Source organism: Epinephelus fuscoguttatus, linkage group LG4 (assembly GCF_011397635.1).
Source record: "Epinephelus fuscoguttatus linkage group LG4, E.fuscoguttatus.final_Chr_v1".
NCBI classification, from domain to species: Eukaryota; Metazoa; Chordata; class Actinopteri; order Perciformes; family Serranidae; genus Epinephelus; species Epinephelus fuscoguttatus.
This window is the reverse complement of record NC_064755.1, coordinates 10,421,197-10,543,993: the sequence shown is the minus strand read 5'-3', so window position 1 is coordinate 10,543,993 and position 122,797 is coordinate 10,421,197. Positions and strand designations below refer to the sequence as shown.

Genomic DNA, 122,797 nt, shown 5'->3' with positions numbered 1-122,797 from the left:
ACGTTAACATGCACGCTAATATTCCACTATTATTCTGAATATGACAGTATTTTGAATGTGATGCAGCTCATATAAACAGCATATCCTGTTTAGATATTTCGAATTTGGCCTTTTTCCGAATTTAGCGATACGTGGTATATGCCAATATTATTCAGGTTTTAATGACATTATTTGGGCACATACACAGTCCATTTGGAATATGCATCTCAATTGGGGTTTTAACCACAGTTTGCGACACACAGCCTCTTGTCTGTTTATGGTCAACTTTTTGTGTTGTCATAGAGACACTGTACACAAACCAATTCACCAGCAGTTCGCAAGGCTGGTGTACAGAATGCATATCAAAAAGAAAAGCCCACATTTGCTCAGTAGAAAAAAAACTTTTTAACATTATTAAAGACTTAGATAGCAACTTATTTTTTTCATTCATTTTCTATAACTGCTTATCCTGTTAGGGGTCGCGGGGGGGCTGACACTGGGTGAGAGGTGGGGTACACCCTGGACAGGTCACCAGATCATCGCAGGGCTGACACATAGACACAGACAACCATTCATGTTAACATTCACAACTACGGCCAATTTGGAGTCACCAGTTAACCTGCATGTCTTTGGACTGTGGGAGGAAGCTGGAGTACCTGGAGATAACCCACGCTGACACGGGGAGAACATGCAAACTCTGCACAGAAGGGCTCGAACCCCCAACCCTGGGCTCAAACCAGGAACCCTCTTGCTGTGAGGCGACAAATGCTAATTACTGAACCACCGTGCCGCCCTACTTATTTTTTTATTTTATTTTTATTTTATTTATCAATTGATTTTTTTATGTATGCAAATATTACAGCGCCAACCTTTTCAAGAAAGTGGTTGAAGGAATGAAAGAGGGAGGCTGTGCTGACATGGTCCAACAAGTCCTCTATTGGTAGGAAACTGAAAAAAAAAAATCCACGTATGCACGGCTGCATGTAAACAGGACTATTAGTGGAATATTTACTTTCATTAACCATGTAAACAGCTTAGTAGGAATATCGTCTTTTTCAGAATAAGAGCACAAACCAGACTTTTCCTGTGCATGTTAACGTACTCAATGTGAAAAAAATATGTGAAGCAGGTGAAGCTTCAGCAATGGCTAGAGAACAACTTCTGTGTGCTCATGTCTCTAAGGTCTCCCTCCTGGGCTGAGTGGTGGCTGCTGGTAGCTTTCAGAAGGACCCCTCCAAGATGAAAGTAGACCTCGCCCGGCCAGTTCTATCATCCCTGAAGGAGTTGCAGTGGTTCCTGGGTTTTGCCAGCTTTTACCAGAGGGTCATCCAGAATTCTGGCTCAGTAGTCAAGCCTGCTCACAGCCCTCAACTCTCTGAACTCATCCTGCCTCTGGTCCCTGGGTACGGATATGGGATTTGGTGAGCTCAAAAGACTGTTCACCTTTGCACCCATCCTAACCTTTCCTGAATTTTCAGTGGATGCCCCAGACTCTGAAGTTGGGGCCGTCCATTTGCGGCATGGACCAGAGACTCCACCCCAGCACCCTCTTCTCTTGCAAGCTCACTCCAGTTAAATACAACTACAACACTGGGAAGTGTTACCTGTTGGCAGTCAAGATGCCACTGCAGTAGTGGAGGAACCAGCATTCCTTCCTGCGAGTGGAGTCCAGGAAACTGCACCAAGGTTCAGTGGACCATTCCCCATGTCGAGGTCATCAACCCTACAGCAGTCCACCTATAACTCCCTTGCACAATGCACATTTACCCTACCTTCCATTCTTAAACCCGTGGAGATGAGCCAGATATATACTGACCCACCTCCATTTGTAATTTGCCAGATTGTCTTCAGATATTATCTGAAGCTTTTCAGGATTTTTATCTACCTGATCCTGCCTACCTGACCAGTTATGAGGGGACTTTTTTGTATATGCAAATTTAGAGTTGCACACATTATAAACAGTACATTTTCAGAACATACAGGCTGTGGACAACATTATACAGCAAGAACACTGTATTCAGGGAGCCTGCCTGGCACACTGCTCCACTTTTACTCTAACACAATACGTTCACAATGCAACTTCAACAGCGTATGCTGCAGTAAAAAAAGCAGCAGATGGAGTGTGCCAGTGTAACACAAGGCTTCAGGTACACCAAGCCTCCTCCTTTTGTGTTTTAAAACGCTCCCTTTCATAGAACGGGGGAGCAGACCAGCCTCCTTTTGAATTTTTGACATTTGTTTGACGCATGGATAGAGAAAGCCATGCAGACATGAAAGATAGCAATTTCAGGTCTGAGGTTTAGGGTCTCAGTTTCCATGATCAGCATTGATCATGCTGCTCAGAGATGGGGAGAGAATGAATGAACTAGTCAAAAGAGGTCACAAGCGCCTTCACTCTTCTGCTGCCTCTCAGAATAGGGAGTGCTGATCTAATCAGTTTTACCTTTTGTGGTCATTATGTGCATGATAAGTGATCTACAGACTACAGACTCCACTGCCCTGCCTGAAAGGACTACAACTACAGGACATATGTTCCAGAAATGAACTACAGATCATACACTACATGTTATTCATGGCACATATTCTTTAGTTTTTCTAGATAGACTGTTAATATAATAATATAAGAGGTGTTGTTAGCTTACTGTCTTGAGTGTAGTGTAGTGTAGCAGTAGATTAAACATATTCAACGCAGTATTGAACCTTGTGTGATCTTTACTGACAAATGAACCAGTTCTAGGATCCTATCAATATGATGTCATTGACAAGATGTAATTCAGGAACAGACTCATGTCAGCCAATGTTTGAGTTGTTCCAGCGGACAAGAATTTAAATGAATAGTTCAACATTTTGGGAGATATACTTACTCACTTTTTTCCATTAGGTTATATAAAAGATTGAAGTGGATTTCAGTATACACAGCATCCAGGGATCAAACGGTGTTTACAAGCGCACTCGTATCCCAGTGATTATCGGTTGTTTGGTATCCCGTTCATACAGTATGTTTGCATATGTAAGATTGTATCATATCATAGTTTCTGAAACCATAGCCCATGTGCCATCATAGAAATACCTAATTACACTAGCTGGAGTGGATAGAAACCTGGGCACTGTGGTATGTAAACAGCCAATTAAGGTTTTCATTCATGCGAGCGACATTATTACAGGGATGCCAATGCTGGTCTCACTGTCAGCCCAATACTTTGGTCCAGACTGAAATACTACTTGGTGGAGTGTCATGTAAATTCTTACAGATATTCATGGTCCCTAGAGGATGAATCATAATGACTTGGTTATCCCTTGAATTTTTTCCTAGTGATACCAAGCCCTCTGAGGCAAATTGTGATTTGTGATATTGGGCTTTATTAATAAAATTGATTTGATTGACCATGAAGTTAACATATGTTGGTTTGCTTAAAAAATCTCAATTTATTGGATGAATTCATTTTCTTACAAACATTCACGTCCCCCTCAGGATAGACTGTACCTACTTTGGAGATCCCTTAACTTTCCATATAGTGCACTCATTAGATCTAAATTTTAATTTGTTCAATATGTTGTTTTATGGCCAAATTTCTGCAAAACTAATGACATTCCTGTCACTCTCAGCTGTACTTGGAGTTTGGTGCTAATTCACAAATGTTAGCATGCTAGCACACTAAACTAAAATGCTGGGCAAAGTAAACAATAACATTAAATACATGCTGAACATCAGCATGTCAGCATTGTCATTGAACATGTTAGCATCATAGACTGTAAAAATGGACATAGCTACCGTGATGTCACCCATTAGTTTTTGTGGACTGCCGTAAAGAAGCCTCAAGTTTGGCATTTTAGCCATTGCCACCTTGATGATTTGGAGCCAGAAGTAACCATATTTGGGCAAGAGGCTGGCACTGTGGAGTAGCAGGGGTGGATCTGACAGAGAAGCTGAAGACACTATCGGCAGGCAGCCTGTCACTCAAAGCAGCCCACCCTTAACTATACAAAACTTTAAGCGTTAACAAAATGTAAACAGGTAAGTTACATACAGTTTCACCCCCTGTACAGTTGTCATGAAGGGGGAAATTAGCCCTAGAGACCACAACCACTTTTTGTACCAGGCTGTAAACTTGTTTATTCCTGCTGTAAAATTGGACATTTTAACATGGGGGTCTATCAGGATTGACTTGCTCTTGGTGCCAGCCTCAAGTGGCCGTTCAAAGAACTGCAGTTTTTGGCACTTTCATGTTGGCTGCATTTTTCAGGCCCAGAGGTTGCCGCTTGGTTATCATGCTGACATTAGCATTCAGTTCAAAGCATTGCTGCGTACAGCCGCTAGCATGGCTATAGCTTCTTAGTTTGCTCATGCTCACAGGTGCATCGTCAACTCAAGTCATGTAGTAGTCAGTCAGACAAAAAATATGATTGGACAATGTGAAAAACAAAGATGAAGGTAACAGTCTAACACAATTTGGATACATTTCAGGCTACTCTCATTTTTCTCTATAGGTGATCAGATGAATAAGCAAAATTAAGAATAACGAGGTAATGTCAGACTAATTTACACACAGAGATGAATAACCAGGTTTCTTTAACTGTGTAAATATCATATCCTGAATACTATCAAATCCAAGACTCAAAACCTGGGTACTAATATAGATTATTAACACTTACATCAGATAATCGTCTATACATCGTCATGTAACTACAGTAAAAAGCTTTTGTATCTCCTGGCCTAATTACAGTGAGCTCTTACTGCCAGTTCCTCACACTGGTAGTAGATTATTACATCACATAATGGGAAATAGTGCACGAGTCTTTTATGATAATACCTCCTCTCTATGTTTCTGTTGCTCCCGCCCTCTCTTCTCAGAAGGGCAAATTGATATTGTCACATTCATCATGAAGACTGGAGGCGAGCTTCTGAGAAACAAACGGGAAAAGGAGACATGTCAGAGCATAAACATATAACATCGATACGCTTATGGCCAGTGAAGCAATCCCGCTCTACTTTGTAACATTACCTAAGTGGAGTGCCAGTCATTATTGTGCTGCATGGCCGAACCTTTTATCTAATGCCACATAATATAATAATGTGATACTTTATTGATCTTCACAAGGGAAACAGTCTTTTGTCTTGCCCTGGTTCATAAAGAGGTCAGAGGTCGATGCCAGCAGCAGAGGAGCATCTGAGGACCTCCTGGAGCTTCTGTGTTGTGATCAAGTAGCGTTGCTGCCTCATGGGAGGATCAACCATCAGAATGGAGGACTTTCTTCTTTCTTTCTTTAACATTTAGTTAAACCTGTGATCCTAGCCAAATATAGGCAAAACTACTAAAAGGGTTTATGTTTTACTTAATATCTAAGTGGAACACAAAGTGGCGATCTGTAAACACACTGCTGTTGAAAATTATAATCAAAGTAAGGAATAATGTAAAGTGAAACAGTCATTATTGCAAAACCTGGCTTTGAAATAGTACTAATGGATTGCCTTTGTCCACTTTGGGGCAGCGGAACAAACTGTAAACACTGACATTTGATGATCATAAATTTCAACATTTGCAGTCAGTTACCCACCCAGCAAACACAGAGCAATTAAAAATTGTGTTTCTGTCCACCTGTTGAATGTTATTCCAATATTCACTCTCCTTTTAGCTCTGTTTTTGGTCTCCACCAATTCCTAAGAGAAATATCTGACTCCTTAGCTGCAAAATGCTTCACTGTGTTATTCAGCTAATTGCTAACTTTGACTGCTGTTTGGTGCTGTAGAATATATATTTTTTTTTTCTGAAACAAACTGACTGCTACTGTTAGAAATATGGTTAATAAGCAGTGAAAGTAATGAAAAAAGTAAGTGGTAGCCTGTAAAATAAAAAATAATCAGCTAAGAGACTCTAAAATGTTTTGTAGAGCTGAGAGAAATTATGGGTGATTGGGTGACTGTGAATTTCTCATGAGTGACCTCTTTCACATTACACACAGACATTTGAACAATTGTTCATATAAAACAGTGCAGCTTAAAATAAATTTGAGGAATATCTTTTGGTGAGATTTAGATTGAATGAAATGACTAAAATAGAATTTTATTTATATTTTTTCCCTCCTGTGGTCTTATTTTTTATCTTTAGTGGGCCTTATTGTTTAGAATTGTTTTTGGGTTTTTTTGAAAAAAATATTTGGCTATCACCAATTTCAATGTTAATTCCCCAATGTGGTTTTTTTTTTAAATTCTACCCAGTAATTTCTCTTAAATTACTGTATTTATTTTTGTATTTATTTTTTTTATCATATCCAAATAAATAAATAAAAGGAATTTAATAGTTATGCATAAAACCCCTGTAAAATGGCAAATGGTTGGTTTTCACACTTTGATTTTTGCACTGATTCAACAAGAGTGATACAATATTGTTTAATTAGTGAGTGTCAGAGGTGTTGTGGACAGATTTTATGTTACCTTAGGACGAGCTACGTTAGCTGCTTCCAGTTCATACAGTGAGCCAAGCTAAATGACCGTTGTCTCCAGCTATTTTTACTGTAGACATTATGGTAACAATCTTCTAATCTAACTCTAGCAATAAAGTGCATGAATGCATTTACCAAAACTATTTGCTACAAAGTCTTAAGGATTACACGTTTAAGAGGGCAGAGTGATTAAATAAAAAATAAATAACATGTAAAAATGTCACAAAGCAAAGCTTTTCACTACAAGTTGCACAAAAAAATCATAAGGATTGATTACAGCCTTTGGTTGACACAATAACTTATTAGCAAACAAAATGACATAGCTTGTTAGCAAATAATGAATTTATTAAAAACTTTAATGAAACTTTTTAAACCAACTTTCCCATCTGTGAAGCAGCTCTTCATCCCCACATTACTGTGGTGCCTTCAATCAGAGGAATGCGGCTCTGTGCCCCCATGTGACCCATGCACGGAGCGACAATGTAACAATAATGCAATAACAATAATGTAACAAGGTAATAACTAGAGCAGCTGAATTGTTCCCTGGGCGAGGGAGCGCAGAGGAAATGATCATAACATGGTTTCAGATCCCTCAGGATCTGTTGCAACTGACATGAGAGCATCTGAGAGGGCAATCATTGCCGGATGCTGTTACTTGTACCAAATGTTACACTGCGCTCCAGGCGTTTTGTCGACACACACATACTGTGTATGTGCCTATAGCTCTTTTCTGTCCTCACGTACAAAATATGGAGGTTTTAAGAGCTCCTTGAAGGTGAAACTTAATGTTTCATAAAGGAACACTGCAGCTCAGGCTTTACATCGCACACACAGGAGCACTCTTTCACAAACTCTCAATTGAAGATTAAATTATGGCCTGAACAATGCTCTCACCTTGAAATATGTTACAGTCCAAAAGGATTACTCACTTTACAATTTAGGGACTCACACTTCATATGTTAGGGACTACACACACACACACACACACACACACACACACACACACACACGCAGGGTTTTCTGAGTTCATAAAATACAAAAACAGACTGACAAAACTGGAAAGTAATTAAAAAGCAACTTGGAATCAAAAACATCAGAATCTGAGTCTTGGCAACGTGTGTGAGTATCAGCAGAGATCACCGCATTACCACAGTATAATTAATAATACATCAACACACAAGTGAATACCTACAGTATACACACCCATTTCCCCCCTTTTTTCTTTTCAAAAGCTATTGTGGAATGTGCGAGGAAAAAAACCTTTTCATCCATTCGGTAACTGTGCTATCTATTTCGGTCTACGTTGGGGTCAGCTCCAATTCAGAAAGCTTTTACACAGCTTTTCTGACAGTCTATCTCAATTTAGCGAAAAAGAAAATTGTTGTGCAGGTCCACTTGGCTTTCTGTGCGGGCTAAATTGGAACCAATCTGCCCCCAATATTTGTTTTGTTGGAAAAGCATTTCCGCTTCCTCTGAGGGGCAAAAAAAATGCAGCTGCATTCAGAGACTGAACAATTTATTGAATATAATGCATTAAAACATAAATACATGATAGAGAATGTGTCGGTAGCTTGAACCACAGACGGTTGCTGCATTTGTTGTTTGAAAAAGTGAAAATGCCTTGAAAGTAGAACACAACAAAATATATTAAGTCAGTTTTCATTTGCCTTGCAGAAAGGAGAGGAATCTAATGTGTATTAAAATATGATGTATATAATGTATTTAACCACAAAAAGCAGAGTGATTATATAATGGTGATTTACCTAAATAAAATACTAGAAAGCGAGTGGTTGCTGAGTAAAGCCTTTACAGTGTGAATGCAGCAGAGCTTTGGTCAAATATTTCATATGTCGCTCCACACATGCAAAGGAAATGTGGGACGTTAAGACTATAACTGTGGAGCACATGCATCCCAATATTAAGTACTGGGAGCTGACAGTGTTCACATGTTTAAATAAAGGCACTTATGAATGACATAAACAAGAGCAGAGAGGAGAAAATGAAAGCTGGAAAGGTGAGAAAGGACAAGTGTATCAAAATTTATAATAAATACAGTTAAACAGTTTCTTTTCTGAATTAAAAGATAAATGTGTTCATCTAAAATCTTCCCTTTATATCAATACAGGGTGATGGAAATCATTACAGAATTAATCATGGCTATCTTATTGTTTTTATACATGTCTGTAGAATTGTCTAGCAATGCCCAATTTACCATAAAAAGTCAAACATTTTGTGGCACACAAGCTGAATGTCAAAGAAAAAGAAAGAAAATAATACAGATTTTTTGTGTGGTACATTATCCAACAGGGACAAAATGTGATGCATGCATGCAGATAAAAACAGACTTGTAAGACCAATAGAAGGAAAAGATATTTTTTAAGCTTTAACATGTGGTCCACGGTATAAAGTATTCCCTCCTCCGCCACACATGGTGCTCAGTCTACATTCCTGTACCTGGTGAAGAGGTTGTAGAGCACGCGGAGTGTCGATTTAAGGTCACAGTTCACTATATCTGGATAAAAAAGGAAAGAAAGAAAAAAGAGAGAAGGAATAAAAGAGTTGTATATAGACATATATCTAGCCAGAGTATATATCTTGTCTATACACCAGCTGCTGCAGCCTGTACTACAGGTGCCCATTCCTGCCCGTCTACAGCTTAGTGGCCTTTTTGCGCCAGACATATCTCTCCTCTAGCAAACAAAGTTCAGCAGACAGCTGCAAGATGCTTTGGTTGTACTATGGTACAATTAAAGGAAATTTGTTTCGGACTCAACACAATAACAATATTGTCGACCATTTTGCTTTATCTAACATGAACAATATTAGACCTACGTACATTTAGAGTTGTGTTAGACTCTGCTAGGAATATTTTTGCTGCAGTGTTTTTATAATAAGGTGTGTCAAATATAGAAGACTACAGCTGTTAATTCTATGTCAGATACATAATTAAAGGCGACACGGTGATGCAGTGATAAGCGTTGTCGCCTCACAGCAAGGGGGTTTCTGGTTCAAACCCAGGATGAGGGGTTTGAACCTTGGGGTGGGGGAGCCCTTCTGTATGGAGTTTGCATGTTCTCTCCATGTTAGTGTGGGTTTTCTCTGAATACTCTGGCTTCCTCCCACAGTCCAAAGACATGCAGGCTAGGTTAACTGGTAACTCTAAATTGTCCGTAGGTGTGAATGTGAGTGTGAATGGTTGTCTGTCTCTATGTGTCAGCCCTGTGATAGACTGGTGACCTGTCCAGGGTGTACCCTGCCTCTCGCCCGATGTAGCTGGGATAGGCTCCAGCCCCCCCGCGACCCTCAAGAGGATGAGTGGATATGGAAAATGAGTGAATGAATGAACAAATAATTAAATGTACGATATGTAATTTTCTGCCGCTAACACAAGACGGAGCAATGCCGTTATTGCAGTCAATTTCTCCTGGTTAGGATTCCTTCAGTGTTCAATGAAGGTTTTTACTGGGAGCCGATTCATGTTACAAATCAGTGTTTCTCTGATGCTGTTCTGCTTGTCACAGACTGTTTTTCCAGATGTTCAGGAGGTTTTTATCGTGAGTGGAATTATCTGCAGAAGTCACCTCCCGCTGGTTTAAACCTGTAGAAACATTGAATAATGCAGTTTCATGTTGAAAATCGGGGATTCTCCGGCGCTGTTCAGCATGGCAGGAACTGGAGCTGAGCTGCCGCTGACGTCTGCTCAGCTTGTTTCTCTGATAACTTAAAATCCAGACGTCGGATGACTAAAATCCTTCGTCCAGGTTAAAATCCATCACTAAAAATGACCAAGATCTAAAAAGTGTATTGTAAACCCATGGCAGACAACCACAACCCTAACGCATGTGCAAAGGGGATATGACGCCACTCACAGGCTACAGTGTTCAAATGACACAGACTGAGCCCTAGATTCAAATATCTGATTTCTGTGGGTTTAAACACTGATGGAAACATTCGGGATGATGTAAGTAACCAACTCAACAAAATATAAAACATTGGTTTTGTCATTTTTTGACATGTGAATTATATCTTTGATCAACAGGTAAATCTAAGTATCACATCAGTATCAGGGATACGCAAGACTTGGATCGGGACTGGGCATAAAAAACTTCACAGGGACATCCCTAGGTAAATGTGAGTCTTACCCTCTGGTCGGGGCTTTGGTCTCTCCAGACCTCCGTCCTGCATCAGTTCAAAGGAAAAGGACACATTGTGGACCTGCAGAGAATGTGATGAGACTGTTAGGACACAAGAAAGCGCTACAGGAAGCATGTTCACTACCGTGTGTACATGCAGACACCACACACAGACACACACAACCTTAACTTTTCACAAACACACATAAGTGGGCAAGTACAAATCATTCAACTCCACACAGCTTCTCGCTGATAAGGGAACATAGACACTAGTTGCTAAATCCCAGAACACACTCTGGGTCGATTCAATCGTGCTACCGCAGCTTCCTGTGTTGGCAAACACAACACTGCTCTGTTCTGTAAGACCATAAGCCTTCAGCAGCTGCACAAACACTCTGCTCCCTCATTTATCAATGGATACATATCAGCAGTGTCACTCAGAAAGCTCCAGAAATTGATGCTGTCATTGAAAGTCAGGCTTTTCATGCCATTACAAGTGTATGAGTAACACTTGTACAATTTGACTGCATGTGGAAATAAAATGAACAGAATGCAGCGTAGAGCATTTTTAACTTTATTAGATTTTCTGCAGCTGGGATAGGAGGAAACACACATGCTGGAGACATTACTTATACAGTTTTTCCTGGAAACTGCTCATTATGGAGGACATGAATGATAACAAAGAGTAGGGCTGATGGTTATCAGGTGGATCATTTACAGATGGAATTATGTAGATGTACAATACTACTGCATTTAGATGAGCAGAGATACAGTTCTCTGGAGGAAACCAGCAAAGTTGTCTAAGCCAATCTGACTTGTGAGCAATAAACAAAGTGCAAGAGAGGAGGAAACCCAATCAGAGGGAAGAGACAGAAAGAGTTGAAAGATGTTTTCTATTCTCTGCCCATTGTATCTGCGTGTGCTCGCCCTGCTGTGATGTACTAAAAGCTTTGCCCAACAAGGGCTTATTGTGTGAAAAGCGTGACCTTCGCCATCTAATACAGTCAAAGAGAAAGGAAGAGAATGAGCCTTAAGTAGAGATCTACTGAGCAGAAGCAGGAGTGCTTTCTTGATGCCTCGTGCTACTTTTCACAGCCCACCCCTGGTGTATCATCGATAGGCCCTCTAGGTCCTTACACATACACACATACGGACACACACACACAGAGTAATAGAGCTGAGCCCCTAAGCCACTCCAGTGTTTCCCTGTGCAAAAGGAGATTACAGATGCTGTGGGGCTGGTGCCTGTTCTTCCGGGCCAGGAGTATCTGTGTGTGTGTGTGTGTGTGTGTGTGTGTGTGTGTGTGTGTGTGTGTGTGTGTGTGTGGGTGTGGGTGTGTGTGTGCAGTTGTGTACATTGTAGCACTGATGCCCATTCTGCTTCGCAGCTTGGCAGGGGCCACTGGCCAAGACCCAAACAAAAGGCTACTGTGGTGTCTCCGCAGATTGCCTGTTCAGAATACCGTAGTACTACAGAGGCCAATGGAGAGGAGAGATGGCTCGGCACTGAATGGGCTCTGGGGAAAACGGATGGCATTTATCAGGCTATTGAGAGGAGAGTCCTGGCTCCGAGTGCACAGGCTCCTCAGAAATGAAGTATTGATTTAGGAGTGTTTCTTAAACTATAGGTCAAGACCAAAGATGAGTCTAGGTCTTCTTTTCACAGATCTCGAGGAGAAAAGATTGGATACATCAATATGGTGCAGCTCACAACAACTAGTCTGTATGCCTGCTTGTCCAAAATACAGCAGTAAAAAATGTTGCGTTATTTGTACATTCTGTGTAATCCTTGCTTTCCAGTTGTGAGTGAACCAGGACTCTCCACTGAAGTCATAGTTGCAACAACAGAGGTAACACATCATCAGCACAGGAGAGAGATATATATGCAGTGCAGACCATCTGCATTCACATACTTGTTTTGGCTCTGTTCTCAAGAACAGTGGAACAGAAATGAAGCATTGGCAATCAGTTTTAAGTGCTAACATTTAGCTTTAATTTGAAGGCACAAATATCAACCAGTTGTAGCCTTTATATACAGTATATACTTTCCAAGGATAAAAAGGCACTGTTCACCCAATGGACATGAACACCTCCAAAGACTATTGATCTGAAAATCACCACTTTAATTAGATTGTCATAGTTTCATTGTAAATCAGTGAGTTGAATTAGACACATATTTTCACCAAAATACCAGCAATACAATTTGATATCACATTAAAGCTGACCTTTGAACTTTTGGATATAAAATGTCATCACTTCATCATTTAATCCTATTAGACATTTGTATGAAAGTTGGTCATATCTTGTGTACAAATTCATGAGTTAAAACAAACGAACAAACAAAAAAAAAAAGTATTTTGTGAGGTCACAGTTACGTACGACTCCGAAAAATCTAATCGATTCATACTTGAGTCCAGGTGTACGTTTGCCAAATTTAAGGAAATTCCCATAAGGCCTTTTTGAGATATTGTGTTCACAAAAATGAGACAGATGGAAGGTCACAGTGACCTTGACGTTTGAGCACCAAAATCTAAACAATTCATCCTTGACTCCAAGTGGACATTTGTGCCAAATCTGAAGAAATTCCCTCAATTCCCTTGAGATACCGCGTTCACAAGAATGGGACAGAAACAAAATGCCTCTGGCCACAGCTGCTACCGATGACAAGGTATAAAAACACAGCTTCAGTTTGTCACTAGCATGAGGAACTGTTCACGTGTGTCATTCCTGACCAAAGTAATCAAAAGTTGTTGCACACAAAAACAGTTAACAGCTAGCCAACAAACTGAAACTGTGCTTTCAGTCATATTCTGAAATACTGTGGTGTAAGAGTATTTAGAAAATACTGACCATGTGACTGGACAGTGCAGAGGCAGATTATGTCCAAGTAGTGAAGTGAGAAGTTTCTGTGGAGATTTTTTTTAAGCCCCTTTTTTTTACTCAAACAAAGTCCCATTTAAAATCCATTATAATGGATGTAAATTGAAGACTACAGCTGCTGTTCTCCATCATGGAGCAAACTGCAAACTTGTCAGAAGTTTTAAGCCAACGGTCAGTTTTTGTTTGATACCTAAATTATAGGTTTTTGGTGGAGTATTCCTGAAATAGTCCAGCTCACTGATGGATGTGGACAAATAATCACACTTTACCTTTTGGTCAAAATTCTCTGGGGTGAGGAAAAAGTTGTAGAGCGGCACAAAATATCCCTCCAACAGCCCCATCAGCAACACCAGATAAACACCATCTGCAAACTGAGACACAAACACAGTCATGTAAAAAGACAGACTTACTGATTAAACAAGGCGATTTAGAAAAAAGTGACATCTCAGTTTTTTTTCCAGAAAACTAAAATCTTAATGACAGATCAAATATATGTTTAGATGAGCATGTTTTTCAAAAATATATTTCCACTTCAGCATCACTTAAGTATATACTGTGAATGACCTGTGAACATTTGAAAATGTTGACCTGTATGTGTATGTAGGTGTGTGATGTACCTGTGTGTCCAATTCAGACACCTCAAGGTTGAGCTTGTTGAGGTGTTTGTTCACAAACGTGATCAATGTCTGAGAAAACACAAAGGATAACATCTGTCACAAAAGCTGGAAACTTCTCAAATGAGACAGGGAATGTACACTCAAAGATCTGCTTACGCAAATCTACACCCTCGCTGTAGACATTAAAAACAAAGCTGTAAACAAAACACAAAGTAGCTGTGTGGCACAAAGCATCTCAGGTTGTGGTGCCCATAGTAGAGATTCTCACCACTATGGCAAAAATGGTCTAAGACAATACGTGCATTGAAACTCCACACTCACAGTGTCCAAACAAAAATGCAGACATGGTTTAATCTGATTTTAATGATTGTCACAAGTGAGGACAAAAAAATGTAACCACTGAAATGTTAATTCTACTGAATTTGGCTTGTTAGCAACTGAACCACAGCATCTTGTATTTTACATCATTTGTGCAATATCTTGTGCAAATATAATAATGGTGTAGCTTGACCAACAAAAAAATAAAAATCTTAACTCAAGGTCCACTTACTAGCTGTATTCCTGGGGATTTCAATTGCATATCAGCTTCTTTATCAACAAATGATCTCGCAAAGTTTGCTCATTTGTCCCAGCTAACTCCATGACAACTAAGCATACTCCATCCACTGCCTAAGGCCATTTGTTGGGATTGAAGGTCCCCCAATAGACGACAGTAATATAGCATTTCCACTGCACAGTACGGCAAATCTCTACCCAACTAGATGCACTCTTTTTTAGTTTTCCTTTAGCAAAAGCTGTGGATGGTACCCGCTAGTTTTATTGGTAACCTTGATCCAGGTTCCAAGAGAGCCGAGCTGATACTCAAAGGTGGTGTTAAAACAATTTAGAACATGGCACTCTTAAATACTTGATTCTGACTGGTCAATCAACAAAATTCTGCAGTGTTTATTTCTTGAGGTATCACCGCTGCTCTGCTGCTCCATTGCTAGGGATGCCATAGCAACGGCCTTAGACTGAGAAGCATCAAAGTCAGTTAACATTACTCCACACATGCCAAATAGGATCGGAGTGGCAAAATGCAGCATTTTCAGGACATCAATAAAATGTACTTTAATCATTACTTTGTGTCACATCACTGAATGTTTTAGTAGTAAGCCATGTTCTAAGCGGGATAATGTATAGTGAGCCAGTGACACTGGCTCACTATACATTATCCCTTACGTAGACCACTGACTGTCAGAGAGAACCATCACTAGAATCATTATTCGTATGTCACACGACATCCTGTAAATATCTGCCATTTTTAAACAGCCAAGCTACCGTCAGTAGCTAACCAAATTTTTTTTAAAAATGGCAGCCAACAAAACTACGCTGTACACTACGAACACAACACCATACAAGTGAGAAAGAGCAATCGTTCCTCTGTTTGGTTGTCGATGAAATGATTCAGTGAAACATGCGTTGAAGATCATGTCTCAGCAGTTTCACATGGTGTTGCTGTGATAAGCTGAGAAGCCCACCTTCACTGAGCGGGTGCGAAACAAAGAAAAGGACCAGGTACCGAAAGTGAGTTAAGTCAAAACTACTTCGAGGTGAACAATAACTTTAACACTCAAGAATTTAATGTTAGCATCTAATAACTGCATATTGCTTTCCTAGATTAGAAGGAAGTCTATCTGGCTGCTAACAAGGCCAATAACCACTCTTCTTTTGCTTACACGCAGAGAGTTGTTTTTCCTGATGATTATGTCAAGCCCTAGGCTGGTTTTGGAGTAGAGATTAAAGAGCAAATATATCTGAACGCAACCAGATTATTTGCATTTAAACAATGGTGAACCGATCCTTACTCACACCACAACAATCTTTATATTCTGTATATTATAAGGTCTGTAGATTCTTGTCAAGGATGTGCCTCATTAATCGGGATCAATAAGGTTAGCTAGATAATCGCGCAGAATAAAACCAGGACCACAGACTGGAGTACAAAGCACTGTTTGATGATTTAAATACCCACAGACCAGATATTTTTATACATCTCTTATTTGCCATTTCTTCCTCAGACCTCCAAGATGCTGCCGTACATGGCTGACACATTTGAGAGTGCAACAACAAAGCCTCAATACCTTTTTGACGACATTCAGTTTATCTGGAGCGTGGTCAAACAGGGTGTCGAAAGCGTCGCGCTCTGTGAGGAATAAACAAAATAAATTATTCATCAAAAGATGATATGAGAATATTCCTGAAAAGAAAAATATTGTTCAATACACTCTTCTTTATGAGGACGTACCATGTCTGCCAGAGAAAGCCCTGAGAGACAGATGAGAGAAAAGAAAACGAGAGCAAAAAGAGAAGGCAAACATGTTAACACATGAATAGGAGGCAGTATCTGCTTATTAACAATTTCACACTTGAATATTCACAGAAAATAAGGGGAAATGAAAGACAGACAAGTGCTTCCAGTACAATCACAGAGGAATGTAGAGAATGGAGGGATTATGTCACAGAAATAACAATACAATAATGTAGCTGCGGTATCATAATTTGATTAACAATAAACACAGGTACACCTTGGGTATTTAAATAACCTGGGCATCATCACGGGGACGTTCACAATGGCAAATACTATAACACAATGTAATAATCTCAGCAGCAGAACAATAGCGCTTGGTAGTGATACAATGGATGAAGACGTGCCTTTGTGTACATGCAGCTTTTCTATGGGAATGGAGGACCTCTCCTGTCTATTATTACAATGTTAGCACTTTGGAGGATGTTGTTGTTGGAAAGGGTCAGGTGGTTTTGGAGGGAAGGGAACGCTGCAGTGTGAGTGTCCCCGAGGAAGAGATATCGCAATGGGCAGGCCAGCAAGAAATGGCAGGCACACACACGCACGCACACACACACACACACACACACACACACACACACACACACACACACACACACACACACACACACACAAACAGGCAGGCGCTCTCACACATGTTCATGGTGTAATCTGTGATGGCAAAGGCAGGCAGGTCTGGGCAATGGTCCTGGTGGTGTGGTAATAACCGTATTTCCACTGTGACCATATGAGTGTGTGTGTGTGTGTGTGTGTGTGTGTTATTAATAGTGTATCCATCTACCATGACAAAATGTGTGTGCCTGTGTGTTGGCCTGCTGTTATCTCCCTCGTTGCTGCCGTCAGGCTGCAGGACAGCCTCACAGGGAGACAATAAGTGTGTGTGTGTGTGAGAGAGAGTGTGTGTGTGTGAGAGAGAGTGTGTGTGTGTGTGTGTGTTTTAAATTGTCTAATTCTTCAGCTAAAGGTGCCATCACATATCTTGTTGAAATACAATGGTTGTCTTGTCACCATTGCACAATATTTCTCCCAAAAGTCCATCTAAAGCAAAGTGTATTGCACAGTCCTGACTGCAGAAAGATATTCAAGGTCCTCCATAGCTGTGAATTCTGTTGACAGGTTCAGTATCAAATACATGCATGTATATATGAGCACTTTTGTTGTGCCGATTGTAACGTTTCCATTGCATCAAACATCAAAAACTGTCAAGATCCTTGTTCTCCTTAGTAGTCTTGTTAAAATATTCTTTGATCAGATAGTTTCTTAATTTCAGCTTTAATTTTGTTGTTTTTTAGACTGTATTTAAAAAATACATTTTTCAAAGTAATGTATCCAAAAAAAAGTACAATTTTGTTATTATGACAGTATTATGACTAGTATTACAAAAATGATACATCGCCTTTGATGTGTCACTAGTCATAACAGTTTGTCCCGATCCAAAGGCTTCCCTGAACGCAGCCAAGAAATACAGTTTTATTTTACAAAAGTAGTATCAGCAGCTTCATCAATGGGGACTTCGTTTGGAAACTGGAGGGCCGCCAGTTCAAGTCTGCATGTGAACCAAAAGAAATCCTATCTTTTGAAATGGTTTGCATCTCATTTCTACAGTCTCCTCCCAGGAAAACAGCCCAGCCAATCAACAGAGACTGATAGTGAGTCAAAGTCTGTACACATAAAGTTTATGTTGATCGATTATACTGATGCTAAATTGACAAGAATACCGTTGACATATGACGCTAACTATCTTGTGTTTCTGGAGTTTTGCGTTTCTGTGGACACATAAGGAATTGTTAATATGTTTTATTTATTTCAAAGAGAGTCTGATGTAATATTTTCACCAGGAGCAGGATAGGAAATAATCTCAAAAGGAATCTAGTTGTAGTCTTGCAAATAGTGACCCTGCAAGATCCCCAGTCTTCACAAAACCTCACAGTGTGTGACTAAAAACTCACATTGTTCTTTAGCTGTGAGAGGATGTCAGACTTTTTAAAAGTTTTTTTTTAAGTCTCGTAGAGTATGGTAGGCATAAGTGGCATTTTTTCACCTTGTTGGTTCCAACTGAAAGAAAAATAAAATACACTCTTGAAGAAACTATAATTAAAAATGTTAACTTTGATCCCCAGATGTTTGCATATTTATGATGAGTGTGTGAGTGCTTCAGTCACAATTGTCATTGTGTGTCCATAATTCATGAGCCATTTAGTCTGTTCAAGGCAGGAATGTCAAGCTGTTATTCTGCCTTGCTGTTCTTTACAAAAGCTACAGTCCCTGAATGGGGAGACAGAGTTGTCTTGCCTTTAAGCCAGTAGCGGAGGTAACAGTGCCGAATCGTCGTAAGTGTAAAAGGGACAGCCAGCAGGACGGGACCATAGATAGGACGGGTGTGATGTTTTGACAAAGTGTGATATGTGTGACCCACAACCGCGAGATTTAAAAAGCAGCTGTTACCAGTTAGCAGCTAACTCAAAGATGAAGAACAGTAGCCGAAAATGTTCCCATATTGGGAAAACAATGCGGTCTGGGAGCTCCTAACCCTCTGAGCGGAAGAGGTAAGCCACCATAAAACAGGGGCGGTAAATGACTGTTATTGCCATGTTATGCTGTTGTTATTGTTTATATGGCTCTGCTAATGCATCTGTTAAATGTCACACTAGAAGGCTGATGCCGTGGTGTTGAGGCTCAGACATACTTTCGGCATTGAACATCCACAGAGAAGTACAGTTGCTTCACCTGGGTGAAAGTCAAACAAAGGTGATGCTGCTGGGTCCAGAGTGAATGTCTGCTGGATATCCAAATTAAAACTAACTTCACAGTGGTGAGGCAGCCACAGCTGGCTTTACAGCAGTGTTTTGGACTGGACTGGAGTGTGGAGCAAGAGATTGGCGCATGCGCAGTCGGCATGCTTGCTATGCTTACGTCCACAAGATCACAAAAAAAATGAGCTACACGCGGACATCCACACAGTGGTCCATGTGGAACCTTGCCGACATGGGAGGACGACGGTATTTATGACGACAACTATGAATGGCCCTTCCATGTCACACCTCTTTTGTTTTTGGTATGCCGGCATGCTGTCTTAAATCACACACTAGAGTGGCATGATGCCTCCATTGTTTGGTTCTGTGTAAAAATGATAAGGCGGCATAAAGAAGGGACTTTGTAGCAGTCCTACTGCGCAAGCTCTGTGTAAAAGGGACTATTCATAGTTCGGCAAATGAAGTAGATCTCCACTATCACAACTGGGGGAGAAGAACAGTATGTTCTTGGAAAAATACTCAAAAGATCTTTAAAGTAGCAATCCAATGAGACCTTTTGAGACTATTTGTCAGTGTGATAGAGAGCTATTAGCAGCAGTGCTCTCTATCAGTGCACCAGCACTAATGTCTGTCAATACAGCCCCTAAATGCTACACATGCGTTTGTGAGGTGTAGAACTGAGTCAGGCAGCAGAGCGTACTTACTCTGTGTTGCCAGTGATTTCCTCTTGAACTTGTCTGGACTGGAGGATGCCCTCTCTTTTCTGAAAGACACAAATGGAGGACAGTTTGGAAATGTGAGATCTTTTTCATTCTCCTGAATATGAAAAATATACTAGCTTGTGAAAAAAAGTGGGAAAAGCCAAACATGAATTCACAGCAGTGGAGAGTGGTGTTACAAATCCGACATTCCCCACAGAGGCGATGTCTTGTTATGCAAGAGAGCAGACATAAACTGTACATTCATACTTTTATCTGTGTTGTTGTTGTTTTGTTTTATTGCTGTTCAGTGTCCTTGAGTGTTCTGAAAGGCGCTTATAAATAAAATGTATTATTAGTATTATTATTATTATTATTATTATTATTATTATTATACAGCCTTCAAAAACAAGGTCACACCTACCTGGACAACCACTACTTGAATGGAGACATGGTCTGGCAATCTGATCGGTGCTCTGAAGTGTTGCGACAGTGCCACCAGCAAGTGCAGGATGGCAACTATACTCTTAGCATGAACCGCTAACGTGAGGAAAAGAAGAAGAGAATCACACAAACGTATTAGCTATGGAACAAATAATATAAATGATACATGCTGTTGACGTACTGTACATGTAAATCAGCAATAATACAATTAATATCAACCATTTCACTTACATATGCTGTTGTGAAGAGAATTAAAGCCAGTAACCATCTATATACCAGGTTACTTATTTATTTATTACCTTTCTACATTTGCTCATTGCTGGTTGTTGCCTGTTTGCATATGAAGCATTGTATGGACATTTGCATTGATGCATTCACTATTACTGATTTACCCAAGAATTTATTCTTAAATATAATAAATGAGTGAATGAATCCCATCATGCCTGCAGTTCATAGGTACATGTTATCCACTTCATAATGTTTTAAAACATTTTTTAAATCTTTCCCTCTGATATATTTTTTAATGAAGAGTCTGTGTGAATGCTTCACTGTAGGCAAGTGGCCAACAAATAACAAGCTACATATTTTCTATTATTTTTCATTCCCCCAGGAATTTAGAATTAAAAGTTTTATATGACGAGGTCACATACCTTGAAGTGATATGAAAAAAACACCAAACAAATACAAGCTTTTATACAGGAAAAAGGCAGAACAACTCAACTTGTGGTTAATGACTGTAGCCTAAGGTCAGTCATAAAGAGCCTGTTCAGTCAGACATACTGAGTGACATGTCTTTAGTCAACCGAACAAATAGGATTTACCTTTGGATACACAACCAGGATCAATTAAGTGTCTAAAGCAAGCCTTTGATTGTACCCCATGGCAATGTCAAATCACAGACAGCAAGCTAAAAGCCTTCATAAAACCTCTGACATCCTCACTACATAAGAGGATCCAAACAAAATATGTCAGAAATCAAGTGGGGCATTGAGAACCAGTTACAAATAAGAACCCGTTTCTAAAGTTCAGATTCCAAATGAATCACTAAAAAATATCATTTTGATTCTGCTTATTGGTCCGGTAACAACTACACCCTTGGCACAACTTGGCACTCTTTCTGGACTCAATGTCCCTAGCAATGTTTTTTTTCCCCCTCTTTTGATGGTATTTTTTCCTAGACACTATGGGAAGATCAACAAGATTTGCGAGCACATGAGTCTTCGTGGTGCCCGGCTCAGAGTACAGGTATTTTAAAATCCTATTGTTTTTTTTTGGACACCTCCATTTTATTTGATCCTTTTTTTCAAGAAAGCAGAACATAAAGACCATTGCCAGGCATTATGACATTCATAATCATGATCATATCCAGATAATAGGCACACTATGTTATGGGTTATAGGCAGGGGGCCCCACCACAGCACACCACTTCTCAGTCTTGGTAAAAAGGTCAGTTTTTCCATCTCCTGAATCTCTTGGATAATTTCAAGTAATTTATCTACTGTAGGTGGATCAACTTGTAGCTATTTTCAAGTGATTGCTTTACCCCCCGCTGCTGTAAATATTTTCAATAGGTATCTGTCATTTTCAAGATATTTCCCTATATACTTTTATACTTTTTTTTGTTTAGAGTCCGGTGTCCACCCTCTTAAAACTTTAATTTGTGCATTCTTGACTTAATTCTCTCAACTTCTTCAGTTGCTGTGTGCACACAGCCCTCAGTCTCCTGTCTCTATATGGGATTTGCGAGGCATAGTAACATTTCTCGTGAATCAATTATCTATATCTAGAAAATGACATAAATGATTTATTTTTTAAAATCAACTTTTTCAGGCACTGGCCCAATCAGACTGACTGTCTTTACTTTCAGTGTTATAGTAAGAGTATAGTGAATAAAAATAGAATGAGCAGATCATTACTGAATCATAATTTTAAACAGCAACCGAATTAGACTGTATGCAGTTAATTTACAGGTTTTATGAACTGTATGACGTGAACTCTGATAATGAATATGAATAAATATGAATTGTGTTGAAGAGTTTTTCCTTTGAAATAAGCAAGTGACCTGTTTTGACCCCGCCTGTCAAAGAATCAGAATCAAGAATCGTCAAGAATCAGAACCAATGAGCCAAATCCGAACCATTAAAACCCAAACGATGGCCAACTCTGATTCAGGAAAAAAGTGTTTTTCTAAAGCCTCTGAATAGGGAATGAAAGAAGGGACAAACAAAAGTGAATTGATTAAAAGAGAGCTCCTCAAATAAAAGGACCGCAAAATCAATTACACTGCATGTTATTCACTGTGCTCTTTAACAATTTTGAAGACATCTCACACAAATAGCTTTCAAGGACAAACTTCTACCAGAGGTGCATTTAAGAATGTCAGATTATTTGGTTTGAAGTAAATTAATTTGATATGGCCTTTCTCTAGTGCACTACTCTCACAAAATCAATTCTGTTCCTTATCCTAAAGCTTTTCTTCGTGTTTCGTGTCATTCATTTTTCTACCCCACTTATACAGTATTCCGCTCCTTAGCCACTTGCCTCACATCCATTTTCACCTCCCTCTCTCTTATATCTCATATACATATTACAGCTAATGACATAAGTAAAAGGCAGTGTGCTGGGAGCCTGATAATAATTATTACTCCCTGTGTCAGATAAAAGACTGCCATCAAAGGAGAGGTGGAGAGCTCTATTGACATGCATGACTACATCCACTGTTGTTCTAAATCCAAAGCTTACAGCTCAATAAGAGGGATATTAATCCAACGGTAAGACAAGTCCATTCAGACATAAATCCTTTAAGTGGAGGTCTTAGAACAACCTGGCATGTAGGGACTACTCTCCATGCATGAGGGGAACAATGACTGTCATACTAAGAGTTTGATTCTTTATTCTTCAATGAGATGTTATGGATAGATGTCATTAAAACCTTTCGTTATGGATGTTATTCTGTTTGAAAATTATTATTATCTCAACTAATAACAAAGCCAACTCTGCTGCGGGGAAATCCAGGTGGAGATTCAAAATAATAATAAGGCAGGGTTTCACTATATCGTCTGGCTCATGATCCCATTTAATATCCCAAAATTCTCATGACCACAGCTATTGAGGAATCTCCCAGCTGACATTTCAACTTATAAATGATATAGCAGGTAATACAATAAGCAATGCAGCAATTGTTAATATTATAATTTCCACCTTTGTTGGAGAAGTCAAAATACAAGTGAAAAAGCTGATGAGAGTACGTAAAACTGTGAGCATGGCACTCTTTTGTATTCTGTTTTCAGGAATATGCAGGGAGCTTCGAACGACCAGGACTCCCTTGAAAGAGAGACGTGATAAATAAAAACACAGTAAGTGATTTGAGGTGGGATGCCATCCCCCTGACAAGCAAAATGACCAAAATGTGTTCCCCTTGTTAACCTGCCATCTCTCTCCATCCCCCAGGCCCAGACCCAGACACCATCCGATACAGGCCAAGACCTATACCCATAAATTAATAAGAGTTATTACATTTTGATAGAGTGTTTATAATCTAACCAGCACAGCATTTGTAGCACTGGTTTAGAGAGCAGGAAATTTACAGACCAAATGCATGCATTAGATCATCTCAAATGATGCTACTCGACTAATCTAATCTGTGCATTCCAACTTGAATGAGTTTGGGAAAGAAACGTGAGACAACAGTCAGTGAAATAAGTGAATCAGAGCAAAGTAATTTCACATGGTGTGTTCTAAAAAGAAAAATGTAGACAGTAGATGTCGTGATTTTTGTCAGGATGGAAGGAGGGCGCGCAATTCCTTGTCTCCCCAGTTGCACATCTTTACAGTGTCTGTCAGGTTTGCGTTTCCCTCTTGCTAATTCCTGCTATTAGCTGTTTCCTGTTTATCCACCGCCAGTGGCTCGCACGTGCAGCGTCATCAACAGCCCCTCCCGTTGCGGAAGGCCGCCTCGGTCTGTTTAAACTAAAAGGGTTCCGCCAATATGACTACCCTACGAGGCAGAAAATTGGGCACCTTGGATCAACTCCCCATTCCGCCTCTGTGTGTCTAAACACTCGCAGCTGGCCAGCAAAACGGCCCAACATTTGCGGAAAATCTGGCAGTGTGAAAGGGGCTAATATAACTATTCATCACATGACTGGGACGAGACAGCAAAAAAGTCAATGTGAATGGGCTGGACTGGAATCATAATACCTATATCAAACTAAGCAATGTGAGGTCAGCAGCTATTTGTTTGTCTCCACAGAGAAGAGGAAATACATGCTTGTAGGTATCAGCATATATGTTGTTTTATGTTGAGTATGCAAAGTAAATGGATTGTTTGTTCAGATAAACAACTGCAATACTAATTTCCATTAGCAGGCAATTAGTAATTCCTATTATGTGTTAGCAGCTTTTCAGCTAACATAGCCATTCAGACCAAAACTGAGGGCACAGAAAATATTTCATATCAATCTAAAAATGTATTTGTCACATGAAATCATACATCAGTTACAACTCCAGGGAAATGGCTCTGAGTCACTGAATCATAAGTCAAGTAAGACACTGAACAGGGGGTAGCTGGGCATCCCTAACCCTGTCAAACATTAACAGGTCACCTACTGTATGTACACGATATTTGACCACCCACTTAATAATTTCTTCATTACAATTACATTAGAACAAATATCAGCACATCGGTCCAAGGATCTTATCTTAATTGTGCAAGCAGTACAACAAGCACAAAGCTGTAGGTTGTGGGTGCACGGACTAGATGATGTGGAATACAGATGAGAGGGTATGGTGGTCGATAAATCACCATCAGCCAGTCACATAACTGGTCTCATCGCTCTAAAACAGTTGAGTCAATCAAATGGACCCACATTTGTACACCACCTTTCTAGTCTTCACGACCACTCAAAGCTCTTTAACACTACATGTCACATTCACCCACTGGTGGTGGCCAAGGCTACCATACATGGTGTACTCATCTTATACATACTCAGACACCAAATGTAGTATAATGCCCAAAGGATAATTCAACATGCGGACCAGAGGAGCTGGGGATTGAATGACCTGCTCTAGCTCCTGAGCCACAGCTGCCACAGATCAACAAATGGAAAGACTCTTCTTCAGGTAATCATACTGTTGTCTTTTTTTTTTCTTTTTTCTTTTTTTTTTTGGTTTATGTGACCACATCCATCCAATGCTATTTCAATCATAATTCTACTGTATCTAACATCATAGATGGTCATGACACAGCAGCGCCCTAGAATAAAACATGTATCACCAACTTTCCAAAAAAAAAACAACAGAAAGCTAAAAAGGAGGCAACAACACACAGGGCTGATGAGCCCCTGTAACCCAACGTTGTCTTGCATAAACAACAGAATACAGAGTTATGAGTTAGTCTGCTGTGTGTAGAGGTGTGTGTGGTTATTCAGTAGCAGCCTGGTGTCATTTGCACATGATTTAATGAAGGTAAACAGAGTGGACAGCCGTATGTAATGGCACTGTGCTCAGCCTCTCGAATCAGAGGCTGCAGATTTATCAACATACTGTTTGTGTCCTGCTGCCTTCAGATGGCTGCAGGAATTTAATGAACTGAAGCAGAAGCTTATGATTCAGCATGACACAGCAATAGACAACAGATTCTGCAAGAAATCACTCATTTGGCTATAGTTAAATGCAGTCTGATTTAGCATGGCTCCTGCTTTACCCACAATTTGATGCATCTACTAGTTGGAGAGTGTTTTATTAAAATGGTTCATTTGTATATAAGGTTAACACTGTCATTACTCTGTCACTGCTGCATATTGGCTCAGAGGATTTAGTTTGTTATACTTGATAATATCACCAGACTAGCAGCAAAGTGACTGTGCACCAGAAACAAACATCTACTCTAAGTGCAGTCTAAAACACAATTTCAACAAACTGCCAAACTGTTAAAGCGCTGCACAAAGTGGTAGCACCATGAAAATGGGGCTGTAAGGCTTTATGTGCTTGCCAGGGTCCGCCTACTCCTCTGAGTTGATTGATTCATCCGGCATTGTGACTTAAAACAGTGGTTTCTCGGTTTAATTAAAAAACAGCCAATGTGCGCTGCAGTGGGACTCAATTAGCCAGTCAGCACCACAGGTGGGACGACTTTGTCATCAAGCTGTTGTCAAGCGGTGTGCAACAGCCTATAAGGAGTACTAACAACAATAGTGAGCACTATAGACAAGACAGACGCTGCTATCAAGGCTGTTCTAAATCATCATGCCTTCTCAATATCGCCCAACATCTTAGTTTGTTTTTATTTCCCTCCGCTCCTCTCTTAAAAGGCCAGCAAAACAGGTATGCTGTCATGGCTACACGCCAGTGTGGACTTAAAACTTATGTTAGATTCAGGTGGCTTCGTTGGTCTCTAGTGATTAGTTAGGGGACATGGTGATGCGTAACCATGGTAACCCGTGCCAATCTAAGCTCTACTGGTGAGTTAAAACTCATTTTAAAACTATGTTACACCTAGCAGCGTGAAACCTTAAGCTTTTTACATATTTATGCTAAAATTGAAGCATTATTGACGTAACAGAGCTGTCTTGGTCGCTATCCGTTACAACTGTTGACCTCTACCGCACTGAACTGTGAGATACTGTATTTATCCTGGTGTAATGTCCAGTGTTTGCATTCTGTAATATTTCATCTGAAATAATATGCAATTCACATACTGTTCGTTTCATACTAAGGTTTTTAACCAACTAAATAACAGGTTAGTATGAAATTTCAGACACAGCCATACACTGCAAACCACATCAACAGGAAATACAAAGGGACCCATTTAAATGATTTAAGTTGTCAAGTTTGAAACTGTCCATACAAAGTAAAAAATGAAATATTAGAAACTGTCCTTACAGTCAACATTCCAGCGAATGTTCCTGGTGGAGAGTTTGAGCGAGTCATTGATGCGCTCTAGAACAGTCTGCAGCTTCTGTTTCTGGGCGATCTCCGACTGGGTCACCTCTGCCACGTTCAGTTTCTCACCCTCCAGCTTTTCTGAAGCACAAGACACAGGCAGAGACACAGACAAATGAATATTCAACTTAATATTTACAAACATGTACAATTTTCAATGATGAAACCTGTTGTTCAGCATGGATTTAATGTCTACCTCTTTGTAAGGCCAAGTTTAGTTTGGTGTTTTAGTGGCATAAACATGGTTCAGCTCCTTACCAAACAGTTTCTGCAGCACCTGTCCATCATACAAATCTTCAGCCAGATCCTTCACAATGATCCTCTCCCCCACCAGAACGTCATTTATCCAGTCGATCAACACCTACACGGACAGAATTTTTAAAAAAAAAAATCACTCATAATTACAACTTGACTGAAAGTTACCTTTGAATACACTGAAGTAACAAGCATGTATTATTAAAAGGGCCGGTCCATCTATGTTCTTTTGCCCCCATGCCCCAAGCACACCGTTCATTAACAATGTAAGCAGCATGGATAGTGAAGAAAGTGCTAGTTTAGAAGATGTGAACTTTGAAGTGGAACATTGTGCTATTAAACATTTAATTAATGTATATTGGCCTCCTAAAAAGAGGACCACCTAAAGAAATCACTTAGTATAGCATACACTTACTTAAATGGTCTGCCCTTTCCACCTGGTGGATTTAGGGCTATCTTTTGCTGTCTCTTGCAAATGTACCAATAATCCAGCTGCATGTCTATGAACTGCTATTTTCAAGTCATTTCAAAGATTTTCAATGGAATTTGTGTCTGAGCTGTTGCTGGATCACTCAAGAACACGGTGACCTTTTTCAAGCCTGACCAGTGTTGATTAGGCGATATTCTGAGGATGAATGTCCTGCTGAGACGTAAATCGTTTCCCCAATCTGAGGCCTTTGGGAGCCTAACAAAAGTTCTCCTTAAGAATTTGCCTGTTTGACTCCAGTGATTGCTCCAGTCCTCACTATGCGCTTGTTCCTGGAGCTGATGCCTGCTCCAGGGCACCATGCTGCTACCTCAAGTTTTAAAGTAGGCTAGGTGTTGCATGTGTGATGAGATGTGCTATGAGATTTGCTTGATGACTCAAAAACCTCAGCAGAAACGCTGACCCAACCAGTACACTTTTCACACTATATATCAGCTCTTTATTTTAAATTATTTGTGTCCTTTGTTGCAAACTATAAAGTGATGCAGGACTACAGAAATTTACATTAAAGTGTGTCAAAGATACCTGCTGGTTAAGTCATTTGAGCTTTACCTTCATGAGCTCCTGCAGTTTGCGGTCATTCTTGGAGTTGGGGTCCACCATGGTGCGCACTTCATTCTCCTCTAATGGATGGGCACAAACAGGATAAATGTTAGAGGTAAGACAGAACATTTAATTCGGAAGTGAGGGAGAATAGCAACAGAACCCACACAAAAATAGCATTTATTAGCTTAATTTAATAAAATATGCGTTGCAGAAAAGCTTTTATTTTAAAGTTACCAAGTTACGGAGCAACATTATGAGACTACTCCATACCGAAAAGAGTAAAAAAAACTCCGAACATAATCTGTGCATTATAGTCATTGCTCACTCGCGCTTCTGCACATAAACTTTGGCTTTACCAGCTGCCATTTTCAGTACTGCACACGTGCAACTCGCAATAGGGATGAAGTGGAAGCAAGATGGCTCACTCCTTAGCTACTTCTATTATCAGCTCCAGAAATAACGATGTGTTCAATTCTTTATGGACCACTTCACCGATTTTGCAAGTAAGCTGCTAGATTTACTAGCCCAATGTGGAATTTTACTTGCCCTGGGCATTCAGGCAACCCTTATTGTTGAGCACTGTATGGTCTTAGCATGTCTGCTGCTCCTGTCCACACACCATGTCCTCAGATCACTCAAGTGATGTGTCCACTGCTGAGTACAAAATGCTTCTATCATTGCACTCCAACACTATAGCTGGCGCTATGGCCAAATCTGACATACTGAATATGGACGTATATGTTTGCATGTAAAAAGATCCTTTAGCCAGCAATCAATGACCAGCATCTTTTGCTGAATAAGCACTGACTTTTAAATATTTTTTTAGTACAAGCCAAGAATGTTGCCTGGAAACCAGACAAATCTCAGAGCTCATGTTTTATTAGCTGTGGCAGATGCATCTGGTCCTCCTCCAATTTGGACAGATTTCCAGCACCTTGAGATCTGACAGGCCAGTCCCAACTGTCCAATATAACGTGTGTTTGAGACGATGACTGTAAAGACGACCATTGGGGCATTTTTAAGATCAACAAGTCGAAAAATGGATTTGGGCTTTCCTGTTGTTTCAAATATACAGTACAGGCCAAAAGTTTGGACACACCTTCTCATTCAATGCGTTTTGTTTATTTTCATGACTATTTACATTGTAGATTCTCATTGAAGGCATCAAAACTATGAATGAACACATGTGGAGTTATGTACTTAACAAAAAAAGGTGAAATAACTGAAAACATGTTTTATATTCTAGTTTCTTCAAAATAGCCACCCTTTGCTCTGATTACTGCTTTGCACACTCTTGGCATTCTCTCCATGAGCTTCAAGAGGTAGTCACCTGAAATGGTTTTCTAACAGTCTTGAAGGAGTTCCCAGAGGTGTTTAGCACTTGTTGGCCCCTTTGCCTTCACTCCTTCACTCTGCGGTCCAGCTCACCCCAAACCATCTCGATTGGGTTCAGGTCCGGTGACTGTGGAGGCCAGGTCATCTGCCACAGCACTCCATCACTCTCCTTCTTGGTCAAATAGCCCTTACACAGCCTGGAGGTGTGTTTGGGGTCATTGTCCTGTTGAAAAATAAATGATTGTCCAACTAAACGCAAACCGGATGGGATGGCATGTCGCTGCAGGATGCTGTGGTAGCCATGCTGGTTCAGTGTGCCTTCAATTTTGAATAAATCCCCAACAGTGTCACCAGCAAAACACCCCCACACCATCACACCTCCTCCTCCATGCTTCACAGTGGGAACCAGGCATGTGGAATCCATCCGTTCACCTTTTCTGCGTCTCACAAAGACACGGGTTGGAACCAAAGATCTCAAATTTGGACTCATCAGACCAAAGCACAGATTTCCACTGGTCTAATGTCCATTCCTTGTGTTTCTTGGCCCAAACAAATCTCTTCTGCTTGTTGCCTCTCCTTAGCAGTGGTTTCCTAGCAGCTATTTGACCATGAAGGCCTGATTCGCGCAGTCTCCTCTTAACAGTTGTTCTAGAGATGGGTCTGCTGCTAGAACTCTGTGTGGCATTCATCTGGTCTCTGATCTGAGCTGCTGTTAACTTGCGATTTCTGAGGCTGGTGACTCGGATGAACTTATCCTCAGAAGCAGAGGTGACTCTTGGTCTTCCTTTCCTGGGTCGGTTCTCATGTGTGCCAGTTTCGTTGTAGCGCTTGATGGTTTTTGCGACTCCACTTGGGGACACATTTAAAGTTTTTGCAATTTTCCTGACTGACTGACCTTCATTTCTTAAAGTAATGATGGCCACTCGTTTTTCTTTAGTTAGCTGATTGGTTCTTGCCATAATATGAATTTTAACAGTTGTCCAATAGGGCTGTCGGCTGTGTATTAACCTGACTTCTGCACAACACAACTGATGGTCCCAACCCCATTGATAAAGCAAGAAATTCCACTAATTAACCCTGATAAGGCACACCTGTGAAGTGGAAACCATTTCAGGTGACTACCTCTTGAAGCTCATGGAGAGAATGCCAAGAGTGTGCAAAGCAGTAATCAGAGCAAAGGGTGGCTATTTTGAAGAAACTAGAATATAAAACATGTTTTCAGTTATTTCACCTTTTTTTGTTAAGTACATAACTCCACGTGTTCATTCTTAGTTTTGATGCCTTCAGTGAGAATCTACAATGTATATAGTCATGAAAATAAACAAAACGCATTGAATGAGAAGGTGTGTCCAAACTTTTGGCCTGTACTGTATGTTAGCAGAATGAGTAAAATCACCTTTTATCTTCAAATCACGTTTTGTTGCTCTAATTGGTTGTGGGTCTATCAAGTTGCATTCAGAGGTATTTTGGTCAAAGGCCATTGACAACACCACTTGGAAATCAAAAATGAAGCAAGAGGTTCCAAACTAATTTGCATTGGGATTTGGTCTGACAAAGTCAGGCAATGCGTGGTAGTCACACACATCCAAATACCGTTTCAGGTAACATAAAGAAAGGTCCGCACACTGTAGCTCCTCTTCCACAAGTGACGTTTCAAGCTAATGCTCTTCTTTAGACTTAAAGAAGGCTACCAAGACATGTTTTTGGATATTGACTATTGAGCTACTAAGCTCTCTCGGCTTATGTCATTAAGATACTTATTTAATTATCTTCTGATTTGCTAAATGTTGTTGCTAAATAGTCTGCAGAAGAAAAAAGAGTACATAAATACTTCAAAATGTCAAGCGATAAAAACTAAAATTGAAAATGTTTCAAATAAATACTGTAAATACATTCAAAAATCCAGCCAATGGCCTTAAAGCAAACACCTTTAAGCAAATGTATCTGAATGTGTATATGAAGGACTGTGAGTGCAGCTGTTTACCTAGCATGGTGTCCTCAGGGTCCAGCTCATAGTGGGAAGGGCTGAGAGGCAGGTTGATGGCGTTTATCCCCTCTTCCTGAAGCTCAGACACTACGAGAAAGAAACACAAACATTATCATCAGATTCATTTAGATCAGGTAAACAATGAAGACGTCAGGCACGTTATAGGACACTACTTGAATTTTTGTTGACCTTTCTGTGATTTTCAACTCCTCCTCTATTTTATATCAATATTATTATAGCCAAAAATTCCATGAAAAGATCAAAACAGTTTAGTACACACTTGGTGCTCTCGTGAATATTTATTGAAGCAGGATGTGGGATCAACTCAAAATAAAACAAAAAAGTGCCTGTTAATGAGGGTTGGAACTTTAATGTTTTCTATTATTACTGTGTCAATTATATTTTTTAATTAAAGAAGTAATCATAGTCTATAAAATCCCATCACGATTTCCAAGAGACCTAAATTATGCCTGTTCGAATCATTTGCTATATTCAGCTAATAGTCAAAATTCCAAGGATATTCATGTATGAACAATCATATAAAAACAGAAAAACACCTAATCTTGATCCTATCCTATTTGAGAAGCTGAAACCAGTGATTGTTCGGCTGTTTTTCTTGATAAATGACCTAAATTATCTATCAATTATATAAATAGCCTGAAATACACACAAAAACACTAGTAAAGAAATCAAAGTTAACAAAGCTAACCACAAGCGCAAGAGCAAATGCGTGGCCAAATGCAGCCAGAACAAGGCCATGTGACATGTCTTCCACTGAAGCCCCTTAAAATGCCAGTCAATTGAATAATTGCTATGTGACAAGCACATCAGCTGAGACAAAGACAGAACACCTCCTTGTATAATAATCACTTGCAGTGATCACTTCAGCAGTAGTTTGGACGGCTCCCTAAATGTTCCCTTGATTCCACAAACAACCATTAGCAGACCCTCCATCGAGAGCCTCTTGACGTCAGACAAACACAGAGCGGTGCTGCTTCCTGCTTCTCAGCGGGCTTTACAGAAGCCCAGCATGCCATTCTTCTCAGCGTGTCAGATACCTGAAGAGGCTTGATCACTGCTGATCTCTGTGTCAGACTGTGTGTGGGTGTGTGTGTGTGTGTGTGTGTGTGTGTGTGTGTGTGTGTGTGTGTGTGCTGAAAGCATGGAGTGAACATCCTGTGCATTTCTCTGTGTTCACTGGAACAACATCCTCTTAATCAACACCATCCACAAGTGCTTGCATGTGCTATATGTCTGCACAAGCACACTCATATCACCTCACACAGAGGTGTACCAGAATATTCCTACATCTGTGAGTGACACATGCCTCACTCTTTTCATTCTGTGTTGAAAGGATCTTGCATGAAAAGTAAAAATATGAGCAATACTACTTAGAGGTTATGAATTCAAGACAGCTGGGTTTACGTATGCATGAATGTTGCACTTATTTCAGTCTATCCCAGTAAGAATACCAGTCAGTAATTCTGTGGCAGATATACAAATTATGTTTCACGTTAGTTAAAGGGATAGTGCACCCAAACAAATAAACATTCAGCCATTGTCTACTCACCCATATGCCGAGGGAGGCTCTGGTGAAGTTTTAGAGTCCTCGCAACACTTGCAGAGATCCAAGGGGGAAGTGGGTAGCAGCACAACTGCACACCTAATGGCTGACGGTGACCCAGATTAAAACGTCCAAGAACACATTGAACCACAAAATATCTCCATACTGCTCGTCCGTAGTGATCCAAGTGTCCTGAAGCCCTGACATAAAAAGTTGTTTGGATCTCCGTAAGTGTTGTGAGGACTCTAAAACTTCACCAGAGCCTCCCTCGGCATATGGCATTTTTGGGTGCACTATCCCTTTAAAGGGGACCTATTATGCGTTCCCTATTTTCTGTCATGTGATGTTAAAATGTCCGATGTTTATATTAAACATGGCCAAAGTTTCAAATAATGAGGTAATTCCTGTGAGCAGAAACCTAAGGCTTCAGACCACTCTGAATACTCTGTTTCCAATGGTTTCTTCTGTGGTCATATGTTCCTGGCACACTACGACAAGCGTTTTTATTATGTTGCTTACACGTTGCTACATGCTAAAGTCAGGGAAACATGTAATCTTAGCTGCCAGTGTTGATAATTTCCCCAATTTCAGATCATATTCCTGCTGGAACATGCCCAGTTGATTTAAAAGATTTTATTGGTGATTTTTACAGTGAAGGAAGTGCCGCGATTCTCCGTTACAGTCATTTCCCAGCTACACTGACAGAGCAGAGATGCTGAGACGTAGAAGACCCGGAAACACTGACCATTCATAGCAGAGTGGGCTTTTTTGGGAGGTGAGGGGTTTTTTTCCCCCTAGGATGGCAAAGGCATTAACTACTCTGCCTCAGGGGCCATACACATACTGTGATTTTTGTGACCTCAAATTCATGGTTTTCGATGTAGACGCACAGCAGGCGTGCACAAACATCAGAGTGATGCCAGAGTGACGCCAGAGCGGTGCGCACACATTCCCAAGCAGCTATTTTCCAGGGCGCGACAGCTGCGCCTTGAGATAAACAGAGTTCAACTTTTGGAATGCAGCAGCGTGCACCACAAGTCATGTGACGACAGTCAACCAATCACAGCTGACGTATCTTTTCCTTCTCTCGTAAATATCAGTCTGTGTAAATATGGAAAAGTTGATCATTTTGGCGCAGTGCTGCCAGAGCTTTTTATCTGTCTCACGGATGATAGGCCTACAAACAAACAGTGAGTGGAAGAAGATCGGCTCTGCACTCAGGATTTTAGGTGAATAGGCTATATGATGCTTGCTCCGGTTGCTTATCAACCTCAGATGCAACCTACCAATGTGCTCTTGAAAGCTGGCACAAAGAAGGCACAAACGTAGTACCATGCACCTAACCTTGCGTTTTCCAGGCTGCTAAAGACGCGACATGTGTACGGTCCCTTATCCTGCCTGTGATTGGCTTACCCTGATATTCTTACCCTAACCCTATCCATCCAACAAAGGCACTGAATATTAGCCAATCAGAGGGAGCAAAGGTGGGTCATGCCTTTGCCATCCTGGAAAAAAAAAATAGTTAAAAAAATGAGTATGAGGAAAATAAAATGTTTTTTGATCATTAAAGCATGTAAACATGTAGGCTACTTGTAGAAACTTAAAGTACAAATATGAACCTGAAATTTGCAATACACATCTGCAGTGCACCGGAACTTTATGCACACAGCCCTCACCTTGTAGCCTGAGTGTCAGACTGAAGCTCCCAGAACCTTCAGTCTAACATCGCCTCCACTGAAGGCGATTTACAAGGGGGAGGGAATTTGATTTTTCCCTAACCAATCAGTAGAGATCAACAACTCACCCAGAATCTGACGTCATTAGTATCCATGCCTCGGGGGTGCCGAAAACAAGCGAGTATTGCCCGTTTAAAATGTCTCCGTTGTCATGCACGCCCAGCTGCATCGCTGTTAAATCCAGCTTAGCAGCTTCCTTAATTTGGTCCTTCATTAACGCGAATAGTGGCGAAATACCTCGATAGCATTGTTAATGTGGTCTGTAGGATCTGTAGCGGCCGCCATTGTTGCTATCCTCACCAGTTACCCACCGGCGGACAGCTTGACATCAGCATGGCGCTGATTGGCTAGACCCGCCCCCGCCCCCACCCCCAGCATTCATTGGTCCTTCCATCTTTTGGACGAGATAAATCGCAAATTCATTGCAGTATGCCACACCAGAGATGCAGGCCTACTCAGTTGAGTGGGCGGGGTCTATGGTCTGGAACCAGGCTACTCACCTCGGGCATCCTAAATAGGCTTGAGCAGTCTCACAGTGTTTCGGTAGACCAGGATACTCAGAAATCCTGACGGTATGATTTTCAATAAAGTCAAAAATACAGATGCTCCTCTTTCTGCACTGAGATGCTGCACTGAGGATGTACTGTATGTAGTCCACTGCGCTGTGACCACAGGCTATCTTATCGCTCGCTGTTTAATAATCGGTGTCATGCAGGTGAGCTCAGCGGAATATAAAAATTATTTATAGCTAAATGTATCAGTAAAAGTAGACAGAAGTGTGTAGCCCAATTTAACAAAGTAGATGTAGGGCCTACATATAGGCTGTTGATGTACTCCAGTAAGAGTAATGATTAGCCTATTCTGCAAAACAGCTACTCTAAAAAGTACAATTTATTGAAAATTTTACTGAAGTACATGTAACAGAGTAAACGTAACTCATTACCACCCACCACTGTCAACAACAGCCAAGTTATTGATAGCTGATATGGTCAGCCACCAGCGACGTTCAATTTTATCCGGTGAAAGCAACTTTCAGTACCAGCTTAAAGTTCAGTAAAGGAAAGGACAGATTCTGATCAACTTTATTTTGGGTAATATGATCCATTACAGTATTGACCCAGATGTAAGTACTTGGGATTGGCTCGGGACACCTGTATTTGTAAGAGAAAGATTATTCCCAAAAGTTACACTGTCCCACTCTAAAACACTTCAGCCAAGTAAACTAAAAGAGGATTGATATAACCTAATTTGAGAGACTATTTCTATGCAGCCCAGCTGAGATTTGTTGCATGCTGGAGCCGCCCAAGTAAGCACACAAGATGGAGAGACATAGCAGTAAATATGGAATCATTTCACATTCAATCACCCTGAAATTAATTCAGCTGAGAAACAAAAGGTACAACAGCCTCATGCACTATAATCAAAGCTAAAGAATTTTACCTCCAGCAAAGTTTCAATTTAATGAAGACGGAATTTGATCGTGAAAACAACTATTTATGTAGGGTTACTGATGTGCTGGGTGGAGCAAACAGAAAAATAAAAGAACCAGGGATTGGCATTCTATGTATGTACACAACACACGTCCACAATTTCCAGGATATGGATGGAATTTGGTTTAAAGAATTTAATTAGTTTTTTCCCCCAGTACCTCACATTAAAGATAAATGGCATACTCAAACAGCAGTGTTGCACATCCTGTGGGCACATAATTACTCTTTACTCACCATGTGAAGTATTTTTATGTTATAAGACATGTGGGCAGCTAGATATTGTTTTGTGCATTGATAACAGAAGAAAGAAAAAACAATGGAACAATGTTGGGCAGATAAGTGCATTAAGGGGGGTTCAAAACCTTTTATAGTTACTGTCAGTGGCTGGCAAATTACAGACTCATGAGGTATAGCTGTGATACAATAACACCATACCAATTAGCATGATCTCATATTACTGTAATTATCACTTGTGCTATTTATGGATGAGCAATTATATAGGAACCAAGGTCGGGCGTTAGGATGATGCCTTATGGGTATATTTACATCCAATATGAAGGTGTAATGACCAGTCAACTTACTCACCAGCTGCATTTTCACACTGATATGTCAATCAAGTCTGCTGTGACATTTTTCTATCAGTTTGAGTGTTAAAAAAATGTGCTCACCTCTATTCACACATTGTAGGTGCTCAGAGCAGATTTGATTTGTTGTTAGTCTTATAAGCAGACAGAAAACGTATCGCAGGCATCCTCAGTATCCTCCCTGTACATCACTCCTCCCCCTCTGGGCCAGTGTCATAAAATGAGAGTATGTATCTATGCGCTTATTTGAATAAGGTTAACAATAAAAAGCAACATCAATCAGGAACACGTCTCCAGCGTGACGCCTAAATGTGAGGAAAGAATGCATGCTGATGTCCTACCTGGAGGGCAGAGTGCTCCACAGCCCATGTCTGTCTGCCTCCGTCCCCCTGTTTCAAGCATTCTCGCCTGGCTAGCAGGACCAGCTTCCTCCCCTGCAACTCATCCTCCACAGGCTGAGCGCACAAGTCTCAGATAAAACACCTGATCCCAATATTAATACTGTCTTTGATTCTATTTTCCACAGAGGAATAAAATGACCTATTACCTCCCTTCATTTATGTGCCTTACTTTCTGTGTGCACTACAACCACACTGCACACAGTCTGTGTCCGTCTGTATGCATCGCACAGCCCTCACTAATGCTCTCAAACCCTCTGACCTTCTCCTCTCTTTTCATCCCATCTCGTCCCCATCCTACAGCTCATTTTCTCTTCCCTTACCCCCTTTTCCTTCTCCATCCTGCCTTTACTCCTGCCCTCTCTCTCGCCAGCACACGCAGAGACTGCCATAAACGTCACAAGGACTTAAATCTAATCAATGATCTCCACGACTGCGGCCAGCCCACGTTTTCCATCAAATCGTGGGGCACTCGGTGTATACGTGTATGTGCGGTGAATACGAGCCAGCATGAATGTAATGTGATTGCATGCATGTCCTGTAGACAAAGGCAACAAAAAATGGGGCTCAGCTGTGCAACAGTATCCTGAATGACACAAAGTAATCATCCAATTGAAAGAGACCTTTCTCATTTGATGATAAAACCTGGCCTTTAACAATGAATGCCATGCTCTCTGAAGCCTGCTGTATTCCCCAATCAGCCCTGCCAGGGCTATAAACTGAACTGAGACTTTTGGAGGATTCCTATTTACAGCACCACCTTGGTTGTGAAAGTCCAACACAGCAGGGTTTATAACTACTGTTAGGCAAAGTGAGGTGTGTGCTGAGTGTGCACAAGCAGGAATGAATCCCTTTGAGCACCAGAGCTGCTGTTCTGTATCTGACCGTGACCTTTGACCGTGCTCTGGGAATCAACCATGCAATGTTACGGCTTGTGTTCCCACAGTGTCTGTGAAAGCAGGGAGGGTGTTGGAGGAGCCTGCTGTCTCAGTCTGTGACGGGCCTGTGTTTACTCGTGCCTCATTCCTCACTTATTACAGTAGTAGCGGATTCAATACCTTACATGGCGACAGACGCAGCCCGCGGCCATGAAAACACACACAAGTAGCCACACGTTGTAGTTTATGGTGTTCCTTTGTTATAAATAAATGTTCAAAGCTGAATTTTAAGTGTAAATTAATGTTAGACGTGTTTGCTCTTAGAAATTTAGGTGCGTAGTACGTTAATGTTAAACTTGTGGGGACTGTTGCTACACTGAAAGACTGCTGTGATGCAACAAAGTGTTATAACTCAACATTTTCATTGTTACTTCTGAAAACAATACCATACATCGAGCCGACATCGTTTCCGCCCGTTTCTGACTCGTTATTTCGCGAGCTGTTTACCTTCTTTTGCCTTTTTCCTTCTTGCCAAAGTTCCACCAAGTTTTCCCAGGAAAGAGTCATCTTTCTTTCTGGAGGACGGAGATTTGGGCGTCGGAGATTTCGGAGAGGACGGGGACTTCTGAGGCGAAGAAGCCATGGTGGTGACGGTGATTTAATCCGGGACAGTTCACACTAAACTGTCCGAGTGGTCGTGGAAATGAAAGTTGGTTGGAAAGTCAAGTGAAAAAAAAAAATCACCGTCCACTCCCTAAAGCGGAAACGGAATTCCAGACATTTTCTCCCGAAGTTGGCTGAAGGGTAGCCCCTCCTCTGTGGAGGAGGAAGAGGAGGAGGAGGAGGAGGAAGAGGAGGAGGGCTGCTGGCCGTGGGAAGTGGAGGCTCCACTGTGGCCGAGGGGTACCAGTAGGAGCGGAGGGTCCCAAAAAGTGGAAGTAAATATATGGTTATACCACAAGAGGCCGTGCTTTGCAAAGTGTTTGAATAGCTACATGTTACATGGGTGACATGGCAGTGTGAATAACTTCTTACATTGTACCCAATATTATTTGTGTGAACAGAGTGATAATCCAGTGTAATCTGCAAATATAAACATCTTCTATAAATGCAAAAAGAAAAAAAAAATAAACTCAAAAAACTATTTTGCAAAAACAAAATGTTTCTCATAAAATCTCAATTTTATGCTTCCAGATCTGCAATTTACGCACACAATCTATTTTTTTTTTTTTTTTTTTAATTTTTCATCATTAATTTATTTTGTATATTAGCAAAACTGTTTTAAAGTTGCACAATATTTTGGTGTGTTTACACAAATCGTTTTTGTATTTGTGGAAGTTGTTTTATTTATTTACAGATGACACATTTACACACAGATTGTCTGTCTCCTCATACAAATAACACTGAGACAAATCAATCTCCTTATATATTGTACATACATGTGTGTCTGTACATATACAGAAACAAAGTGTCACACACACACACACACACACACACACACACACACACACACACACAGTTTTTTCTGTCTCTGAAGGTGATACATTCTTTATTGCACGGCGCTAAGGGGACAAATGCAATCAAATCTTTAGCTGTTTCACATTTAATTCATGATTCAAAATTACCTCTGTCACACAACCGCACACATACACACACACACACACACACACACTTTCCCCAACCTGTAATCTTAAAAGTAACCCAATCAGGCTAAAGTCAAAATAACAGATTTTACAGCTCAGAGGGCAGCCAGCCACTGTAGTGTTCTGAACTAAATTTAGCTGACTTGAGTTGCGTGTATACAACACGATCATAATGGAGGTGACCTGGAAGTAATTGAGAGTTAGGGAAAACTTGAAACGCAGCTACTTCCTTGTACAAAGCTTAAAGGTTAAATTTTGCCTTAAGAACATACTATGGGGAACTTGGGCCCACTAAAAGAAGAAATGTAGGGGCTTTGGGGCAGCAAAAATGAGAGATTTGATGAATGAAAACCATCTCAGTCAACTTTTGCTGATTAAAAAATGAGTGTGTTTTGGGACAGTGTTTTTAAAGTGAATTTGGTGAAAAGTTGTTTCATTTAAATGGACAAGAAAGTACCCCATTAAGCTAATGGTGTGCTCACCTGTGGGTTGGCCCCATTTCAGCTCAAACAAAAAATACTTTAATTGATAAATACATTAAATTAAAATACAGACTTTGATTTGATTTTGATTCAATAGGTTATTTTATGAACGACTTCAGAGCTTGTGTAGCAATGTATTTCAGCTCTGCAGCTTCTCTGGGTAATGCAGTTCAGCTTCCAGGTTTTTCAGCAGTGCAGTCAATACATTTGAGCACTTTTTTTTTTTTATTTTTTTTTTTTACATTCATTCATTCATCTTCTAACCGCTTCATCCTCTTGAGGGTCGCGGGGGGGCTGGAGCCTATCCCAGCTGACATCGGGCGAGAGGCAGGGTACACCCTGGACAGGTCGCCAGACTATCGCAGGGCTGACACATAGAGACAAACAACCATTCACGCTCACATTCACACCTATGGACAATTTAGAGTTATCAATTAACCTAGTCCCCAACCTGCATGTCTTTGGACTGTGGGAGGAAGCCGGAGTGCCCGGAGAGAACCCACGCTGACACGGGGAGAACATGCAAACTCTCACAAAAGGTCTCCCACACCCAGGATTGAACCGGCAACCCTCTTGCTGTGAGGTGACAGTGCTAACCACCACACCACCGTGCCACCCATGTTATGAGCATGTATATCATAAATACCTCAATTAAATTTTATCTATATATTTACCACTAGTCCAACCTTTCAAATTAAAACAATCGTCCATCCTGACTTACCGATAGTTAGACATACAACTGACAAGAAACTGATGGGGTGCTTATGTTACAGTATAAAAGACGAGTTACAACCCTAACAACTCTGAATAAAAAATATGTAGCAAATTTATAATTACTCAAAACTTTAAAGTCATTTTTATTTAAGATTTTTCCATTTAAAAGTCTCAAAGCAGCATAAAACAAACAACAAAAATATACTGTTTTTATCATGAAAACATAACTTACTCTGAATTTAGTGTTAATTCACAATATAAACAACCTTTGAAGAAATGTGGATTCTTGTCCTGGGATTAAAACTCATGTAAACAAATAATTCATCTTCTCATGAGAGAGGTAAGCCTGCATTTGACTCACAGCCCATACACTAGGTTAAAACCAGTAAAATGAAACAATCACAGTTTAACGGACAGTAGTAGTCATGGAATAAATCCACCAAGAATCACAAAGCGCTGTGCAGATGCTGCCCTGTGAATCAGTTTTTAATTTTGCGGCAACTTGTGTCAAAATAAGGGCTGCACGAAATGCAAAAAAATATATTGCGATTATTTTAACAGATACTGCAATTGCAATATGAAGCGCAATTGTCATTTTTGCATTTCATTTTCACTGAAAAAAAAATGACGATGATGATGTGATTTTTGCCAAAACAAGCATGTTCTCTTACATGTAGAATATGATTTGTAGGCTGAGGCATCTCTACAGAACCACAATGCTTCATTTATAGCAGTGTGTTGTGACACATTTCAGCTTTTTCATTAAAAAAATGCAGCTCCTATTTGGATATTGCACTTGGTCATTTTGCAATTTTAATATTTCAATTAATTATGCAGCTCCAGTCACAATGGGGCAAAAGGTGACATTGAGCCACCTGGCAGAGGCACATCTTACCAGCTGGCTACAAATATGTGGCAGTTAGATTTCCATTTCTCCTGTGTTCACCAGTGTCTGGGTGTAAAAATAATTTTATTTGACAGTGTTCCAGCACAAAGTGAAAGAAATAACAATATTAAACTACACACAAGAGAGCTTACACTCACAAACAGCTACAAAGTGACAAACAGTGAAGTAGATAAAGCACATCACATTATGACACAGATAAAACACACACACACAGTGCAAAACAATAAAACTTCAGGGAAAAGTGTTGAGTCGTTCCATGTGCTATCCAGTGAGGCTATACAGTGTTAAAATAACAACAAATCTGTCACAACAGTTCCACTCATAAGGCGAGCAACTACATAAAGCATTTGCTGATTAGGCAGTCAGTTTGGTTTATGAGGTGTGCCAAAATCTTAGCGATCAGTCACATTATAAGAAGTGGTTAATCATAGTGTTCATCCAGTTTCAGGTCAGTGTCAGCCTGCGCCATCGCGGATTACACTTCTGAGCACAGAGGTCAAATAACCTTAATGGCAGAGATGTTATTAGCCCTCATGGCTGTTAAGGAAGTCATTAGCTCAGGCTCCATTCCCATTCATCCTCAATCTGTTAGCTCAGCATTCTAGCACATAGATGAAGCCTTGTCTTGAAGCTGACCTCTTTAGTGGGAATTAACACCTCAGCCTTCGTGACAGTTCTTTCCTCCCCACATTATCTTAATGTGTAGCTTTTATGAGAATAAGCCAGACACATACTAGTAGGGTAAAGTTTCACTCTGTTTGTTTAAAACAGTGTCACATCATTCTGCGTTTTACCACTGAGGTGCTCAACATTCAACCTTCACTCCAGCTTCTCCTGCCCCCAGCTGTCATCCGCCTGGGCCCAGTGAAGCTCGTAGCCCTTGGACAGCACGAGGCTCTCCAGGTCCCTGTCCTCAGCCCTCTCCTTTAGCCTCTGCTCCTCCAGTATCGACACCAACATGTCTCGTTTCTCCACCGTCCTCATGATCTCTGCCAAGATCTCCTGCTCCTGCTGCAGCTCAGAGGCGCTCTTATTTGTATCTGAAGTGGAAAAGAGTGGAGGAAGGTAGAAGGACTGTTATGCACAATTATGTCTGACTATCAGATTGTGTGTTTATGTCTATTCAACCCTTACCTTCTGTTGCCATCCTGTGTCGAAGGTCTTGCTGCAGTCGGCTCTGCGTGTCCTCCAGTTCAAGCTCCTGAGCACTAAGAGAAGAGAAAAATCGTGTGACCTCTACTGGTGAGAAATAGGGATTGCATTCAATATTCATTTATGCTTTCCATTACAAGTCATTAATCCATGTGTGATCTGATGCAGTCACTTACAAGATCATGAGCTCAGACTCGTAGCGAGCCAATCTGTTCTTCTCCAGAACGAGTTTAAACCAGGACTGATAGAGCTGGGCCTCGTCACTGTCATCTGTCTGAGATGATTCTGGGAGAGGAAGAGTGAGAAAGCAAAGAGGGAGGAAGAAGAGAGGGAGATCAATGGGAATGAATGTGGGAGGGTTGGGAGGGAAGGAAAGAGGCAGAATGGCAAAGAAAAAAAAAACATATTTTGTAGTTTTACATCAATTACATAAAGCCATTAGGAGAAAAAAAAATCATACTGGAATCAAACACACACACACAAACACACACGGGGCATCTGCTTTGCGTCAGCCTGACAAGACCTCACTATTCACCAGAACACAAACAAAGCCCTGTACTGTAAAAAGATGAAGCAACAATGAAGTCTCACTGTCTATTGAGAGTAAAGCCATTAACTGTTAGCAGGATTACAAGGCAATGTTTTTTTCTGAATGGTCTGAAAAGTATGTACAAATCAATTAAAAGAGTAGAAGAAGAATGAGGCTTTCACAGTGGAATTCCATTGAGCTTACTGTAGACGTAGATTGAACCATGGTGTTATGGTTCAGAGCTCTGTCATTAAAAGGAGCTTTGTAATGGACCTGTGAAAGACACTGGTCTGTGTGTGTGAATGTTGTTTGGTACCTGTTTCTCCTCTTATGATCTTTTCTATAGCCACTCCTCTCTCCTCTAGGTCTCTCTGTTTCTCTGCAACCTCCTCCAGTTGTCTCTGGATGGCCTGGGCAATGCAAAACAAGATATTATATGACACACATGATCAAAGGAAATGACTGTTACTCTGTCCAGGAGGTGTGGATGTCTCTGAATAATCTAGAGAACACACCGTTGACAGTTTTTGAAGCCACAGTTCCTTCGGTAAAAACTAGTTGCAATAATGGACTATTCAGAGTGACCAGGTCAGCAGTTCTGGAAAGAGATGTTGCTGTTGGGTTTTTCTATCTAAGAGTGTTGTGAATACCACAAACAATATTTCATTCACCTTCATTACATTTGAATTATGGCAGAAATTTCAGAGACAGATATCTGAAAACCTGGACAAAATACAAAACTATCTGCATGGACATATTGTGTTAGAGTTTTTGCAGAGAGCTTTATGAAAAGATTATTACCAATCTCATGTCTGTACATTCAATATTAGGCCAGAGCCACCAGGTGCCTTACTGTCAATACCAGAAACAGGGGTAAAGGCTAGCCTGGCTCTGTCTGAAGCTACAAGAATATCTTGTCAGCACATTAAAAGCTAACTAATTAACACACTTTATCTTGTTTGCTTATTCAATGCAAAACAAGAAGTTTAAAAATTACATTTTGTAGTTCTACCAAGCAGCAACACATGCAAATGCGCAAGTGTTAAAAACTGCAGTTCCTCGAATGGCCTCTTGAGGCTGGCACCAGGAGCAAATAAATCCTTATAGACCCTGTGTTAAAATGCCCAACTTTACAGCAGAAATAAACATGTAACAGCCCAGTACAAAAAACGGTTTTGATCTCTATAGCTAATTTCCCCATTCATGACAACTGGTAACATAACCATGGCGTAACCCAGTAACGAGTAACGATTTGGTCGTCTAAAATGATTTTTTCAGTGTTTAGTTGTGCAAAAAGACCCTCTAGGGAGTCAGAAATTCCATTATTCTTGGAAATACATTTTGTTTTAATGGTTTACACCTGTTTTTTTGCTAGCAAAAATTAGCATTAGCATTATCACAGGTAAACACAGACTGTAATGCCATGTGCTAACCAAGTTAGCAGCTAGTTTTAGGGTTAGCTCCACTCAGTCGTCCAAATATATTCACTTCTGGCTACAAAAAGCCAAGATGGCGACAGCCAAAATGCCGAACTCAGGGCTTCAAAACGGGAGTCCACAAACTAAAGGGTGACATCACAGTGGCTACATCCATTATTTTATAGTCTATAGTCTATGAGCTCTACTGGATTATTGAGGCCTGCACTGATATCCATAATTGGGCGTTTAAACAATCCAATAAGGATTTTTTTTTAATTGGCCAAATACTGAGCAAGTCTAACTCTACCTTCATAAAGTGAATGAAAGTATTTCCCAAAATACTGAACTATTCTTTCAATGTGGAGAGTTATGGATAAAATATAAAAAATAATTTTGCCATTTGCAGCCCAAAGGTCAACTTTAGACTGGTGTCTAGTGCAACTTTAATGTGCACACACAGACATCAAAAAGCATCAGAATCCAACAGGAAGGTGAAGAACAATGACACCACTCTGTTAAATCTAAAAAAAACTGAAGCAGGCATAATAAGTACATTTTCAGTACAATCAGGCTGAGCACACACTGAGCTGCACTATACTTATCCAAACACAGTGCAGGAGTGAACCTTTGCTCTTTGCCCTTCTGCAGAGCATCTGGTAAATCTTGAAAATATAAAATGTCTCATGATCACTGGTAGCAGAAAGCCCTTCACCCAGTCAGATAGATAGTGGGAATTTCAGGGCAGGTTAAGAGACGCAGTGTGCTGAGACCATGGACAGCTCTCCGTTATGAACCATCCTGTTAAAAATAAGTGAATCTATGAGAAAGAACAGTACCTGAGCTCTGTGAAGCCTCTTCAGCAGTTCTCTTTTAGCCTGCTGGGCAACCATCTTCTCCTGCCTCCTCCTCTGTCTCTCTGGATACAGCTGGGACAGGAAGAACAGAACATTTCAGAAAAAAATGTACATGCAAATATAGTATCTGTAACAATACCCTGCACTGTACTGTCTTTTAGCACATAGAAATGGTCTGTACAAACTTTCTGATTGGATGTCAGGTTTTCATTGTCATCGTCACTAGAGGAGGGCTCTTCAAGATTGTGTTGTCTGGAGGCTGGATTAAAACAAAAGAAACAAGTGAGAATAGCCAAGTAACTTTGAAAGTTTGCAGAAAAGAAGTACAAAACAGCGGTTTCATTTATAACTTTGTAAAACTGATAATATTTCATGGTGTGAATCTACAAAAATAAGACACAATGCGCTAAATTCACGATTAGATCTTGAAGACTGAATGCCAAATGTTCATGCAGATAAAAAGTGAAGGCTAGAACACACTCTGATTTGACTTTTTAATTTTTCCACACGTAGGTTTTGGGCAAGGAGTGTTTCTTCAGCCTGCACTCTGGCAATCTCATAAACAGTATACACAAGTGGGGTAGATCCCAGCCGACCACAACCAGCATAACAAGTACATCACAGCAGGTGGAGTGTCTCATGATATAAAATACTGAAACATGAAATACCGAAGAAAAAAAAAACCAGCCCAAATTATATTCACTCCATAATAAACAAGCAAATAAAATCTCCTTACTCTTCCCATTGGAAATGAAAGTTATCAAGGACACGTACCCAACACTCCCTTTGGAAAATGAGTGAATCTATCCATGACACTTAGAAACATCAGCCTGTTACAAGGAGTTGCATACTTAGAATCTTTTGAAGTGGGGTTATATGGGATACTTATCCATAATCAGTGTATTGTACAATCTAGATGTCAGTTGGCACATGCTCAGTTTGGAGAAGCCGGCTGGAGCTTTGATTTGGAACAGTGACTCTGGAACCACATGAGCTGCTGGTCTACTGCTGCCCCCATCAGTTAGTTTGTTTGTGTCATTGTGTGACTTTGGTGTTAAGTTCAGATTCACCACAGTCACACAACAACCCAAACAAACTAAGTGATGGAGGCAGCAGAAGACCAGCAGCTCCTGTGTTCAAAGAGTCAAAATGACTGTTTTTGTCAATGGACTCTGGTGACTGGTGGCTGTCTGATTAAAAGGTAAAGCAGTGAAAATACTGTCAATATAACATACAGTTATACTGTTATAGACATTTTTAGGTGGCTAAACAATGTTTTGTTGCTGCATCTGCCCACAGCAGTACATTGCTTAACTTTAAATCAGGGCTGTGCCGACAGACATTTCCTGTTTGTAATACACTGACTATGAATATATATTCCAGACAACTCCACTTTAAATAATCCAAACTATGCCTTTCACAAAGGATCAAATACGTATGTATACTTTGAAAGGGGTCACTCATGCTCTGCTAACTTTGAGCTCTGTTTTGGTTTCTGGGCCACAACTTAACTGTTGTGGTTGACTTCCACCGCTCTCATCGGTGGCGTTTTCAGATGCATCAAAGGCAGGCAACAAGCACTGATACACCCACTGTATAATAATGTCCAGCATCATCAGCAAACAGACAGAGTTAGCCAATAGCTGATGAACAGATTGGAGCATTTAGCAGCTAAAGAGGAGCTCAGGAGATAAATGTATGTTCATTAAGTCACCTGAAACATGACTCCAAACAAATACTGGCTCAATATGTGCTGGATGTGTTAATAAGTGTTGACTGCTAACACGTTCACCATGACAGCTTCATAAAGTATTAATATTTCCATGTTGTGTTTACAGTTTGTTGCACTGCCCCCAAGTGGCCAAAAGATCTATTCATGCAGGTCAAAGAGTTGTTGTTCTGGTTAAGAATCACTAACCTTTGTTTCTGAGGTTGCTGAGTATCGTCCTGATTTCCTTTTGCGCCTCCTGGTCCCGCCCCTCACTCTCTGAGTCCTCCCTCTTCCTTAGCCTCAGGGATGAGAACAAGTTGACCCTCCTTCCAGTAAACGGGGCCATATCATCAGAGAACACGCCTCCAGAGTCTCTACGGCCCTTCAGCGACACCTGCTGCAACAGAGAGGGCAGGTCCTGCCCGCCCCCCCATGGATTGGCCTCTACAGATGCCAACCGATCCCTATGCTTGCCAGCTGTCTTCTCATCTTTTGATGGGTCTGGACCTGCAGTGTTGAACAGGGAGCTAAAGCTCAACGCACCTTCTGATATGGGCCTCTGTTTGCGGGGGCCATCATGCTTGGTCCTCCTGGTAAAGTGGAGTACAAATCATAATGTGCATTCAGTTTGAATCGAATCAAGGAATGAATAACCAAAAAAGGCGGTTTGGGCTGATAAGATGCTTACAGAAAAAAACTTAAATAAAGTATTTTATACAAACATTGTGACTGCAGTGTTGGACCTGCTGGAGGGATTGGTCACACTAAATGTTCTCCTGAAGGCGTCCGCTATAAGCTGGAAGGTTGAGGGGGACGAGGCGGAGGTTTGGCTCTGAGATGGCTCCCCATCCTGGCCCGAGTCTGTCTGAGGCTTATCGGCTTCTGTCTCTGCTTGTACCTGATAAAACATCAGAGGACAGGAAAAATGCGGTTAACATAATGTGGAATTAACTCCTCTTATCTCACTCTCATCACTCCCTTTGGACCACTGCCTTACACTGGAAGGAGTAGTGAGAATAAAAGAGGAGGAAAAAATTAATGTGCAGGCTTACTCTTCTCTAGAACCACTGATATTGCTGCCTTGATAAATGACTAACTCTACCTGGTCTTTATGTTGATGTGTGTTTTTGGTTTTAATGTTAATCAGAGTTTCCTCCACCGGTGCGACCGGCATGTCCCAGTTCAGAAGCTTCTCTTTCTCAGCAAGAGATAGCATCAAACGTTTCTTTGGGTTGGACGAGCTGCCGACTGTCGTTCCTGCAGATGGGTGCTCTTCACTCTTCTCACGTCCCTCTGAGGGTTCCTGGGTATCTGCTGATGTCTTGGAACTGCTGTCTGAGATCTGGGAGAACAGGAATCTTGTCAGTGCACAAAAGTCTATTTGCTTACATAGTGTTATTAAACATATCTATGCAACGTCAATTAATTAGACAGAAGACTTTTTTTTTACTCTAGTTACATCATTTTCAATGGTAAGATTTGAGTAGATGTACTTATACACTATATGTGGTGCGTGTTGAGTGAAGCTAGAATAGATCACGTTACATACAGTTTGTTTTTCCACTATAGTGATCTCCTCAAAGTCAGAGTCCACTTCAGGGACAGTCTCTGGTCCGTCTTTGTCCATTGACCAGCTTCTCTGGAAGTGCTTGATGAAGATCAGAGGGAAGGCTGTAGGATGGCAAAAAGTTAGTTAGTCATTTGTTTGAGAGCATCTCATCACACTTGTGTCATTCAGCCTCTCAAATGGAAACTGAAATATAATTATGGAAGCTTTGCAAAATATCAGTTGTTTGTCAAAGTTGTTTCTTAACACTTATTATAACCAGCACAGAGCATGATTCAACACTACTAACCCTATCAAAGATAAACAGAACAGGTCTTTTTCACAGAAGATATTTTGACTTGTCACAGCAGGAAAGCACAGGGGATAAACAAAATGGCTGGGTTCCATTTAGCTGCGTCAGTTTCATGGTCCTGGTATTGTGCATGCTGGCTCACTGTCACACTGTCATGGCTCACTGGGACAGTGGGACACCTGTGTTTTTCCTGTGATGACTAATTGAAATGTCTGCTGTGAAAAAGGCTTTGTATTATATATGAGGCTTATAAAGCCAGTGATACAGTTAGCTGAGCACAGGATGTGGTTTGCAAATGTGAAACAAAGAAAGTCATTCAAATTCAAAATTTGCATACAGACATAATGTGTTGTGCTGCATTGTTCCCCGACAAAACAACTGATCTGATACACCTAAAACATCTGAAAATAAATATTGCTGAGACTATAGAGCAACGTTGAGGAAAACAAAAAAGAACCTCTGGCAATGACTGCTGTCAGATTAACAACAATACTGACCTCTAGTGTTGTACATGCAGCATTACAAGAGTGTTCATTGCTGCACGGACCTCAGACACACTATGCATTACAATATCCATACTACCATACTATATAGTATGCCAGGAAAAGATTTAGTATGTCCCAATACAGTATGTCAAATCAGTGTGCCAAAAATACCAGGATGTTCTACTACGTCCCTTCTGATTTTGAAAGCCAGCATGCTTTTCTGACTATTCTGACCCACAATCCTCTGCACAGAGAAAGATATGTCAGATCCACTGCTTGAAGGTCTAATGATGGATGACATGCAGATAATCAGTCAGTTGGTAATAACAGGAATATTATTTGTTTAATTAAGTAAAATAATCATAAATATAACTAACAACAAAAGGGCATAAGTATTAAATAACAGTGACATGAAATGTATGGCCTCTGTAGTTTTATGATTGTGAATATAATATGTTAGAATCTACAGTGGATGCAGTTGTAACTTATTGCAAAATAATAACATCAGAGCTCTCCAGGTTGACCTCCATCTCTAGCGAGCTCATTGAATGGTATTTTGTTTTATCTCCATGGTAACAGATATATGAGTGAGATGGTCGAAGTTCAAGGTGTAACGTTGTGAGGAAGTAGAATGTCCCCTTTGTGTGCATACTGCATGCAGCAGTAGGTACTTTTTAAGGGCAGCTGTGGTACCTACTAAAAGTAAATAGAAAAAGTATGTAATTCGGAACACACCAAGAGTCACAGCACAGTGCCTCTTCTTGTCTGTTATGAAACCTCCCCACTGACAGTTATTTGATTTATAGGGCTTGGAGCCAGGGGGGCATTAGGTGCAATTTTGGGCGAATATGAGTAGTATATCAAATGAAAGCTCCCAGTGAGATATTTTCATTGCCAAAATGACAAACTGAAATGATGACCCATGTAATTAAAAGAACACTACAAGGTGTAGCAGTAAAAGTAAATTCCTGTCTGTGCCAGGAGGGCACAAGTGGGCTTACATCCTTTTGGCACTGAACAAAGCTTTGACAGAGCATGCCACAATGATTTGTTCGGTGCCAAAAGGGAGTAAGCTCACCACAGCAGAGGAGGTTTTAATATGTTCGATGGAATATGAACCCGATGACATAGTTGACTTCATATCGACTCAGAGCCAGAGGGAAAAATGAAGAGGAAAAAGAGATACTGAGAACTTGGAGACTGACATGCCCTGACATAAAGACGGAACAGTTTAGGCCAAAGTTATATTAACATATTAAATGTCTGTTTGCCCACAAAAAGGGTTAATGAGAAGATCCGTGTCTCTTGTCCATACAAATGCAATGAGAATTTCCCCAAGTCAGAGAGGTTACAAATAGTTGAGTCACCAATGGGGGATTTAACCTGGCAACACACTTCATCATTAATGTGTAGTGAAAACAGAAAAGAAGAAGCAGAGAACTGAAGGACTGATTTAAGTATAATTGATATATTTTAATTGAAATTAAAGTGTTTTTCTGACGTACACCCATCTTCTGCATTACTCTATTGGGAAAATGTTTGTGCCAAAATGTCGTGTCTCGCTCTTTTGACATTTATGTAACATTAAATAAATACTTTTCAACATAAACTCTAGTAATATTGTTTTCATAGTGATGCTATATCAAATGCTGTAATCAGTGCATGGCAACAGCAGCTGAATCAGGTTTGATTTGTATTGGCTCTCCTGTAAAATGTGATCTAACACACCACTTTGGCTCCAAGCCCATGACTGCAATGCTTGTATATATATATATATGTGTGTGTGTGTATACATCACAGAAACACACATCTATTTACAGTAATATTACAGCCCCTCTGCTTAGAACTGTGATATCTCTACCAACTGTGACTATATGTTATACTATAGGACAAATGAATAAATACCTTTATGATTTAATCAAACATGACTTCAGACAAAGCACAGTGACCAAAAGAGATTCCTAGGATTATACCTTACATAACTTAATTACAATCAGCCCGTCTATCTGTAGAAACAGACCAAGCACAGACGTCAGTTCTCAATCAAACCTAAATGATGCTACAGCAAAAAAAAAAAAAAAATTGAAAAAACTGGAGACAGAAGAAGCAATGCAGAGACAGACAAAATAATCTGAGGTACTCACTTGCTCTGATTTTCCGTTTCCATCGATTATTCTGTTTTGTGTTACTGTGATCTACAGAGATGGGAGACAGAGTCCAAAAGAAAATGAGACGAAAAGAAAATTGCCTGTGACATGATAACAGTACAGAGACCAAACCCTCTACAGTGTGTTTTCAGGTGATTACAGATGATTAGCACAATCTAAAAATAAGAATCATCATCTCGCAAAACATAAAGGGATAAAAAAGATTTTAAAGCTGTTGTAAAGGTTAACAAGTCGTGAACATATATGAAGAAAAGTACAGCCATACAGCTAGCAGCTCTGAGCTGTTAAGCATGTTAGCAATATCTGCTAATTAGCAAGTAATGTAAGGATACATCTGAGAGGATTATCATTCATTTTGCAGGTATTAGAACATAAATCAAAGTATTAGAGAAATAAAAACTTTGCCGAAAGGTTTCTAGCATAAAGGACAACCTATGGGGCATTTCATCACCTTTTTAAAATGTTAAGGCCACCCTAGACAACACTTCATCATGTTTTCTCCACTAGGAGGGCATCCTAGAGGGCACTTCATAACATTTTCTCCAGTGGACGGGCACAATTGAGGGCATTTCATCAGATTTTCTCCAATCGAAGGCCACCCTAGAGGGCACTTCATCATGTTTTCTCCACTAGTTGGGCACCCTAGAGGGCACTTCATCGTGTTTTCTCCACTACAAGGGCAAAATTGTGGGCACTACATTACATTTCCTCCACTAGGTGGGCACCCTCGTGGGCACTTCATCATACTTTCTCCACTAGGGATGGCACCCTGGAGGGTTTTTAAACCATGTTTCTCCAATAGAAGGGCACCCTAGAGGGCACTTCATCACATTTTCTCCACTAGAAGGAACACCTGTGGGCACCACATCATGTTTTTTTCCACAAGGAGGGCACCCTAGAGGGCACTTCATCATGTTTTTTTTTTTTACACAAAGAGGGTACAATTCTGGGCACTACATCACCTTTTTTAAATCTTAAGGTCACCCTAGACAACACTTCATCATGTTTTCTCCACTAGGAGGGCATCCTAGATGGCACCTCATAACATTTTCTCCAGTGGACGGGCACAACTGAGGGCATTTCATCAGATTTTCTCTAATTGCAGGCCACCCTAGTGGGCACTTCATTACATTTTCTCCACTAGAAGGAACACCTGTGGGCACCACATCATGTTTTTTCCACAAGGAGGGCACCCTAGAGGGCACTTCATCATGTTTTCTCCACTAGGAGGGCACCCTAGAGTGCACTTCATCATGTTTTCTACGCTACAAGGGCAAAATTGTGGGCACTACATTACATTTCCTCCACTAGGTGGGCACCCTAGAGGGCACTTCATCATGTTTTCTCCACTAGGATGGCACCCTACTGGGCACTTCATCATGTTTTCTACACTACAAGGGCAAAATTGTGGGCACTACATTACATTTCCTTCACTAGGTGGGCACCCTAGTGGGCACTTCATCATGTTTTCTCCACTAGGATGGCACCCTAGAGGGTTTTTTAATCACGTTTCTCCAATTGAAGGGCACCCTAGAGGGCACTAATCATATTTTGTCTACCATGGGGGCACTTTTGCTGCATTGGCTGCACCAAGATTTTCATTTGTCTTCTTTATAAGCTCTATTACCAGATAAGGGACTCTGCTACAACTAAGGACATCAGTGCATGGCCTAGCAGCAGCTTGTCTGTTGTGTTAGCATTGGTCGTGCATGTGTAGAAACATGTGTGGATAGGCTGCTGAGCCCAGGAAAAGTCTTCTAGTGATAAAATAATGGACACTGTGGGAGAAAACCTACCGGTCGCCAGCGGCTGAAACCCATTTGATCAGCGCAGTGTCTTTGTTAATAGCTTTGAGAGACATATAATAACTTCTTCACAGTGCTGCATATTTGGGGAACCTGAAAATGATACTCTAGGAGCCACACTGACCTTTGGTACTCTCCTGGATTTGGTCCTTGGCACCTGTGGTATCTTGTGCTGTGGCTTTGACTATACAGGAAGCATCCAGAGCTTCAACAGCCATCTCTGTGTCTTCAGGAACTCCTTCCTGACCTTTATCAAGCTGCTCTGAATACAAGTTGGACAGCCCACCTGCAAATTAAAACAGTGTGTGGGCATTAAGTTTTAACTAGCTTTGAATTAGTGTTAACCTAAGTTACAATAAACATTTTCAAACATGTAGCTCATTTCATGCACATGAACTGTCTAACTGGGAGTCTACTTCAGAAAAACAAGTTAGCAGTTACTATATATCTTGTGTAATATATGATCTAAAACAATCAGCATAGCATATCAAAGAATGGTTACCAGGTACCAAACAAATATGCATGTAAGGCAGCAAACATATCCTTATATACCTTCCATATTGTAAAAGCACTAAAAGCAGCAAAATAATGAATATAGTTTCTAATTCTGAAAGTGACACATGCCTTTAAAAGCACACAGAATAATCCCTACTTGCAACAAAACACTGATAAAATACATGACATGCTGGTACCAGTACTCACAGAGTAATGAAGGCAACATTGTACAGAATCTTTCCAAAGGTGATTCCACTTGGTCACAGCAAAGAAATGAAAATATCTTGATACAAACTTTGTATGCAGTGTTTCTATTAGCCATCAAACAACCAGACCTTTTATTAATGTGACTCTTTTTTTAACTTGCACCCATTGGTGTTCTCACTTATATAGCCACAGGAGAATAACATTTTACCAAATGATACATAGATACCAAACCCAGAGGAAAGGATAGAGCAGACCCAGTAGCAGAACCCACGAGGAAGCTGACAGGAGGAAATGACATGTGATTCACTTCAATTCTGTTCAGGTTGACTAGAGTGGAGTTCAGTTTGTTTAAATTTACCTTGGCTTAACAGTATTTGATTATAGCTAAGCTTTTGCATATAGTTTTTGTCTATTTTTTACGTAACATTAAAATGACATTTTTTGCAGCAGAAGCTTTTAAAGCCTTCTGATTATGTTTCAAGCTGTGTGAGCTGTGCTCCCTCTGAATCCACTGCAGACCTAAAGGTTGTTGAGCTTTTTATCAGATGTTACAGAGCAAGTTATTTGCTGAGTTAACAGAAGCTGTGATTGTGACCATGATTTGTGTGGGTGATGTTAGGTCGACGTAGCACAGACTTGGAGAAAGGATTTGCTTTTTGATGAGGTTGTTAATTTAGTGGTTAAAAGATGTGGAAATAATCTGAAGTTTGACTGTCGCATTATGAGATTACCTTGAATGCCAACTGTTCAGTCATGTCTAAGCTTTGGTTTCTTGGAATTATTCACGTAATGCAATTCAGCTAATTGGCAACAAACCACGAAGCAAATTATTTATGTAATCAAACTGATTTATTTTGGAATATATGTACAGCTTATAAATATCATAAATTAAGCAATTTTACAGTAATTATCAATGTGGAAAACACATAACAAGGCTTGCAGGCTGCTTCAACAGTTATTATAAAAATAACTATGAAACATACAGAATAAAGCCAACAAAGTGTTTCTGGCAGTGTGCAAAAAGCTGCTCTGCTGATCTCCTGAGCAAAGTCTAGGAGGTACAGGAGAGAGATCTGGAGAGGGGCTCTGAGGGGGAGAGGCCTCCTTCTGAAACAGAGGGAACCACAGACAGACCACAGACATGTGGACACATGTGTTACTGTCACATGGCCTGAGAAGATGGGAGGCTGCTGCTGATGATACAGCAGGGCAAGACAATAAATGCAGGGGCATTCCAATGGATGTTTGGTGTTAGACAGGTTAGGGAGGAACACAGCACTTCATGAGTTTTAGTGGGGTTAGTTTGGATGATATGACACCAAACAGAACGAGTAAGTGACAAACCAACTAAAAGGTGTTATGTGTGCATTAGTTCACCATTACCATGAGCTTCCAACTACCTCCACACTATTTTTTTTGCTGTTGGCAACCAGGTCTGACTTGTGGTGAACATATTCCAAATATAGCGTACAGTATGACAGTAGCTTGGTAAATCTACCTGATGCCAGCTGACCATTATTTTATCATATGTATTTTTAACTAATGAATTTGTTTGGCAATTAAAGCTACAGTAGGTAACTTTTATTTGAAAAATGTAGTATTTTGTAATATTTGCTGAAAATGTCACTGTATCCTGGCAGTAGTGCATGAGACAACATGTGAAACAAATCTGGTTTCTCTGGCTTCCTCTAGTGCTCCTAATGGTATTTACAAGAATCCAGCCCTGTAAAAGTGAAAGCGAGCTTTTCATCAATGGTCCTGTTCTGTTTAATTGTGCATTGTGATAGCGCCTCGAGGAGTGACTGACACTGTGTGAGAGACTCCTCCTGGCTCTGATTGGTTGTTTTGGTTCAGGATTTTTGCAAATGCCATTAGGAACACTGGGAGGAGCCAGAGGAACCTGATTCTTTCACAGATTATCTGTACTTATACAGTTATTTATTAAAACTTTGTTTTAAATATGTATCAGTACATGTTCATTATAGCCTACTATAAGGAATTTGGAGCATTTTTGTTAAATACAAAAGCCCATTTGGACAGAAATTGACACCCATTGCCCCCGCGTGCTGAGAGCTCTAATCTTTCATGGAAAGCTAAAACTTCCATGTTTTGTCAAAGCATAAGCATAGCTATATAGCATTTCTTCCTAATTGTCAACAAATCCCATGAAAAGACCAAACAAACAACAATGACCGGTTATACTAAGAGGTATTTCTAGTTGCCAAAGTCCTCTTCCTCAGTGCCATGTCTCCCAACAATTTATTTCATAGAAACTTTACATTACATCCAGGGCCAAGGAGTGGGCTGAAAAAAAAAACATAGAGAAAGACTCTATGGTCACGCTAGGGGCTTTATGAGGCTATACTGCTTTGTGTGCATGTAAAATTTGACCTTTGCAAGCAAAAATAAAGTTATACGATCACTCAAGTCAATTGGAATTAATGGGTGTACAAAATTTTATGACAATCCATCCAACATTTCTTTCAAAACCTCAAATGTAAACCTTGTGGTGGCACTAGAGGAAAAGTAAGCGGATCACATTGGTGATAAGGATTCATCCTCTGGAAACCATGAATGTCTGTTAAACATTTCATGGCAATTAATCCAATTACTTGTTGATATATTTTGTTGTGGACCAAAGTGGTGGACAAAATGCCTGACACTGTCAACCCTGGAGCCACATGGCTAAAAATAAAACTTAATTTATATCTATAGTAGGACCGAACAGAAGTAAAAGACTGACAGTGCTGGTTTTGGTTAACAATAACAATATTATAGATTAACGTCAGCTACATCCTTTAAAGGGCATACGGTCTTATTTTTGAGAACACTAGAGCTAAAAGTATGAGTGGCGATACTTTTACTTTACTAAATTACAACTGTAATTTAAGTAAGGTAAAATATTTAATATATCACGATGACACACATAACACCTTTTCAGGCTACTGCATGTCATAGATTCGTGCTGGTCTGTGAGTGGTTAATCTTGGTAAGATGAAGGGGGCAGGGCTATAGAGGCAGCCAATGCAGAAGCGACATAACAAGATTTCATGACCAAAGCTGGCCAATCATCACCTTCCCCGCTGGCAGGAATCAGCCAATCAGAGGGTGCAGCATTGGAAACTTGAAACAGACTGAACAAAATGAAGTGAACAAAAGAGAATAATGAATCTGGGAAAAAAGAAAAATGGAAAATGAAAGATGGAAAGAAACACCGAGTGCGGAGAATTACAAGAAAACATACTGTTGGCAATAATATAGTTAATGCAATAAGTCAATAGATCGGAATGTGAGAACTGCCCATAAACAGTGCGTCAACAGTGCATTTTAAGATTTAACCCCTAATTCTGCACAATTAAACCAAATGATCAGAGCTTAATTCACCATCATCAATTACAACATAGAATATGTAACAAAAATAATCAAAAAATGAATAAAGAAAAAAAAATTGCAAAACTTAAAATAACAAATAACAACTAATTTCTCTCAGTCGGGAATATACAGTCTTCTGTGATGTTTTGTGGACTGTTTTTAAACAAATATGTTCACTACTGTGGAAAAAAACAGCCTGGAAACAAGATAAGGCTCATTGTTTTTGGTTTGGTTTCATTTTTAAATTGATTTTACAACCAAATGTAACCAAAAATGGTTGACTGTCTGTTGCAAAAATATGCAGAAAATATGAATCCTTGTCAGGGCTTGTGACAAACAGAACAAAGTCCTCTGGTAACACAGCATGAAGAGAAAAATTTTGAAAACAAATGAATTCTGATTTTGTCACAGAGCTCTAACGTGGAAAAATAAGACTATGAATAGTAAAGCATTTACTTTTGTAATGCAATTTTCTATCATTTGATGGTCACCCTGATCTTCAAATGTCCACAATTCTAAAATATTCTAGATAATCTGACATTTTTTTGTCTCTTATAAAATAAAAACCATAAACAAAGAGCCTTAAATTTATAAAGGGAAATCAATCAGTTATCTTTAACAAAATACATAACAAAGGGAAATACTACCAACCACAAAAAATGTATTTCAGTGACAGAAGTATTTCCTGAAATGATACTGAAAAAATAATAATACTGTTTTGGCATTTCCATTGCACATCTCTGTGGTGCAAAGTTAAGGTGCAACAGGCAATATGCAGTCAATGGAACATCAGTAACTATGTGGTTTATTCTGACATAATACTGAAACCAAGCCACACTGTCCAGATGGCTTTCAGGGTTAGTCAGAGGGCATGTTCCAGGTTACTACACTCCAATCAAATGTCCTATGTGGACCTTTAAAACACATTATTTCAGATACCTCAAAGCTTTTCTGAAGCGCAGAAGGGGAATGGCTTAACATTTGGTGACAATCCAATTGGTTACTCTGAGCATGACAAGATCACTAAATCATGACTGGAACAGATTTCACATGGTGAAAAAGGAACTTCACAGACTCTGAGATCTTAGCTCTGAACAGTGATGTCATTAATAGCACCTTTAGGTGATGCCTACAGTCTGAGCAGCCTGGAACAAGCCCTTGTGTGTCAGAGATGCATTCAGCAGGGTACAACACCAGGACACCCTGACAGTCAACAAACACGTACCAAGGAATGTGAGCTTATTATTACCAACAGAGTCAGGTGTACACGATGCATGCATCACCCCTGAGGTCTGCTCAGCATGTATGATTCAATACTCAAATGCACAATATAATCAGAGTACCTTTATGAGAGTTTGCTTAAAGGGATAGATTTGAATTTCTGAATCAGGTTTATATGGCGCACTTATTTAAAGCCAGTGTATTACATACAGTAGAGTCTGTCGGCACAACCCAGCTTAGAGATGCGGCCCAACAATACATTGCTTAGCTTGTGTCAGACTCCAAACCAGGGGCATGCTGATAGGCTCTCCTGTAATACACAGACTATGGATAAGTACCTAATACAACCCGACTTAACTATCCCTTTAAGATGACACTTTGTTGTGCTGTCCCATGCAAGTGCAGGCAAAATTCAAACCAGGCACTGCATTAATCAAGTGAAGCACTTTTGTAACAACTGTTTAAGCGGCTTAATAAACACTTTTGACTTCAAAAACACAAAACTAAAATGACAATAGACACTTGGAATGTGGGAAGTACAGATATTACATTAATGAACACCTGATTCATCTACTGTGGGCAGTACAAGAGCACAACTTTAAATCCATCTGGGTTCCTATCAGGTAAACTGGCCCGGACAGGCTCCCTGTTACCTCCCTGTCTATGTGACCTGTAGGCCGATGAGCTGCTGATGGGCCAGCTGGGGCTCCTGGTAGATCTGTCCCAGCACATCGTGCATCATGCATATCAGAGGACAGCCCACGCTCAGCAGCTCATACAGGAACACATAGTCGTGGGAGTAGCTCCTGACGTGGGACCGCACAGCTGTAAAAGACTCACGCACACTTCCCAACAGCTGTCGAGGCAACACACACACAGCCCGGCTAGCACGCCTCGGCCAGCTCAGGCCTCGCCTAAGCAAGGAAACCAGGGTACCTGGTGGTTGGATCTGGACGCTGCCCATCGCTGAGTAGCTCCCACCATCCAACGCTGAGGATGTGACACGGTTTTGGTCTTCCTACACAAATCAAGATCCACAGAAACTACATCAGAGTGATGTCTACGATTAAGACACCTGTGCTTTGATATCTGGCAGTGATCTGACATTTGGTTTTCACACAAATTATTAAGATGACACTTTCGCTACTTCCACCATTTTATTTAACCTCTGATCTTCTCAATGTCATCCAAACTTCACCAGCCTTGGTAGGTACCATAATTTGAAGTCAGAAAACAACTTGTGTATTCACTTTTGGTATCTATAATTTCTCTATAATTGGTTACCAAGTTGTAAACACTGCAATGCAAACAACTTTGGTAGACATGTTCATATATGCAGGAATAAGCAATCCTACAAGTGGGACTACAGTAAAAAAAAATAACCGTGATTACCCTTAGTCTATGATCATTAAAGACATACTTGGCACAGAGATCCCGCTGAGCATCTGTTCAACAGATTGAAAGTTCAAATCAAGGCTATCGCTTTTGGTCAGGGACACAATGTCACCATCTGACCACTGATTGCTGGGGTTACACTGCATTTTCTTTTTTTTTTTTTTTTTTTAAAAAAAAGCTTTGTTTCTTGTATGTAACCACTGCAGTGTTCCTTACCATTCTCCTTCTGAACCTCCCAATGTGAGTGCTGGATTGACGCTGGGTATAATGCATCTTGCAATAGAACTTTCCTGTAAAGGAAGCACACAAAAATCACAAATCCACAAAGCTTGTGTAGAATAAAAAAATCCTCTAAAAACACAATGAGACAATGCATTTCCAAATTTGAAATGATTTAAAGACCTTCCCAGGTGAGGTGACAACATCCATAGTAACAGTGAATCAAACGTACTGTCCTGTGAGTCAAAGATGTGCCCTCCCAGACGGAGCGTGCTGTTACAGACGTCACAGCGGAAACACTCGCGGTGGAAGAAGTAGCCCTCAGCGCTCAGCCTCTCCATCACGTACACACGCTTGGTGCAGAAGTGGCAGATGTCGCTGCCGCCGAGTCCGGGAGGGAAGTCCTTCCGTACCACACACTGAGAGGAAGAAGACCAGGACAAGGTTACAGAGATATTACATGCTGCCTTCAAGCCAAGTTTTTTAGGGTTGTTGATTATTCCTGAGATTCCTGCAAGTACACAAAAGTTAATCACAGCATGAGATGGTGAACTGTTCACAGCAGTGGCACCCATCATAGAAATTGTTGGAAATTAGTGCCATAAAATGATTCACAGGTTTTTCTATGCAGCAGAGGATGTTTCAAATATGGATGTTGCTGCAAAGAAGCTACATATTCCAAAACACGAATGGTTAACATACATCTTTAACTCAGCAGCACAGAAGATCTAAACCCAGTCTCAAGATGGGCACCCAAGATTAGTGTCACTAGTTCATTATCTGACCAAATGTTTCCCCTTCTGTTCCTGAGATATGGTGTTGAATGATTAACAGAGAAGTGTATCTGCAGAACATTATGGTGTCACAGTGAAGTTGATCTTTCATCTTTTGGACATATAATGTTATCACTTCATCATTCAACCAGCGTATGAATTTTTGAGTTATGGCCGAAAACATGTTTTGTGAGGTCGCAATGACCTTTGACCACCAAATTCTATTAAGTTTATCACTGATCCAAGTGAATGTTTGTGCCAAATCTGAAGAAACAACCTCTCAAAGTGGTCTTGAGATATCGCATTTACGAGAGCGAGACGAACACAAGGTTACAGTGATCTTGACCTTTGACCCCCAACATCTAATCAGTTCATGACTGAGGCCAAGTGGACGTTTGTGCCAAATTTGAAGAGATCTCCTTAAGACTTTTTCAAGAATGGGACAGACAGATGTCCATACGGAAGGACAGACAGACAACCCAAAGACATAATGTCTCTACCCACAGTTAGTGCTGGTCTGGGGTGGCTGTGGCTCAGAAGGTAGAGCGGAACAGAGCGGAACATTGGCAGTTCGATCCCCAGCATCTCCAGTCCACATGTCAAAGTATTGTTGGGAAAGATACCGAATTCCAAATTACTGCACACTGGTGTGTGTGTGCGTATAAACTGAGCAGCAGGTGGCACCTTATATAGTAGCCTCAGCCACCAGTGTGTAAATGCGTGTGTGAATGGGTGAATGTGACATGTAGTGTTAAAGCACTCAAGTCAGCTCTCAAGTCAAGTGGAGAAAATAAATTTGTGCCAGGTCAGAAAATATAAAACTAGTATGTGAAATAAATCTCAACATCTCGAACATGGAATTTTAACATATCCAAAGTCCCATTTAAGGTCGTCAACATCCAATATTCTCATGTCACAAGAACCCAACACAAGTGACAATTAATTCTCCTCATAGATCAGGTCAAATAGTAGAAATCTGACATGAGTTTGACTTGAGGTTAAATCACATGGCTTAAATCCACTTTGAGTCACGACCATCAGCAATGTGGTGTGTGCATCAAGCTGATCGTCATCATCTAGTCTCTTCTAGCAAAACTCTTTAAACTAGTAGAGATGTTTTAGGGCGAGCAGTGGTTAAGCACAAAAGTTAGCAATAACTGCATGCAGATGTACAAGCTATCAATATGCAGACACAGTCAGTCCTCTGAAGCTTTATCTCATTTCTCTGTGGTGTGAAACCATCTCACGCTGCTGCAAACACATTAGCTGCTTTGCTGTTTTCCCCTCATGAAGGCAGAGCAGAACCCATTTACCCCTTCAGCCTTTAGAGCCCAAAATGCATTTTAATCACACTCAGTAATTCAGTAATGACATCTCTTCTTAATGATGCTGTTACTAGTTTAACATGTCAGCTGTATTGTAATTCTTTTTTAAAAAACAACAAAAGACCCTGAGCTGTGGGTTAGATCTGTCTCTGCAACACCCACATGCATCTTACCGGCGTGGCATTGGGCCTGTGGTCTGTCTCATACAGGATGGCCAGCATCTGAGCTTTAGCGTCTATGGCTGATGACACTTTTCCAACTGTTCGCTAACATTAACACCAGGGAAACACAGGTGCAAAGAGATGGAGGTAAATGAAAGAAGGAATAAGAAACCACAAACAGAAGTTAGAAAGAAGACAGATGGAAAAGCAGGAAATGTATGATTTACTTTGAGTTTATGGAAGTGCAGGTAACGACTAATACCTCCTTAATATAACTAGGAGCTCCAGTCGGACAACTCTCAGAGCGAACAATTGACTTTTGAGTGATTCCTCTAGGCTTCTCAAGAGTGCAGCTCCCATTGCACTAAATGAACACCAGAATGAACATCAGTTATGCAGTGATACACAGTTCATACGTGTCATATTAACACAGAGTGCCAACAACAATAAAGAATCCTTATGTTTTTCCTACATCCCTGTGAAGTTCTTTTTTTTTAATGTACCATCAACCCCTCCTGAAGCTGGGAATTAGAAATATGTGAACGCAATAAAGATAAAACAGAAATATGTGAGATTACTCTAATGATAATAAATGCTATGTGAAGTTATCACAGCCATAAATTTTTCTTGCAACGCTACATACCAGACTTTTTAACTTGATTTTACATCCCAGTGATGTACTGTGGATGTTTGTAGCTTCCAGAGAAAACTGTTACACTGTGTTTTAGTACAGGAATAACACGTAGTTGTGAAGTTAAGTTTAAAAAGTAAAGTTCTTATGAAATGTCTTCACAAAACTCAAAAATATTCTGGGCCTTGTTTCACAAAGACTTTAGATAGACATCTAAATTCATCTGATGCACAAAACTAGTTCTTGGCTAAGGTAAGTAGGGTTCATTGAATAATTTCTCAGTAAACTAAGACTTGTTCAAACTAAAAAACAAGGCTGACAATAACTGCATCAAACCACCCAGCTCCCTTCACTCTAGCAGAAAATGTTTTGCTTTTGGAATAATTCAGCCATTAGAAGACATTTCAGCCCAGTCAGCAGAAGAAAATGTTGCCACTGTACGTTTCTGCAAACCACAGATATGTTACATTTGTAAAAAAAAAAATTACCTTCCATATCAACATTTTGACAGTGTCATTTGATTACATATATAAGCCCTCAAGAGGTGGTGGGAATGGTGGATGGTGTGGCACCAAGGCGCATCAGCTTTCAAGCTGCAGACCACTGTTGAACACCAACAAACAGCATGTTTTTAGTAGCAATTGTGCTACCAAAAGTGGTTGTTTTTAAGCAAACCATCACTGCTTTCCCAGCAGCTATTGTGGCACCAAAAGCTGGTGTTGTTTAGTGACCTGTCACCCATCACTGTGTTTCCAGCTGTGACTGTGCTACCAAAAGTGGGTATTTTCTAGCCAGCCATCACTGCATTTCCAGCGGAAATTGTGCCACCAAAAGTGGGTGTTCTTTAGCGAGCCACTGTTTTCCAGCGGCAATTGCACCAAACACAGTGCATTTTTTCAGCGAGCCATTGCCATATTTCCAGCTTGAATTGTGTTTTTAGTGAGCCATCACTGTGTTTCTAGCAGCTACTGTGCCACAAACATCAGTTATTTTAAACCAAAACATGATCTTCTCCTAAACATAACTAAGTAATTTTTGTGCCTCAACATAACCACATGTCACTACAGTGGTCTGGCGCAACGCCTGCATCTCTGCTGACGCCACATCAAACCGCCTATCCATGTCAAGCTCCATTTTACCCTCACTCGTGAACAAGCACCAGAGATACGTGAACTCCACTCAAAAACACAAGGCACAAAAACTCCATCTAATATTGATCTTCTCATTAGCTTTTATTCATTCTACTTTGTCTAATGCTCCCTGTGTGAGTGCACCTCTCACAATGATGTCACTTGGAAACTTGTCTATATGTAGAGGAATCAAACTGTTGAAAATATTTGACTTTGGCAACTGCTAGTGGTGGTATTAACAGGAACACCCACACTAATTTCACCAAGATTGTGCCATTTTATTAAAGCTTTCACCTTCAGAATAATCCAAAAGACGCAATTATGAGAAAAACAATTGTCTTGTAGGGCCTTTAAATGTCACATTACTCATTTGTTTGCACACTAACAGCCACGTCAGCCAATTGAATCTCTCTATAAAAAAAGTGATAAAAATCCTGGACAAAAAGCAATTAACATATCATCATTGTGCTATCCTTCCAAAGTACAAGCTACTAAACTTTGAAAATTTCAAAAAATTCAGAGTTGCCTGTGAACACATTAAACAAATGACAATCGATAACTCCTCAACTCGAACTACTAGAGTCACTGTTAGAGGTGACTGCGAGGTGCCACTGAGACGTACCACCTTTGGTCAAAATGCTCTGTCTTTCAGAGGAAGCACTTTATGGAACACCTTACCACCCTCAATCAGAGAAAGCTCCAGCTTTGCTATTTTCAAGGGTCACTTAAAAGTGTGGCTCAGAAATAATCAGATATGTAATCATAGGTAGTATATCCTTCACTCAAATACCAGCATGTAGCACTTCATGGGCATAGTGCAATATCACCTGCACTTAGCACTTTGTGAAATGTGACTGTTGGTTGATATTGATAACTATGTATCAGCACTAGCACTTATTGCGGAAATACTTGAAAACTGTGGTTTATGGGCATTGTACAATAACTCCGATATTGAATCCTATGTGGACTCAATTAATTACTGTTTATTGTCTTTTTTTAATATCAACATGGGCATTGTGCAATAATTTAAATATAGAGTATTTTATATGGACTCAAATTATACTTCATGACTGTTGGCGTTTATATATTCATGTCAGCATCTGCACTTTAGATGAAATACGTAATTAACAATTCGTAATTATGGGCATCATGCAATAACCACAGCACATAGCACTTTATCTGGACTCAATTTCATACTCTGGACTGGACAGACATTCAATTCAATGGCCCCGGTTCTTGATGTTTGTAAACCATGTTGTTATGTTTTCTCTTATAAGGTATGTATTTTTTTTTTCTCCTTTTGTCCTCGGTGATCTAATGTATTCACTATCACATGTTTTTCTTCCTTTCCTTTCTTCTAACGTTTTTACTACTCTGTAAAATCAACCTGCCAAGGGACTACGGATGAAAATTAGCCCGGGGCTATAATCCGGCATATTTACATGCAAATGTTCAATAATGTGCACTGTCCCTTCTAACTTAAATAAATAAATAAATAAATAAATAAATAAATAAATAACCACATGTTGACCAAAGCATTGTTGAAATGCAAAAGAAACATTATGTTTCAACATATCCGCTACATAATAATGTACAAATGTTACATATCCGTGGTTTGCACAATGCCAACATTTATACTGGCACTTGGGCTGAACATTTTACTGGCCAAAGTCAGTGAAAAGTGTGACAATACAAAACACTTCCTGCAACATAAATCTCAGTGCAGTGCAGAGCTGTTGTAGAGCTGTGGCACAGTATTTCTGCCTACTTAGCAGTCAGGCGAAGGATCATTTCCTGGGGGGAAAAAATGACCAACAATGCCATCACTGCTGTATATTTCCAACAGGTTAATGCCCTCTTTAAGAACCAAATCCCCCCTGAGTGCTACACAACATTGTGTTATGTGTTATACAAGTTATGAGGTCCTAAAGAGGTCCTTTTTCATGTCATTTAGTACCACTGGGTAGCAGGTCTCGCTGGAATTGTTACTTCAATGTTAGCTAACTTTGTCTAAAAGGCTAAAGAAAAAAGAGAATATGGATTTTTATCAATTTGTTTTGTTTTCTCTTTTAAATTACACCTATATATGTAAGAAAATTCTTAATTTTGCTGTAGACAAGGGGATTTTAAATTATAATAATATCTAATTTTGGAGCTTATGATGATTTGAAAATGTATGTGCTGCGCTCTGGATCGGGTTTCTACAACCATGTGGGCTGAGCATATCTGTATGCAAGACACAAGTAGAAAAACAATAGAATAAAATCTGGGAACCTCTGGAAGAAGGATACATTCACTGGAGATCTACAGATTATCAGTGCTTGACTTGAGGGCTATTATGAATAAAGAAATTGTTACCTTCATCTGATAATTTTTGGCTAACTTCTTATCGTCAAATGCCTCCTGAGCAGTTTCATGGACCTTCTCTTGCTCACTTTCCAGATTATTTGAGGAGTTCTCATACATCCTCTCATAGTGTTCCTTGTGCAGTAAAGAAACTGGACGGGGAGGTGAGCTGCTGTGTCCATTTTCACAGATAGAATCAAAGAGGGGAGAGGAGATCTCCTGGCTCTCTTTAAAGCAAGCTGAAGAAGGTGCAGCAGAGGTTTTATTGTTGCTTGAGGAGGAATCAACAAGAAGAGAAGAGATTTGCTCTGGTTTTTCAGAGGCAGTGTAAGACGAGGGAGCAGAGGAGTCTTTCTGTATCTTGTCCTTGTGCCCAGCAGTGTACAGAGAAACAGGGGAGAAACCAGCCTGGGCAGTGGGGTCAGGGACAGGGTGGACTACAGAATAGACTGAGGAGCTCTTAGTTACAGAAGCAGGAGGAGGTGGGGACGAGGACGGAGGAGAAGAGGTTGATAGTTCTGCCTACAGAAGAACAGACAGAAGACTGAGTAGAAAAGAAGGGTGCAACTGGAGAGAAAATAACTTGATCACATCAGAATAAAAGTTCAGTGAATTTCACATGGCCAAGTCAGCGAGAGTAAAATCAGTTTGGATGCTTTTCTACAAAGTAAAATGTACACAGTTTTTATGAGGCTGTAGAAGTTTGGGTTTTGAACATTCAGTTTCAAGTTGTGCAATTTCAAAAACTTTATTATCAAGTATTTTTTAGGATTCATCAGAAAAGTTTAAGAACCAATATTCAATTATTCAAATAGTACAAATTCAACAAGCTAGTCAACGTTTAAGTCAAGATTAAATATCCAGTTGCTCAAACTGACCTGGTTCAGCCACAAAAATGCAAGATGTGAAATTCAAATCAGAACATCCAGGATGCAAAGCAAAGAGCTGCCAAGTGTAATAATACTAACTGGTTCTTAAAACTTTCAGACGATGCAAATCTCAAAATCTCAGTGCCATCAAAGACAAGGTGACAAGACAAGACTCAGGTGGACAACTCAAAGACAGCTCAGCAAGTGTCAACTGTAACACAAGGAGCTATCATGCATTGTTTAATAAGTCTAACATGCATGCTGTTATTGTGAACATGCAGTTGTCTCAACTATGACATTGGTCAAGCATGAAAAAGTGGTTGGTGCAATACACAACCTGTGATTCAGACAGAGGAGAGAGAGGAGCAGGAAGAGATTTGATTCGTATGGACGCAGGAAACATGGAGGAGAGGAGGGCGGCTCTCTCCTTTATGCTCCTCCCACTAAACTCTTTAGTGGACAGTTTCTGGGCTTTGCTCTGCACATACAGCAGGTGGTGGCGAAAATCAGAAGAGAGCAAAAATTAGCTGTAACCACATTGTTTGTAAAAGTTGTGATGAAGAACATTGTACAGAAGTGGCCTGAATATCACCTGCTGCGTTGACTCCTCTGACCTCTCAGAGGAACAATTGATATCCGAAGCAGACAGAGAAGAAGCAGAGAAATATCTGGCTGTCAGGTCAGGAGAGGTGCGTTCTGGATAGTAATGCTCAGTAACATTAGGGCTTGGTGAATGGGGAGGGCTCTTAAAGTGTGTGGGCGAAGGAGAGCGACTGTAGCTGCTCCGAGGGTGAGGAGATTTGGGGGAATAGTGGAAAGCGTTTTGCTGAGCCACAGCGCTGGGATTCTCCAGTAAGCGGAGGTAGATGGAGGGCTGGAAACATGAAGAAGAGACAGGGAGCAAGAGGAAACAAGAGAGTGTGGGTTTACAGTTATACATACAGAGCCACAAATAGCTGTTAATAAATAATATAACCCATCCACTCTCATTTACAACAGAAAAAGGTGAGAAGATTTCAGAGGGACGTGTACCTGCCACTTAGGGCGAGAGGGAGGCAGAGGAGGAGGAGGGGGGACATTCTTAGGCTTTGCAAAACGGGGGTTGTCTATCTCCTCCAGGTCCTCATCCTCCTCTTCCTCATCCTCATCCTCTGAGAGAGGAGGTGGAGTCGTGAAAGGAGACAAAGAAGGAGAAAAGGAGGGATTGGATGGGTCCTCATCAGACTGATGCAAGCAGCAGAGAAAAGGAAAGGAAAAGGGACAGCAAAAAAAAGGAAAGGAAAAAGTATGAAAGACTGAGCATACATGACACATGATTTGGCAATAAAATACAGGTATTGAGCAACGTTTTCAACAGAATAACAGTCAATACAGTGGCAGTGATTTGGATGTAAATGGATGTTGGATGTAGGCATCAAGACAAAGGCCTTCCAGTCCATATTCTATGTTACGTTTTTGCTACCATATCTGTCTAAGACCAGTGTTTCTCAAATGAGAGTACATATAGCCCTTGGGGTATTTTGCAGTACTGCAGAGGGTATGTGAGATTTTTAAAAAATATTATTTTAGAAAATATCAGTCATGCATAGTTCCTGTGGGAGGTTTACAGAAAAATGATGGAAAAGTTTTGAAATTTCATTTAAAAACATGTGGAAACCCTGCATTATTATTACTTTTGTTGATTTCTGAATAGGGAATATTTAGTAATCAGTAAGCTGTACTGACACACACCTGCAAGCAGTGTGCTTTGAGTAGGGCTCTGTGATTACATCTACTGAACCTTGAGTATGGAAGCAAACCATCAGCCATAATCATTTTAATCTTATAGGCAATTTAATATTTAACTATCACATTTAACCACTACTGTGTACTCAGCGTTGAAATGCAGATGCCACTGAATTCATAGCATTGAAATATTTTACTTTCTACATTTATGGTGCTCTGAAAATCCCCTATTTCAAAATATTTGATTCATTAATTAAAAAAAAATCTCAGTGGCCCACATATTCAAACTAACTAAACAGAAAAAAATAAAAATAATAAACTTCAGACATTTAGGTAGATAAATAAGGTATTCAGTAGCTTATTCAAATTAAATTTCTTTGTATCCATGCTAAAGTTAGTCAACTGCAGTGAGAGTGGATTCCTCAACTCTCGATGAAACTTATAAATGGGACGAGGAACGGAGAGCAAAACCTAATCTTTACGTAAAAAAAAAAAAAATCACATACATAATAGAATACACCAATATTATATGGGACAGTAATCAGGCTTGCCGCCTCTCACCTTCGGACGAATCTTTGCAGTCGAGGAGTTCTCCTCAAACTTGGCCAGCAGCTGAGTTGCCATGGAGCGGACTTTGTTCTCACGCAGCTCCCCATCCTCACCAGCGGGGGGCGCACTGTGACAAGACAACTGATGCCATGTATTGCAGAGGTGAGAGGAAAAAAAAAAAAGAAGCAGGGAGTGGGATCAATTTGAAGCACATACTTTATCATATATCTGTCACTTTGGACAATGATTATAACTAATGTTTAGAAATTTTAACTGGAATATTTTAGCTCCCCTGTTGGACCTACCTCTGTGAGGTAGTGGTTGCCCTTTCGCTGTCTCTTGCTAACAGAATCCTCGTCCGGTTTGCTGTCATCCTGCGAGAGTAGACATTACAATTAAGATAAGTTGAATCATGAGGTTTCCATCCTCCATGTTCACATCAACAAAGAGCCACTAAGATTGTTATTAGTATAAAAGCTGAAACTGCACACTAAAACATCAAGAATCCCTCTAATCATCGTGCAGATTGACGGCTCGCGTTCATGATTAGATAACACGTTCATTACAAAAGCATGCTTTGATCTCTTGTGTTGGCTTTAGCTTATCTAATCAAGACCTCAGTGACCGAATGCTGTACTGCTGATGAATGAAAAGGGAATGTAACAGTATTTTGCTTTACCCTGGGCATCCTCTTCTTGGACTGAGGCAGGTTCAGCACTTTGTGGTTGGTTTTAGCTGGATAGCCTTCACTATTCTCATCTGGTTCTCTTGAACCTGGAATATAAACACAAGTCATTCATGTTCAGAACAATTTACTTCACACAATTTAATCTCACATAAAGATACTCAACACTGAAAAGGTATTCAGCAGGATACTTTTTAAGATAAAGACCACACAGATAGGTTCCCCATTTACAAACAATCAAGGACACACTCACAGCAGTGGGGTTAACAACACACACAAATGCTATAGTATCATGATAGCTAAAACTAATGCTAAAAACTAATGACATGTTTAGGTGAGGTAAGGTGATTTTTCTTATGTGGTACTTATCCTCACATTTCCAGAACTTTTTCATTGCACTCCTCACATTGACAGACATCAGTCAGTTTCTTACTCATCAGTTTCTGTGAAAAACTATTAAACACTTTATAAAAATCTGCCTGGTTTGCTCGATGCTAATGCTATCATGCTGTCTGAGCTAAAAGGGAGGTTTTCTTTTGGGGATATTGGACGTTTGCCACATATTACTCTTGTTATTTTGAGTAGTTTAAGGCACAAAAATCCATCCATCCATTTTTGTATCTGCTTATCTGGGGCTGGGTTGAGGGGTCAGCAGGCTCAGCAAGGTACTCCAGACCTCCCTCTCACCAGCACACTTTACAGCTCCTCCTGGGGGATCCCCCAGCATTCCCAGACCAGATGAGATATATAATCCCTCCAGCATGTTCTGGGCCTGCCCTAGAGCTCCAGTTGAACGTGCCCATAAAACCTCTACTAGGGGGCACCCAGGAGGCATCCTGATTATATGCCCGAAACCACTTCAACCAGCTTCTTTCGACCCAATGAGTAGCGGCTCTACTCCAAGCTCCCTCTGGATGCCTGAGCTCCTCCCCTATCGCTTAGGCTGAGCCGAGCCACCATAGAGAGGAAACTCATTTCAGCCACTTTTATCCACAATGTTATTCTTTCGGTCACTACCCAGAGCTCATGACCAGGTGAGGGTTGGAGTGTAGATGGACCAGTAAATCGAGTGCGTTGCCTTCAAGCTTAGCTCCCTCTTCACTACAGCGGTCTGGCGCAACGCCTGCATCTCTGCTGACGCCACATCAAACCGCCTATCCATGTCAAGCTCCATTTTACCCTCACTCGTGAACAAGCACCAGAGATACGTGAACTCCACTCAAAAACACAAGGCACAAAAACTCCATCTAATATTGATCTTCTCATTAGCTTTTATTCATTCTACTTTGTCTAATGCTCCCTGTGTGAGTGCACCTCTCACAATGATGTCACTTGGAAACTTGTCTATATGTAGAGGAATCAAACTGTTGAAAATATTTGACTTTGGCAACTGCTAGTGGTGGTATTAACAGGAACACCCACACTAATTTCACCAAGATTGTGCCATTTTATTAAAGCTTTCACCTTCAGAATAATCCAAAAGACGCAATTATGAGAAAAACAATTGTCTTGTAGGGCCTTTAAATGTCACATTACTCATTTGTTTGCACACTAACAGCCACGTCAACACCAGACTAACACTTAAATTTAGCTGAACTGTTCGCTGCATGAGAACAGTGGACAAAGAGTTATACAATCAGTACAGTGTGAGGAGGGTACATTTTTAGACTAGAGATATTAAAAGACCATTAGAAATTAACCAAAACCCACTGATGTAACTTTGCATAACAACTTACATTACCCAAGGCCATCCTAGCACAATGGCACACAGTGTGCACATTGTCACAGTCTAAATATAACCAAATCATACACTTAAGCTCCAAGAATGTCTGCTAGGAAGTTCCCACCAAATGGACTGTAAAATGGTCCGCTGAAGGTAAATTATTTTCCCAGCCTCTCAAGAGGTGTGGGTTGCAGCGTGGTGACAGCAGTGTGGGTGACACAGAGGTCCACGGGACATTAACATTAAAGCACGAGAAGCAAAATGTGGCCGAAGCTGGAGCTTATAGCGGGTGTGTGACCGGAGCTGAAGGCCTCCAGAGTTACACGGAGTGACTGGATATGGCTTCCACAGACATAGCACACATACCAGTCATGTCTCTGGCAGGGACCAACCTGACCACGGTTGTGTGAGGTGCAACACTAGCTCACGGGTAAAATAGTCCCGAAGCCTTAGTTATTTCAAATACTACTGGGTCTATACTTTAAGAGAATGTACTGACTTTGAAGACCAAACTGACTGTGACCTCCATTAGCTTCTCTTAACCGTCTTACAGTTGTCTTCCCTCTCTATTAGTTTATAAAGGACCGGAGATCCTGTTTTCACAGCTTTTTTTGGTTGGATATAGTATTACACATTTTCTTGGTGGTTAGGGTGAAACTGTCCAACCGTGCACTGCATAGCCGGCCCACACCCTGCCCCATTCACATGTTATGTATGGCTGGATCCCTTTGTCATACACTGGAGTGAGTTTGCAAACTAACCATTTCCTTTTTGTCAAGCTTGGGTTGAGAAGTGAGAAAGGCTATTTTGGAAGCAATGGTTACAGTGGTGTTTGTAGTTTCCAGTTCCGTATATTACACAGCCTACAGTTCATACGTCTACTACTGAGGAATAATTATCTTAATATAAGGTCAACTTGGAAGTAAAAGGTTCTATCTGACATTTTTGTCATATCATTTTATTCCATGAAAACATATTAACATTATGTGGGGTATTTTTTAACTTGCGTATGCATTTTTGGACTTTTTATTTAGTAAACAAAAAGGTTCTATCTCCAGACTCAAACTTGACTCTACAAGGTTCTACTTGTGAGCCAATCAGCACTTTAAATGCACACTTATACTCCTTTTCCACCAACACAGAATTGCCCTGGACCAAAGGAAATAGACTTCAAACTAGAATTGCTGCTTCCCAGTTGTATCTCTGCAAACCAGTCATGTTGCAGCTACAGTTCTGTGAAAACATGGATGCTTCACACATCTTCCCCCCGCAGCACACAAGATCGAAACAATCGGCACAGTTTCAAGTTGGGCACCCAGGATTAGTGTCATCACTTCATCATTTTACCCAATTAGACTTTTGTGTGAAATGTTTGTGAACAGAAAATGTTGTGGCCGAACACATGTTCTGTGAGGTCACGGCGACCTTGACTTTTGAGCATCAAATTAGTTCATTCTTGAGTGCAAGTGGACGTTTGTGCCAAATTTGAAGAAATTCTCTCATGGTGTTCTTGAGATATCGTGTTCACAAGAATGAGACAGACAAGGTCACTGTGACCTTGACCCTTGACCCATGGCCACTGAAACTGAATCTGTTCATTGTTGAGGTGAGTCAATGTTGGTCTAAAATTGGAGGAAATTACCTCAAAGCATTCTTGAGATACTGCATTCACAAGAATGGGGCAGACAGACGGACAGATGGATGGACGTACAACCTAAAAACATAATGCCTCTTGCCACAGCTATTGCTGGCGTGGGGGCATTAAAAACCTCAACTATTCTCTAGTGCTTGCCTCACAATTTTAGCATTAGCTGCCAGACTAACATTAGGAAGCTAGCACTGGCTGGCTAGCATTGTAGCCTGGCATTTTTACTGCTTGCCTTCATGAGACCATTAATAAAAATCCTCAGCCTTGAGGTTCCTTATTTGTGTTGCATGACATTTTTTTCATCTCCTTACGTGGAGAATACAGTCCTGGTTAGATTCATTAGAGTGGCTGCTTACTGTCTAATCCCAAGAAAACTTAAATTAATTGTTTCTGTAATCACATGTTTAAAAACCAACATATTCCTACCTGACATTGACCTCTGCACTATACTTGACCTATTTTTTTTAATAAGAAAAAGATGATTCGTCCTAAAACAATAAAAAAAATGTTGTAAAAATGTCATGAAGGGCATTAAATTGAACTTCTTATCCAATTATCATTCACTGTCACTTCAACCAGAAAACATAACTTTCCATTGAGCTGTAGTCATTACACTAGAATTTATGAAAGAATAAATTATTATTTTACCACATTCTTACTCTCAGTACAAGGTAAATGCTTATGAGCTTCACAGCAGCTGACGAAATAAGTTGATCAAGACTGTTTTTAATCTGTGACAGAAGCAGGAAGGAGTCTCACGGTTGTTGTTTCCTGGGGAGTTCCTGAAGGCCTCGTAGAACTTGGAGAGGTAGAGAACCATCAGCAGCTTGTCTGGTTCAGCCTCCGCCGCCATCTCCTTACCGGTCGTCACTGGTTGGATGCCGAACTCTCGCTCGGCCAAGTCAAACGCCAACTGGTTGTTCCCTGCCACGTCCTCCTCGTTAAGAGAGTCATAGTCACTGAGAAAGAACAAAAGTAAAGTGAGGGGAGGTTAGTGTATGAGTTTCTATTGTTTCTTAAAACATCCTCCATATTTCTAGCACTGGCAGAAAAGAGAGATGATGAGGTGAGATAACAAGAACAAAAGAGAAGATAGTAAGGGGATTTTGCTTTATCTGATTTTATAATAAAAGTGATGTAGAAAAGTTCAAGTATTTGAGTTTCAGTTTCAGTTTCTCAGTCATATGTAGGTTCACACAGGGTCAACAGTACATTGAAACGTATTGGACGAGAGAACGCGTCAGCTCAGCAATAAAAGCACCAGACACAATAACGATCAAATAAGCCCAGAGACCATCTTATGATGGCATCAGCTGCAATACAGCAATCTGCCACTTAAACAATTGTGGGCCAGGGGAGTAAAGTGTGGGGGCCAATGGCCACTTCCCCACTTCCTACCCCACCCCATCATTTTGATCACTTTGTGAGCATTTTGTTATTCATAATATCTACGTCAGCCATAGCTAGCAGCTTAATGTTAACAGGCTGACATTTAGCGTGTCAGCTGGTAATGTTAGCACATTTAACATATTAACATAGCAATAGTTGGAGGACTGTTTAGCATGTTCGTTTGCATACATTTAAAATGCTAATATTTAGCATGTTACCATGTATGTATGTAGTTTCTGTGGTATCTGAGAGATCACAAATTGATTACTGTTCATCCTCTGAGGACCAAGAACGTGTTATGCGTCAGACTGGTGGATTGACCGCCCATTTTTACAGCTGCTCTGCTAGCGGAGCTCAAGACTGCTTTGTTTGACAGGTAAACACTGGAACCATGGAAAAAAACACCAACCATGCAAACATAATCGCTCAAGTACAAATCAGTCTTTGAATCACAGCAACCTGCTATGACAAGATTTACAGTAGATGACTTGTGTGTGATTCTACACAATGAGCCCTCCTCAAAGAAATGATGTCATTCCCCCTGATCACTCTGACACTTTTATTTGATTTCTCAGTTGTGTGTGAGCGGACTGGAAAAAGTGGGTCAGAGTTGACTTTATGATAGCCGGTTATTGAATGAGATTAATCAGTGGATAAGTTCATTACAATCACTTTGATGGAGTGTCAGCACCATCAAACAAGGAAATCAAATGAACTAGCGCCTTTCATTCCCCAGACATTAATTTTGTCCCATTCATTCATATTATTAAGCTGCTCAGTTTAAACAGAGCCAGTCTGGACTGGTGACTCTTCACAAGCCAACAGAAAACTGCCAAGACCTGAATAACCAACATTGCCATGTGTTTTCGAATTGGATTGTGTGAGCTTTTGTGTGTGTTCTTACATGAGCTCAGGCCTCTGGCAGTGTATGAGAGCGCAGAGGGCCAGGCCATTCCTCCAGGAAGATGTGAGGTTAGTTACGTCAACTCCCCTGTAGCCATGAGTCTGATTCTGACACCAGGTCAGCAGCCTGCTAGGACGCACCTCGGACTCTGCATGAGACAATGAGATCAACAATACCGTTAGCAAGGTCATGTCAGGTTGGAATTTGCCCTTCGAAATACAGCATTGACTCAATAAAACTCTGCATCTGAACACCAGTGACTTGTTGGTTTAACTTGAGCCTTGTGACTTGAAAGACTTGATTCACCTCCCAAGCCTAAAGCAGAGAAACCTTGGCAGTGAATTCGGAGACAGAGCAGATATTCAGGTCAGGGCACAAACTAGCCTGCTTACAGCATTCGCTGTGGTGTGTTTCAAAATGCATAACGGTAACTTCATGGCAGGATTTCAGGGTTAATCTGTGGAGTGAAGGAATGGAAATTTGCTTCATGGTTAATCTAACTTCATGGTAATTTTGGAGGCTGTAGCTGCTGCAGTGCTGTTTTGTGTCATGGTGTTTCTCATATTTAGCCTACAATCACTGATATGGATGGGATGGAGAAAATATTGAAACACCTGTTAGTATATTACAATACACGTCAACAGCTTGACAGACTGCAGCCTCCAAAATAACACAGAGGTGAATCAACCCCTCTCTAAAACCATTTTTAACAAAAACTGAGCATTATAACCTTCATGACTGTAGAAGTAAGTGCAGGGCTGGTGTAATGCTGCATTAGTTTTAGCTACATCGTACTCATCACCCTCATTTCAAGCAGCAGGAGACAGCAGACAGCAGGTGTTTCCATTATCAAACCCACTGTACACTACCTGCCCTGCACCAAAAAGAGATGGACGCAGTTAACGACTAGCAAGAGCACACATCGGAGAAGTTTGTCTTCAGGGCTTTCTACCACCAAGTTCTTTCTGACAGAAATCTAGCCCTTTAACCCACAGTATAATCTTTTTCCTAAGTCGTACCTAGGGATGGGCTTTCTGTAGGCAACCTTCTCCCAACAGCAGCTGGAGCAACAGCAGCAGCTGAAGAGCCAGATAATTTACTCAAGCAGGAGACCAAAATAGAGCCAAAAGGAGAGTGAATACTAGGCTTTCATTCAACAGGTAGCCAGATACATTACTTCAAATCAATACTTTGGTACCAAGTGAATGCCAAAATTCTGAAAAGGTGATGGTACTCATTTTTCTCCAGTACCAGTTCTCCAAAGTCTTGCTGTTCTGAGGAGCAGCATAAACACTTTCAGGTGTTGTAGTCTGCCATTAAATGCTAAAGGAAGAAGAACGCCTACCAGCATGGAAGAACAACAACATCTGGAAGACAGTGACAAGTGCAGCTGCTGCAACAGCTCCACCTCGACTTGTCGAAAAGAAAAGTGTGTTTTTCTGAGGCCAGCATTCCTCTTTAATTCCTCGCAATGGGAGTCCAGATAGTAACACTGTAGCAGCAGCATCACAAGGCCCTGAGCTTCTATTCTGTGCTGAGCACTGCAGTGACATCATATTGGGTAGTGAGAATTGTGGAATTTCACTGGTATTGGTATGCCTACTCCATATTAACACTAATATTGTTTTGGAAATATCAATAAGGCATTGTTTGTTTACAGCTTCACCATGACATCATAACATAAGAAAACTATAAAAGCACTCGGAGAAAATTTCATCAAAACCCGTTCAGAACTTTTTGAGTTATTTTGCAGACAAACAAACAGACAAACAGACCAACGCCAGCAAAAACATAACCTCCTTGGCGCAGGTAATAATATGTCAAGGTTGTGTTTACAGTTTATTTTGCTGCCCTAAGGGTCCTGAAACAATCTATTACTGCTGCTGTAACTTGTGACTAAACAATTATTTGTTCCTCTCAGAGAGAAACCTCCATTATAGAGAAGACAACATTCAGCTGCATACTGTTGTTGTTTAGCAAAGCAGAGCAGGTCAGCACATGTTTGTGAGAAGCATCATGTTTGACCCTCATGTGGGTGTAATGTTATCCAGCTGTATTGTCTGTGATGAGGTGTGTCAGCCTTTGACTAAGATAAGGCTAAAGTTTCCCCTCAGTGAAGGCTGGCGAGGCATTCACTATGATGTCAGCCTTTTTTCTCCAGTAAACTTAATTCAGGGGTACACTCCAGTTTGATGTAGACAGCATGTTCAAATGGCACAGCCTTTGTTACAGCAGCTAAGCTGTCATGCTACACTGTCTGGCTGAGTTAGAGTTGAGACAGTTTTATAAACAGTTGCTGAGTGTCTTAATTTCACTTAGAAAGGTATCAGCGAATGCTTCAATGCAGTGTTAATAGGGTTGTGGATGTATCTAATCTCAGCGGTGGCTCATAGGATGATCAGATTACCATTACAGCATGACAGAGAGCTTTGAAAGTAGAATACAGTCCCATCTGAGTAGTTGGCAGGATTCCTGACTGTTAATACTTTGTCTAAAGATATTCAGTGTGTCTATAGTCTGTTATTATAGCAGCATGAACACAAATCACACTATCCCTATAACCAGTTGATACATGCTCAGCACTGTCTCGCAATCATACTGAACCCAAAATGCTTTCTGAATCTTTATTTTGATATATTTTAGTGTCTTAAAATGAAGATCTACACTGAAAAACCAGAAGAAGAAAATCAAACTTTACTAACAGTTTTACAGACTTTAAAGGTGTATTTTGGCAAGATTCCAGTTGCAGTCGGCACGTAAACCTTGTCACTGACTAACTGCCTCATTTTCCAACTAGTGCAGTGCCTGTTCAAACACATGCCTGTACAGAACGGCAGAGTATTTTGGACACTCATACAAACAACTTCACACTCGTCACTGCACTTTTTAGGGTCCTGAGCAATAAACCTGGGCCAAAACCAGCTATAGATTTATTATGATGTTTAGATATGAAAAATATTAAATTATGTCTCTATTCTAACTTATTTTACCCTGACATCACTTACAAAATGCCCCAAAAGCACTTAAAATGACTCAGCAGTATGGTACTTAATTGTGTACTTCTGCTTTAAAGGAAAACATTGTAGAACATAACTTTAAGTATATTATGCTGATAATGCATCTTTTTTATGCAAAAATTTGAATCCTGGACTTTTACTGATCATTTTACTTCATAAAAAAGGATCTGAGTACTGCTTCCTCTACCACTGCCAATACCAACATCCCAGTTAGAGAAGGGTGAAAAGTAAAGCGAGACAGTCTGCGGCCCCCAAATCACTAAATCTGTCCCTGACAAATAGATAAAATAGACTAAGTAGAGGGTATTCATTTCTTAACTGGCAAATTAATTGCTCGCTTCAACATAACCACCTTGTTTATAAAGTCGTGCAAGGTATTTTGCTGCTGGTAACATTATTAGTATTTTAAGTTAGTATGACAGTCAGAAACACCAGTAAAATACACAACTAACATGTTCAACTGAGTCCTCAGAGCCCTGAAGCCCTGCCACCACTAAAGCTGAATAATATTGAACATGTTATATGTCCAAATTGCACCAAATTTGAGACTGTACATCCTTGGTTCTCCAGTAAATCACCTGCCAAGTGTGAAGTAGATCAGATGAATGGTTCTCAAGAAATGCAAAGGACACACATACATACACACATACAGAGATACTTTGCTGTATAGTTAGATATCATAGAGGTTCAGACAGCAGATGAGATAGAGACAAACATCAAACATACTAAGTGAGCAAAGTTAAATCTTGGACCAGTGGGGAAAGCCACATTACATCATCTAACACAAATCACACCTTTTTTTTTCTTATAGATCATTATTTTCAAATCTCAATATTTTCATGGACAATGACACTGAATGTGTCAGACAGCCATCAGGAATAAATCACCACATTGTGTTTGGAGGAATAGTCATTCTCACCTCTTCTGGACAAGTTCACTGATCTACGTGTGGGTCCTCCTTTTTCCAGATGACATGAGTCCTGTTGGCCATCAATGAACAGGTGACGCACCTGAGAGAACAAAGAGGCAGAGAGAGAGAAAGTCAAAGATATGTAGGGAAATATTAATTAATATGAAATTATTTTAAACTTGATCAAACATTGTTTAACAAAATCACAGGGACACTTAGTCATTGCAAACGCAAACAGTAGGATTTAGAGGATTTGCAGTTGACACAAATCTCTTTGGAGCCCCATTAGCTGCATGTGGTTGTTAGCTGGCAGAGCTAATAAAGGAATATAGTCATCGTTAACAACTCTACAAATGTTAATTGGGACACCCATCAGGGGTGCCCTATGAGCTCGCTCCTTTTTGCATTTGCCATAGAGCCACTTGCAATCTCAACATATAGCAGGGATGTGGAGGGGAGTCTTGAACAAACCAAACATGCTGACAACTTACATCTATAAGTGCTTTCTTTAGTTTCCTTCCTTATTATATAAGTGTTGGACTGACCTGGTGTGGGCGTACACAGCTGGAGTTGAGGTTGGGGTAGCGGGAGGCAGGGTCAATGCTGTACTGTTCAAAGTTTTTACTGATGTTCTCCGTGGTGGTCTGAGGCAGCAGGCGGTAGATGCTCTCCCTGTAGGGACAACAGCACAGATATAACTGGTAGATTCAAGACAGTGCAGCTTCATAGATTTTTTTAGATTTGTGGTCAGCTGATGGTAAGCCAATTTGCCTTTCACGTTTTCATGATTCTTGTGTACAAGTACAAACTTTGGACTGACAGCGGAGCAGGAGGAAAGGTCATAAGGTCACTATAAACAATAGTTTTCATCCTTTGAGGAGCATGAACGTCCAATTAAAGGGCACGGAGGAGCTAGAAGACAGCGCATGTATATGGTTCATCCTCTGTGAAGCATGAATCTCCTAAGTAAATGTCATGGTAATTTGCCTATTTGGTAACTGATTAGTAAAAGTAAAGTATAATTTTAAAGTAATAAATGGTCAGAGAGTCAACAACAACCTCTCTTGTCCTGTGGGGAACATGTATACGCAGTAATAAGCGTCTGGCTAGTAGCTGCCAAGTTGTCATGCTTTGTTATTACAAGATACTGAACCCCAAATTGCTCCCAATGGCACAGCTATCGACTTGTTTTCAGCTGTATGAAATGCAAAGAAAATCTACCTTGCTTATCTAAAGTTAGAGACAACAGACAGCACACCTCTCAGCCAGTATTTCCAGAGGACTCTTGCCCTGCGCCCAGCCCCTCACCATCCAAGCACTGTCAAAGGCTGCCAGAAAACCCCGAGCACAACCTGTACCCATCGGCCAGAAGGGCTGCAAACAGAGAACATGATGTCAGCTTGAGCGCACACAAGCTAAGCCTCAGTCAGGGCAGAGGCCAGATTATCAAATAACTCTGACAACAGACAAACAACACCCACTGTCACTGCTACCTCATACCTCAAGCAGACTGTCTCCCACCAGTGCGACCAGGAGCTGATGTCCGTGTTTGTCCCTGATCAAGGCGGCATTCTCTGAGGCGTACATGCTGGTGAAGTCAAACATGGCTACATCTGGTTGCCCGTAGTGGTTGATGGCGTAGTCGAGGGATGGCAGCTGGTAATTTGTGCCGAAGTCGGCTGCCTCACGGGCGTAGGAGAGCAATGATTCCTGGTTGACGTTGTCAGCGCTCAGCAGGCGCTCCGTTTCTATGTAGTCCTGTATTTAGAGGAGGGGAGGAAGGTATAAGGCATACATCATACAGGCATTAAACTAAATGATTTAAAGCTGCACTGATCAATACTTTTTTGTAAACTATGGCTCAAATGACCAAGTGTAACATTTAAGGGGCCACTTTTAGAGGAAACCCAGAAAATTATCACCTGACTGTGCTGTTCCTGTCAGCGTTATTGAACTTTTTAGCCTCTTTAAGCTAAATTCTTTTGGTTTTCTAGCCTAAAAACTCCAATCTTATCATCCTTTGCTTCCAGCAGCAGCAGCCAGTTGTTTGCAATTCAGACAAATGGCGGACAGGCAAAGTTAGCAGCTGGCTTGTGACTTTCCCCTGAATCATCGTCCCATGTTTTTATCAACATAAAACTTCCTGTGAACCACCACTGTTTCACATTTCTCCAGAAATGAAATCAAAAACAAATTTAGACTGGTGTGTTTCTCTGCAAGGGGGAAATAATGACAAAACCAAGTTAGTCAGTTTGTTAAATCAGTGAGCTATTATCACTGATGAGGCCTCTGAGGCTTTGGCCACATGTATGCATGCTGCCTCACAGCTGACGCACTGAGATATCACTCTGCACTAATGGGCAATGTAAGATGAGATGGAGACCACTGAGGGCACAGTGAGGCAGGGTTTCAACACCTGCGTGTGTGTGTGTGTGTCTGTGTATGTGTGGGTTACTGAAAAATAAAAGACAGTCCGCATGTGTATGCTACTGAATCTCAAGCAGTTTTTTTAATGCTTACCTGCATGTGTGTGGTGTATATTTTCAGATGGTTGTCCTGGCAAGTTCTGGGTGGAAGGTTTAACAATATTTCACCCACAACGCCATAATAATACCCTAATTTATACTGTCTAACCTCTTCCAACCTTATCCTTAACACCGGAGCACCCCAGGGCTGCATTATAAGTCCCCTACTATACTCCCTGCACACACAAGACTTTGTAGCCACTTCCAACTCCAACACCATCATCAAGTTTGCCAACAACGACACAGCTCTGATGGGCCTGAATGAAAAAGCCTACCTGAAAGACGTAGAGGATCTGACCTGCTGGTGTCAGGACAACAATCTACTTATGAATGCCAGCAAAACCAAGAAGATGATAGTGAACTTTGGGAAGAAGCAGCACACGAACTACGCTCCTCTTAATATTAATAGGTCCTCTTGCTTCAAATACCTTGGTGCCCACCTCACTGAGGGCCTGACCTGGGTGCTACATACTGACTCACTGGTGAGAAAGGCAATTCAGGAACACTAGAGGAAATTTCAGGTATCACCTCAACTAGTGAGGAGTTTTTACTCCTGCACCATCGAGAGCATCGGGATAGGAAACATCATAGCTACGGAAAAAGCACCACACAAGACATTTGATAGGCAGTGCTCTACCCTGCTTGAGAATATCAATAGCAGGGACTGCAAGAATAACACCAAGAGAATCATTAAGAATCAGACCACCTGGTTAACGGCATTTTCTCTTTGTTGAGGTCAGGTACAAGGTATTGCATACACCAGGCCAACACTGACAGTACTAATATACTGGCTGTACTGCTGTATTTACATATGCGGGTGTACACTCACATTTATGATGACTCCTTTGTCCAGCAGACTGTGCTTCTTTGCCGTCATGACAAAGTAGTGGGTGTTGTCTTTGTAGTAAACTATGTTCTCCAAGTCAATTCCTGAAAACAGCAGCAGGGTTACTTAACTAATGGCACTTCAAATGCTGCAAGAAGGAGCAATTAGAGTGGGAGAAGCAAACAGACAGCCCTGCATAGTGAGTCTTTATAGCATGGGTTGCTAGCGCCACGCTTTTTTTCTACTTCACCTGTCTCCTCCTTGAGTTCCAGAAAGAACTTCTGGTTAAAGATGAAGGCCACCCCACTGATTTCCTCCACTTTAGCCTCTGCCGTGGTGTTCCTGTTGACAAAGTTGGCTGTGATGGCGATGGCCAGCTTCCCTCGAAACTCTTTACGACCGAATCCTGCCGCAAGAGAAAGACAAATCTTAGCAATGAATCAAACCTTTGGTAACAATATTTCATTAATGGCTAATTTTTAAGTAATATGAGAATGGGTACAAAGTCAAAGTTGGATTCAAGAACAATATTTAAAGAGTAGCTGACCCTCCAGGCTCCAGTAGGCCTACACAAAAGGGAGTTTCCCAGCAGTAATGGAGACAGACTACTTATGGAGTCGACCATTTATTCTGAGAGAATGTTTACTTTTTCTGTAATCAGTAACTTTATGTGTCAGCAAACATATGCACAATGCATATTCCACACACACACAAACACACACACAAACATGGATGAGCATGCAACAAAGCTCTCAAACACTTCATAAACCAGCACACACACTCACACACACACCGCTGACCCCCATCCAGGCTATTAAGCTTCCACTTGAAACTATGTCAACAGGAAATGCTTGACCCAGTGACTAAAAGCAGCTTTGCAACACCCACCTCTTTTTCAGTAAAAATAACAAACAGTGCTTTGACTGCAGTGTAAAATTGTCCAATAAATGTAGGTCAAGAACAAACTTTTTCTCAGGACTCATTTTAAACCAGAACACCCACTATAATTTACACCCACAGCATCGCTCTGGTTTGTCAGTTCAAGTTTTCCTTTTTTCTCACCATCTAATGTGTTTTTACGTCCATCGGCTCCAATCACCACATCAAAATCAAAGTCCGAGACAGGATGACTGGAGGGTCGGACTTCTGCTCGCCACCCAGGACCTGAGGAAGAACACAACAAACCAGCTCAGCCCACTCCTATCATGTTGTTTTTCTGACCTCACAAGGTTTATTAGGCAGTGTTGTAGTACTTGAGACTGGTCTTTGCCTGAAGACAACTTTTTGAAGGTCTCAGTCTTGTCGCCTCATTTTTACTCGGTCTTGTATACATGCGCATTATCACACACATCACATCACATCAGTCACAATCAGCTCTGATCTAAGGGAACTCCCGGGTACACGGGGGGGGTCAATAAATCCTTGATGTAATTTGGAGAAAGTCCATTTAATGCTTTAAAGGTGATCATTATCATTTTAAAATCAATTTCTTAGTGGCTGTTAAAATTCTTCCATTAGCGTTCTGCATCATTTGTAGTTGGTTAAGTGAGCTCTGGCTCATACCAACTTGAAGTGCACTACAGTAATCCAGGCGAGAAAGAAATAAAAGCATGTATGACTTTGTGTTAATCCGAAGGTGGTAAGAAAAATCTGGTTTTAGAGATCTTTTTGAGTTGAAGGAAACATGACTGGACAATATCTATTACTTGGGCATGAATGAAGATTTGCATCAAATAATATGCCAAGATCTTTAGCAGTCTGCTTCAGATTATTAGTGAGGGAACCGGGCTTGCCGTGAATCAAGCTGATGGATTTAAGTGGACATCAGTATTCTCGCTGTGAGATTTTAAAGTAGACAAATGGTTATGTCATGTTCTCTGGAGTGTTAAGTGTTACGAGAGTCCCCATGTGCAATATTTAGGACACTTGGCATATTTTGAGACACTTAGAAAGGCAAACTCAAAGTAGAACTAAAATTTAACTATCAGCAGACTCTATCAATAGACGCGTTATTTTCCAGACAGGCTGCTATAAATGCTGCCAGTGCAAACGCCTCCTCTCTGGGAAACTTTCTGATTACTTTAACACATGCATTTTGTTAGCAGGCAGTTTTCCATATATAGCTAAGATATGCTGGTGAGTCCCTGTGTGTCACTGCCACTCATGACCCTTTAACATACGGATAAGACACATGCATACTTACTGTCGTCAGTCTGCTCTGCTGGTGGCTCCAAAAGCTTGACAAACTCCACATTGACATGAATTTCCACTCCCAGAATCAGAGACACTTTCAGCAGCATCAGCTGAAGCTGGCGGATACCTGGAGTGGATAGACACAGATGTAGATATTGTAGAGCCAAAAAGCACACAAAGCAAGCCTAGAGCTACCTCAGTGGATATATGTATTTTATACTGGATGGGCAGCTGCATCCAGTCTACTAACAAGCTGCACCATACGCCACAGGTTGCTGCTATCCACCTCCTATAATGTCATCACAACCCTATAAAGCTGATGTTGCTACAAAAACATTTGTGTTCATTGGCGTGTTAGTTCGGGTATATGACTAGGAATGTGAACTGTGAAATTGCTGTAACAAACTCCTATAAAAACTTCAGAAATACAGGTTCCTCCATGTGATTCTAATTTTGTTAACACAAGGCAATACATATTTTAACTGTACATATTCTGTATCTGAGCAGTAGGGATGCACCAATCCAACTTCCTCTCTTCCAGTACCTGAGTGTATCTGCCTATACTGGGTACCAGTCTGATATCTAAAATTTAAAATCTGTGTACCTGACTGTGTAGAACTTATTGGGATCATTTTTAATGTTAAGTGACACAAGGCTGCTAAAACTGAGTTGAATGATAGTGGAAAGCATGAATTTTATAATGACACTGACAAAGTAAATGTATTTAATGTAGATCTGTCACATCATGATCATCAGTAGTTCTGCTTAAAAAGATCAGCATCACTACCACTACCATCCCCACTAAACAGACTATAAAATGTCATAGATTAACAACATCGTGACAGTAACATAATGTTCCATTAATAAAAAGTAAAACGTGTGAAGCACATATTGGATTTTATGGAGTTAAAGGGTGGATTTAATATTTTTCAGCCTGGACCCTATTTTCCCCCATGTTTTGTGTCTAAGTAAATAATAGGGACAAATAGTTTTGAAACTGGCCCAGTACTAAGAGAGAGGCTCCAGCTGGCAGCAGCGAAACAGGCTGCAATGAAACCATATGGGGCAATTGTACATCATCAATTTACATTCATGAAAGTGTTTTTGCCGCTGACAGGTTCAGATTATTATTCTAGTCTGTGACCACTTATGGAAAGGATCCCTACTGAGACAGACCTCTTTATTAAAGAGAAAGATCCTTTTTGGTTAACCAGAAACAGCCTCGATATTGCCATCATCAAACCCACCAGACATTTAAATGAACAGCAATTTTAACATCGTACAACACACTTCATTCAAAGTCGACAGAGACAAAATAAAACTCACAAAAATTAGCTTTGTTCATCTTTCTACTGTTCCAGTGATCACTTACTCTGATTTGATTGAAATAAACCTTTAAATCACCCAATTAGATTTGAAAATGTGCTGGTTCTACACACACTAAAATTACTGTTTATTTAAATGGAGTTTGATGGAAGTGGCAACAGAGATTTCTGGAGTATTATAAGAAAAAAAAGGTATCTTACTCTTCAACAAATGCTACATATCCCAACAGGTTACAGTGCAGTCTGTTTTGCCACTATGGACTGCAGTGTTCTGGCTCAATACTTAATCAATTTCAAAAATAGTTGTTCCCATTAGTCATTTAGACAAAAAATATGGGACAAATGGGTCCATGTAGAAAAAAACAGAACTTATCCTTTAATATAGTGTCTTCTGTAGCTCAGCAGCTGGTATTTACAGCTGCTTTCTCAGCAGCTGTTATGGGAGGAAGTGGCTTCACTTACAGATGAGAACAAGTAAGTGTTATGAGACGTACATCTTTCAAACGAGATATTAATACATGACACCGTTACTAAAGCTGGAGAGCAAGAAATGCCAGTGGAAACTTCCCACTAGGGAGAGACTGAAGAAATAAACTGCAGCAAACTAGGCTACTGGAAAATCTCTTCTCACAGGTTGCAGAGTCACACAGCCAGCAAATACCACCCATCATGCCACGGTGTTAAATATAGACAGCAGCATTTCAAGTGACTGTAAAAAGGGTCCTGACCCCAAGGTTAAGGAAGTGATTCTTCTGAGATTATTTGACACAACCAAAGAACAATTTCTCTTCCTTCTCAGAGCACTATGAGGTAAAAGACAGAAGTTTAAAAGTTAAGCTTCAGTCCACTCGCTCATTTCAAAATGAGAGCAATTGAGAAATAACTGACACAGATTTACACTCACTGATGTGGTCGATGGAGCCAGCGCAGAACTTTCCATAGAACTTCTTGGCTCCGAGGCCCCTGAGGTCGTGGATAGTGAAGGGCCACAGGTGGAGCACATTATTCCTGGAAAAGGTGTCCCTCTTCTCGATCACCACCACCTTACAGCCCAACAGTGCCAGCTCGATGGCTGTCCGCAGACCACAAGGGCCACCGCCAATGATCAGGCACTGAATAAAAAACAGAAGAAGAGGGTAAAATGTGAAAGAGGGGGTGAGTTAGTTTTCTATTAGCACCTTGGGCCATGCGAAACAACTTTTCATCTCTGTATACTCTATATGTGGAAATGACACGCAAACAAACTTGAACTTGGATTACAGAGCCAAATATTTCCCTCAAGAGTTAGTGGAAACTAAGGAGCTAAAAGGGAGTGAATACTAGACTTACATTCATCAGGTGTCCAAGACACATGATTCCAGATGAATGCTAATGGTGTTCTGTCTCCCCTGAGTGTGTAAATAAGCATCTGTTTGCTAACACGCTTGCCACTTTATAAAGGTAATATTTCAAAGGCGAGTTGCAAGCATATACTTCATAGTAGGGGTTCTCAACAGTTTCTAACTTCAGGCCCACTTCTGATTGTTAAAAATGTCTGAGGACCACCTTCACAAATAAATGATAAAAAAACAAAAACAAAGAAGAAATAAAAAGAAAGACAAAGAAATAAATTTAATAATCCTTTTTTATTACCAGCTTTTACATGTACTTTTACTTTCAATAGTCAATTACATTTAACCTAATAACATTACTTTTGATACACAAGTACAGTAAATATCAGATATTTTAAGACTTTTACTCAATTGTTATTCTAATTGGTGACTTTAATATCTACGCAAGTCATTTTCTGGCAAGATATTTGTACTTTTACTCAATTATGGTAGGAGTGGAAAAAAAAATCTATATAGTATAGTATTGCAATGTCGAAATATCGTATCGTCACATAGCGCCAAGTATCAACTTTTTTATTATATAAACTATTAATATTACGGATACAAATTAAACTTAAGGTAGCTTACTAGATAAAACAGATGGTGACAAAGTTTTTCCTTTAGGAACCTAATTTAAAAAGGTAATAAATTGCAATATATTTTATCGCAATACTCAGGATATCACAACATTTAAAATCGCATTAATACTGTATCATGACTTAAGTATCATGATAATATATTATAGATCCTCTGGTGATTCCTACCCCTGCTTTCAGGTACTTCATCTACTACTGACGTCAGCTAGCTACAGTAGCAAGACATGTTTGTCTCAAACTGATGATGTATCGTGATTGGCATGATGATATCTAAACATAACTGGTCACTGAAATAATGCATTTTAATTTACTTTTTTTATTCATGTAAATTCTTGCGCAAATTAAGATATAAAAAAATAAAATAGCTTTGTAAATAACAGAAAAAAATACATTTTCATCTTATCTAACAAACTGGCTGTACCTCCACAGCCCACAAGATGGCATTTCAAGGGCCACTGTTTGAGAATCACCACTTAAAATATGGTGTTCAAAGCTTACAGTAGGTGTGACTGAAAATCCTGGCTATATTTACACTAACTCGCACTGATGTTTCCTTTTGGACTGAGAAGAAATGTGGAAATGGGAACAGGAGAGGAAAAAAAACTTTATCTGAGAAGTCTCAAAGGTCCTGTGTGATTACCACCGACGTCTAATTTCCAGGTCATCATGCGGTTTGCTAGTTTACAGTTACAGGGAAAATTAACAAATAAAACAATTAGCACAGCCATCTGAGAAAGGTTAGTTTAGAGTATGATTCATGGCATCTTCCATATAACAGAACACAATGTACAGGAAACTAAGATACAGATATTTTTTTCTAGACACAGAGTTCCAGAAAACAGAGAACCTCCCCAGCTACAGCCAGTCGTCTGTCTCTAAATAGCAGTTTCTCCCACAAAAATTAGTTGTTATTTTTGGCCGACTCTCAGCCCAACCGTCTCTGCTTATCTCCCCCCTCTTCGAGTCTCTGGCCTCTTTCCTCTACGGATGTCTTATCTTTCCCTTCAGATATGAAGTCATCGAACACTATGCTAAACATGCTGCCTATAATACTCAGACATACATGGTCCAACAATAAGACAGATTAGCACATCACGTAAAATAACAAATATGAGATACCTATCACTTTAAAAATGTATCTGAATTCCCATCCTGGCTTTAGGCCTCGTACTGCCATCTGACTAACAGGGCCCGCTTTCATAAAGTTTCCCCTGTAGACAGTTATGAGATCAAAATGAATTTGCACAAGCTACATGCACTGAATCCAGTTAATTCAGCTTTTCAACTTTAAGATTACTTTGGTCTAATTAATAATTTGCATATAATTACAGAAATAATCTACTTAAATAATTTATTTCCCCAACAATGCACACTGGCAAAGGTCCTAATTGGGTATTTGAACAAATAAACCATAATTCCTCAAGTGTTTTTTTTTTAGGTTTAGGATTTTTAAGGGTTGTAAAAATGGGCACATATGTTCTACTCAACAGAACACACAAAGGAGAGACAGAAAAAAAGACACGAACATATCAAAAGTCAGACTACATAAATGGTGCTACACAGACTGTCCGATCTGTCATTGCATTTCAAGGACCGAGGCTGTTTCTCCACAGGTACAGTTTAGCCATGAGCAAGTCAGTTTTCTCTGAGGCCTCACAGCAGGGTGCTCATCTGCACCATCTTCTCCCTCGGGCCAAAGTTGTGTCTTGCACCTAACTGATAATTCAAAATATATAAATCAAACTATGCTGATGACAACAGAGCAACTTCTCTTTTTAGTAGTTCCTCTGTTCAGCCCTTAGCACCTGTTTAGTTTATAAATTAATCCCTGCAGTTTGGAGCTCGATTTCACTCTCACATTCCTGTTTGTACTTCCACATTTCAGCATTATTTCACTGTTTACTGTAAACTGTCCTACAACCAATTACAGCTGCGTTAAAGTAAACTAATCCTGCTGGTTCACATTAATGGCTCCATTGGAAGGCTTTTATTTTGAAGCAGCTAAAGGAAAAACTGTATTCACTGCAGAACTAGTAGAACTTAACTTAGTAGAACCTAATGCTGCTTTACAATAAAATTTGGTCTACGCAACAAGATATGGTATATTTGGCATGATATGGTAAGTGGATCACTTTTACAGCACAAGGCAGAGAAAACTGAGAATCTCGACAAGGCATTAAAGAGAAACTTTGTTATTTTTCAACCTGGACTCTATTTTCACATGATTTTGAGTTGAAGTGACTAATAGGAACAACAATTTTTGAAACTGGTCCATTATTGAGCGAGACCACTGCAGCTGGCAGCAGTGAAACCAGCTGTAATGTAATCACTTGGGGCAACTATGCACCATCAATGTACATCCACTAAAAGTGCTTGTTTTTGCCACGGACATGTTAAGATTGTTATTCTAAGTGTGTGACAACATTATAGAAAGTATTCCTATAGAGACAGACTTTTTTGTTTAACCAGAAACAGCCTAAAAATCAATGTCACCAATTGAAATAAACCCTTAATTCACCCAGTTAAAAGTGGAAATATGCTAGCACTATACATGTCAAAATTACTGTTTATTTAAATGAAGTCTGGTGGGTTTAGTAATTCTGGTTAAACAAAAAGGTCAGCTTCTGTAGTAGTCCTTTCCATACGGTTGTCAGACACTTAGAATAATAATTTGCGCCCGTCAGTGGCAAAAAAAAAATTGATAGTGCACAATTGCCACAAGTTGTTGAACTTCAAAAACTGTTGTTCCTATTTGTCACTCAGACACAAAAACATGGGTAAACTGGGTCCAAGTTGAAAAATACCAACGTTACCCTTGAAGACTGACTGGCATATTAGCAGTTATAGCTTCCGAGCTACAGCGAAGGGTAACTACATTATGTCACCGTGCTTCTTGAGCAACATATTTCTTAAAGATACATAGATGGATTTAACTGTGATGCTTTCCTGTGTGATGACACCTATAGTACTGTTTGCTTGGATCTCAAACACTATAAAAAGGTCACAACAATGCCTTTTATGTGAACAAGCACAATTTACATATTTGTAGTGGCTCATGGCTCAGTTCATTTCCTTTGTCTATTAGTAGCCTCAAACTCCAGTACAGGTCGTCTCCAGTTGGTCTCTCTTACCCTAGTGCCCTGGCAGGCTTTATTCTGGTTGTAGACCTTCTGCTGTGCCCTTTTGTCCAGTTTGGTCCACAGGGCCTTGACCTTCCAGGAGCTGACTGCAGCCTTTAGTGAGCTGAAGAAGTTGCTGTAGTCCAGAGGATCCAGCTCCAGCTGCCTGCAGAGGATGCTGAAAGCCTGCAGAGTCCCTTTACATGTGGATGCTTGGACAAAGTTCTCAAAGAGCACACTGGCCTGCGCTGTGCGCTCATCCTCCGTCTCACCCATCTGCTCTGATGGTAAAAAGCCTCCAGTCTCCTCAAACACTCTCTGCTTCTTTTTATGCTTCCTTTACTGTTCGCTCCTTCCACACTGTCAGCACTGGACTCCTACAACACGGTGTGTGCAGTCATGCTGAGCTAGTTCTGAAAGACACAAAGAGCAAAAAGATTTGTAGACAAAGACACAAGAGACTGGAAATTAAATAATCAGGTGATCAGTCCTATATCCTGAACATATACTATAATTCAAGTTGTTTAGATTTTGCTGATTACTGATAACTAAGACGTGCTTCCTGCACATTGTCCTCTTCATGACACAGCTGTTTCTTATTTTATTATGTAACCAAGCATTTTACAGGAGATGTGCGTGAACACAAGTAAACAATAATGTAGTCCAATGAAAATCTGTGCAATAAATACTGCATTTATGAAGCTGCAGTTTCTAACAAAGGTCACTAAAACCTGTCGTCTGGACACAACTTGGAATTGATGGATGAGCAGACAGGATTTACATTTCTAATAGAAACAAAAAATTATTAAATATGTTTGAAATATATCAACAATTTCATAATGAACCATAGTTCATTTGGAGCAACTTCCAAGCACATGACCACATGACAACTGTACATGTGCCAGAATTTTGGGGCCTAAATAATAGGGAAAAGGTTCAGAGACTCCACTCTAGGATATCCCTCAAAAGATCTATAACCATAGAAACAAATACTGTGACATTTCTCTAAAACTGGCTGAGATACCTTTGGATACTTGAATAAATAAACCAGACAGGACCAGTCTGTTTTTATGCTTATTCAGTGAATTAAATAAATACCAGGAAAATCAGGGCACTTCATTTAATTGATAACAAAATTAAATAAAACTCCAATATTGCCATAAAATAGTTCCGTTTATTGACTTGCAAGATTTCCCACATTGACGTTGATACTTCAAACTGCACTCATCACAATTTTGAGGAAAAAAGCTTTGATAAACTCACTGTACATTATCTGTCCAGCACCAAACAGACGACACAAAACAATTTATTACTACTGTAATAGTGATTTACACCTCATCATAGAGATGTACAGTTTTTGTTGAATTTGAATGTCGTATGACAATGAACGAATTAACACCCCACGAATGGTCATTAAAATGTCATGTTACATACTTAACATAAACTTATAGGTTTAGGAAAATTAAGTTATGCATGTTAGGTTTAGGAGAGGGAACCTGGTTGGATGTCATCACGTCACATTATAAACTTAGTCTTAAGCTACATACTTAATAAAGCTACAATTTAACAGTAAGTAATAGGTTAGGTTTAAGCAAATAAAGTCGAATAGGTTAGGTTTAGGAAAAGAAACATGGTTGGGTGTCATTACATCACATTACATATTAACCTTAAGTTGAGTACATAAAATTAAGTTACATACTAAAGGTAAAGTTACGTAGGTTAGGTTTTGGAAAGTAAAGTTATGTACGTTAAGTTTAGAAGAAGAAATCTGGTTGGGCATTGTCGCATCACGTTACTTACTTAACATAAAATTATGCTGGTAAGGTTATGCGAGTGAAGTTACGTAGGTTAAGTTTAGGGAAGAAACATGACGACATACCTTAAAATAACTCAAAGGGCGCTTGGTTTCACACAAGACACAAACGTCTGTCTCTTGGGGGAATGTTCTGTGTTGTCTGACCACCCAACCTGCCTCCCTACATAGACTTAAGCTCTTAATACTACTTCATTCTTTACTCTGGTGAGCACACTGGTCACGTGATCACAACCTTCCTGATTGCATGGGTCATGTGTAGTGTATGAGAACAGCCTGGTAATCATGATGTTCGTTATCCTCTGCAATACACGGGGACACACACTATGTGGTGGAAAACTTTGAAATCATATAAAGGAAAGATCACATTCCAAATGTAAGGAATGTCTGCAGCTCCCTCTGAAAATAAACTGCAGGGGTCAATGTGTTGCCTCATATAGCCACAGTGTCATGTCCTGCATTCTGTATGAGGTGTCCAGGGACACACAGAGCTTTGACGATACGTCCCTGAACAGGACTAATATTTCTAGCCAACAACAACAACCCTGCAGAGTTCAAACAGTCATTAATTAAGCTGCACATATTTTTCTCTACAACAAAGATATTTTCCCCCTCCAGCTCCACTGAATGCCTGATAGGATTATGACTGAGAGTGCGCTTGGAGGAGTTCAGCTGAGCAGTCATGGGAGAAGCTCAAACGCTGTGGCTGCAGCAATACAGACAAAACAGTCACACAGTCACATCACACGCAAGCAGCCACTTGGTGAGGCACAAGATGCAGAAGAAACAACCCTAAAATACAGCAGATATACACAGCAGACTACAAACTTTGTCCCCCCTGCTGTACAAACTGTTCTAGGCTTGCAGCCCATAGCACATGAGGGAGTTTACCCGTTATCAGGAGATCATTACTTTAGTATTCATCCAGAGTCCTGGGGTAAAAGGAATGTCCTGATTCCTGGTTATATTTGGTGATCTAATCTTATTTGAGAGGCCAAGGGCATCTAATGATGGTTTCAAGTTGGGTTAATAGCAGAAATATCTCCACTTTCAGTGTCTTCCAAGTAGGGCTGTCCCGAATACCATTTTTTAACATTCGGACCTTCGGCAGAATTTGATGGCACAACAGTCTCCTTCAGAACATTATTCTATGCTTTCTTTTGATTTTCACATTGGCTAGTCATCCTGTTTAATTTGTCTTCTGATTAAATCGAAACCGTTGAAACAAGTTGTAGGAAGCCTCTTCAAGTAACTGGTTGCTGGCAGACACTCTGTGCTGCAATAAAATGGTTAATCAGCAGTGCCGTGCACTGTAGAGCCGATACGCTGCTGGTTCTGCTGGCCTGAATAGAATATAATGTCTATAGCCGACTGTTGTGTGTACAGCCTTTACAGACTGAGCTGAGTAGTGATGCGCGGGTCGACTCGCAACCCGCGGGACCCGCAAATGGACATGTGGGTCGGGCAGCAGTGATCGTCTGTTAAATCGGTCTGTAAATGATATTTTGACATTATTGGCTATTACTGTCATGGCATCCAAAGCTACCGATGCGTTGAGCAGGTGACAGTCCGCGGCTGTTTTCAAAAAGAAACTTGTTGAAACTTTAAACAATTAATTTATTGTACAAAACGGGGGAAACAAACATTGACAAAAATGGTTCCATAATTTATATTAAATTCAAAAGATAACGAAAAACAGCTACAAGTTCGAGAGAATAGTGATATGATGGTAAAACTTGGCACTGATCCACAGCCTCAGACGGACGCGCTCAAGCGTGCCGTGCGCACAAGCTCTGTTGGTAGGCTATACTATATTTTCACATTTTTAACAATGCAATTTAAAAGTTTTGACTTTTATTGATAACCTACATTTACCAACAACAAAAAGACTACATTTAGCACCAAAAAAAAAATGTAAAAAAAAAACAAAAACAAATATCGAATCCCAAATTTTCATAACGAATACCTACCCATAGAAACAAATATTTGAATATCCAAATATCTGGGTACAGCCTTACTTCCAATGAGTTTTTAACGACCCAGGATCAGTACATCCCATGGTTATCTGCTTTTCAGGTTCATACTTGTATTTGGGATTTTACTGGACAGTGTGAGACCTAACACATTCAGTGCCCTGGGCAAACTTCCCCTGCATCCCCCTTTTCATTTCCTATTATTCTAATGCTCTAGACATACACTCCCCTCCATCATACCGATCAAGCATGTTCTAACTTAAGGCTGCAGCTGACCATTTGTGTACCCTAAACTTAACTGCATGTTGTCCATACACATCTGCATTTCCTGGCTGTGAGATAATTAATGAGATCATCATATGACAGCTTACGAGTGTGTTCTGCATTGACACTGATGACAGCAAGACCACTCAGACATTCCTATCCAATTGTTGAACGAAGGGATGCTTTCATTAGCTTAGGTTTAAATAAAATCCCTCACCAGAGGCAACTGACTGTATTAATAACTAATAATGGCCTAAAAGCATGAGCACACTGCTCTAGGAGCTCACGCTGCAGCTGTGCTGTGTGTACTAAACAGCGGCGAATGTTAGCTCAAACCCTGTTGTGTCGGAGAGGGTCTTAACTGTTTATGCAATACCTTTGGTTCTGAATGATGATGGTCATATTGGGCAATTTTGGTGTCCCCTCCAGCAGTGGTGGGGACACCACTAACGTGTGATGCACATATCTGTAGCGGCAACACTGTTCTGACTGTGATGACCATTCACTGATGAACACATTAAGCTGAACTGCATTGCCAGGACTAAAGATATTATAATACCCTTAGTACAGACCAACCATTAGCAAATCTTTGGATCATTTTTACCTTTTGTTTATATACAGTATACAGAAATGTAGATGAATCAGGCATTGCTTATCATTAAATTCAGCTCTAACATCTGTGCGTGCAATGATTTTTTCTCATCTCTTAAACTACATAACCCCTTGGTCTCAGGCTTCACCCTCCACTATGAAACCACTGACATCCCTTTACAACCAAGCTATCCAAGTTCTGGACAAGAAATCACCAATCACCTGCATAATCTCAGTTTTGACAATTTCATTAATTACTCCAACTTCACACTTACATTCTAATGTGTCCAGCATCTAGCTCCACCCTTTTTTCAAAGGGTGGAGCTGCCACCAACACACAAAGTACATCAGATTTCAGTGTAAGTAAGCACACACCTCATTTGGAAAATGTAGCCCTTTTCAGTCTGAATATAATGTTGTCACATTAACCAATGGTTTAAACTCTAACTCTACCCAGCAACACACTCTCAAGTTATCTCAAGCTGATGCCAAGCATTTCCTGGATAACATCTTTGTCAAAGTTGAGTATCAGATCCCCATCGCTGGCAGCTTCACCTGGAGGAGTTTGGAAAAGGGTAATGTTTCTTACACACACACAGACACACACTGCCCAACAGGCCTGAAACAAAATCACCTGAAAAGCTGTGGATGTGCTCCGTATGCAATTGAGTGTGCGTCATGGCAAGGGAAAGTGCATGCTGCAAGGACCTGGCTGGCCCTTTAGTTTGTGCCAGTCGCCTATCCCACGTCACACACACACCCCACTACCCAAGAAACACACACTTTCCCTTTAAGTCTTTGAGTGGCCCAGAGGGGGTCTCAGATCTCTGCTACCTAACATTCTGGCAGCAGACAGTAGCCTCTCAGTTACAATTACCCCCTCTGGACACACACACACACACACACACACACACACACACACACACACACACACACACACACGCACACACAAAATTGTAACCCTTAGACCTTTCATGCTATTCCATGCCCTGCCCAGATAAAAAAGTTTCCAAAGCTTTGTTCCTTGTTTCTAATTAAAAACTGGACTTCACCTCAGCCATTAAGCTGATAATATCTGCTTCAGTGGGAATATCAGTGAATCAATGTGTTTGGCTGGTGGACTATAACCATTTACTTTAGACTGCCTCTGAAAAAGACTCTTTGAATACCTGTCTCATCCATATCCCCAAAAGCACAGGGAACAATAGGACACAATGAGCTTGAAACAAGGAAAATCAAGGAATTTGTTTAAGCAATAAGCCACAATAGGCTGTGGTTTACAGTAAAGTTACTGTAAACCAATAGTTACTATATATACCTGGCAATGTTCAATAAAAAATAAACACACAGCAACAAATCATCCAATAATTTACGGATAACAAATATTCATCCTTCTGCCAAGAAAGGTAGTTCTTCAGCGACATTTAACAGAATGGTTGCCAAGCAACCCACAGATTTAGTGGAAAGTACCAGCTGCTTTACAAATCTGTGACGATGGAGCCAAGCAAGTTCAGCCCCTTGGGCTTTCTAGTACTAATGTTAGGAGAAAGAAAAAAGTTCTCATCATGTTGTAGTTACATTATAACCACATATGTATCTACCATTGGCAACTATTACCCCGACTTAACCCTGGCTGTTTTCACTTGCCAGCAATATATTTACAATATATTACAATATATATAAATATACAATATATATTGTATATTTACAATATACAATATATATTTTGAAACTGGAAAATGAATTCCCATCTGAAAACAAGTGAGAATGCTGAAAGCTGAAATTACAAAGAATTGCTAAAAATATACAAATCTTAAAGTGCAGAAGCATTTCCCTACACTGCTGAAAAACCTGGAAACCGAATGGATAAAACTGGCAAGTTGGAAGCTGAAAAGTTGCTAAGAGCTGAAATATATTGCTAAAAAAAAAAAAGGAAGCTAATCTGTAATACTGATAAAGGCAGGGGCTGAAATTAATTAACTTAAAAGACTGAAAGAAAAAATGCTTTGTACTTCAAAAAGCATAATAGGTAGAAAAAAGTTGAATGCAAGCATGGCTGTCCTTGAAGAGCATATCATTTTGGCATTAATATGTTGTCTGTAGTTTAAAGTGTGCAGAATTAGCAGTCAATTGGAAAATGTACGGAAGAAGTATAATCCTGATATCAGCTCAGAGACCAACTGCCCTACTTGTGTGTGACTCTAAGGACCAGAAATGATATACTGCAACTCCTTCTGACCTGTCAGGTCAAGAGAAAAACACAGCCAAGTGTGCGTTGATATAAACACAGAGCTAGAAAGCTATGGGAAAGATCACAATCCTTGGAAGCTAGACTGTATATAACCACATCTGGTAGGGTGCATTCTGGGAGTCTTGGTACAGGAAGTGGTTAAGTTGATATCTCTTTCCAAGTGTGTGTGTGTGTGTGTGTGTGTGTGTGTGTGTGTGTTGTTAGGTCATAGGGTTTGCATTTCTAGCCATATTTTCAGTGGGAGATCAGCACAACACATGGAAATGTTTCTATTCCAATCTAATTATAGTGAATGTATTTTCTGTTCAAACGTAATATATGAAATGCTCACAAATCTAAATAGAGACTTTAAAGACCAACACAAAAAGTTGTTCTTGTTTTATTATTTGTCACAGGTGGATTGACTGATGTGCTGACTGGTGGATTCATTGGCTAGGTTATCCTGGTATTACCACAAAACACTAACAGAGAATATCATTTTTTCTAACCCTTTATTTATGTGTTCCCTTTCAATTGCTATTAAAATTGTATGTACAGTATATCTTAACCTGACATTTCTTACTCTTAAAGTCCAACTTGCAGGTTGGAGACCATGGTGAATGTGTAGGAAAATGATGTAGAAACTCGATTAAAACAAAAAACAAAAACATATACACACTACAGTGACTTTTGGGGTCGTTTTTGTAAGAGAATTTTGCTTCTGTATCTAAAAACCCACTAACTGGAAGTGACGTAGCATAAGGGAGTCCGGCCGAGTTCGATTGAGTGTAACATTAATAAACATGGATCCCAGTACTAGTTTTGAGACTGAAGAGGTTGAAAATGTACATTCATATGCATATGACAGCCCACAGGCTTATAACTATGAGCACTATGAGAACTGGGCAGGTGTCTTGGTGAGCGACCAGCGTTAGCTAAGGACAGCTAACGATGTCTAACGCTGTGTTCACATCACAACATTAAGTTTGCCATCACATATTTTCCACATGTCCTCAGCTGTGAAGAGTATGTGCTGCAGGGAGGTGGATGCCTTCTGGGCTCTGCTGGAGAATCTGCCCCCCAGACCAGACATAACATGCCTCACACTGCCCATCAACCCTTACGCCGCCCACTCCTGTCTCAAACACGGAGGCCTCCCTCTCCGCGGAGGCCGTCCACCCTCGCACAAATCCCCGAGGCACGGAGAGGGAGACCCGAGGCTCGCAGCCCCACACATACCCTCGAGGCTCGGATCTCCCTCTCCCTCTCGTTTTTGTTCACAGATGAAGCCGTGAAATCACATCTCTTCACCTGCACAAAACACACCCAGGCACAAAAAATAACTCCACTCCTTTTTCTGTCCGGAAAATGGTGGACTCGATGTCCTCACAGACTCAAGTTTGTGCAACCTGCACAAACACGATAATTGGGCATAATCACAAATGGTGAAATGCACTGTTAACAACCAAAAAAATACCAACTCACAAGTTTACTACCGCTCAGACTCACTACCACCTACTACTGCGCATTGGACAGAGTCAGGGTCAAGGATGCAGAGTCCCTCTCATGACGTAATATCAGGCGATGTTGAAAAAAAAGCGTTTTTAGAAGAGGCGCTAAAAAGAGCCACTTTTTCCTCTGAATCTGTGCCCTTATGTCGTGTAAACCATAATAAATTCTGAATTGACTTCTCATATGGTAATTTTCAGACAAGGTTATGTATATATTTTTAAAAAAAATTTAACCTGCAAGTTGCACTTTAAAGTGACAATTCAAATGCTTTTGGTCCTCACTCACTAAATGACAATGTAAATGCTGCAACAGTACAACTAATTTGTGCTCTTCAAATAAAAGTTTTAATATTTACATTTACATTTTATTGCCCTAACTATTTACAGTGTACAACTATCTCAGACGTTTTAACATCAACTTAAATCTTAATTGCTTTCACTGTTTACGATTCACCTGACAATACAACTTCTTTTAGCGCTCACTGGTCATTCAACTGACATTTCTACTGCTTCCCCGGCTCATACATAAGTTAATGTTTCAGCTGTTTTCATTTCTTACTCATCAGCTGGAGGAAATCTTTTATTATTGCAATCTGCTTTTCAGTTAACTTTTTTAACTGTTAACTGTAATATAGTTAACAAGAACTATCACTTTGTGGTTGTGTGCCTCCATGAACCCGCCATAGTACAATTATAGTTTGAATCTATGTCCATGAAAACATAGATGCTTTTTACACATCTTACACCTGGCATTACAAAAGATCTCTACAATTAGCACAGTTTCAAGGTGGACACCCAAGATTAGTGTCACCAATTCAGTATCTGACCAAAAGTCTTCCCTTCAGTTCTTTTGACATTGGGTAATGGCCATTAAAGTGTTTTTGCAGGACATTATGATGCCACAGTGAAGCTGACCTGTTACTTTTTTGATAAAATGTCATCATTTCATCATTATTATACCATAATTTCATCAATATATCCTGTTTGTGTGAAATTTTGTCATAATTAGCATATGAATTCTTGTGTATAGCCAAAACCATGTTTTGTAAGGTCACAGTGACCTTGACCTTTGACTATCGACCACCAAATTCTAATAAATTCTTTGTTGAGTCCAAGTAGACATTTGTATCCAATTTGAAAAAATTCCCAGAAAGAGTTCTTGAGATCAAGAGATTGAGCTGGACAGACAGATGGACGGACAGACAACCCCCCAAGAATAATGCCTCTGGCCTTGGCTATCACCAGCAGAGAGGCATAAAATGGTGACCAACATTTCCATTAAAGGAAAATGTGTTACAGCATTTCCATAGTTTTGTTTGGTAACTGTAAACTCTCAGCTGGTGTGTACAGTCAGATCATTAGTGCTTCCGTTACTGTAATGACCCAGTGTGATTACGCAACATCTCATTTTACAGCCTCTTCATCATGACTCCATGGGTGCTCTATACATAGATGCCAATTTATGTCACTAATGCACACAAATTAACACGGAACATTCTTATAATGTATATCTATTTCTGAATACTAATTTGATGATGTGTTAATCAAGTCACCTATTTCAATAGGTTCAAGTGTCCATAGTGGAGGTGTAACCTGCAAAACAAGAACCTTTGAAGAGTAACAGGATACTAACAGTATTTAAGATATATATATATATAAACCGGTATGTATGCAAAGGATACCATCTAGTTAGATGTTAAGGTCAGGCGTCACTGTTAAGATCAGTGCACCAGCAGGTGAGACTTAAGTGGAGATAAAAAACAGGTGATTAGATCTGTAGGTACAGAGCTGTGGTATATTAGGATAAGGTAAGGCATTTCTGCTTTATAAATTACTGAAACAATCCATGATCAGGATTGTTGCTGATTGGTTTCCTGTTGATGTAGGACTAATTGATGTACTGACTTATCATCTCAGCTCGTTGCTTAATGCTACATGAATTAAGCTTTCCTCAAATAGCAAAGCAATTTCTTGGGCTAACGTTCATGTGACTGTGAGACTGTGAGAAAAATCTCACATTATTATTTCAGATACAGATTTAACCCATGGCATTACCTGAATGCGCAACAGTTCCATCACAGTAAATAATTTCTACATTCACATAGACCTCTAAATCAATCTCTGCACTGTATCTTACATTTACAGTGTTGGCATTGATCTATCAATCAAAGGATATACCAGACTTTGGCTGATAATACAGCTGTCTTTACATGAAAACTGGGCCTTGTGGAACTCTGCCCAAAAAGAAAGCAAGACTTTGAACAAAGTTTTGCTATAATTACTATTCACAAGAGATACAGGCTTGGATCTCCAACAGGAAACTCACTCATCTTTTCAAGAAAAAGCTGGTACAGCAAAATCAATCTCAACAGCCAGACAGGCTGTGGTCAAAGTGAGAAAGCCCAGTTGACATTCCAAAGCCAAAAGACGCCTACAGCCTAGAATTAGAGGGATCTGGATCCCGCATTTTACAGAGGAAACATAGTACAATATCTGAAGGCAAGTGTCCAGGAACTGAAAGTAGATTTTATCATAAACTAAAAGTCACCCATGACGTCAGAAGTGGCACAAGTCATGTCAGGGAAGTTGGGGGTAATGTTCGTAACACTACAGTACACAGTGCGGCATCAGGTTACCAGACTGCCTGAGGAACAAGGAACTGGAGCGTACAGGTGACAAGTAGAGCAGGAGAAATGTGTCACTGGGCTAGAGACAAAGCAATGCTTCATTCACAATGAAGCCACAAAATTACCTAATTTTATTACACATGCAGCCTGGCAATATGTTCTTTGCATAACACTGAAAACAGTGTTATCTGTAACACCAATCCTTTCCAGAGGCCAGTAGGGGAGGGAACAAAAATCGGTTCACTTAAGTATCATGATTTTTATTTCCCCACGATGTCTTAGTTGCTCTTTAATGCCTAAATTGATATAATTCAAATGTAGAGGTAGAAAGAAGTTGCCTCTTGTATTGTTGTAATCTATGAGAAACATGATGTCTTATCAATTTCAAGAAAAACAAAGCCAAAGTGAGAAAGCAGAAAATAGTTCACGGTCCATGGACATGGTCCTTCAACTGCTCAAATAGCAGCTCAAATTCAGCCAACCCAGCGCAAACTCCCGACCAGATCAGCAAACTGTTGCTGCTGCTGTTACATTAGCCCCTTCTACACTGCCAGATTTTCCGCAAATGTCGGGCTGTTTTAGACAGCATTTAGACACACAAAGCTGGATTGGCGAGTTGATCTGAGGTGCCCAATTTTCCACCTCATAGGGTAGTCATATTGGCGGAACCCTTTTAGTTTAAACAGACCGAGGCAGCCTTCCACAATGGGAGGGGCTGTTGAAGACTTGTGGGAGGAGCTGTTGATGACACAGCAGTTGCGAGCCACTGGCAGTGGATAAACAGGAAACAGTTGATAGCAGGAATTAGCGAGCAGCTAGTAGCAAGAGGGAAACACAAACCTGACAGACACTGTAAAGATGAGCAACTGGGGAGACAAGGAATTGCGTGCCCTCCTTGCCCTCGCAAACAAAGAGGCCATTAACCGTCAGATGACAGGGACGGTGAAGAACGGGCTGACTTACGAGAGAATCGCCGAAGGACGGACTAGCTGCGGCTTCCCTTCCACGTCACTGTTTATGTCACACGCTGAGCTACACATTTTGTTACTTGTTCACACCCCCCATTGCCCCAAAAAGGGCGCATTCTGTATAAACAAAATCCCACACTCCCCGATTTTGTTTTTATACTGCCAATGCTGAAAGAAGACTGATCGGGCTTTCCTGCAAATTTGCATAATTCCGATCTAAAAAGGGCTATAGATTAGACTCAGTCCACCGAAACCCCGGAGCTGGGGTTTACGCCAGCTGAATTCAAGTTGCTACTACTGCTACTGGGTCCATCTCCAGAGCTCTCCATACTCCCAGCAACTAGGTGAAATAGGAACATCAAGTGTAAGATTCAACTTATTTCTGTAGTCTAGTTTTAAAAAGTTAAGTTATGTTAAATCACAATACTTGTAGAATCGCAATACTTGAAAATCACAATACATATCAAATAGGCACGTTAGAATTTTAAAAGTATCAAATCGGGAGGTAAGCATATCGGCCCAGCCCTAGAGGCCAGTCTCAGCCAGATAATAAAGGTCACATGCTACATTCACTTTTGAGTTAGATACTGTGATCTACAGTCATAATGATCTCAAATAACTCATAAACTCAGTTTCTGAATTTGTGGAAAGGAGTTATGCCATAACCTGTGACTGAACCATAATATGTTCCATCAACACAATATGAAACAGGAATTCAACACTGCTGGAATCTGGACTGTTTACACGCTCAAATCAAGAAATACTTAAGACTATAAAATTTTCTTTGGGTTTTCGTTTGTCTTTATGGGAATCCTTGCCAAACATAACCAACACAGGCAGTTCATCTCTACAAACAAGATTCTTCATCACATTCCTCAGCTTTGACTTATGTGTCTGTTTCAATACTGAGAATTTGATTCCAAAATAAGTATGAACTGACACAGTCTGCTTGTGTTAGCACTTCCCCTGTTTAGGGATAAGCTGAAAAAACTTCACAATGATGTAAATGTGGCTGGACATGGAAGTGTCCCCTTGCTGTAAGAAGAACTGATCACACAGTACAACCCTTTAACATTATCCAGAAATCATGTTGATAAAACTGGGGAGACGCTGTACTGATTAAACCAAGACCTGATTAAACCTAAACCACCTAATAATTGAGAATCCCAACAAATGTTAGAATATATGACAAACAATTAATTTAACTACTATGCAAATATAAATGCTATTGAACTACCAGCGAGCTACTGTAAAATGTAGTTAAACTACTGGTTCACGACTCCCTGACACTGCCCATTTGAACAAATTATATCACACAGTAACACTGCCTTTTTTGTATTTTTAGGAAGACAGACATCTTGTTTAAATAAAACATATAGCAATTATCAATGGACAAAACTGGTTCATGGGTTACTTCCCACGTCATATCCAGTAAGTGGAGCCACACATTGTTAGCAGTGCATCTTTGCAGTGCAAACAGGGTGCTTAAAATATGTACTGTATTTCAGTGACTGCCGTGCATAACAGTTCCTGGCATTTCCCAAACTGAGCCTAGCAATATTAGAGGTGACACGACAGGTTCCTGTGGAGCAGGACCCAAACAGAAACTAAAATTCCATTATGATTTGTTCTTTCCCCAACTGCATTTTTAAAAACTGACCTCAAAATGCAAGCAGACACGTAATGGAGGAGCCCTGTTGGGTTGGGTGAGTAATATGAAACTGGACATGTACTTCACTCTGAAACAGCAAGGAGAGATCATTGGCAAAAAAGCTGTTGGGTTCTCCATTACAACCTCAGAGAGTGATAAGGTGTTTAAAGTTAGTTTAATGAGACATAAAAAGTAACAACATTTATCTTGTTTTTTTTATATTCTGACATAAACAAATCACAGGAAGGAAAGATGGTCAGTTTAGTTGTTTAAAGTCAATGGCCTGTGGATGAACATGTGATTGTGTGTGTGTGTGTGTGTGTGTGTGTGTGTGTGTGTGTGTGTGTGTGTGTGTGTGTGTGTATGTGTGAGAGAGAGAATGTCTGAGAGAGGGATCAAAGCTGAGTCAACAAGTTCCTACCCAGACAGACGAGATGCCAAGCCAGAGAGAGAGGGAAAACACAGAGTGGGAGAGACGTAAGGGAGACACAGAAATGTGAGGACTCTACAGACGGACGGAAAGGGAGTGTTAGGTCCAGAGAGCATCGTTGCAGATTCTTTCATTTTGAAATGTATGGAATTTAAATCTGACCGCAGAGAGTACATACTTGGCTGAGAGATGTGGTATTCCTGAATGTGATGCTGATTAGCTCCAGCAGCAGTGATTTCCTTTAAAAACAGGAAATGTGAACAGCTGGAATGTCAGAGAGACGAAGTGTGGACCTGCTGCCTTCTACTCAGAGACACACCACAGAAAAGTCTAATGCATCTGAGATGTCTGAACATCACACTGCAGTGGCAAGATGTGGACAAAATTCCCATAAAATCCTGAGAGATTTGGTTTTGAAATTACTGAGCAACATCATCCACTAATGAATAAATTATTATCACAATAGTTTTCACGAAGTACCACAAAATGTATCCAAATGATCAGACAATGAGTATGTTATTGAGTTAACAGTTGCTTGAGAAAAAAATCCTGATAGATACCAAATATAATGCATGTGTGGATTTCAGAAGTCAGAGGTTCTTTAAACAATTAATAGATGTATGTAAATTAATGTTAATCTACTTTGGCGTGTATAATAAACTGGCATCTAAGTGTAGAAGAAGGTTTAGAAACTTGGAAAGTTCAACTTAAAGACAGACCTCTCCTCATCACATGACCCTGAAATCAACCCAGGATAATTTCACCAGAAAAGCAATTTTCCATCTTTCTCCTGCATGGGAACCAGAAGAATCTGTGAGCTCATGTTTTATTTGCTCTGGCTGATGCGATTGGTCTCCCTCCTGTTCAAACTTTCCCAGCTGACCAGACACTGGTCTGGCCAATCACAACCGTTTATCTGATATGGGACAGGTTTAATACGATGACTGACGACTTGGGGGGCCTTCACACTTTACGCAAAATACATGATGTTATTATTTTTGGCTTACACACCCTTGCACAGGGGGCCACTACGGTACTGACCTAATTTAGTGAAGAGGAGCGTTGTTTCGAAAACCAAGATGGCTGCACCTGACGTGGAACTTTCTGTTGAAGTAAAACTTTCAAACTCTGATGGCAAAAATGGCTAAACTGGGAACCAGATGAATCTGAGTGGCCATGTTTCATCTGCTCTGGTGGATGCGTCTGGTCCCCCATCTGTTCAAACAGATTTCCAGCCAACCAGATGCTGGGCAGCCAAATCACAACCATTTATCTAATCAGAGTTTTTTTTCCCCTTTTTTTAAGATAAATTTGTGAGCTTTTGCCTCGTTTTTAGGACAGCTCAAAATTGACAGGAAAGAGGGCAGTTCCCAACTGGTCCAGCCACAGGGTCCAGGTTGGTCCTTCATCATTTGTTCAGGGTCCACACAGTTTAATCCTTGCATCCTCACTTGCTTTTGGCCATGTCATCGGGCTAGTTTGCTGTCTTTTTCATGTAGTGGTCCATTAGTCACTCACTCTACAGGGGGGAACGGCACTTCAAAATAAAAGCTCTGTGCCAGAAATTCACTGCACCTCAAAATTAAGTTTATTTTTCTCATGTCACTTGTGGTCCTTTCAGAATGGACCCAGGACCCACTTTTGGACTGGGACCCACCAGTCTGGAACCACTGATTTGACAGTATCAAATCTGAATCAAGATTCTGTTACTGCATTGCCTATTTCTCACCTCAAATGTTTTCAGAAACACATTTGAGTGTAGGCCACCATTTAGCTGTAATATATGTATGTATGATATATTCTGTATATGTACTGATACAATATACACATTTCATTGCTCTGAGTGGTTGTAAGTCTTTCCAATTGTGTCCAGAGGCATTTTGGTCAGTGGCATTGCCCGTTAAGAACGGCGATGCCAGGCTAAGAACTTGTTCAGAGACACAGTGATGCTACATGATCACAGCTCATCTCTACACACTGATGTTTGTTTACATTTGTCTGCTGCTCAGCACTACGTCACTTTCCATTGCTCTAATTGGTTGCAGGTCTGTCCAAGTGCTTTCAGATGCATTTCATTGGACGGACGTTGATAACGCCCGTTGGAAATTGAAAATAAACTGAGAGGTTCCAGAATAAACAAACTGGTCCGGTGATGCCAGGCTGACTTCCCATGACTCACTCAGCATCCTGTATTTGAACACCATCTTAGTTTGGACTATTGCTGTAACAACAACAAGTCTGGTTCATCTTAACAACAAGAATCATTTTTGTATCAGAGTCCCTAAACACAGACCTATGACGCTGGTCAGTGCTGGTACTGTTTCATAGTAATTTAACTTTAAATCTTACTACATACAGCAAATGTAAAAAAAAAAAAAAAATGTATTAAAATTTTTCTTGTTACAATAAAGAAGTTGTGCTAGATGATGCTGAAACTGCATCCTCTGCCATACTGCAAACAATTTACCAGGCATTTCCTTTTTCACTTTTTTTCTGAATAAAAGCTTTCAAAACAAATGAAAAAATTTAAAAACATATAAACAAAGTGACTAACTGCTCAAACTGCTACCAGCCTTTCCGGAGGGGAAACTTCTGCGTGAATATCTATAAGCTACATCAGACTGGTCCACAGCTGAGAGCAACACACCCACAGATAAGGCGCTCTAAGAGGGAGCAAACCACTCATCATCCACATATTTGTTATTCCCTGGGTGGGTGACCACAGCGAAGCAGAGTCATTATTGTCCAAGTACAGAAGGGAGACAAAGATGCACATCTGAATGCATGTACTCTCAGGGAAGATTTTAAATGAAATGTAAGTTTTGAATGACATTAACTGCAACCAACGTAGTCGCATATGCAAATATTTTTTGTGAGTGTGCGTTAAATTTCACATGGTCACAGTCATGCAAGTGCATGATGATTGTTATCATCGGTGCCCCCTCAGGCACACCCTACGCACAGGACGTGATGTGTGTCACGAACATCATAAAGCCAAATCTTACTGTATAATTTAAGTTTATCAGTGAAGTGTATGAACTACACTGCAGGTAGGTCTGGATCCTCTACTAACAGACACAAATAAAGTGACGGCTGACTCTTGTGAACAGGTCCAAACGCAGACTGAGTGGACATCTGCAGGTCTGCGTTATAAACATCTGGTGTATGAAATGTCTGTATGTATGTAATGGTCACATATTTAACCACATGCAGGCACAGTCTACCTTTTCCCCTCCTCTTGTAGTTCTCATACTCCTGGAACTGGAGTTAGTCTACATCCAGTACCTACTATAACTAACAAAAGAATGCTACAAAAAGCAGAAACACTTCATGCAACTTCAGCATAGAGGATTGTGATGTTACAGTTTGGTAATATCTGCTGCCTTACATTTTACACACAACTCAGCTTATTCAGTGGAGCAGCTCCAGTCTGCCTTCAGTGTCGATAGGCTTGATAGGAATGAGTGAGGCTACAGAGTGGAGGCTGTACACAGAGACAGACGTTGGCACCAGAGCCAAAGTCGCGCATTTTTCAATTAATTTATCTTATTGGCTCAAAAAAAAAAAAAAAAGAAAAAAAATGGTAATAAGCTCAACCCTGCGGCAGGCTTCACATCAATCATGTAAATCACTCCGTGAATTGCGGTCAAATGGTTAAACTAGGCTGCGCTGATCAAATATGAATCATGATTCTGTTACTGCATTGCCTATTTCTTACCTCAAATATTTTTATAAACTTATTTGAGCTTACTGTTAAAACTGCCACCATATTGGAGACAGTCAACTGAAATGCCAAGCTTCACCCACTAGCTGGGGCAAACTTTCTCATTTTACAGCTAAACAGTACACTAAAATATGTTTTTGAAAACATTTCAGGGAGAAATAGGCAGTGTAACAGATTCATATTTGATCAGTGCTGCTTAGTTTGACAGTTTGACCACAGATCATGAGCAGTGACTGATGTGATTGACAGCTGCGTTCAAGACTCCACATGCAGTGAGGCCATTAGAATCTCTGCCAGGCAATAAAATAGGAGCAGAGCAGTATTTTTTCCCCACAGATTATCTGCCTCCTTCAGTGCTGTATGAATATAAAGACAAATGCAACAAGTTATTTTATACAAAAGTAACCAACTACAGCTTTAAGACATTTATGTTAACATTTTGATATTGTTTTCTTTTACAAGAAGTACCACATAATGATACACTATCTACACTATATACACAACAATATACTATACACCGATCAGCCAAAACATTAAAACCACTGACAGGTGAAGTGAACAGCACTGATCATCTTGTTAAGATGCAATGTTCTGTTGGGAAATCTTGGGTTCTGACATTTGTGTGGATGCCACCTGACATGCTCTACCCACTTAAACACCAGTGCAGACCAGGCAGCCCCCATTATGACAACATCACTCCCCAGTAACTGTGGCCCCCCAGCAGGACAATGTGCCATGCCACACCACAAAAACTCCTCAGGAATGGCCCAAAGAACATGACAAAGAGCTCAAGGCATCAACCTGGCCTCCAAACCAGCACATCCCTCAAATGTTTGATCAGGTTGGGATCTGGGGTATTTGGTGGGCAGGTCGACGCCTTGAGCTCTTTGTCCTGTTCCTCGGGTCATTCCTGAGCAGTTTTTGTGATGTGGCATGGTGCATTGTCTTGCTGTGGGGGCCTTCGCCAGTGATAAGTGCTGTTGCCATGTGAGGGTTCATTTTGTCTGCAATGGTGTTCGGGTGGGAGGAGCATGTCAAGTAGCATCCACATGAATGCCAGGACCCAATGTTTCCCAGCAGAACATTGCACTGTAACAAGATGATCAATGTTATTCACTTCACCCACCAATGGTTTTAATGTTTTGGCTGATCGGTGTATGTACACAGTGTATTCTGAAGCTACACTGGACTAACAAGTAAAATGTCCGATTATGCCGACAACCTTGGGGGGACAAGGGTTTAATCAGTTTCAATGACCTTTCAAGTAAAAAATGTTTCATTGGTGGCTTGTACATTTTGTGCACTCTTTTAGCTCAGAAATGCGAAAACCAGTTAGGCCTATGTTACACAGGTGTATATGGAGGTCGAGACAGACTGATTTAGACAGTGTAACTCGTGACTACCAAAAAAAGTAGATTCTCAATTAAAACTGCATGAGTGCTCTGCATTGTTGAAGAACCAAAGCCCTGCAGATATCCACAATGACAACAATACTGAACACGAAAGCAGAATAAAACTAAGCCATGAGGGGACAGCTGAGTTTTATGATGAAAGTTTCCAGAGGGCAAAGTACAGCCATATCCTGTTCCTGGTGAACTCCATTTCACAGCAGGGTTATGACTTGTTCTCTTCTTGCACTAGTGGGATTGACAAAGCACTGTAAAATCAACTGGGACTTCAACATAACGTTAGCTCATACTTAAACTGCGTTTTGCGTGTTCTCACTTGGCCTAGCTGTGGTGGACTGCAGGGCCACTATAAAAACAAAAAAACCTGGCAAGCCGACTGAAAATGCTCACATTTCATTTGTACTAAAGGTCAACTTATTATCGGTTTGGCCAATTAATCGATGCAGACAGGACATCTTACTAACTATCGTTATAAGCGGAACTTGGCTCTGATAGTGGCCAATGGGAAATGGGCCCTTAATGCACAGGCTTACTGGGGCTTTAGTCTCTACCCTCAGGCCTCTGGGGGCTGCCAAGACATGAGGTTACAAAAGTTTCAGTATATTCTGAACTATAATATTATATATTTGCAATTGCCATGAGCAATATTGGGACAGGGAGTGCACTGTAGTTATAACAATATGTATCTGTGCTTTGTACTTCCCTTAAGGCACAAATCAGGTAGGGCACGCCATCTTGAGCGGGCTGTGTGCGAGGAGGAAGGAGGACAAAGGGTAGAAAGATTTGCATCTCTTGTCTGGTTCATCAGATGTAAATATGAGGGAGCAGTCTAATTGCAAAGTCCACACAGCCAAAATTCAAATGCATGGAAATCATTCTGGATTCACACACAAATGAACAGCAATGTCAAGGCAGCCTAAAAATCTGGTACTGACAACATCTGCCCTCAAATTCAGTTCAGTACTGACACAACAATGCTGAAGTCATGTTAGTTAAACTACCATTACACAAAATTACAAAGACAAAGGGTTAAGAAATAGTTTGACATGTTGGGAAATACACTTATTAACATTTTCTGCCCACTAGGGCTGTCAACGAATATTCTAAATTCGAATTTAAATTCAAATTTGAAAAAAAAAAATGGACCTTCGAATGTGAAAATTGATATTCGATTGTGGAGAAAAAAAAAAAACACCACCGCAGCTGTCCTCTTTGCGAGTGGGAGGTGGGAGCGGCCACGGAGCTGCGCGGCGCGGCGCAGCAGGTGTGGATGACACAATTGGTTAACATGGGCACTGAAAGGAAACTGGCTTCGCTTCGAGGCGCTTCGAGGCTATTCGCAGCGCTTCCGTGGGCGGTGTGGCCTGACGGGTCAGAGAGGGAGGGCGAGCGAGAGGTCCGCAGTCGTTTATAACGTAATGTTATAGATAATTGTTTTATGTGTTTTAATGATGTAGTTATGTAAATGTTTTCAAAGACGTTTATGGTGAAATAAAAATACCTACAAGTAGTTATGTTTCCTTGTATTAATACATACAGAAGTATATTTCCTTGTATTAGTTTGCCCTCTTGTGGACATAATGCAAAAAAAAAAAATTCAAATGGTTTGAACCTATGAGTTATTTTTAGAAAGAATATTCGAACGTCATTTTTGAGCAATTTTGACAGCCCTACTGCCCACAGTTAAATGAGAAGATTGATAGTACAAGCCTGTCTGTGCATAAGTGAACAAAGCACTAGCCACAAGACAACTAGCTAGCTTTCTTTAACCAGTGGCAAACCCAAGTAGGGACCGGGGGGGCCATGTCCCCCTGATACAACTCCTGGCCCCCTCACGACTGTCTTTAAGATGCTCAGGTGCTCTCATTTTTTAAGCTAGCGTAAAGATAGTGGTATCTTGTATACTAGGCAACCTAAGCGAACCATTGGTCCAACCAACCATGTTGCCATAGCTGGTCTGGAAGTGGGCTAAGTAAGGCAAGGAACAACTGGCATGGCCATTTTCAAAGGGGTGCCTTGAACTTTCTCATCAAGAAAACCAGTTCTATGGGTATCCATGAGGGTTTTGTTTCTTACGATCAATTTATTCCAAATCAAAGCTGTATATTTATCTTATTAAAGAAAAGAACGTGTAACACGTACAGATACATAACACATAAAAACAGGATTGTCATGGAACTGAAAATGTTAACTGTACCTGTATAAGTCTATGCACATCAGATAATTAGTAACATTACTGTAAATTCAGAAACAAAAATATATCGATTTTCAATCCTCTATATTACCATAGTTTTCAACTAGCCTATATACTTCAGCAGCATAATCGTATTCCTCAAATTCAGTCAGGGTTTTGGTTTTGGTGTGCCGCAAAGACTTTCAGCAGCCCCATCTGGCCACTTCTGAAAACTTTCTGGGTGCACCTTTAGTCCCTATATAAACAGAAAATGTAAAATTGAAAATAAATGGTTTTGTAACCACTGTAAGTATATCTTGAACATAGTATTACAATGGGCTAATTAGTAAGCTGTAATAGTGTTGATAGGCAGATTTTTAAAACAGAACCAGACAAGCTGTTTCCCCCTGCTATAAGGCTCAATGCTTATCTAAGCCAACAGCCTTCTGGCTCTAGCTTCATATTTACTGTACAAACATGAGCAGGGTATCAATCTCATCAACTCTTGCATTCGCTCTAGCAAATAAGCGTATTTCCAAACATGTCAAACTATTCTTTGAAAGTACAAGAACATAATAGTTAGTACAATGCAACACATTCCAAGGCCTTCACAGGCTAAGCATATGATATTCAGGACATGTGAACATCCCGTCTTTTTTTAGCATTGCCTGAGGCACTGGTAAAATCTTACAACGACAGACCTGTACAAACCTCAACACAATAAACTAGGAGACAAGTGTTGACTTAGTGGACATTATCAATTTAGAAATTCTACAGTTCAATCAAAGATCAAACTGTCTCAGATCAACACCCAAACTGACTATGTTCACTGCTGGGTCAAAATCCCATATCGTCTTTCTGCGGTTTCTGAAAGCGTTCAAGATTATGAGGCATGTAACAATTGACTATTTTATATTATTACAACCTTTATTAAGCCAATACCAACACATTAACATTTACAAACAATATGCCAAAGGAAACACTGACTTCTTCTACAGATTCTTGACCAAATATCAATCTCTCCTTTGGTCTTTATAGTTGAGATTAAAACACAAAACAGAAAAATAGTGTGACTGCTGCCCACAGGAAACAAGCCCAGCTGAATTAAAACACTCAGTGTAGATAGTACTGTTTCTACATACCATGAGGTGAAGAATGATACTGTCTCCAGGAGCTCTTGTTGTGGTTTTAACAGTGGTTTGTAATTCAACAGATATATATATATAGGGAGCAAGATAACAATGTCTGTGTTCGCTCGTCAGGATCAAAGATTCCTTATAAGGATTTACCTTATCTCACCTGGTCTGTTTCTTTGAATGCATTTTCACTAATAAGGTCATAGTGTTGATTCTTAGCTTTAGTACAAAGGTTGTACCAGAGCATGTGGGAGTGTCCAAACAAGTGGTAAACATCAATAAAACCAATATGACTGTAAAAGGAAAGGTTTGGTGACAAGACCTAAATTGGCATTGCTGACATCAGTAGCGTAACTGCATGTTTTGTAATGATATCAGTTGTTTGTATCGATAGGAAACTACAGAAATGCTATTCAACATCACTGACAACTGAACATTGAGCTGCATTTGCTTACTGGCCTCAGACCAAATAAGCATGTGTTGAAGATCTGAACAACTTTTATACATTAGTTCAACATTCAATAGGCCATTTGTGTCATATTCCGACACAATAACTGCTCACAAGGGCTGCCAATACACCTATTGCCATACATTTGAGCTTCATGTATCTTTTTGCTCTGATCCTCCAAAATTTCACTGCTAACACCACTGATAGTTCTCTACATCACACTGCAAAGATATATATATACAGAAATATATAGCTGTTTCAACATAAAAATATATAACTGTTATATTGTATTTTTAGACTGCCACTGATGGGAACTTATCAGTTGAAAAGCAATTAACTGTTTCACGCGCCATCTAACAAAAATCTTGATACATGTGAAACACAAGCTTCATTAACTTAAAAAAAAACCCTAAAATTTATGTGGAATCATAGTTTACTTGGACAAGGGAATTTTGTAAAATTGCAGCATCATATCACAAGGTTTCTCAGGGTTTGTGGCAGCCCGCCACAATTAAAATATTTGCTGCCACATTTTGATTTTCTCTTTTTTTTCTCTCCCTTTATTAGGTGCTCTGTTGAAATGTATATACCATCCGGTAATTCTTTGATCCATACTGTGAGGGCACAGCGTACTCTGGCACAGACTGTGCAGTGGAATGCCAGGCACAGTGAAAGTGAAACTTACTTGTTAATTGTGCTGTGTATAAAACTTTGCTGTCATTCATAAACAGCTGCTCCTCTTATCATCTGTCTGATCAGCTCTGATGGGATTGAAATTGATCAGTCATTTTCAATCCCATTTGACTGATCAATTATCCACCCTGCCACTCAAAACACCACAAACTGCTGCTGAGCAAAGAAAGAAGACAATCGCCTGTGCTTCACAGACCCACAAAAAACTTAGAATTTAGAGAGGGGACACAGACTGATAGGCAAGAGAAAAAAAATACACACACACACACGCGCATAAATATATACGTGTGTGTGTGTGTGTGTGTGTGTGTGTGTGTGTGTGTGTGTGTATTTTCTATACACACACAGATGTAAATTTGCCTTGCATGCTGTCTGTTACTGCATACCCAGCCAGAGTAATATGTTTCCTGAAAGGCTGACAGTCAAGTTTAGCCATCAACTCTGGCTCGATCTCAGTTTGGTAACGTAACAATTCGGAGCGCAGCCAAGACTATTTAGTTTACCGAGGCTGTCCCCACCAAGAAAGCCAGACTGTGTGAGATGAGTAGAGCCTTAAGCCATTCTCTGTATAATAATATCATCATTTTCTTAGTGCTTATCATCGTGCATTAGTAACCAACCAGGTCTGAACCAACATTTTAATGGAATGACTGGTAGATAATTTGGTCTCATATGGATTATTATTTAACGTAAGTGCTTTCTACTTGTAGGGTTGGTATATTGTGTAGTCAACTATTTTAAGATATTTACACCATTTTACTCAGCTTACGGTGATGGTTTTAAGACAACTTTTGGCTGGCTAGGTGACAAAAGTTCACTTATGGAGTTGGCTGCTTCGCTGTGGAGCGTGGCATTGTCAGGATCCTCTACACATTGTGTTTATGTTCACACAACAAGGCAACGAAATCCCTGAATATCTTTGGTAGAGCTAACCTGCATTTACAGTATGTTAGAAAAGCTATAGGCTATGCATGCATCATCCTCCAAAACAACAGCAACTAAGGACTGGACACTCTCTGTGGCGACCCAGCCTCACAGTTAGCTTCATGGCTAATTTGATTGATTGAGTGTTAGCGAAATGGTGGGTTCAGGAAGAGTCTGTCAGCCTTGAAGTACATTTGTGGGTGCCACAGCAGGGACAAATAATGAGCAATCATTCTAAATATGCAAATCTCTGAATAGGGCAGAATCATTGTCCTTCAGAACAGAAATTGTGCACATGCCTGAATCAAGATTGCGATATTTTGACGATTAATTATGCAGCCTTTGTCTACTTATGAGTGAGAATATGAGTCAGTCCTCACTCAGCACCTGTTACAACACAGACTACTGTAGCTTGAATAACACAGGACCATATGTTTGCTTGTACGAAAAGCTTTAATTGGTGCATGGGAGCCCTGAAATCAAACCCTTAATCCTCACAGTATTAGCACTGCACATTGTAGAGGTTTGGGGTTGGATTAGTCCTTCAATTTAATACCAGTTGTGACATTAGGCTATATCCCATACAGTATGTCCACATTGCACAGCAACTGCATGACACAATTACAGTAAGTGTAAGGGTGTCCTGAATTAACCAGTAAACCACTTCGCAATATCAGCATCTACAAATACAACAGCACTGAAGTAAATCCAAGTTATAATGATCAGATTTTGTTGATACTGTAATAAACAATTGTGCAAAATCTGTACTGGATATACATTAGTTTTAATACTCCAGCCCTCAAGGATAGCTGTGCATACAGTTACAATAGCAGTAGACTGTCCAGATTTTATGTTTGTTTAGATTAAATCTAAGACCCCATCTTATAGGGTGGGATTTGGACCCCTGTGTCCTCAAGACATACAGGATTTTCTGGCCTAATAAGCATTTAACCCTTGGACTACTGGTGTACAACATGTTAGCCCAGTCAGTGGTCAGTGTTTCCAGACTGTGACTTAAACATGCAGACCCTAACCCTTGAACTTCTTGTTCTTCTTATAACAGCTCAACGTTCGGTGTTAGTCACTGCTGCTGCTTTGAGGGCCTATTACCCCCTTAATTGTTTTGGTCTCCACCATAAACTGTAAAAAATAATGGATGTAGCTACCATGACATCACCCTTTGGTTTGTGGACTCCTGTTTTGAAGTTTGGCATTTTGGCCATCGCCGCCTTGTTTTTTTTTTGGAGCCAGAAGTGACCATATTTGGGCAAGAGGCTGGCGCAATGGGTAAAACTGACTGAGAAGCCAAGGACACTGTTGGGAGACAGCATGCCTCATAAAGCAGCATAGCCATAATTACACGTAACTTTAAGGCTTAATAAAATATATACAGGGGAGGTATATAAAAATTCACCCCCACACAGTTGTCATGAACGTGGAAAATAGCTATAGAGACCAAAACCATTTTTTTTAAAGATATTCTTTATGGGCATTTTTTGCCTTTAATCGACAGGACAGCGAAGCGTGAAAGGGGGAGAGAGAGAGGGAGAGACATGCAGCAAAGGGCCACAGGCTGGAGTCGAACCTGGGCCACCGACGCCCCAGAGACCAAAACCATTTTGTACCAGCCTGTAAACTTGTTAATTTGTTGTAAAGGTGGCATTTTCACATAGGGGTCTATGGAGGGAGGTTGACTCATTTTGGAGCCAGCCTCAAGTGGAAGTGCAAGAAATTGAATTTTTTGGCACCTCCATGTTTGCTTTATTTTTCAGCCCCACAGGTAACTGCATGGTCTCCACCAACTCCTGAGACAAATATATGGTTCTTTAGCTTCTAGATGTCAGCAAGTCACTAACTATGACTGCTGTTTGGTTCCAAGAGAGGCTTGAAGGCTCGAGCTGCAGAGTTTGGTGATAATTTTCTATGATTTTATCAATATGACTGATGTTACATTAAGTCATTTGATGCAATACTGATATCAAAAATATTGATTAATGCAGGTTTAAACATATAATCTGCGATCCATATTTTTTTTCATCTGATCTTATATATGGTATGCATCATAGATAACATAATAAAGGAGCCATCACACTCATCATATAACTCAAATTGTGGTTCTCAACCCAACCTTTGGAAAATTCTCTGACATACTGCAGCTCAACTTGGCCTTTCTCATCTGACAGCAACCCACTGGTCATCCAGTGACAGTGACACTGGGCTCCCTGGTGTATTTTTGTCTTGCTGCTTTCCCCCCTGGGCTGATATATGCAGTGACACCCCCTTATAAGTCAACCACTCATTCCAGAAAGTGACAGCTTGTGCAACGGCTTGTTTTTTTTCCCTCCCAAAGGCATCATGGTACAGATAAGTAGGAAAGGCCAACATAAAATGGTCAGATATTTACATCTTGAGGTTTAGTAGGAAGAGAAGATCAAAGCACAAACGGGGAAAAAGGAAATACTATACGCAATTATTATAATATTCAGTTTAGCTATGATTTGTGAACACACAGTAATTTCTATCAAAACATAAAATCAGGATGATGAGAGACAAACTGTGGCACCACTCAAACAACAACTAGGGGACAAAGTGGATGAAGACAGACAGTCATTATTTTAATAAGAGCCAAACAAGCACTCTGATTATCTTGCTGTCCGATGATTTGAACCACTGCAGGTTTGCCTTCAGATTTAGGTTTCCCAATGACACCTATGCCCTTGGCACTCTGAACATCACTCCCAACATTACTGTAGGATCACAGGTACAACACGCTTCTGGACACAAGTGAAAAAATAGCTTATTTTTCCTTCCTAAAGTTGCCATTGGGCAAAGTTTTAAAGTGCACGTGGTTTAGTCAGCAGTGATGATGCAGAATCAGCAGCAACAAGGTAACAAAGCCTTTTTCTCTGTGGTTACCCCCATGTAAAACCAGCATTTAACAAGGATTTGTCCAAGTCCTGGACCTCTGACCCGTTAGCCCTTTATGCTGGACAAGCTGCTTCTAACCAACTCACATTCAGCAACTATAAGCTACTTGCAACAATTGCTCTTCCTAATGCTTATTTACCTCAAATCGATAATCCGTGTATATGAATAGAGCCATAACATCTCACTCAGTCAGTGTAGGTCCAGTTGATGCACAGTTCCCTTTTCTGAAGACAGAAAGCAGCACTGATGTTGCACTTCAGCACTGCTTGGCAGGGTTATGTTAAAAAAAAGGGGGGAACCACTCATTAAGTTTGAACACATATCCTGTTCTAATGAAGACTAATCCATCATATTAGTCAAGTGCAAATTGAGTGAAAGTTTATCCTACTACTGAAACATCACTCCACAACAACTGCGGGTCTCCAAAATGACACGAGCCTTCACACCTGACTGGATTTCAGGTCTTTGAGGACGTGAAGCCACCTGCTGCACACAGAAATCATCTGGAAGATGAGAGGGGGGCCACACTTGTGCCACTATATAAAACTACAAGTTCACATGCACCACTTTGAAACTCCCGGGAGAACGTTCACTGAGATGGGCTACACGATTGCACTGCTAAGGTGGGTACATGTGTCTGCCCACTATGAAACTGTGGCCTTTCTGCAACTTCATCTCCTCTTTAACATCCTTCTTTCCGCCTAAAGTTACAGCTTGTTTAAGGGAGGAGTAGCAACTCATTGGCAACTACTCTAATCTGTACTCGGGTATTGTGTGGGGGGTGTAAAGTTAAGGAAAATATAGCATTTTTTTTTAGTTCTAGTCAAGGTCTATGGTGCATGTTTTATGTCTATGTAGATTTCGAGGGGGTGCCAGGTACCCCCCTCATTATTTAGAACATGTGCATTTGTTCCCCCAATAAAAACATGACAGTAGCAGCAGAGAACTTATAATCTGACAAAATTCAAGACATGTACAACAAAAATTGATGCAAAAAAGTGTACAGGAGTACAAGAGTACAGGAGTTTAGGAAGTTTGGAGTTGTTTTGTGAGGACCCCTGGTCCCCCACAATACTGAAACGAAATCTACGCCCTTGCTTCACGAGAGTGTATAGTGCATGTAAAATCAAGCAAACCTTCCTTGTATCTGTGGATTGGAATATGAACGTTATCTGAGAGTCAAGAATTTATAGCTCCAGTCCATAGTTTGCCTACACATACTGACTATTCATTACATTAATAGCAGTAAGTCTTATTTTCATCATAGTCTACAAATGATTTTGTAAACCAACTGACCACCAAACCTTTTGTCTAGGGCCTCCACACGTCACCTGTTGCACCATCTATTAAGTTACAGCCAGTGATAAATAATTCACCAGCAGCTGGATTCCTGTAACAGTTATCTTCAAACAAGCATGACACACAGACAATAAAAAAAACCAATCATTTTCATGGCAGTGTGAGCTGAATGTGTCTCATATGAACCATTTCAACATAACATTCCTGATAAGCGCTCAGTCGTACACTCACGCTCACAGAGGAGAAGTGCGGCTGTCAGCTACTTACCCCGAGTCCATGAAAAAGAAGCCGGAGTCCCGCTGGTGTCCCCCGGCTGTTATCCACAATACGTCCGCAGTGGAAGTCCCAAACTATCCTCACAGGACGGGTAACACACTAAAGTCGGCGCGGCGGTTCTCTCCAGCGACCTGCTCCTCACATGATAGTCGCCGTGTGTCTGCCGCCCCCCGTGTTGTAGACTAGCGTCGAACCCGACGGCAGCACAGAGAGTGGACTTCCGGTTTGTGTCTTTCGAGAATAAAACTCTCATTGACGAAGACGTAAAGTAGAGCCATTAGTGTACAGGTGCCCAGGGCACAGGTCCTACTTAAAGGGGAACTACAACCATTAATAAAATTCTTACCTGTTATTCCTATGGTGTAAGATAGTCCAAAAATATTAGTTAACATGAAAAACTCTCTCCCAAATCCAGAAAATTAAAGTGCTGAAACTCAAATTTGTGATGTCATGGGGTATACAGTCTGGAGCTGCTCCATAGACAATGAATTGGAAAAGATGTTATAGATGAGAGCAGCCAGGTGAATGTTCTGGCTATATGGATACATTTTCTGTTTCTCAACTGACAACACTACAATAGAGTAAAGCTCATTTTAGTATAAAAAAGAAAACAAACATTCTGTCAGTTCACAAAATCAGTGTCCCATTCATTGTATGTGAAGCAGCTCCAGACTTTGTACCCTATGACATCACAAGTTCAAGACTTAATTGTACGTTTTTTGGTTTTGAGAGAGAGTAGCTCATGCTAGAACATTGAAATAACATACTAAAATTCCTAATTAAGTGGTGTTCCCCTTTAACATCTAGAACATGTGCCCCCAAATAAACACATGATAGTGGCAGTGGACTTTTGACAAAAT

At 40.4% G+C, this 122,797-nt stretch overlaps 2 protein-coding genes across 9 annotated transcripts; both read right to left on the bottom strand.

The window, feature by feature from the left end:
- Positions 1-7,919: 7,919 nt before the first annotated feature.
- On the bottom strand, positions 7,920-39,393 carry parvaa (parvin, alpha a). The gene is made up of 13 exons (XM_049574980.1): positions 39,002-39,393; positions 31,842-31,931; positions 28,529-28,599; positions 27,493-27,595; positions 27,175-27,315; positions 20,273-20,388; positions 19,855-19,913; positions 16,338-16,357; positions 16,174-16,235; positions 14,051-14,119; positions 13,703-13,804; positions 10,563-10,635; positions 7,920-8,932 (listed from the first exon to the last, which is right to left on the bottom strand). Exons 1-13 carry the CDS (start codon positions 39,135-39,137, stop codon positions 8,856-8,858), a joined length of 1,119 nt encoding a protein of 372 aa, XP_049430937.1. The 5' UTR covers positions 39,138-39,393; the 3' UTR covers positions 7,920-8,855.
- A 1,407-nt stretch (positions 39,394-40,800) lies between these two features.
- Positions 40,801-122,169, bottom strand: mical2b (microtubule associated monooxygenase, calponin and LIM domain containing 2b). Of its 8 annotated transcripts, XM_049573602.1 has the most exons (37): positions 121,929-122,169; positions 92,882-93,282; positions 88,689-88,896; positions 86,470-86,586; positions 85,329-85,430; positions 84,517-84,672; positions 84,270-84,370; positions 82,416-82,673; positions 82,174-82,289; positions 81,461-81,587; positions 80,925-81,015; positions 76,989-77,136; positions 75,455-75,654; positions 71,319-71,413; positions 70,945-71,013; positions 70,652-70,780; positions 69,398-69,589; positions 68,958-69,239; positions 68,703-68,843; positions 67,509-68,018; positions 63,652-63,753; positions 63,402-63,494; positions 61,363-61,549; positions 61,128-61,201; positions 60,453-60,534; positions 54,346-54,507; positions 52,393-52,443; positions 49,454-49,575; positions 49,007-49,246; positions 48,627-48,802; positions 48,112-48,494; positions 46,379-46,452; positions 46,176-46,265; positions 44,238-44,331; positions 43,569-43,677; positions 43,375-43,448; positions 40,801-43,280 (listed from the first exon to the last, which is right to left on the bottom strand). In XM_049573602.1, exons 2-37 carry the CDS (start codon positions 93,143-93,145, stop codon positions 43,060-43,062), a joined length of 5,640 nt encoding a protein of 1,879 aa, XP_049429559.1. In that variant the 5' UTR covers positions 93,146-93,282; positions 121,929-122,169; the 3' UTR covers positions 40,801-43,059. The 8 variants fall into 8 exon arrangements, 7 of the variants coding, with proteins under 7 accessions (XP_049429559.1, XP_049429560.1, XP_049429565.1 ...); XM_049573603.1 differs by lacking the exons at positions 63,402-63,494; positions 63,652-63,753; positions 67,509-68,018; ... (1 more) ...; positions 68,958-69,239; positions 69,398-69,589 and having other exon boundaries at positions 121,929-122,168; XM_049573608.1 differs by lacking the exons at positions 40,801-43,280; positions 43,375-43,448; positions 43,569-43,677; ... (7 more) ...; positions 52,393-52,443; positions 54,346-54,507 and adding exons at positions 55,751-56,030; positions 57,999-58,057 and having other exon boundaries at positions 121,929-122,167.
- Positions 122,170-122,797: the final 628 nt, after the last annotated feature.

Coding starts and splice junctions, on each gene's coding strand:
- parvaa (XM_049574980.1), bottom strand. CDS start 39,137: ATGGCTTCTTCGCCTCAGAAGTCCCCGTCCTCTCCGAAATCTCCGACG. Junction 16,236..16,337: donor GGCTTTCTCTGGCAGACATG/GTACGTCCTCAT, acceptor TATTCCTCACAG/AGCGCGACGCTTTCGACACC. Junction 14,120..16,173: donor AACTGAATGTCGTCAAAAAG/GTATTGAGGCTT, acceptor GTGTTTTCTCAG/ACATTGATCACGTTTGTGAA.
- mical2b (XM_049573602.1), bottom strand. CDS start 93,145: ATGGGTGAGACGGAGGATGAGCGCACAGCGCAGGCCAGTGTGCTCTTT. Junction 84,371..84,516: donor GGAACTCAAGGAGGAGACAG/GTGAAGTAGAAA, acceptor TGCTGTTTTCAG/GAATTGACTTGGAGAACATA. Junction 70,781..70,944: donor GCAACCACTACCTCACAGAG/GTAGGTCCAACA, acceptor ACATGGCATCAG/TTGTCTTGTCACAGTGCGCC.